The sequence below is a fragment of the Panthera tigris genome, chromosome B1 (genome assembly GCF_018350195.1).
Source record: "Panthera tigris isolate Pti1 chromosome B1, P.tigris_Pti1_mat1.1, whole genome shotgun sequence".
Classification (NCBI taxonomy): Eukaryota; Metazoa; Chordata; class Mammalia; order Carnivora; family Felidae; genus Panthera; species Panthera tigris.
In genome coordinates, this window is record NC_056663.1 from 62,923,205 (window position 1) to 63,067,383 (window position 144,179).

A 144,179-nucleotide genomic window follows, 5' to 3' on the forward strand; every position below is an offset into this window, starting at 1 on the left:
GACACACAGAATCCAAAGCAGGCTTCAGGCTCCAAGCTGTCAGCACAGAGGGTGGGGGCTCCAACTCACAAACTGTGAGATCATGACCTGAGCTGAAGTCAGACGCTCAACCGACTGAACCACCCAGACACCTCTAAATTTCCTGAGATTTTAAAGATCAGGTAGAGTCTTATATCATGTTTTCCTTGGCTGATGTTTGAATAATTTTATTTCACCAATGGCATAAACAGGATTACATTATATGCAGTGTAAAAATACACATTAAAAAGTATGGGTGGTACCTGGTTGGCTCGGTTGAGCATCTGACCCTTGATTTTGGCTCAGGTCGTTATCCCAGGGTCATGAGCATGGGGACAGCTTAAGATTCTCTCCCTGAATCCCTCTCCCCTGCTTGCACTTGTTCTCTTTCTAAAAATAAAATTTAAAGTTCTATTAAAAGTATGAAAGTGTGTATATCCTCCCTAGTAGGGTTAAATTAGGGAGCTGATATTAGCAGAAATTTTTACTTTCTTTACATTTTTACAACGATCATGTATTTTTAGAAAATTTCATTAAAGTTTTGTTTTTTATTCCACTAAAAAAAAAAAGCCCTGAAAATTCTAAATGCTTCATTTCCTATAAGCGAAATCCGTAAATATGTCATGTAAATTAGAATCTTTATTCTGTTCCTGTCATTCTGCTAGTGGAGTTTCCAGGTATAAATGGGAGCGATAGGATTCTATAGCTGTTTCTACTTATGCATAGAGCTGTGTCTGCAAACAAAATCTAAGGAAGACGATGAAAAATTAATATTTTTAAAAGAAGCAAGTGGCAGCCGAAAATAGTTAAATTCTTGGATTTGGAACACAACCTTCAATGCCCAAGTCTCCGGCCCACAGCCGACCTCAGCAGAGATCGCTGGAACTGGAAGGTAGGACCAGCCAAAGCGACCCACAGAGCTGGTTTCAGAGCGGGACACGCCCCTCCGCCTTGGCCAATCGGGAGAGAGAAGGCGGGGCTCGGGAGAGAGAAGGCGGGGCTCGGGACCCGCCGGAGGCGGAGCGGGAGCCGAAGGGGTGTGTCTGAAGTGGAGGCCGCTAAGTCCTAGAAGGTGGCAATTTTCCTGGGCCGGCGGCGCGCGGCGCAGGTGAAGAGGCCGGCTGGCCCGGACTTCGGCCTCGGGCTTCGGGAAATGGCGGCTGGGGGCAGAATGGAGGACGTGAGTGCACGGAAGTGGCGGGAGGCTGGCCCCGGAACCCCTTTCTTCCCTTGCTGGGCGCGCTGGGCGGAGACTGCGGAGGGAAGCCACCCTTACCCGGTGCGACCGCGGCCGGAGGAGGCGCTTCCTGCGCAGGGCTGGCCCGGGACTCGGGGTTCTGGGACAAGACACCCAGGGGGGGCAGTGGGGTCCGCGACGCTCTGGCTCCAGGCTTACTTTTCCGAGTGGAGGCCGGGTGGGCTGCTGGGCAGGGGATGCGCGGATGCTGGGGGTCCCAGGCAGGCGCCCAACCCACGTGCGGCGCGGGTCTTTGATCCCGGAACTGGGAGCCTCACGTGATGCGCGTCTGGCCTGACAGCCGTCTCTGGGGTGCTCCTCTGAGCTGGGCCTCTTGGCTCCGCTCAGACGTATTGGGTCGCGGGGACGAATCTCCCTCCTCGTGGGTTCCCTGCCCTGGCTTTAGAGGGCTGTGAACGTGGAGCGGCTGCGACATGCAGGACGGCTGCCAGTGTCTCAGGGGTCGACCTGTCACTGGCATCGTCCAGCGACCCGCATTGGAGAAAAGCAGTGTCGTGATGTTTTGAATGTAACCGTGATAGGCAGAAAAGGATTTTTAAATCTCCTTGCTTAATGGATCCAAACCAGGTTACTAAAAAACTAGTCGCCTAGTCTACAGTCTGTAGAGTACGAAGTAAAATATTTGCATAAGTATATTGAAACATTTTTAGGGGAAACATGTAATTGTGCCCAGAATAACTGGCTGCCCCATTGTCAGGTAATAAAATTTTTATCCTTGAGAAATGCGAAGTTGAAAGAAATGCAAAGCACTAATTTGGATTAAGACATTAATAGGAATTATTACTGTGATCCTGTCAGTTCATTAGGGGCATCAGGCAAGACTCATAACAGTTCCAGCCCTACATGAGCTTAGATTCTTGTGTAAATAGCAACAACAGTTAAGGTATCTTAACTAAAAACCAAACAATTTCTTTTTATTTTATTTTATTTTATTTTATTTTATTTTATTTTATTTCATTTCATTTTTTATTATTTTTTAAAATTTACATCCAAGTTAGCATATCGTGCAATAATGATTTCAGGGGTAGATTCCTTAATGCCTCGTACCCATTTAGCCCTTCCCACCACATACAACCCCTCCAGTAACCCTCTGTTTGTTCTCCATATTTAAGAGTCTCATGTTTTGTCCCCCTCCCTGTTTTTATATTATTTTTGCTTCCCTTCCCTTGTGTTCATCTGGTCTGTGTCTTAAAGTCCTCATATGAGTTAAGTCATATGATATTTGTCTTTCTCTGACTGACTAATTTCGCTTAGCATAATACCCTCCAGTTCCATCCACGGTAGTTGCAAATGGCAAGATTTCATTCTTTTTGATTGCTGAGTAATACAACATTGTGTATGTATGTGTGTGTGTGTGTGTGTGTGTGTGTGTGTGTATATATATATATATATATATATATATATATATACCGCATCTTCTTTATCCATTCATCCATCGATGGACATTTGGGCTCTTTCCATACTTTGCCTATTGTTGATAGTGCTGCTATAAACATGAGGGTGCATGTGTCCCTTCAAAACAGCACACCTGTATCCCTTGGATAAATACCTAGTAGTGCAATTGCTGGGTCGTAGGGTAGCTCCATTTTTAATTTTTTGAGGAACCTGCATACTGTTTTCCAGAGTGGCTGCACCAGTTTGCATTCCCACCAGCAGTGCAAAAGAGATCCTCTTTCTCCACATCCTCACCAACATCTGTTGTTGCCTGAGTTGTTAATGTGAGCCATTCTAACAGGTGTGAGGTGGTATCTCACTGTGGTTTTGATTTGTATTTCCCTGATGATGAGTGATGTTGAGCATTTTTTCATGTGTCGGTTGGCCATCTGGATGTCTTCTTTGGAGAAGTGTCTATTCATGTCTTTTGCCCATTTCTTCACTGGATTATTTGTTTTTTGGGTGTTGAGTTTGAGAAGTTCTTTATAGATTTTGGATACTAATGCTTTATCTGATATGTCATTTGCAAATATCTTCTCCCATTTCATTGGTTGCCTTTTAGTTTTGCAGATTGTTTCCTTTGCTGTGCAGAAGCTTTTTATTTTGATGAGGTCCCAATAGTTCATTTTTGCTTTTGTTTCCCTTGCCTTTGGAGACGTGTTGAGTAAGAAGTTACGGCCAAGATCAAAGAGGTTTCTGCCTGCTTTCTCCTTGAGGATTTTGATGGCTTCCTGTCTTACATTTAGGTCTTTCATCCTATTGAGTTTATTTTTGTGTATGTTGTAAGAAAGTGGTCCAGGTTCATTCTTCTGCAGGTCACTGCCCAGTTTTCCCAGGACCATTTGCTGAAGAGACTGTCTTTATTCCATTGGATATTCTTTCCTGCTTTGTCAAAGATTAGTTGGCCATACGTTTGTGGGTCCGTTTCTGGGTTCTCTATTCTATTCCATTGATCGGAGTGTCTGTTCTTGTGCCATACTGTCTTGATAATTACAGCTTTGTAATACAGCTTGAAGTCCGGGATTGTGATGCCTCCTGCTTTGAAAACCAAACAGTTTCTAATGATAAGACTAAAACTTTATTTTTTTTTTCAGTTGAAAAAATGGAAAACTAACTGTAAGACATAGAAGTAGTTTTGACATTCATATACATTTAAAGAAAAATCATTGTTTCTGAATTTTTAAGGGTGAGATTCATGACCTGACAATGTATGGGAACAAAATCTGAGGAAAATGAGAGACTGTTAGGCAAATGTGTGCAGTAAATGCTTCTTGGTTGATTTTAACTTGCCCCAGGTTCTTGAATCTGTAGCTTTTCCCTTTGGGATGAGTACAATCCGAGAAATCTGTTTCATCAAACAATTGGAGATTGATGTTTCACCAACAGTTACATACGTAAATCCCTTTAGATCTGAGCAAGTTGCCCGTTTTTGGTATTTTGTGGATATGATTTCTACCATTCAGTAAGAAGCTAAAACTATGGTGTATGCTGTAGGACTAGACATTTAAGTGAGTTAGCAGAGGCAGAGGCTTTTTAGTTAGGGTTCATTGTTTGCAAGCTGTGAAACCAACTCTGGTAAATTTAAAGAAGTTAGGAATTTATTTGAAATGATACAGCGTGGATGAACCCTTAGGCCTCTGAAAGGACTTGAAACAAGGGCAGATCAAAGGATCTAAGTGACGGGGGTCCTTTCAGGGTCAGCCCTGGACTGAATCTGCCCCACCATGGTCCCCCTTTGCTTTGTTGCTCATAGAATTGGATTGCCCAGCCCTCTTAGGTTCCACCTAGGCCAGAGGAGGGTGAAGAGTATTGAAGGATGTGCCCAGTGGGTCCCCAGAGGAAATTGAGTTATGGTCACAAAAGAAGAGGAAGGAGATCCGTATGGGCAAAAACAACAGATCTCTTGTACAGGTCATAAGTTACTAATAGTGTAAGTAAAGAAATTATTTGGATTCAGGAGTTGTCTTCCCTTTACCCTTCACATGCAGATGGGGAGGTGCCATCTGAGGGTGATAAGGTATTGTTTGTGTGGTTATATTACATTTCCTATAGAATCCACTGGACAGTTTATTTGATATAGCCACCAAGTACATTGTATTTACTGAACATCTATTAAGTGACATAGAGAAGAAACCGTATTCTAGTTTCCAACCCCAATGTAGTCTGGAGAAACAAAAGGTATACACATAAAAAAGGAAGTAATACAAGACAGCATAAGAAATAATCCAATTAATGTGAGCAGTACATTTTATAGCAATTATTAAATTTTTTTTAATGTTTTTATTTATTTTCTGAGAGACAGAGCGAGTGGGAGACGGACACAGAGAGAGAGGGAGACACAGAATCTGAAGCAGGCTCCAGGCACTGAGCTGTCAGCACAGAGCCGGATGCGGGTCTCAAACTCACTAACCGTGAGATCATGACCTCAGTCTAAGTTGGACGCTCAACTGACTGAGCCACCCAGGCACCCCAGCAATTTTAAAGTAGAAAGAAAACACTTGTCAGGACAAGTTTTATGGAGACCTTAAGTCTTGGTTGCACCTTGCAAGGTGAGTTGGATTCTGAAAACAATAAGAGAGGATGTTTGTGGGGCACTCCAGAAAGGTCATTTAGGGTAGAGGAGATGGTACGTGGAAGAAAGGGAGGTAAAGGAAAGACTTACCGTTAAGTCTTCAAGGCTAGCTTTGTATAAATTCCCAGGTCCCAAGTGTTCAAGTTGGGCAATCTTTCATTCATTCCACACACATACTGAGCACCTACTCTGCGTTAGGTGCTACGTATAAACAATATATACTACAGAGTCTCTGCCCTAGTCAAGCACACTATTCCCACAGCTTTGATACCTTGTGGTTAGTATTATAAGTTAGCAGTAGGAACCACGATTCCTAGCCAGCATGGAGTAACAGGGCCTAGATTTATCCTTCTGCCTCAAACAACCAAAAAACTGTATACAATATATGAAACAACACTTTTTAAGATATTGAACATCAGGCAGTGAAGGAAAGTGTTTTCCAAGAGACAGGAAACAAAGTGAGTCGGGGGTGCCTGGGTGGCTCAGTCGGTTAAGCGTCTGATTCTTGATTTCAGCTCAGGTCATGATCTCACGGTTCGTGAGTTCGAACCCCGCATCAGGCTCTGTGCTGGCTGTGCAGAGCCTGCTTGAGAGTCTCTCTCCCTCTCTCTCTCAAAATAAATAAGCTTAAAAAAAAATTTTTTTTTAATTTAAAAAAACCAAAGTGAGTCATAGGATTGCCCCAGCCGACCACCTTGAGAGTCTGCAGGCTGTGATAGGAAAGGGTGCCCCAGCAGAGGTCAGCAGGCTCCCTGAATTGAGGAGATAGAGCTGAGAGCCTGGGGAGGCAGAGGCAACAAGGGTTCACACGGCGGTCCCTGGAGAGGAGAGAGCTGCACAGAGGGAGAACTGAAGATGTGCAGAGTCCCCCTTAGGTAGTCAGCAGGGTCTTGCTCAATACATGCCTGTGAGGACATTTCCCACAGCCTGGAAAAGAACCACCTGAAATGATTAGAAGAAACAGTACTTAGTGCTCACACAGGGCCCGGGATAGTGCCTGTTCCACCAGTCAGACTGGAAACCCCATAATTCACAGGGTATTAGGTGCTCAGAAAGGTCTTGCCTTCATAGTGGGGAAAAATTAGCCTTAGACTAAACACAGCTATGGTCCAATCTAATAATAAGTCTTAAAAGCAAGTCCAAAAAGATCAAACTGTTTCCAAGTAACTTAACTGCATTCCAGAACAAAGCTTAAGGATATTTATAGGAATACAAAACTGTCCTGCACCCAAAGAGATAAATTGGGAAGTCTGGCATCTGATCCCAAATTACTAGGCATTGGTAATTATGTGACATAATGAAGGTGTTAACTAATGCTTCCGTGGTAATCATTTTGCAATACATAACTGCATCAAGGGGCGCCTGGCTGGCTCAGTCAGTAGAGCATGTGACTCTTGATCTCAGGGTTATGAGTTCAAGCCCCACATTGGGTGTGGAGCCTACTTAATTAAAAAAAAAAAAAAGTGTATCAAATTAACTCATGGTACACCTTAAACTTACACAATGCTATATGCCTATTATATCTCAATACAGTTGGAAAAACTATCAAGCATGCAAAAAGGCAGGAAAATATGACATATAAGGCAGTTGAAACTGATTCAGAAATGACATGCTAGAAATAGCAAACAGGGACATTAAAAAATTATTATACCCGTTTTCTCTACATTCAAAAGGTTAAAAAGACATATGGAAGATAGAAAATAGACCCAAGCCAAACTTGGGGACATGAAAAGTAGAATGTCAGATGAAAAGGGCAGTAGGAACAGTGTTGAAGCATCAGGGAAGCCAGTGATTTTGCTGAGACAAGCCTTGACACGTGGGCAAAAATAGGTAAAGGCCCAGGGACTGAAAGAGTTTTGTGAGAGATGGGAGCAAGGAGCAGTCGGCATCAGGGGGAAGAGAGAGAATGAGAGGCAAGTCCCAAAAACTAGCTTGGGAATGGGTTGGAAAAGAGAGAGCCAGTCTAAGAATTTGGCCTGTGTTCTGAGGATCATCGGGAGGGACTCAAGGTTTAGGGGAAAGAGACGTGTATGTTATTTTAGAGGATGTCCAGCTGCAGCAAGAGTTTGCTGAGGTCCGGAGACTGGAAGGCAAAGGCCATGAGAAACGCTGGGGCCTGCACTGAATAGTGAGCACAGAGAGAAAAGAACAGACTTAGGAGTTCGGATGGTAAAAGGAATACTATGTGGGGAAAAGCAAGGGAAAAGCAAGTTAGAGACAACAGCGCCTGCTAGTTACTCACTGCTTAGTCTGTGCCTGCCAACGTTCTGGCACTTTTATGTATAGTAACTCATTTCATCTTCCCAAGAAAGCTATGAAACAGGTGCTGTTATTATTCTCTTTTTTGGGATGAGGAAACTGAGGCATAGAAAGCTGAAGTAACTTGCTCACAGCTAGGAAGCAGTAGAACTTGTAGCTGAAGCCAGGCAGTTTGACTTAGGAGCTTGCCTTTGACCACAGTACGTTCTGCCTCTGCATCTGATCAGAGCTGATCCTCCCGCAGCTCCTGGTGACCTCTCCTGGTGAGCCCAGGTCTTTGATGATACCATAATTGAGTTAGGAACACTGCGAAGATAGGTTGGGACCAGTCATTCATTCATCGGGTGTTCTCTGGGTGCTAACCCTAAGTCACTGCTGGGTGCCAGGATTACAGAGACAAGGGATGGGAGTTCGTGGGTCTCATGAAATGTACTGGGGACGGGTAAGGAATAAGACCGTCAAAGAATAGTATGATAGAGGAAGTGAGCACAAACGTGGGAAGACATGAAGGTGTGGCACGATCCAGATGCTTGGATGCCTGAGAAGGCTGCCTGTGAGAATTGCCCCAGCGGGGCCTGGACGGATGCACAGACGTTAGCCCTGTGGAGCTAGGACATCTACTGACTGAGAAAGAGCCAGAGGCAAAGGAATCTCAAAAAGAACAGAACTAATCAGAATCATACCATAAGTTACGGCAGACTGAACAGGAAGCTATCTAGGCACTGAATGAAAAAAAAATTGCAGAACAGCCTTGAACGCCTGAGCTTGGAAATTGAGAAGCCCACCCCAGATCTGAGTTAGGCCCCAGATTATTATTTTTATCTTTGTAATCTAGTGCCCAGAAGGCATCCCTTATACCGTTTGTCTCACTCTATCCCTTCCAAAGAGTCCTTATCCTCTGTTTCCAAATGCTGTTCTCAGGCTTCCCTTTTTCTGTTGAAACCTTTATTTCCATCTTATTTTGTATTTCGTCCAATGAGCTCACTTACATTATCATTTCATCCTGTATGCCTTTATCCCTAACCTCCCCAATGAAAATGTAATCTTTTGGACAGGGACTGTGTTTTATGTTTTTTAATCTTAGAGTGCCTTATGTACGATAGTTTTCGGTTAGGGCCTGAGATTAAAAGATTGCCGTATGCATCGGAGACCTGGTAGTACTGTTCCTGTACCGCCAATACCTTTCAATAAGACCGACTGAAGTTGTAGGTTGTAGCTCAACCCCATCAGCTACTTCAGTGCCATTGCCACTAGTTGTTTTCGTTGAGAATCTGATATCTATAAACTAAAGTCTCCTCAAAGATCTAGCAGGATGACCTGTTTCCTTCTCTAAAATGTTTCAAGCATAACTAAAAGTCCAATAAAGCCTCCACTAGCTTTCCAGATTTTTGTGGAACACCAGGATGTAGTTTAAGAATTGCAGCCACACACAGGGCGCCTGGGTGGTTCAGTTGGTTAAGCATCCGACTTTTGATTTCGGCTCAGGTCATGAGCTCACGGTTCCTGGGTTCGAGCCCCACATCGAGCTCTGCACTGTCAGTGCCTCTGCTTGGGATTCTCTCTTTCCCTTGCTCTCTGCCCCTCCCCTGCTTGTTGTCCCTCTCTCTCAACATAAACTTTAAAAAAAAACCCCAAAAACTAAAAAAAAAAAAAGAACTGCAACCATATGTAATTATTTCATCAATAATGTGAATGATGTTAGATAAATCAATATCTAAGTTTTGAGGGCTTAAAGAAAAAATGTTTGCTTTAATCTCATTCTGTATTATCTCATTTGAAGATAACTGAAGTTAAGATTTCCTGTACCCATTTTAATACTTGCTTCACCAATTTGTGTATAGTAGTTGTCTAGAAGTTTATGGTCTTTTTAAATTGGCTCTAGGTAGGGAGTCTATTTTTCTTGCTTCTAACTTGTATAATGGTTTTTTAAAGCTTTATGGTTTATTTTTTTAATTTTTTTTTAACATTTATTCATTTTTGAGAGATAGAGACAGAGCACAAGTAGGGCTGGGGCAGAGAGAGAGGGATTCACAGAATCTGAAGCAGCCTCCAGGCTCCGAGCTGTCAGCACAGAGCCCAGTGTGGGGCTTGGACTCATGAACCATGAGATCATGACCTGAGCCAAAGTCAGATTCTTAACCAACTGAGCCACCCAGGCGCCCCAAAGCTTTATAGTTTAGTAGATTTGTCTTAGAAACATAATCCAGAAAGTGGTGATTATAGTTTGCTTCTGTTTTTCTGTCCCTCAGGGCTCCTTGGATCTCACCCAAAGTATTGAAGATGACCCCCTTCTGGACACCCAGCATCTCCCACATCATTCATTACATGCTCATTTTAGACCCAGATTCCATCCTCTTCCTACGGTCATCATAGCAAATCTGCTCTTGTTAATACATGTAAGTTGGCTGGGACAAAGTAATCCATACAAAGGTGATGTTCTTAAATATATATAGAAGCTCTTTAGAGGGCAGTTTGGCTACATGTACTGACATTTAAAATGTGCATACTTTTTGACTCATCTCTCTTCTTCAAAGAGTTTACTGTAGATGTATTTGCTCATGTGTCAGGGGATTGTTGATAATAGTACTCCTGTCCATGATATCAACTTACTGCCCCTACCACCACACAGAGGACACTTTGTATGTCCCATCCATATGAAAGAATGCTCTGCAGTCTCTGAAAAAGAAACAGGATGGATGTGCATATATTAGACCAGTGTTCACAATTATATTATTGAGTGTTTGCAAACATAGGTTTACAACAGTGTGCACAGAATGTTCCCATTCACACATTTTAAAAGAGAATTCAGAGGGCTGGTGTGCATGTGTATTCCTGGCTAAAAACAGATTATTTCTAGATGCATTCACATGACTGTTTTAACACTAGTGGCCACTGAGGTGGAGGACTGAGGGCCCCATAGAAGGAATACCTGATATATTTTACTATCTGCCTTTTGTACTATTTGAATTTTTTTCCCCCATATGCATGTATTTTTCAGTTACAAAAGAAAAAAGAGATGTAGATAAATCTATATATGTTGACAGAATCTTATCAATTTATCTACACTTAGGAAATAACGTTAAGCAGAGAAATCAAATTACAGCAGAACAATAAGTACAGTGGTGCACCTTATTTTATATTATGATAAAATTATAAATGTCTGGGGATTTTTAAAAACACACGTGTTGCTACCAGTAGATAAATAAGTCCTGGAGATCTAAGGCATAGCACAGTGACCACAGCCAACCATACTGTGTGTATTGTAAACTTGAGAGTTGCCAAAGGTTACATATCTTAATTGTTCTCACCACAGAAAGGAAATGATAATGATGTGAGGCAATAGAAGCGTTAGCTAACACCAAGGAGGTAATCATACAGCAATATATATTAATGTATTAAATCCACACGTTATAGGTGCACCTGGCTGGCTTAGTCGGAGGAACACGTGACTCTTGATCTCAGGGTTCGAGCCCCACATTTGGTATAGAGATTACCCAAAAATAAAATAAAAACTTAAAAAAAAAACCCAAAACAAAGTGGTACTCCTTAAACTTACACAATCAGCATCACGTACCAAAAGGAACCCCTAAATGGACAAACAAACAAGGGAAAAAATCTCCATGTATGAATGGTCTTGTTGTGGGCTTACTGATGGCTCTGCATCTACTCTGTTAAAAATCTCCATTTCAGTTGTCGAGATCTGAAGTGCGAGGGGACATAGTTATTCCTGGCTACAGTGTGAGAAATCCAGAGGGCAAATTCTTAGCAGCCCAAGTGTTTATGGGGATGAATGTGGTTCATTGACTTGCTCAGCTGCTGCTCCAGTGACACGCACTGTGTAGCCTTGAATTAAGAACTGAATACCCTGACGGGGTGCTTGGGTGGCTCAGTCGGTTAAGCATCCGACTTCGGCTCAGGTCATGATCTCGCGGTCTGTGAGTTCGAGCCCCGCGTCGGGCCCTGTGCTGACAGCTCGGAGCCTGGAGCCTGTTTCGGATTCTGTGTCTCCCTCTCTCTGACTCTCCCCCGTTCATGCTCTCTCTCTCTGTCTCAAAAATAAATACACATTAAAAAAAAAAAATTTAGAAAAAAGACCTGAATACCCTGAGGAGACAGATGTGTCCTTTCTCCTTGTGTAGATCTAGTAAGTGCAGTGTGGTTCTGCCATGGCTTCTGATCCCCAGATTATCAACTGAAGCACTTCTTTCCTGATGCCACCACGTGCAGAGGTGGCCTCCTGGTCCCTGCATCGTGGCCGGTTTTTCTTCTTCTTCTTTTTTTAATAATATACTCCTTAATTCATGTAACGTACTCTTTATGTATACATACCCCCCACATACACACAAACATACACACATACCACTTAAAAAAAACCTTTTTATATTAAGTTGCCTGCCTATGATATTATGGGGTCGATTGCCCTAGTTTTAGGACTAAGAAAATATCATGTTAAAAAACAAACAAACAAATACCAGCATTACCCTGATACCAAAACCAGATAAAGACACCACAAAAAAGAGAACTACAGGCCAATATCTCTGAGGAACATAGATGCAAAACTTCTCAACAAAATACTAGCAAACCGAATCCAACAATACACTAAAAAAATCATTCACCACAATCAAGTGGTATTTATTCCTGGGTTGCCAGGGTGGTTCAGTATTCCCAAATCAATCAATGTAATAGATTACATCAATTTAAAAAAAGAACTATATGATCATTTCAATAATGCAGAAAAAGTATTTTGACAAAGTACAACATCCATTCATGATAAAAAACCCTCAACAAATAGGTTTAGAGGGAATATACCTCAACATAATAAATGCCATATATGAAAAGCCCACAGCAAACATCATCCTAAATGGGAAAACACTGAGCTTTTCCTGTACAGTCAAAGAACAATGTTGCCTGTGATACATTCACAGGGATGTCTATTCTTACCACTTTTATTCAACATAGTACTGGAAGTCCTAGCCACAGTAGTCAGATAACAAAAAGAAATAAAAGGCATCCAAATCAGCCAGGAAGAAGTCAAACTCACTATTTGCAGACAACATGACCCTATATATAGAAAACCCAGAAAACCTGAAAGACTCCACCAAAAAACTGCTAGAAACAATACACGAATTCAGTAGTGTCATGGGATATAAAATCAACATACCGGAATCTGTTGCATTTCTATACACCAATAATGAAGCAGCAGAGACATTAAGGAATCAATCCCATTTACAATTGCACCAAAAATCGTAAGATACCTAAGAGTAAAGCTAACCAAAGAGGTGAAAGGGCTGTACTCTGAAAATGATAAAGCACTGATGAAAGAAATCAAAGGTGACACAAAGAAATGGAAAGACATTCAATGCTCATGGATTGGAAGAACAAATACTGTTAAAATGTCTATACTACCAAAAGCAAGTGGCACATTTAATGGAATCCCTATTGAAATACCAACAGCATTTTTCATAGAGCTAGAACAAACCTAAAATTTGTATGTAGCCACAAATGAGTTACCAAAGCAACCTTGAAAAAAAACAAAGCTGGAGGCATCAAAATTCTGAACTTCAGATTATAGTACAAAGCTGTAGTAATCAAAACCATATGGAACTGGCATAAAAATAGCACATAGATCAATAGATCAGAATAGAAAACCCAGAAATGAACCCACAATTATATGGTCAATTAACTTCAACAAAGCAGGAAAGAATATCCAATGGGAAAAAGACTGTCTCTTCAACAAATGGTATTGAGAAAACTGGACAGCAACATGCAGAGGAATGAAACTGGACCATTCTCTTTCACTGTACACAAAAATAAGCTCAAAATGGGGTGCCTGGGTGTCTCAGTTGTTTAAGCGTTGACTTTGGCTCCAATCATGATCTCATGATCATGAGTTGGAGCCCCTAGTTGAGCTCCACACTGCTGCTGTGGAGCCTGCTTGGGATTCTCTCTTTCTCCCTCTCTCTCGTGCTTTCTCTATTTGTGCTTTCTCTCTCTCTCTCTCTCTCTCTCTCTCTCTCAAAATAAATAAATAAACAAATAAAAGGAAAAAAAAAAACCTCAAAATGGATTAAAGACCTAAATGTGAGACCTGAAACCATAAAACCCCTTAAAGCACAGGCAGTAATTTCTCTGACATTGGCCATAGCAACTTTCTTCTAGATACGTCTCCTGAAGCAAGGGAAACAAAAGCTAAAATAAACTATTGGGACTACATCAGAATAAAAAGCTTCTGCACAGTGAAGGAAACAACAAAACTAAAAGGCAACCTACAGAATGGCAGAAGACATATTTGCAAATGACATATCCGATAAAGGGTTAGTATCCAAAATCTATAAAGAACTTATAAAACTCAATACCCCAAAAATAATTCAATTAAAAAATGGGCAGAAGATATAAATAGACATTTTCCCAAAGAAGATATCCAGATGGCCAACAGACCCATGAAAATATGCCTAATATTACCATCAGAGAAATGAAAATCAAAATGGTAATGAGATATCACCTTGTATTTGTCAGAATGATTAAGATCAACAACACAAGAAACAACAGGTGTTGGTGAGGATGTGGAGTAAGGGAAAGTCTCTTGTCCTGTTAGTGGGAATGTAAACTGGTGCAGCCACTCTGGAAAACAGTATGGAGGTTTCTCAAAAAGTTAAAAATAGAACTACCCTACAATCCAGCAATTGCACTACTGGATATTTAACCCAAATAATACAAAAATACCAATTCAAAGGGATACATGCACCAGTATTATTTACAATAGGCAAATTATGGAAATAGCCCAAGTATCCATCAACCAGTGAATGGATAAAGAAGAGATGGTGTGTGTGTGTGTGTGTGTGTGTGTGTGTGTGTGTGTGTGTATACACACACACATACATATATATACATACATATATATGTGATGGAATATTACTCAGCCATAAAAAAGAATGAAATCAAAAGAAAAAATTTAAAAAATAAAAAGAATGAAATCTTGTCACTTGCAATGACATGGATGCAACTAGAAAGTATTATGTTAAGTGAAATAGAGAAGGACAAATACCCTATGATTTTACTCAAGTGGAATTTGAGAAACGAAACAAATGAGCAAAGGGAAAACAAAGAGAGAGACAGGCAAACCAAGAGACTCTTTTTTTTTTTTTTTAACGTTTATTTTTGAGACAGAGAGAGAGCATGAACGGGGGAGGGTCAGAGAGAGAGGGAGACACAGAATCTGAAACAGGCTCCAGGCTCCGAGCAGTCAGCACAGAGCACGACACAGGGCTCGAACTCACGGACAGTGAGATCGTGACCTGAGCCGAAGTCGGACGCTTAACCGACTGAGCCACCCAGGCGCCCCAAGAGACTCTTAATTACAGAGAACAAGCTGATGGTTATCAGAGGGAAGGTTGGTAGGGGGATGGGTTAAATAGGTGATGGAGATTGAGGAGGGCACTTGTGATGAGCATCAGGTGATGTATAGAATTACTGAATCACTATATTGTACACATGAAACTAATATTACACTGTATGTTAACTAATTGGAATTTAAATTAAAACTTAAAAAAATACTAAGAAAAATGTCTATATGCTACTTTATGTATAATGGATCAATTTGGTCCAATGTACAGTGTTTTTATAGTATAGAGTATATGCTGACCGTTCAACTATTTGCTTTATGTTAATAAGCACCTTGGGTTGCCATAGCAAATATTACTATTCTTGACAAATCTCTTTGACAAATCACATATATTTTACTTTATTGAATTTTTTTTTAAGTTTATTTATTTACTTTGAGAGAGAGAGCATGAGCAGGAGAAGGGCAAAGAGAGAGGGAAAGTCCCAAGCAGGCTCCGCGCTGCCAGCGCCAAGAGTCAAACGCGTAACCAACTGAGCCACCTAGAAATAAAGTTTTTTAAATGATGCTTTTTATTAGTTAACCTTTGAGGCACTGAGTTAATTATTTTCACTCTTTTCAATAAAAGAGAAGTGAGCAGATGGGGCGCCTGGGTGGCTCAGTAGGTTAAGTGTCCGACTTCGGCTCAGGTCATGATCTCGCGGTCTGTGAGTTCGAGCCCCGTGTTGGGCTCTGGGCTGATGGCTCAGAGCCCGGAGCCTGTTTCAGATTCTGTGTCTCCCTCTCTCTCTGACCCTCCCCCGTTCATGCTGTGTCTCTCTCTGTCTCAAAAATAAATAAATGTTAAAAAAAATTAAAAAAAAAAAAAGAGAAGTGAGCAGAAAGCTGTTTACCATTTACTCATCTCTGTTAGATGGATTGGGGGTGATTTGTCTTATTTGTGATTTGTTTCCAAACTTCCTGTAAAGTTTCCTCCAACTTTTCTGCTTAAAATGTCTGTAAAAAGGCAAAAAAAAAAAAAAAAGGTTTTAAATTCATTTATAAAAACAGGATAACAAAATCATAGGTATGAGTATGTGCTGGGATGGTGATTATTATTTCTTAATTCCAAATATTGAATATTAATCCTACTGCTCTCCTTTCCACCAGGTTGTGTTTGTCATTTTGGCATTTTTAACAGGTGTACTTTGTTCTTACCCAAATCCAATTGAGGACAAGTGCCCAGGAAACTATACCAACCCATTGAAAGTTCAGACAGTCATAATCCTTGGGAAAGTTATTTTGTGGATTCTGCACTTCCTTCTTGAGCGCTACATCCAGTATCACCACAACAAAGTAAGAAACCGAGGCTATAACATGATCTACCTGTCGACAAGGCATCTTAAAGGACTTGCCCTGATGATCCACTCCACTGGTAAGTCTGGCTCAGCTGGTCTGTGGCTTGCGTCAGTGGCAGAAATGATAGCAGAAAGAAAACGTGAAATTTGACTTTATAATCCAATATATTCTCTCATTTTTGTGAGATGTGTGTGGTGGCCACTAAAATGGGGATCACCTTAATGTCTTGAAGCTTTTTAAATAATATATTACAGCTTTAACTTTTCTTTGACATCTGTGTTTGCTATTCTAGGGGAGGGAAAAAATTTTTCCCTCTACCCTTTCAGGTAGATTCTTTTCTTTTTTTTTTTTTTTTTCTCTGAGCCAGCCAGATGCCCCTGACATTTTAATTTAACTTTAATTCCCATATAGTTAGAATACAATGTTATAGTAGTTTCAGGTGTACAATATAGTGATTCAACACTTCCTTACATCACCTGGTGCTCATCGTGACAAGTGCCCTGCGTAACTCTCATCACCTATTTCCCCCATCTCCCTAACTCTGTTCCCCTCTGGTAACCATCAGTGTGTTCCCTATGGTTAAGAGTCTGTTTCTTGGTTTGCCTCTCTCAAAAGACCTTCTTTTTCAGTTTGAGTCCAGAATAAATGCTTACACATTTTGAAACCAGATTCGAAATTATTTTTTTTTCCTACAAAAACAGCTGTACAGAATTTAATTTTTATTTTTTTCTATGCTCTATTAGTATATTTTCTATTTATTTATTTATTATTTTATTTAAATCCAAATTAGTTAACACATAGTATAATAATGATTTCAGGAGTAGAACCCAGCGATTCATCACTTCCATATAACACCCAGTGCTCCTCCCAACAAGTGCCCTCCTTAATGCCCATCACCCATTTAGCCCATGCCCCCACCCAACACCCCAGCAGGAATCCTGTTTGTTCTCTGTATTTAAGAGTCTTTTATGGTTTGTCTCCTTCTCTGTTTTTATATTATTTTTGCTCCTCTTCCCTTATGTTCATCTATTTTGTTTCTTAAAATCCACACGTGAGTGAAATCAAATGATATTTGTCTTTCCCTGACTGACTTATTTCACTTAGCATAATACACTCTAGTTCCACATAGTTGCAAATGGCAAGATTTCATTCTTTTTGATTGCTGAGTAATATTTCAGTGTATGTATATACCACATCTTCTTTATCCATTCATCAGCTGATGGACATTTGGGCTTGTTCCATTTTTTGGCTATAGTTGATAGCGTTGCTGTAAACATTGGGGTGCATGTGCCCCTTCGAAACAGCACTCCTGTATCCTTTGGATAAATTCCTAGTAGTGTAATTGCTGAGTCGTAGAGTAGTTCTATTTTTAACTTTTTGAGGAAACTCCATACTGTTTTCCAGAGTGGCTGCACCAGTTTGCATTGCCACCAGCAGTGCAAAAGGGTTCCTCTTTCTCCACACCCTCACCAACATCTGTTATTGTCTGAATTATTAATTTTAGCCATTCTGACAGGTGTGAGGTGGTATCTCATTGTGTGTGTGTGTGTGTGTGTTTTCCATTGTGGTTTTGATTTGTATTTCCCTGATGATGAGTGATGTTGAGCATTTTTTCATGTGTCGGTTGGCCATCTGGGTGTCTTCTTTGGAGAAGTGTCTATTCATGTCTTTTGCCTCTTTCTTCATTGGATTATTTGTTTTTTGGGTGTTGAGTTTGATAAGTTCTTTAAGGATTTTGGATACTAATCCTTTCTCTGATATGTCATTTGCAAATATCTTCTCCCATTCTGTCATTTGCCTGTTAGTTTTGCTGATTGTTTCCTTTGCTGTGCAGAAGCTTTTTATCTTGATGAGGTCCCAATAGTTCATTTTTGCTTTTGTTTCTTTTGCCTCCAGAGACATGTCAAGTAAGAAATTGCTGCAGCCAAGGTCAGAGAGGTTGTTGCCTGTTTTCTCCTCTAGGATTTTGATGGTTTCCTGTCTTACGTTTAGGTCTTTCATCCATTTTGAGTTTATTTTTGTGTATGGTGTAAGAAAGTGGTCCAGGTTCATTCTTCTGCATGTCGCTGTCCAGTTTTCCCAGCACCACTTGCTGAAGAGACTGTCTTTCTTCCATTGGATATTCTTTCCTACTTTGTCAAAGATCAGTTGGCCATACGTTTGTGTGTCCATTTCTGGGTACTCTATTCTGTTCCATTGACCTGAGTGTGTTTTTGTGCCAGTACCGTACTGTCTTGATGATTACAATTTTGTAATACAGCTTGAAGTCTGGAATTGTGATGCCTCCAGCTTTGGTTTTCTTTTTCAGGATTGCTTTGACTATTCAGAGTCTTTTCTGGTTCCATACAAATTTAGGATTGTTTGTTCTAGCTCTGTGAACAATGCTGGTGTTATTTGGTTAGGGATTGCATTGAGTAAGTAGATTGCTTTGGGTAGTATGGACATTTTAGCAATATTTGTTCTTCCATTCCATGAGCATGAAATATTTTTCCATTTTTTTGTGTGTGTCTTCTTCAATTTCTTTCGTAAGCTTTCTATAGTTTTCAGTGTATAGATTTTCCACCTCCCTGGTTAGATTTATTCCTAGGTGTTTGATGGTTTCTGGTGCAATTATAAATGGAATCGATTCCTTGATTTCTTTTTCTGCTGCTTCATTATTGGTGTATAGAAATGCAACTGATTTTTGTACATTGGTTTTATATCCTGCAACTTTGCTGAATTCATGTATCAGTTCTGGCAGTTTTTTGATGGAGTCTTTTAGATTTTCCACATAGAGTATCGTGTCATCTGCGAAGAGTGAAAGTTTGACTTCCTCCTTGCTAGTTTGGATACCTTGGATTTCTTTGTGTTGTCTGATTGGTGAGGCTAGGACTTCTAACGCTATGTTGAATAACAGTGGTGAGAGTGGACATCCTTGTCATGTTCCTGACCTTGGGGGGAAAGCTCTCAGTTTTTCCCCATTGAGGATGACATTAGCAGTGGGTCTTTCATATATGGCTTTTCTGATCTTGAGGTATGATCCTTCTATCCCTACTTTCTTGAGGATTTTATTAAGAAAGGATACTGTATTTTATCAAATCCTTTTTTTAATTTAATTAATTAATTAATTTATTTATTTATGTTTTTTTAGAGAGAGAGACCTAGTGCAAGCTGGGGAAGGGCAGAGAGAGAGGGAGACACAGAATCTGAAGCAGGCTCCAGGCTCTGAGCTGTCAGCAGAGATCCCAACATGGGGCTTGAACCCATGAACCATGAGGTCACGACCTGAGCCAAAGACAGACGCTTAACTGACTAAGCCACCCAGGTGCCCCTGTCAAGTGCTTTTTCTGTGTCTATTGAGAGGATCCTGTCGTTCTTATCCTTTCTTTTATTAATGTGATGTATCACATTAACTGATTTGTCAATATTGAACCAGCCCTGTGTCCCAGGAATAAATCGCACTCGATTGTGGTGAATAATTTTTCTAGTGTATTGCTGGAGCTGGTTGGCTAGTATCTTGTTGAGGATTTTTGCATCCATGTTCATCAGGGAGATTGGTCTGTAGTTCTCCTTTTTAGTGCAGTCTCTGTCTGCTTTTGGAATCAAGGTAATGCTGGCATCATAGAGTTTGGAAGTTTTCGTTACATTTCTATTTTTTGGGAGAGCTTCAAAGGGATAGGTGTTAACTCTAAATGTTTGGTAGATTTCCCCTGGAAAGCCATCTGTCCCTGGACTCTTGTTGGTTGGGAGATTGTTAGTACATTTTCTTAAGGGGCAAGCTGCGAGTTCATCCACTCAGTGATGTTCTCAGTGGAAGCCGCAGGGCCATGCTATAACAGAGAAAGAAGCATATTATAGAGATGGCTGATTTGACTCATCATGAAAGGGGTGACATTTTTACTATTCCCTGGGGTACAGTTTGGCTTATATGTTGAACTGCTGATATGTAGTACTTGTTTTGGGCCAGAAGATGTCACTATGACCTTTCCTGCCACCCACAAAGATAAAAGCAAAACCCATTTTTAACTTATATGAATTATGACAAAAATAATGTTCAAGTGACCGGTCTGGAAATAGTATTTTTGAAGCCCACCAAAGGATTGTCTAATCTTTACCTTTCTTCTCACTTTCAAATTCTTGCTAATATGACCCTTAATCTGTTTCTAAGCAATCGGACCCTTACTTTAATCACAAATGGCAACACTTTTATGTTGCTCATATAAGGAAGGACCCAGAAAATCAAAGAGATTGGGACGGGTATTTACCTTGTTTCTATTTTCTTTAAGTATTTTTTCCTTCTATGAAGAATAAAAAGGTAAATCTATGAGGCTATAGGATTTCCAGCTAATCAGATGAGTGTAACTATTGTTTTTATCGCTGGTGATAATATTGTCAGATGGTGATTAGCTTCATCCTGATACTTTTTCTCTATAAAATTGGAGATATAATATTTATCACACAAACTCTATTGTAGGAGGAAGTGAACAGTGCCTAGTAGGCATTCAAGGAAGGGTAGGTATCCCCAGAATTATCAGAATAATTCTGATTTCATGTAATCCTTCACAGTTGCAAGTACATTGCCATACAACCCTTCCTCCAAGCAGGTCCCCGTGGCAAACTCCCTCATACACTACGCTACGGCAAGACCTGGGCTCTTTGCTCCAGAATTGTATTTTTCTTCTGTGTTATATTTTGATGGTCTTCAAAACCAAGTAATAGGTATGCTGAGCCAGGAGTGGGGAGGGGGAATAGCTCATATTTATCAAATACTTGCCATTATAAGTATTTTTCACATATTGACTCATCTATGCCTCACAACAGGACCGTGAGCAAGGTCCTGTCATCCCCATTTTTCAGACGAGGAAGTTGAGGAGCAGGGGTATCAGGTCACTTGTCCACGGTTAGCAACGTGTCCCGGAGTTCCACCCAGATGGTGCGGATAACCGCAACATCCTTAGCCTCGTGGCAGTCTGTGTTGTTGCAGTTTGTCACCAGCATGGGCGACCAGGGTCCTCGTGCCTCTGGATTCTGAAGAACTGGGATAATGCAAAGTTCTACGACCTGCATCCTTTCTCAAATGCACACAAGACTCAACGCATATGCCATTGCGAATAATTTTATAAAGCAAAAAATCATTTCTTAGCTTTTAAGTATTATGGGGCATCATTAACTCAGACGGGTTGGGGTTTTTTTCCTCAAGAGAGCAGCAATTTGGGGCTTTTGTCCTTTTGCTCCCTTGACTGCTCAGTGTAAGTGGCCCCGTTGTAAGCCTGCCCTGGGGCCGGCTCTGCGCTCTGCTGACTCTGTGTTTCTTTCTCCTCCTCAGGCAACACGGCTCTTCTCCTCGTGCTGTGTGTGCAGCACTCCTTCCCGGAGCCCAGCAGGTTGTATCTTGACCTCATCCTGGCCATCCTGGCCCTGGAACTCATCTGCTCCCTGACATGTCTGCTTACTTACACAGGTGGGAATTACAACTACACAATTGGGACAGACCCCTTTAACTGCTTGTTCCGTCCCTGATAGTGGGAAGTTTGCTGTTACCTTTGCAGCAGGGTGTTTCTAGTAGCTGAGAGCCTCTTTAGCACCTCTACCTCTCGTTGCTGACCACATCCAGACTTCCTCAATTTCAAACCAACAGGAAGATACCAACGAGTCACGCTTCTAAATATGTGTCATCAACGAATCTTGGTCAACTCAAGTAATGCCTGATCATTAAAAAATACAAAAACAAAAGAATTTTAAAAACCCACAACCATTTGCTTCCTCAAAGGCAACTGAAATGTAATTCTGGCATTAAATTTAAAATAATGAAATACAGGGGCACCTGGGTGACTCAGTCAGTTAAGCACCCAGCCCTTGACCTCGGCTCATGGTTCATGGGTTCGAGCCCCATATTGGGCTCTGTGTTGGCAGTGCAGAGCCTGCTTGAGATTCTCTCTCCCACTGTCTTTGCCTCTCTGCCATTTCTGTGTTCTGTCTCTCTCTCTCAAAATAAATAAATAAACTTAAAAAAAAAAAAAGAAAAGAAATACAGGGGTATGTGGGTGGCTCAGTTGGTTAAGCATCCACCTCTTGATCTCAGCTTAAGTCTTGAACTCTAGGTGGTAAGTTCAAGCCCGTGTTTGGCTCCTTGCTGGGTGTGGAGCCTGCTAAAACATAACAATAATAATAATAATAATAATAATAATAATAGGGGCGCCTGGGTGGCTCAGTCAGTTAAGCGTCCGACTTCGGCTCAGGTCACGATCTCGCGGTCCGCGGGTTCGAGCCCCGCGTCGGGCTCTGGGCTGATGGCTCGGAGCCTGGAGCTTGCTTCCGATTCTGTGTCTCCCTCTCTCTCTGCCCCTCCCCCGTTCATGCTGTGTCTCTCTCTGTCTCAAAAATAAATAAACGTTAAAAAAAAAATTTTTTTTTAAATAAAAAAAAAAATTAAAAAAAAATAATAATATAAGAATGATAATAACAACAAAATACAAAGTAAGTAAGTAAATAAATAACGCATACAAAACTGCATTTAGCCTAAACTTCCTTTAGGATAAACTATTTATGAACCCATTTTCTAAATTTAGAGCTGTCTGAGGGTTGGTCTGTTTGTCTGTCTCTCTCTGTCTCTTTGCCTCTCTCAGAACTCTCAGTGGTTAACATGAAAAATAGATACGTTAACATGAAAAATAGATGGAAGGATACTTTTAACAGAAAAAAATTCAAGCCCTGGAAAAATCTAGATTTCATTCCTGCTGCAATATTGGCATGCTGTACAATCTGTCCATAATAGTAGCTAATTTTCACCCACAAACATATGGCCAACTAATCTTTGACAAAGCAGGAAAGAATATCCAATGGAATAAAGACAGTCTCTTCAGCAAGTGGTGCTGGGAAAACTGGACAGCAACATGCAGAAAAATGAACCTGGACCACTTTCTTACACCATACACAAAAAATAAAATAGATGAAAGACCTACATGTGAGACAGGAAGCCATCAAAATCCTCGAGGAGAAAGCAGGCAAAAACCTCTTTGATCTTGGCCACAGCAACTTCTTACTCAACATGTCTCTAGAGGCAAGGGAAACAAAAGCAAAAATGAACTATTGGGACCTCATCAAAATAAAAAGCTTCCGCACAGTGAAGTAAACAATCAACAAAACTAAAAGGCAACCGACAGAATGGGAGAAGATATTTGCAACTGACCTGTCAGATAAAGGGTTAGTATCCAAAATCTATAAAGAACTTCTCAAACTCAACACCCAAAAAACAAATAATCCAGTGAAGAAATGGGCAAAAGACATGAATAGACACTTCTCCAAAGAAGACATCCAGATGGCCAATGGATACATGAAAAAATGCTCAACATCACTCATCATCAGGGAAATAAATCAAAGCCACAATGAGATACTACCTCACACCTGTCAGAATGGCTCATGTTAACATTGGTGCATTGTTACATTGTAACATTGTAATAACGTTGTTTCAATCTCTTTTGCATTGTTGGTGGAAATGCAAGATGGTGCAGCCACTCTGGAAAACAGTATGGAGGTTCCTCAAAAAATTAAAAATAGAACTAGGCTATGACCCAGCAACTGCACTACTAGGTATTTATCCCAGGGATACAGGTATGCTGTTTCGAAGGGACACATGCACCTCCATGTTTATAGCAACACTATCAACAATAAGCAAAGTATGGAAAGCACCCAAATGTCCATCGATGGATGAATGAATAAAGAAGATGTGGTATATATATACAATGGAGTATTACTCGGCAATCAAAAAGAATGAAATCTTGCCATTTGCAACAACGTGGATAGAACTAGAGGGTATTATGCTAAGCAAAATTAGTCAATCAGAGAAAGACGAATATCATATGACTTCATTCACATGAGGACTTTAAGACACAGAACAGATGAACATAAGGGAAGGGAAGCAAAAATAATATAAAAACAGGGAAGGGGACAAAACATGAGACTCTTAAATATGGAGAACAAACAGAGGGTTACTGGAGGGGTTGTGGGAGGGGAGATGGGTAAGTGGATAAAGGGGGCATTAGGGAATCTACTCCTGAAATCATTGCACTATATGCTAACTAATTTGGATGTAAATTAAAAATATGAAATTTAAAGGTAAAAAAAAAAAAGTACCTATTTTTCTGGCACTGCTCAACAGTTATTTTGTGACAATAAAATATCTTGTCCATTTTGAAAGAGATCATTTCTCTAATTATGAAGGACAAAATCACATCAGTCTCAGTTTGTTTCATTTTACTGTTTTGTTGTTTGTTTTTTTTTTTTTTGCATACCCTTAGGCCTATAGAAGAGTACTTAGAATGTGAATGGAGTGACTAGTTTGTAAATGTGAAGGATGTCACATTATTGACTGATCTTTGTAAATTTTTCTGTAGTTATCAGCTAACGATGAGACAAATTATGTAGAGGATTACATTTGTCCCTCACTCTAAAAACATAAATTTGTTGGGGGGTGTGGGAGAGGGGAAAATGGGTGATGGGCACAGAGGAGGACACTTGTTGGGATAAGCACTGGATGTTGTATGGAAACCAATTTGACAATAAGTTATATTTTAAATGAGTAAGTAAGTAAGTAAGTAAGTATCATACCCACTTAACCTCCCAGAAAAGAATGAGACTTTAGTTTTAAAGTAAGGTTTATTTTCCAATATATAAGAAACAGCTTGCTGTGTCAGTAAAGTGATCCATGTGACAAATGAATATTGAATTACTTTATTGATTAAGATCAGGTCCATTCTAAACACATCTGTCAAATGCTGTAAATGAGGTGATAGTTTAGATCTGAATATGGAACTGGCATGTTATGTTCCAGTATCTACAACTTTTCTTTACTGCGAGGGTGCAAGACTTCTTGTATTAAAGTGTTTTCTGTAATACCTGTGGAATGGTCTATGACATACAAGGAGGTAACAATCATATTCCAGATACCATTTGAATGTCATCATGTAAATAAGAGGAAATTAATACTGTTAAAATGTAGTCCAAGATTTATTTCTCTAGGATTTATTGTACCTTTAAAAAAAAATTTTTTTTTTAATATTTATTCATTTTTGAGAGACAGAGAGAGACAGAGCATAAGCGGGGAAGGCGCAGAGAGAGAGGGAGACACAGAATCCGAAGCAGGCTCCAGGCTCTGAGCTGTCAGCGCAGAGCTCGACTCAAACTCACAAACCCGCAAGATCATGACCTGAGCCGAAGTCAGACGCTCAACCGACTGAGCCACCCAGGCGCCCCTATTGTACCATTTTGAAAGAATTTGCTGTAGCATTTTTAATTAATTATAAGTAAAATAGGCAATGTTAAAAACAAAAAGACAAAAACCTGAGAGTGTTTAAGAGGTAAAGCAAACAGATGTTCCAAAAATCCTGACTGGAATTCATTTTCACAGTTGGACACAAATATATCAGTTACATGGAACCTAAACTTAAAATAATTTTATTTTATTCTTTTCCATTTATTTTAATCCATTGTCTTCCTAATTAAAAAGAATTGCTTTATTCTATACTCTAAGACTTAATGGCATATTTCATCTTCATTCACATTAAATTTTAAATTTTTATCTGAATAAAAATGCCATTAAAATTGTTTAAATCTCAAATAATATGGTTCCTAATGTTAGAAAACCTGATAATTGGTATTTCAGACCTGTAAAGTAAATAGATGGTTTACACAGGGAAGTGTTTATAATGATAATAATTATAAACTTCGGGTTTCTGCAAATATTGAATTGCTTTAGAAGATTCAAGTATGACTGTTTTACCTCCACGTCGTCAATAGTAGGTTTAACTTTTTAAATTATAATGTTCCCTTAAATGTACTGTAGGTTCTGATAGGAGAGATTTAGGGAATAGCTTCTAGAGACAAATGTTGCTTTTGTTCGGTGTCATGGAAAATTTAAGATAGGTTCCCTGATATATGGATTTTTCTTGCTTCTCCATACTGAAATGATTTTAAACAATAGTGAGTTTTGGGGTGCCTCGGTGGCTCAGTCGGTTAAGTGACTGACTCTTGATTTCGGCTCTGGTCATGATCTCATGGTTTGGGAGTTCGAGCCCCGTGTCGGGCTCCATGCTGACAACCAGGTTCATGGGTGGCCTCCAAACTGCCACATCCACTGGGTCCTCTTCATGTCTTCATCTTTGTGGCAGTGAATAGTGACTGCGCTTTCCTCATGCTCCTCCTGCCTTTGCAGATTCGTTTTCTTTACTTCTTTAATATTGATAGGTTTTGGTGTTCCCTCGTCTTTTTTCATCCTACATACTCAGAGTTACCATCTGTACACTCATGGGCAGCCCTCAGATGAACAGAGCCACCCAAACCTTTACATCCATCTGCTTAGTGATAATTTCCATCCAAGTGTTCCAGTGTACCAACAAGGCAGAGGTGGAACATCTTTCTCTTCTCCCAAACCTTCCCCATCCCATCCCTCCTCCCCATCTCAGCTAGCAGGATCAGCCTGCACCTTTTAATCAGAAACCTAGACATCCTTTTGGATTCTTCCTTCCACCTTACTCTCCCAGGGATCAATCATCAGTACTGTTCAGTCTGCCTCTCAAACTTGTCTCCTTTCCTCTGTCACTGCCACTGCCTTAAGTAGACACTCATCACATCCTGTGTGGACAATTCCCTTCCTCTGTCCTCTTCATTTGTATTCCTTACTCCTGCTAATATAATTGTATTCATAGGTAAATTCAAATCATTAACAACATCCCTGTTCAGAGTTTCCTTTTTTTTTTTAAGTTCCTTTTTTTTTTTTTTTTTCAGAGAGAGAGAGAATGTATAAGCACCAGCAGGGGAGAAGCAGAGAGAGGGAGAGAGAGCTGACAGTGCAGAGCCTGGTTCAGGGCTTGAACTCACAAGTCGTGAGATCATGACTGGAGTCGAAATCCAGCGTCAGATGTTTAAAGGACCGAGCCACCTGGGCGCACCCTTGTTTAGTGTTTTCTAACGGCCTGAGGAAGAAAATCTGCAATCTTGTTGTGGCATAAAAGGCTCTCCATGAGCTGGCCCTACTCATCCCTGCTCTTCAGGGATGATGACGAGATGCTTTCAATAACTTGCATTTACTCTCAGGGCAAATCTAATGCCTTGGCACGGCAACACCAGTCACTCATATCTTCCCTACCTACGTTTCCACCCCCTCATACACACATACACCTTGTCAAGGTCTTAAGTATTTGTTCAGGCTCTTCCTGCACCTAAAACACCCTTCTTCTCTACTCCTCTAGTCTGTGTGATTAGTTCTTGTGTTTTCTTCAAGGCTGGATGCAAGCCCTACCCTCCTCCCTCTCCATGATCCTCCCTCCCATCCCACTGCTGCTGAGTTAAGGGGCAGCTTTCCAGGGCTGTCACAGCTCCTTGTGTAAGCTTTGATTTTTGTTCTTTTCTTTTCTTTTTTTTTCTTTTCTTTTCTTTCTTTCTCTTTCATTCGTTCGTTCGTATATTTATTTTGTACAAGAGAAAGAAAGCATGTATGAGCAGGGTAGGGGCAGAAAGAGAAAATCCCAAGATTGCTCTGAGCTGTCAGCACAGAGCCCGACTCAGGGCTTGAACTCACAAACCATGAGATTATGACATGAGCTGAAATCAAAACTCAGACATTTAACCTACTGAACTACCCAGGCGCCCCTTGGTTCTTTCATACTGCCTTGGAATGTAGACTTATCATCTGTATTTTTCTCTGGACTAGTAGCTCTTTTTATAGGTAGTATCAACAGTGAAGGCTTCAAAGTTTTGGTTCCTGGATTAGAAACCTGGCTACTTGTCTACAGCCATACCCTGACGTGCCTGTTCTTGTCTGATCTTGGAAGCTAAGTAGAGTCAGGCCCGGTTAGTACTTGGCTGGGAGACCTGGCTACTTAATTTAATTTCCCTGGACTTCACTTTATTGTGAAAAGTAGGCATAATAAGAACATCTACTTCAGGGGATGGTTCTGAGAACTGAATGAGGCATTCCGTGTAAAATAGTTTGCCTGTGTTTTAAATTCACAAAGAAATCATAGCTGTTATTATTATTATCAATAGTAACAATACTGTCTGTATACCCAGTGTTTAGGACAGGCCTGGCACATAGACTTTCAAAGGTTTGAGTACATCAATAAACAAACCTGTTTATTCATTTTATGAAGCATTTTTACCCATATTAACTTACTTGAAAAGCATAGCCAATTAATGTAATTTGAATAAGTGGAAATACATTTTTTTTCATAATTATCTAACCTGACAATGACTTTATTATTTTAGTGAAAATTCGAAACTTTAATAAAGCCAAGCCACAGCCTGATGTACTTGAAGAAGAAAAAATCTATGCTTACCCCAGCAATATAACCTCGGAGACTGGATTCAGGTAGGCTTTGGGTGGGGTGTAAAAGACTAGAGAGAGAATTGTAAAAATTTTTCTCCCCTGGAAATTTAGAAAACATTCTAATGCTTGGAGTTTATTATTATGCATATGTGCCTTTTTTGTTTGTTTTTGGTAGAAGTTTATTTATTTATTTTGAGACGAGGGGGGAGGGGCAGAGAGAGAGGGAGGGAGAGAAAATCCCAAGCAGGCTCTGCACTGTCAGCATGGAGCCCAATAGCAGACTGGAACTCATGAAGCGTGAGATCATGACCTGAGCTGAAACCAAGAGCTGGATGCTTAACCAACTGAGCCACACAGGCACCCCCATGCATATGTGCCTTTAGAATTAAGTTCCATTTGCTTAATTCCATTCAACTGTAATGAAACCAAGTCTAATGAAAGAATCTTATTTTGGGATATTGCCTTGGCTTAAAATATCTTAAGAAAGAGTCACAAATACAATATGCTGTACTGAAAACTATTAGCGACCCATTTGCAAAGAGACCAATGAGTATTGGTGAATTTGTGCAACCCGTTAATATCCTGATTGTTTGCAGGACTATTTCAAGCCTAGAAGACATCGTTGAAAAGCAAGGAGACATAATAGCGTACCTGAAGCGACACAATGCCCTGTTGAGTAAACGGTTGTTGACTTTCACTTCCTCCGAGCTAGACTCTCCACCTAGTAGAATGTGAGAGACTCAAGGCCAAGACAGCAGGTGCAGAGGACTCCAGAGTAACGTAAGACTGACTGACAAGCTGTCCTGGGGAATTGCAGCTTTTGCCAGATAACATTTCACAATTTTTGTTGGAAACCTAATTTCATTTTCACCTGTGTGGCTGTTCAATATGTGGGACTTGCGGGTCACTTGAAAGGTACTTCATCGGTAACTCAAGGAGGTCTGTTTTTGCACATTTTATAGTTGTTTAACTGCCTGGTTTATCATAGGATCAAAAGTATAATTTAAACACCTCCTCGCTCAATGCTTGTACCACATGACATTAGAACCCTGTAATAATTTGGTTATTTATATAGAGGAAGTCTGACTCGATAATCTATTTTAAACAGGGTTTTGATCAAATAAGTTCTTTCCATTCTTAAACTGATGAGAGAAGTCATTGTTTCTGGTGGTTTATGTTTTTTCCCCCTTCAGAGCTTTGTCATGTACTTGACATGCTCATGTGGTTTAGGATTACAGCATGACCTGTGCTGCAGCTTTTATGAAGCATTTCCTCACTGTAGGACCAAGATCTCACTAGGTGATTTCCTATGCAAACTCCTACAGTTTTCCATTCTCCAGAAATAAGATACTGAGTTTACATGGACCAGTGTTAGACTGACCAGTGTTGCTTGTTACATCGGCAGTACTTTTCATTAGCAACGACTGAAATACTTAAGAGAAAACTTGAGAACTTTCCCTTTATTTTTTTTATTTTATTTATTTATTGAGAGAGGTGGGGGACATGCACAGGACAGGCAGAGAGAGAGAGAGAGAGAGAGAGAGAGAGAGAATCCTAAGTAGGCTCCACACCGTCAGCACAGAGCCCAACATGGGGCTCGAACTCACGAACTGAGATTATGACGTGAGCCAAAATTAGAGGAGTCAGACTCTCAACCAACTGAGCCATTCAGGCGCCCCCCATATTTATTTTTACCCTTCTTCAAGAAGTTGCCATAGATTTCAGTATTGACTGTGCCTTGACTAGATCAAGAAAGATATGTTCTGTGACTTTAATTTGGTCTAAAAAGGGAAAAAGGACCTTTTTTAGTCTTAGATTATACTTTTTTTTTTTTAGGTTTTATTTATTTAATTAATCTCTGTACCCAATGTGGGGCTTGAACTCACGACCCCGAGATCAAAAGGCTCACAATCTTCTGACTGAGCCAGCAAGGTGCCCCTTGGATTATGCTTTTAAATTATAGGAATAAAATGTCATATAAACTTATATACATATTAAACATTATCGCATTCTCCAGGGAAAATGAAGCACTTTATGAGTAAAGGGCATTATTTCCCCAGTTTTCCTAGTTTGCCCTTTTAATTTATCCATTTGCTATTAGCACCTTTATATACTGCCCTAGAAAGCTTAATATGAGGAGAGGGGATATTTGTGATTATGTATGTTGGTCACTAGCTGAATAATATTTCATTTGAAAACCCTTAAATATTAAATATTTCATTTGAAAACCCATCCAGGTACTTATGGAGGCCAAACACCAAGCTTCCCTTAGATATAGCGGTTACTGGACCATTCTAAATTTTTTTTTTTTTTTACCAAGGTAAAGGTGATGGTATATCCCCTGTAGGCAATACCCTTGAATCCCCAAATGACAACATCTACAAACTAAAGCCGAAATTATATTTTTAAGATTTAGATTGTATCCAAGTTTCCCAACTTCTCTCTCCCTCCTCCCCCTCCCCCTTCCTCCTCCTCCTCCTCCTTCTTCTTTTTCTTTCCTTCCTTTTTAATAAGTCTATCTCAAAGTCATTGCCTTCTCTGGAAATCTGTCTCTGTGTTCTGGCAGAAGCCATAAACTGCCTCTGTTGGTTTGCAGCCTCCTTGGGAGCTTCCTGGGTATAATCTGAAACTGGCCCCACATAGAGGACAGAGAGCAACCAGAGAGAGGCAGAGCACTCCAGATTGGCAGGTAGGAGGTTTAATGAACAAGGGAACTTGTGTACAAGGCTTGGCTTGAGAGGCGGGCTGTCAGGTAAACAGATCTCTGCATCCACCCACCAGAATCTTAAGTTTATAAAGAGGCCTTAATTGGCCTCATCTACCATCTGGAGGTCTCAACAGCACGTTATTCTCCCAAAGCTGTGTCCTCGGAACAGCTCCCACTGTGAGACGGTGGGCAGAACGTCTATTCCAAGGACAGGGGAGGGGTGAGCAGCCTCCGATTGTCCAAGTCCAGCTAATGGGTCAGTTGGCAGTCATGTCCAACAGCCTTCAGCTATTTTCCTTTTCAAAAGGAAAACACCAGTGGTAGACGATTCTTATTTAAATTCATTTGGATCTATAGTCAGTTTCTAAGGTGTATAGGATGAACTTTGGTTTACAGAAAAAGATACAGTTAAAAAGTTAGGATGCTTAGATTCTGATGTGATGTCTGTATAACTGCAAAGACTTCTCTAAACTCAATCATGAACGTACCAAACAATGAGCAAAAATGAGATGAAGTATCGGAACTAGGAAAACAGGATAATGAACAAAGCACTTTAAATGTTAAGCATTCTATTCACCAGGCAGGTGGTGTGGTGGCACAGCAGACACAAAACTTAAGGAGACCCTGGTTTGTAAGGAGGAAGAGGACTAGGATTTCTAGGCTCTGTGCTAAGTGAAATAATGGCTATAAGTCCGAGGAACTATTGGAACTTCAGGCCAGGGCACCCTGGCAGGGAAGGGGCTGTAGGAATCCCAGGCAAATGAATGAGTAAAGGAGCAAGGCAAACAGCTGCAGAGATCACAAGCGCTGTGCACTTGAGTGTGAAGCACGACATGGGAGGAGAGGCGGACAGCATCAGATCTGGGAGAGTACCTTCTTGTTCTCTGTGCTGAGCGGCCCGCCCTGGAATGGGATCCGATGAAGAGTCTCAAGCAAGGAAGTGACAGAGTCAGTTTTATTTTCAGGAGCATCAGATTATAGTACAAGGTGGAGAAAAAGTAGATGGCAGAAAGATTTGGCCCTGAACTAGGACAAGTATAGTAGCATTCTATTGAAAGTACATATGTATATATATGTGTAACATAGATGTCTGTAATTTGGGGATTTTATTTCAGAGGACAATAGCATCATGACTTATATGTTAAAAGCTCATTTTTTAAAAGAGCACTATCGAAAACTATAAGGAAAAAAAGATCTGAAATCCCACTGCTAAGGAATTGTACCAGTTTATACTGCTTGTTGTCCCATACTTTCACCACCTGTGGGTGTTTTCCGTCTATATTTAATTCTAGCCCTTCCAATGGGTTAAAATATATATATATATGTGTATATATATGTATATATGTATATACACACACATATATATATATGTATATACACATATATACATATATATATATATATGTCATTGTTTCATATTGCATTTCCTCGAATGCTAATGAAGTTGAGTGTTTTCCCCCATATTCTTTGATCTTTTATCAATCTTTCGTGACCTGTATATATCATCAGGTCTTTTGCTTATTATTCTCCTGGAATACTCTTTTTCTTAACAAACATAATCTCACTTTATATATAAGGGTAGTCCTCAGTTTCTATCTGTTGGAAATATTTCATTGTTCTGTGTTCTTCTGCTATGATCTCTTCAAACACTGCAGCCTAGATTTTATCTGCTGCAGCCCTGGTGAAAAAGTTCACACAAATGCATCCCTAAAAGCCACATCAGATGTTTCCTTGTGTGAGAGCCAGCAGTGTCTTGAGTGAATTTTAATATACACAGCTTCTGAAGGTCCTTTTCCTTCTTCCAGGGATTCAGACCCAAGTCTTACATGAATCAAGCTAATTCTTTTTCCTTTAAGGCAGCATTCTCCAACCTTGCCACTATTTTTTTTTTTTAACATTTATTTATTTTTGAGAGACAGAGTGAGACAGGGCATGAGTAGGGGAGGGGCAGAGAGGGTCGGGGGCAGGGGGGGCAGGGGGGACACAGAATCCGAAGCTGGCTCCAGGCTCTGAGCTGTCAGCACGGAGCCCAACGCAGGGCTCGAACTCATGAACTGCGAGATTATGACCTGAGCTGAAGTGGGACGCTTAACTGACTGAGCCACCCAGGCACGCCCAACCTTGTCACTTGAAATTGACATTTCAAGTTGGATTGCCTTTGTTTTGAGAGGCTATGCTATGAACTGTAGGATGTTTATTAGTATTTCTGTCTCAAGGATGCCACTACCTACCCCCAGTTGTTACAGCCCAAAATGTCTCCATAACATGCATTTCATTTCATTTAACATTTAGCATTTAATTCAGAACTGACCATGTGCCCGAGTGTATTCTAGGTGCTGGGAATTCAGGGGTCAGTAAGACAGAGAGGGTTCCTGTTCTCATGGAATCTGCATGCTAATGATGGTGTGGGGGGTGGGAGTAGAGGAAAGATGGACTTAAACACACTAGACAAATAAACCAACCATTGGGTTTAATAAATTCGATTATTCTGTAAATTAGACCTTGTGGAGTACTCTTATGTTACTATGACTTACAGAGAAAATTTAACTTCTGTGTACTATAGCCTTTCAGAAAATCAAATGACAAATGAAATGAACTTTATGTTCTTCTTCCTCCATCCTCTTTACAGAAAAGACTTACTTTAATGATCTCACAACTTGATCAGAGATGCTTTTAGAAGTCTTAAATTCTTAAGGAAACAAACTTTGAAAATATGTCAATCACAAATCACAAAAATCTCAAAACATTACCTAGGTTTCTTAAGGAAAATTGTTTCTTTCTTTTTTTTAATGTTTATTCATTTTTGAGACAGAGAGAGGCAGAGTGCGAGCTGGGGAGAGGCAGAGAGAGAGGGAGACACAGAATCTGAAACAGGCTGCAGGCTCTGAGCTGTCAGCATGGAGCCTGATGCAGGGCTTGAACTCACAGACCATGAGATCGTGACCTAAGCTGAAGCCGGCTGCTTAACCAACTGAGCCACCCAAGCGCCTCCCTGCTCCTTTTTTAAAATTAATTAATTTATTTATTTTTAATTGTTTTATTTCTAAACCAAGGAAGCCTGTCTCTAATTCTTCTCTTCACGTTTTCTCTAATCTAGTCTTACTTTTCGCCCTACTACTCCACTGAAACTGTTCTTGTCAAGGTTACCAAGAAGGCCGTTCTGTATTGCTTGAGCTGGGGATGAATGCATAGGTCTCCTCTTCCTTATTCTGTGAGCGGCAGGAGACTCAGCCGAGCACTCCCTCCATGATTCATCTTCATTTGGCTTTCAAGACACTGCAAACTCCTGGTTGTCTTCCGACCTCACTGGCTTCTTGTTCTCTCTCCTTTGCAGGTTGCTTTTCTTCTCATTGTTAGTGTACTCCAGAGCTCAGCCCCTGGGCCTCTCTCTTCTCCGTCAGGACTCACTTTCGTGGTAAACTTGTGTCTTTAATACAATCCGCAAGCTGGCAACTCCCAAATGTGTACCTCCGGTCTTTTTGAACTCCAGACTCCTATACCTAGCTCCCTCATCTAGCCCTCTACGGTAACATCTAAGACATCGCCAACATAACACATCAAAAGCCAGGCTGTCCTCCACAGCCATCTGTCTCCATAGTGACAGCTCTTCCACCCCTCACACCTATATACAGTCTTATATACAAATCCTGCTGGCTTTTCCTTTAAAATAGATCTAGAATCCATCATCCTCACATGGATTATTTTAATAGTCTCTTAAGTGGTCTTTTGGCTTCCAACTGCCACACACGCCCTGCTCCCAAAACATCAGTGTTTAATATAGTAGCAAAGAGATTCTTCTAAAACATCCATCACGTTACTCTAATGGTTGCCTATCAGTAAAAACCAAAGCATGGCATTGACCTCTAGGACTCTAGAGAATCTGCCCCACCTCCCACCCTTCCCTCCTCTCTTCCTACTCTTCTTTTACTTACTCTGTTTCAGTTACGTTGTGATTGTTGAGTTGTGAGACCCATTTCCACCTCAGACCTTTGCGGTTGCTGTTCCCTCTACTTAGAATTAGCCATTTACATATATCCTTCTTCCTCCCAGTCTTGGTTAAATGTTACTTTCTCAGTGAAGCCTTCTCTGGACCACTATAAACCACAGCTTTCCCCATACTCACCATTTTCTATCTTCCTTACCCTCGTAGGGGTTTACACTGTTACCCCAAAACATGCCACTTTGGCTTATTGATTATTTTGAATTAAAGATACTTGAGAAACAGTGACCCTCTCAGAAACTCTGACCCTCCCCTTTCCCCCCTGAAAGATTATAAATGTCCCGTGTGAAAGCTGTCTGCCTTTTACGAGGAGGGTAGAAGGCATCTTTATGACCAGAGATGGGGTTTAAGGCTAAAGAGACTGTATAAACAAGTCTTGATAATTCTTCACCCCAGTTTACTATCCCTAACCCCAAACCCCTTTGTCTTGTCAGTTTTTCACAAATGTATTGTTTGTTTGTCTAAAAGGTTTAAAGGCTTCCTGCTATGAGTCTCATCTTTTTTATGGGGCTCCTGTGTGTATGAAATTAAATTTGTTTTTTTTCTTGTTAATCTGTCTTATGCCCATTCTGTTACCAGACCAGCCAAAGAATCTAGAAGAGAAGAAGGGAAAATTTTTCTTCCTTTATAACCTGTTTGATTCATCCCCCACTGTACTTATCTCCTACAGTATGATATAATTTACTCATTTGCTTGGTTTCTCTCTCCTGACTAGAATGTAATCATATCAATTCAAATTTAAATGGTAAAAAAAAAAAAAAAAAACAACATTATCCTGCATAAGATTTTCATTTGAAAAGAATGCTACAGAAAAGAAAATCAGTAGAAAATATCAGACATGTTTCCAGTAACATCAGAAATGAGAATGTCTACACTTATTATTCTAGAGGTTTTAACAAAACATGTATATAAGAAAAACAATATGGAGCTATATAATTTGAAAAGGAAGTGATAAAATTAACACTGTTTGCAGATAACATGATTGAAGATGCAGAAAACTCCAAAGAACCTACTGGGAAAACTATTTAAAAAAAAAAAAAAAAAAAAACAGAAATGAGAGAATTCAAATTCAGTAAGGTGACTGGGTGCAAAGTTAATATGTAAAAATCTATTGCTTTATAGAAGCAACTACCAGCTAGAAGATACAATTCAAAAAAGACTCCATTTATAATAACAACAAAAAAGACTAAATACCTAGATCTTTTTGAAGAAAAGTTAAAAACACTACTGAAAAATAAGACATGAAAAGTCATGGCGTGTCCTCAGATAGAGGCTTGACATCGTAAACACGGCCATTCTCCCTTGGTTAATCTATCTATGAGGACTAGTGCTCAGCCATAATATAATATCATATCATAATATAATATCAGCCATACTATAACAGTAATGATTAAAATAGTGAGATACTGCCCACAATCAGATCAATGTAACAAAAAAGGAAAAGGACAAACAGACCAAAGTGTATATGGGAATTTAGGATATAAAAGGTGACAATTCAAATCACCAAAAGGTTAGCTCATTCAGTAAATGGTATTGAGACAACTAGGTCAACCATCAAAGAAAAACACAGGTTTGTGAAAGGATTTCCATCTGACATGGAACTGGAGGATATGAAATGGAGAACCTCACACATGCACCTTCAGAAGCATGGAATTTAAGAACAGAGACTGATTTCCCATAAATGCCTGATGTACAGAAGACTGAGACTTATCTCCTGTCCAGTGAACATCCACCAAGAAGCTCTCCCCATCTTCAAGCCAATGAGCTTCTTGTTTGAACTCTGGCTGGACTAGACGCCCCCACCCCCTCCACCCCTGCCTGCTCTGTACTCCTTGTCCATAAATACAAACCATCCCAAATCCTCAGCAAACTTGCCTGTAGATTGCTAGAGCATGCATTCCCTGAAATGCAATTCTTGTGCTGTTCCCAAATAAACTCAATTTCTGGTAATTTGAGCTTGTTGCAGTTTACCTCCTTATTTAGGTTAACAGATTATATCCCTGCCTTGGAATTCATATCTAATAAATTACTGCTGATTCAAAGATTTCATGGTTTAAAGTAAAACTACGAAAGTACTATAAACAATGGGAGAGGTTTTTAAAATCATTTCAGAGTAGGGGAACTTTTTCTAAGATTGGTATAAAAGCCATCAGTGAAAACCCTGATATATTTAACTACATAAAAATTCAAATTTCCCCTTGGCAAAAAGTGTTATGAGAGGAACGAGCCAAAAGTTAGAAGACAAATACAAAAATGGGTAAAAAAACATTTACAATTCATGTCACAGAGTGTGATTTGTGATTTATAAGAAAAGTTCATTTGGCATAGAGCTCCTAAACCTTGGAATCTCCTAAGAGCACTGGGAGTACCTTTTGTTAAAATAGTTGGTCTTCAGCAGATTCCCAAATAGCTCTAGGACCATAAAAGTGAAAGGAGTGTCTTGTTATTCATAACAAGCCCCTTTCAACCACACCTGGGTTTACATGTTATTGAAGTGACTTTTGGAAACCCCCCTGAGGATAGGGACTAGTTGCCTGTAAGACCAACCACATGATTTAGAGAGTTGGGACTCACAGTTCACCTCTACCAACCTGTGGGGAGAACTGGGTGGCTAGAAGACAGGTGGGAGCCAGACTTCATTGTATATCCCTTCCTATGTTTTTAATTTTAAAATTTGATATTTTTTATTTTTATTTTTTAAATTTATTTATTTTAAGAGAGAGAGAGAGAGAGATGAGCATGAGTGGGGGAGGAGCAGAGAGGGAGACGGAGATTCCCAAGCAGACTCCATGCATGCTTAGCATGGGGGACCAACTAGGGGCTCAATCTCAAAAACCGTGAGATCGTGACCTGAGCCAACATCAAGAGTCAGACACTTAATCAACTGAGCCACCCAAGTGCCCTATTCAAATGTTAAATTTAAGATTTACAAAAGCACAGCAAAGAAAAATAAAGGATAAATACACGCAGCTCATAGATGAAACACGGTGGTGAAAATCCACCTTGTTACCTATCAGGGAAATAGAAGTTAAACAAGGTACATTTGCAAGTCACAGTAGCAAGAGTGAAGAGATTGGTTATATCCAAGTTTGGCAGGAGTGTGCACAATGGATATGTCAATAATGGGCAAATAAGTGGAAAAGCATTCTTAGTGGTAATTTGACCCAGTAATTTTGACTCCCAACAATCTTTCCTACAAAAGTATTCATGTATGAAAATTATATGAGCAAATACACACACACACACACACACACACACACACACACACCCCAACATGAAATCATGCCTCTAATACACTGCTAAGTGAAAAAAAGCATATTGTCCAATATATTTGTATAATGTTTTGATATTCCCCTTAGGTTAAGAATTTGTGTGTGCATGTGTGCGTGTGTGTGAATCAAGACAGAAGTAGGTCCAGAAGGATATAAAACAAACGTAGTAGTTCATACTGTAAAGAGTGAATGGGAGTGGGAGAATGAAAGGTAGAAGAGTTGAAGAAGGAGAAGAATAAAAGTAAAGATTTTTGGCTTTTTATTCTGCTTCTGTATTATTTAAAATTTGTACAGTGACTTATTTTCTAATGAATAAAGAAATGTTCGACATATAGTAAATAAAAAATGTAAGTTACAACTCAGTATATTTAATATAACTGCTTTGTAAGTAATAGTACATAGCATACATACAAAGAAAACCTGGTACTTGAAAGTTAAGATGGCATGGATTGAATATACAAAGTTACTACTGATTCCTCTGCTAAAATGATAGTAAAGAATGTGTTAAGCTGGGCATCTGGATGGCTCAGTCAGTTAAGCATCCGACTCTTGATCTCGGCTCAGGTCATGTTCTCACACTTCATGAGATCAAGCCTATCAGACTCTGAGCTTGGGATTCTCTTTCTGCCTCTCGCCTGCTCATTCTCTCTCTCTCAAAATAAACATTTTTTTTTTAAAGAATTTGTGGGGCACCTGGGTGGCTCAGTCGGTTAAGCGTCTAGCTTCAGCTCAGGTCATGATCTCACAGTTCGTGGGTTCGAGCTCCGTGTCGGGCTCTGTGCTGACAGCTCAGAGCCTGGAGCCTGCTTCAGATTCTGTGTCTTCCTCTCTCTGCCCCTCCCCCGCTCTTGCTCTGACTCTCTCTCTCTCTTTCTCTCAAAAATAAACATTAAAACAAAAACAATTTTTAATAAAAAATGAAGAATTTGTTAAAGCATAAACTCACAATGACAGAAGAATAGGAAAAAGGCTTTATTTATTTTTAATGTAAAAAAATGTTTTTAATGTTTATTTTTGAGAGAGAGCACGCGAGCACACACACACATGAGCGGGGTAGGAGCAGAAGGAGAACATAGAGGATCCAAGTGGTCTCTGCGTGACAGCAGAGAGCCAGATGTGGGGCTCAAACTCGCAAACCGTGAGATCATGACCTGAGCGAAAGTCAGATGCTTCACCGGCTGGGTGCCCTGACAACTTCTTAAAATGTAAAGCAGCAAACCCTTCTAGAGTGTTTGCCAGTTCTGCTCAAAGTGTGGTTGGTCTCTGGTCTGGGGCTGGCAACAGTAACCAATCCATGAGAAGAGAAGGCTCTTGAGCCAGTATGTAAATCAACTGTCATGAAGGATTAAGATTAGATGATTTTTTTTCATAGCAAGATTTCTGAATAACAGAATCAGTGTGTTGGTTTAAATTCTAGTGTATACTCCTTTCTCCTAGAGGACCAGTAACTATTTGTTAATAGCTCACGGACTGGCACTGATCTTTGTTAATTGTCTTTACTTCTCCGATTCTCTCTTGAACCCACATTTTTGTCAGGCTTTTGCCTCTACTGCTCCACAGAAGCTACTGTAGGCAAGGTCACTAGAGACTTCCGTGATGCTCAGTCAGTACTCACCTCTCACCGTCCTGGATCTCAAGAGCATCTGAGTTCATCATACCCTCCTTGATATAGTTGCTTTACTCAGCTTCCAGGTCACCACAGTCTTTGGGTTTCTTGTCACCCTACTGGCAATTTCTGCTGTCTCCTTTGCTCTTTCCCTGTTTTCTACACCCAGTTTTAACATTTGCGTACAGGAAAATTCACTGTTGCTATGAAGTTCTATGACTTTTGAAAAATGTATAGATAACATTGTCTGACCAATACCACCATAGTAATAGTTTGAAACTCTGTGCAGGTCGAGATGAGGTGGATGTGAGGGATTTTTGCTTTTTTGGCTTTTTTGTGTTTTTAAAAAAAATTTTTTTTTAATTTTTTTTTTTTAAACGTTTATTTATTTTTGAGACAGAGAGAGACAGAGCATGAACAGGGGAGGGGCAGAGAGAGAGGGAGACACAGAATCCGAAACGGGCTCCAGGCTCTGAGCTGTCAGCACAGAGCCCGACGCGGGGCTCGAACTCACGGATCGCGAGATCATGACCTGAGCCGAAGTCGGACGCCCAACCCACTGAGCCACCCAGGCGCCCCTTTTTAAAAAAAATTTAAGTAAGCTCTATGCCCAAAGTGAGGCTTGAACTCAGGACCCCAGTCAAGAGTCACTTCCTCTACTGACTGAGCCAGTCAGGCGCCCCTACATGGAGCTGTCTTGCATGTGGGACAGATGTAAATCTTTGGGTGCCAGAGAGTGGGCTGTGGCAGACAAGATAATGGCCCCCCCTCCAAAGATGTTCATGTCTTGATTCCAAGAAACTAGAGGTTAATGTAATGGCAAAAGGGACTTTGCAGGTATAATTAAATTTCATGAATTAAGTATCATGAAAGATGGAGAGATTATCTCAAAGTGCTTGGGTTGGCCCAGTGTAACTTAATCACAAGGGTCCTTATAAGGGAAGAAAGAAAGCTGGAGAGGAAGAGTCACTGAGATGTTGTAAGGGAAGTAGAACTCGGAGCTGCTACACTGCTGGCCCTGAAGATGGAGGAGGGACAGCAGCTGGCCTGTGGCCTCAAGAAGTTGGAAAAGGCAAAAAGGAAATACTCCATTTCTTTCCGAGAGCCTCCAGAAGGAATGCAGCCCTCCCAACACTTTGGCTTTGGGACTATTGGCCTCTGAACTGGAAGATCATAAATTTGTGGTAAGCCACACACGTGTGATTAATCTGTTACAGCAACAACCGGAAACTATTACAAGAGAAATAGTTCTAACAGCCCTTTCCCCCCAAAAATCTACTTCTACATTCCCTTTATAATCAAACCCTCCCCTGACTATTAACCACTGGCAAGGATTGACCTGTTTTCTAGCTCTATAGTTTTGTTTTTTCCAGGTCATATAAATGCAATCATATGGTATGTAACCTGTTAGGTCTGTCTTCTTTCCCTCAGCGTAATACACTTGAGATCCATCCATGTTACAAATATCAATAGTTCACTCCTTTTTAGTGCTGAATTAAGTATCCCATGAACATACCATAGTTTGTCTATTTCTCAGTGCAGACATTTGGGTTGCCCCCGGTTTTGAGCTCCTATGAATAAATCTGTTATAAACATTTGCTTTAAAGCGTTTGTGTGAATTTCATTTAAGTGATGTTTTCATTTCATCTGGGTAAACACCTGAGTAGGATTGCTGAGTAATATGGTTTTATAAACCTTTACCTTTATAAGAAATTGCCAAACGATTTTCCCAAATAACTACCATTTTACATTTCTGCCAGCAACATAGAAAGTTCCAGTTTCTCTGCATACTTACCAGTGCTTGACATTGTCACTTTTTAAAAATTTCAGCTATTCTAGTAAGTGGGCGGTAGTATCTTACAGTGTTATTTTCGTTTCACCGATGGCTAGGATGTTGAGCATCTTTTCATGTGCTTATTTATCATGTTCGTGTTCTTCGGTAAAAAGTCTGTTCTGATCATTTATCCATTTTTTACTGGGGTGCTTGCTTTCTTAGTGTTGATTTTTATTTCTTTATTTTGAGAGAGAGCATGCACGGGGGGGAGGGGCAGAGAGAGAGCATCCTAAGCAGGCTGCTCACTGTCAGCACAGATCTCAGTTGTCTCAGGGCTTGACCCAAACTTTCACAAACTGCACGATCATGACCTGAGAAGTTGGAAACTCAACCAACTGAGCCACCCAGGTGCCCTGCTTAGTGTTGATTTTCAAGAGTCCTTTCTATATTTGTATCTGCCCCTCGTGTGAGCCACTTAGGAATTGTCTGGGACTTGGAAGGGGTTTACATCGTCGTTGCATTTCTCAAAGCATTTGCTTTACTTCGCTGGGTTGTTCCCTCAGGCTCAGCTGTTGGGTGGGCCTGGAAATATTCTGAGACAGAATTCCCTTCTCCAGTTCTCTCCTCCTTCCCTCCCCACGTCCTGACTCTCTTTCCCAATGACCTGTGGCCAAACAGATGGAGTTTTCTTGTAAATTTAGCTTCCTGTGCAATTGTGCCATTCTGAACAAACGGGCCTGGACTGCGGACAAAGGAGCAAGAGAGAAAAAAACAGACGGATCCTCCTCCATCCCTTGCAACTGGGACCCCTTTTCCTGGTTCCCATTGCCTGGGAGTACAGATCCCCAATTGGGGTCAGGTCTGGTCTCTGGGAGAAAAAAAAAAAAAAAAAAGAAAAAGAAATCATATCCCCAGGGGCCTTTTTTCTGGTCCTCTCCTAAGATGGATTGTTCTCTGCGTTTTTGCTGTCTTTGATTCATTATCTCACTCAGCACAAAGCTGGGAGATATAAAAAGGAAACTCTACAGGTTTCTTTTCAAGTTGTGCCTTCCCTCCCCAGTCTGTCTGTCATTATTTACCTTTTGGAGTCCTCAGATAATTGCTTTTCTATTTTGTTGAGGATTTTAGTTGAAATCAGGGGGAGAGATACGCTACAGCAGGCATTCTGGTTGGCGTCCAATTTCTTTCCCTGGATATTCAAGGTTGGAGAGCTCAATCGTTCAGTCCCAGGCCCTCTTCTCATCAGTCTGCACACATTCCCTTTCTGATTTCACCCAATGTCATTGCCTGAATAATTCCCCAAATTTAAATTGCTGGTCTAGCTTTCTCCCGAACTCCAGAACTCCTAGACAGTTGCATGATTGTCACTTGGATATCTAATAAACATTTTAAAATTAATATTTTTGAAGCTGAACTCCTGATCTTCCCTACCCCAAACCTGCTCACCTATCTTCCCCCATTTCAGTAAATGGCAAGACCAGATGGTCTTGCCTTTGTTCAGGGCAAAAAAATTCATGTCATCCTCAATGTTCGAGAGACCTGGAGAATCAGCAGTGTGAATGTGCATAAACAAGTTAGTGATAAATAGTATGTAGAACACTAAACTCAAAGGGAGGAAGACTAACGAGTGAAAAAGGAAAAGTGATCAGAGAAAAAAGTGACTAGAGCATTCACTGTCATAACTTAAATACTGAATGTTAACAAAAATGACAATAAAGTTAAATGGGAGATTTGGAGGAAAAAAATATTGCACATGTGTGGTTGGGCTGGAGCGGTGGAAGGTTGGTAGAACAATGCCTAAACCTGAAAAAACAAGTAGCAAAAGAGGAGTTAAGAAATATGGAGGGGCGCCTGGGTGGCTCAGTTGGTTAAGCGGCCGACTTCGGCTCAGGTCATGATCTCTCGGCTCAGGTCATGATCTCGCGGTCCGTGAGTTCGAGCCCCGCGTCGGGCTCTGTGCTGACAGCTCAGAGTCTGGAGCCTGTTTCAGATTCTGTGTCTCCCTCTCTCTGACCCTCTCCCGTTCATGCTGTCTCTCTCTGTCTCAAAAATAAATAAACTTTAAAAAAATTTTTTTAAGAAATATGGAGGTAAACACTGAAAGATATTCTGAAGAGCTGAAAGTAGTTCTCTGAGAAGAGAGGAGTTGGGGAGGTTAGAGAATGTAGTTTCTTATAATTGTGTAGAACTTTTTGACGTTAAAGTATATGCATGTAGAACTTTTATAAAATAAAACTGGTGGTCGATGCACACCAAACTGTTAGATGATAACAGTGGTTGCTTTTGTGGACTTAGTCTTTAATTTTCTAAATTATATATTCCTATAAAACTTGAATTTTCTTAAGAATCACATATTCATTATATTGTTCTATTTTTAAAAGCATAAAGTATAGGGGTGCCTGGCCAGGTCAGTGGGTAAAGCATGTGACTCCTGATCTCAGGATTGTAAGTTCAAGTCCCATATTGGGTATAGACATTATTAATAAATAATGAACTACTGGGACCTCATCAAAATAAAAAGCTTCTGCACAGTGAAGGAAACAATCAGCAAAACTAAAAGGCAACTGACAGAATGGGAGAAGATATTTGCAAACGACATATCAGATAAAGGGTTAGTATCCAAAATCTATGAAGAACCCATCAAACTCAACACCCAAAATACAAACAATCCAGTGAAGAAATGGGCAAAAGACACGAATAGACACTTCTCCAAAGAAATCCAGATGGCCAACTGACACATGAAAAAATGCTCAACATCACTCATCATCAGGGAAATACAAATGAAAGCCACAATGAGATATCACCTCACACCTGTCAGAATGGCTCACATTAACACCTCAGGCAACAACAGATGCTGGCGAGGATGTGGAGAAAGAGGCTCTCTTTTGCATTATTGGTGGGAATGCAAGCTGGTGAAGCCACTCTGGAAAACAGTATGGAGGTTCCTCAAAAAACTAAAAATAGAACTATCCTACAACCCAGAAATTGCACTACTAGGCATTTATCCAAGGGATACAGGTATGCTGTTTCAAAGGGGCACATGCACCCCAATGTTTATAGCAGCACTATCGACAATAGCCAATGTCCATCGATGGATGAATGGATAAAGATGTGGTATACACACACACACACACACACACACACACACACACACACACACTGGAGTATTACTCAGCAATCAAAAAGAATGAAATCTGGCCATTTTCAACTACATGGATGGAACTAGAGGGTATTATGCTAAGTGAAATTAGTCAGTCACAGAAAGACAAATATATGATTTCACTCATATGAGCACTTTAAGAGACAAAACAGATGAACATAAGGGAAGGGACACAAAAATAATATAAAAACAGGGAGGGGGACAAAACAGAAGAGACTCATAAATATGGAAAACAAACAGGGTTACTGGAGGGGGTGTGGGGGGGGGGATGGGCTAAATTGGTAAGGGGCATTAAGGAATCTACTCCTGAAATCATTGTTGCACTATATGCTAACTAATTTGGATGTAAATTTAAAAAAATAAAATTAAAAATTAAAATAAATAAACAAAAGGTAATAAAGGAGAAAGTTTTAATAAAAGCATAAGGAATATTAGGGATCTTCAGAGGAACAGAAGATATATATACATATAGAAGGTATTATATATAGAGAGAAAATAGATATAGATATATAGAAGCCATATATATTATGAGGAACTAGCTTCTGATCATGGTGGCCAAGAAGTCTAGTGATTTGCCATTTATAAACAGAAACCTAAGAAAGCCAGTGGTGTGATTTAGCCTGAATCCTAGGTAGATGAGATGTGGCAGCTCAAGCACAGAAAAATAGGAGTGAAGTCCTCCTTCCTCCTCCTTTATTCTATTGAAGCCCTCAACAGACTGGGTGATGCCCACCCACAAAGGGAAGGGCAGTCTACTTGTATCCACTGATTCAAATGCTAATCTCATCTGGAAACACCCTCAAAGACACACCTGGAAATGTTTAAACTGGGTACCCCCTGTCCAGTCAAGTTGACATATAAAATTAACCTTAATATAAAGATATAAAAGAACATTGGAGACCATTTTTACAAACTTGATATAGGCATGACTTTCTAAACATGACTTGAAACCAGAACCCACAAAATTTTTAATATTTTTTGTAGTAATTTATACCAAGAAAACAAATTTCATGAATATGTAGATAAAAATGTAAATATATAGATTAAAAAGTAGAGCCTGTCAGATGGGAAATCCCTAAACTTCTATAATGAATTTAGTAGATCCAAAATCTCATCCTATCCATCCTCTTTACCTTTTTTTTAAGTCAAGGAGTTAACCTCTCTAGGTCAAAGACCAAATATTCCTCTTGTGATCTGTATTCCATTCTCTTTCCTTCTAAACTTTGAGGTAGTTGTTCTCACTTTTTAATCTCAGGACCCCTCTACCCTTGTAGGGGAGCGAAAATAATCTTCCTAGATAGTCCCCTTCTCAGCTAGTCCTATGAATTTTGTGACTTTCACCCAGCATTCTTTCTCTAAGTTTTATCTACTTTCAGTGCTTCAGTTTCTAAGCATTTACTGAGGACTCCTAAATTTAGATACCCAAAAATCTGAATGTAAGAGTGACATAGCCAATGAGATAGAAATCTGATCATATTGTTTCCTGCTTCAAACCTCTCCATGGCCTCCCATTGTTCTTAAATCCTTAAGTTACCTGCAAAGCTCCTTTCTTCCATTCTTGCTGTCCCTAATATATTGGCTTTATTACAAATTAGTTCACATAGGGGTGGCCTGGCTGGTTCAGTTGGAAGAGCATGTATTTGACTCTTGATCTCGGGGTTGTGAGTTTGAGCCCCATGTTGACTGTAGACACTCTTTAAATAAATAAATAAACTTTAAAAAAATAAAGTACATAAATATGGAATAATTGATTTAAAAAGTTAGTTCACAGCAGTTCTTTCTGCCCACAGGTCCTGTGTCCTGTCCCTGTGCTTGAATAAAACCACCTTTTTGCACCAGAAGCAAAAAGGGGGGGGTGGGGGGGAGGGGGCAGGGTGCCTTGGTGGCTCAGTCACTTCAGCATCCACCTCCAGATATGGACTCAGGTCATGATCTCAGTTGGTGAGATCCAGCCCCGCATTGAGCTCTGTGCTAATAGTGCAAAACCTGCTTGGGATTCTCTATCCCTCTCTCTGCCCCTCCCCTGCTTGCGCTCTCTCACTCTCAAAATAAACTTTAGAAAATATATTTAAAAAAATTAGTGCACATAAAAAGTCCTTAATATATACTGATTTATGCATGCCAAGAAATCAGTACAGGTATACACAAAATGTTAATGCTGTTAATAGGAAGGGTGTGTGGGTATGTGTGTGTGCCTGTATTGTTAAGGGAATAGGGGAAAGGGTCACACCAATAATCTCTATATGGCTATTTTTCTTTTTTTTATTAGAGCAACCATGTTGTATTAACAGGGAATTTATCAAAAACAGTTGTCAAAAAAAGTCCAATTGAAAACTAAAGGAAAGTGAAATGTAATCCTGAAGTTTGTCATAATTCATATAATGTAACTAGGCAACAGACAATAGAAGAGGCAAAGCATCTTTTGTTATACTATTACAGTAAAAAAAAAAAAAATATGTAAAGCCAATAGAGAGCCCACCTAGTAACTGCTCAAAGGACATCCAATCTGCACTCAATTCTAAGGAAATGGATAGTTAATATTTGTAGTTCAAGAACAGCTAGCTTCTCAAAACTCAAGAAATGTGGAACTAGCCAAAATCAATATAAACCTATTTTAGATAAGATAGGAGAGATAAATGTGTTCATTCAACTGTAAATGCACCCATTCAAACTTCAGGTAGAGATGGCAGAGTGAGTCCATGCAGAAACCTTACTTTGGAGCACAAAGACAAAAGGAAATACCCTTGCTAATTTTTATTTATTTTTAAAATTTTATTTAAATTCAAGTGAACTAATGTACAGTATAGTATTGGTTTTAGGAGTAGAACCCAGTGATTCATCACTTATATACACCCAGGGATTCAACACTCAGTGCTCATCCCAACAAGTGCCCTCCTTAATACCCATCACCCATTTAGCCCATCGCCCTAGCCACCACCCTCCGGCAACCCTGTTTGTTCTCTGTATTTAAGAGTCTCTTATGTCCGGCTCTGTGCTGATAGCTCAGAGCCTGCAGCCTGCTTCAGATTCTGTGTCTCCCTCTCTCTGCCCCTGCCCCACTCATAATCTCTCTGTCAAAAATAAACATTAAAAAAATTTTGTAAAGTCTCTTATGGTTTGCCTCCCTCTTCATTTTTATCTTCTTTCCTTTCCCCTGTTCATCTGTTGTTTCTTAAATTCCACATAGGAGTGAAATCATATTTATCTTTCTCTGCTTGACTTATTTTGCTTAGCACAATACACTTTAGTTCCATCCATGTTGTTGCAAATGGCCATATTTCATTCTTTTTGATCACCGTGTAGTATTCCATGGTCTATATTGATGGACATCTGGGATCTTTCCATAGTCTATTGTTGGTAACACTGATATAAACATTGGGGTGCATGTGTCCCTTCGAATCAGCATTTCTGTATCCTTTGAATAACTTCTTCACTGAATTATTTGTTTTTTGGGTGTTGAGTTTGATAAGTTCTTCATAGATTTTGGATACTAACATATTCAGTATCATTTGCCATTATCTTCTTCCATTCAGTCAGTTGCCTTTTAGTTTTGTTGTTTCTGTGCAGAAGCTTTCTATCTTGATAAGAGTATATAAACCGAATGTCCATATACTATCACTGAGATTCCAGAATTATCAGCATTTTGTCACACTTAGCTTCATTTATTGGTCTGTGTCCTCCCTGCCCCCCCCCCCACCTTTTTTTGGCTGGAGTTCTTTAGTAGAAATCATAAAAACAAAATTCCACCCTTATATATTTCACTAGTAATTTCTAAGAATAAGGACATTTCCTGAATCATAATTGTATCACATCTAACAAAATAAATAGGTCCCTGATGTCACCTAACACCCTACTATATTCACACTTCCATCACTGCGTTAGTATATTTTTCAGTTGTTCAACAAATCAGACTCCAAAAAAATGACCCACACATTGACTGTATCTATTTTCTTCAAAAACATAAAGATTTTTGGTGGAAGAGAAAAACAAAGGGAAATGACATCAATATGAAGATGGAAATAAGAGGCTAAGATATAAAATTCTATTCAAAATAGGGAAAGATATGAAAGTTAACTTTGGAGCATATGCACATAGCTATATAGTTTCACCTTCATGCAAAATAAGTACATTTTGCAAATTAGTTAAAGTACATCATAGAAAACGAACAGAACCTAGATCCTTCTGGTGAAGTCAGTGCAGTGTCCAGGGTTAAACATGTACACTTGTTTTCTTTAACAGCCTAGTGCCTTGCACTTAGTACTTGCTTTGAAAATACTGTAACTCCTGGGACATAGGACTTGCTAAATGTTAGCTATCCTAGTAAGAAAATGCTGAATAAAAATAGATCTGCCATCACGCCCGAATAGTTTTTACTACTTGGTGATTCATCTTATATTCTCTGACATGGTTTCTAAACTGCAATGTCTGTTACTAATAAGACTTTCCAATTTTCTACAATGCTGTGAGTCACCATGCTATAAAATACAATGCATAATAACAAAGAATTTAGGATGAAATGAAACTATGTAGAGGGTTTCTAAAAAGGCAGATGTGGTGAGTGCTGCCAGTAGCTGGCCCCATTGGGGTAAAGGAAAAAACAGTCTGCCACTCCCTCTGATGTCTGCCCCATCCCTTTCAATTGTGCCCTTTAGGAAAACTAAGGTTACAGTTTGCTCTGCCTAGTACACAACTTGTACATGACAAGAATAGCACAATGTTTTAATGACACAACTTTGATAGAGCTGAGGCGAAGCTGACCAGTTCTGTTTTGGTCAATCCCTTGCTTGCACACTCCATCTGCACTTTCTGACCAACTTAATCCACCCTCACACCCACAAGAGCCTGCCCACCTTCCAATTCTTTTTTAATGTGTATTTATTTTCGAGAGACAGAGCACAAGCGGGAGAGGGGCAGAGAGCGAGAGGGAGACACAGTCTAAAACCGGCTCCAGGCTCCGAGCTGTCAGCACAGAGCCCAACACAGGGCTCAAACCCACGAACCATGAGATCATGTCCTGAGCTGAAGTCAGACGCTTAACCAACTGAGCTACCCGAGCGCCCCCACCTTCCATTCTTTAAAACAAACAAAACAACTATTGCAATGGTCCAGGGAGTTTTCATTCACAATCCGTTCCTGTACAGATTCTGAGAGGCTTTGAATCGGGTCCTACATAGAAATAAGGCCTAAGCGGTCTAGTAAAAGTGTCAGTGAAAGTATAGATGTGAGATTTCTCAGTTATGTTATAAAATGAGATCTCACCCAGCTCATAGTCCAAGAAAATGCCAATGCCTCTGGGTTTCACGTCTAACAGTAGCAGTGTTGGAACAGCTCCCACTGCATTATATCGATCCCCCTGCAGCTGAAGCCTCCAGCATCCCTGCCAGGCTGACAGAGATCTCCTGGCCTTTGTGGGAAGCGAGTCTCTGCAAATCCCAACAGCCCATTCAGACTTGTCTCCCACTTCAACCTCCCAGAAATGCCTGCCGGAATAAAAATATGGAAAACCCAGGACGACTGTGTTGGTTGTAAATCTTTTTGGAAAGTAAGGAACGTTTTGTTTTCTCTTTGCAAATCTCACATCTTTTTTATCCTCGGAGACAATCAAGTTAGGGTGTGCCGTCTCAGGGTCTAGGATCACGTCCACTCCAAATGTTTTAATAATTTTCTGCAAAGCAGAGTACTGGGGAGGAAAACTGCAACCTTCTCTTCTTAATTGGATCGAAAAGATTGATGGGCTAATCTCATCCTCAGACTTCTTGTAGAAATGTTTAATCTGTGATAGCAATTCTACCTCAGACAGCACACTGTTCTCTACTACTTTACTCAGCAGACCTTTGAGGGTGGAAATGTAGTTTGAAAATGCAGTTATGTTTGCACTCAGTTTCTGCTGAATGTCCTTCTCTTCATCAGCTAACCGAGAAAGAACTGCGGCTTGATCACGATCTAGAAATTGCTTCAGGCACTCAAATTCAGAGAGTAGTTCCAGCTTTTGGTTTTCCACCTTCTCTTTCAGCTCTAAGGGTTTTTTGCTTTGAATGCTTATTAATTTCTGAATATCAGCCACCTGCTTCTTCAGGGGCTCGATGTAACTGCCGAGCCTTTGCCTATGGTGAGAGGCGGCCTCCTCCACGGGCCTCACCCAGTGGCCCTGGTGGTCAGGGGGTCGCACACACGTGGGACACAACACCTGTAGGTCCTCCTCACAGAAGAGGGTCAGGACCCGGTTGTGCTTCTCACACAGATGCCTCTCGTCCCGCCTCTTCCTCTTGCTCCTGCTGACGTGGAGGAGCTTGGCAATGTCAATCACCCTTCCCAGCTGGGTGTTGCTCCTCAAGTGCGTCTCTCGACATGAGTGACGGCAGACGGGGCAAGGGAACCTGTCGCTGAGATCAGCCCAGGATTGCTGGATGCAGCAGCGACAGAAGTTGTGCCCACATTCGGTGGTGACGGGGTCTCTCAGGTAGTCCAGACAGATGGGGCAGTTGGCTTCGGCCTGGAGTCCTGCCAGGGCTGATGACACTGCCATTGGGCTGTGAATGAGAGACTGGACTGAGGTGGGTTTTCTTCAGGAGCTTGGGCTCCAGTGAGAAGTGGATACACTGTAAAATCTCAGTCCTCACTTTGCTGGCCGCTGCTAAAGTCCTGTGAATCTTCAGGCCTTTAATTCCAGCTGCCAAGGAGAGAGCCCTTCCCACAGCCTGCAACCAGTCACAACTCAACTAGACAAGTCCTCTCCAGCCTTTGGAAACAGAGAAAAGAAAGCCGAGCGAAGCAGCTTTCTTAACCAGGAGAACAATTGTTTCCTCGAATCATGAATTACTTGCAGATGAAGTATAACTTCCTTAAAAAAACAAACAAACAAAAACAACTCTGGGTTTGTTTCAGGTGGTCCTACCCATTACCAAATTCTAGTCAGATTACCCTCTTCTAACCCCAATCTTTTATTTCCATGCCTTTATTATGATGCTCTATCTATTCCTACCTACTTGGTACCACAATCCCTACATCTCATCTACCTCCCATTCACCCCAACGTGGGCTGTGGAAAGGGCATGGGCTCTGGGACAGATAGATGTAGCACAGCCAAATTAAGACACCTATCCATGTAACTTGGAGGAATTCATTTTACATCTTGAAGGGGTTCAGCACATGCAACCCGAAAATAGGCCATTAGTAATGTGAATTAGTTTGAGGAAGGCATTCGAGACCCAGCAGGAAAAGCCCTTTACCTCCATCTTAACTGCCTTAAAAAAGTAATTTCCCCCTTTGTGGAGAGGGCGGGATTTGCAATTATAAAGGAAATTTACATTATAAAGGGGGACTAGTGCAAAAAGAGCTATTACCAGAAAGAACTTTTTCACCTAAGAGACTTACCTGCAGAACATAAGAACCTTTGTTTACCAGACTTTTTTCTACTCACCTTTCTGGGAATTGCCTCCCTCAACCGCAAAGGTTCCAGACTTCTGGCTCTTTCCTGAGCTCTGGATGGCATGGAAGTCCCAATCATCTGGTCTGTCTGGGTCGTCGTTTGAGTCTCATATCTTTGTGAGATTCCTTTGCATAAATAGGTTATTAAAGTTTTTTCTTATTCTTCTATCTCAACTTAATTCTTAAACTAGCTATAGAACCTAAAAGGACAGAAGGGAAAATTTTTCCTCCCCTACAATCCCAAACTCTTAGAATTAAGTAAAGAATAATTATAATATCACTATAAACTTTTGTCTTATGAGAGTACAGAACTTAAGGAAACCTCCTCAATTCTGAAGCTTAAAACACAGTTTTTCTGATGGCTCAGAATTCACGTTTACCATATTTGGTTTGCTTTTCTCATCCTTGCTCCTCTAAGGTACAGGGGAGGAAATATAATTTTCCCTCTATCCTCCTAGGCTCTTGACTGAGCCTCCCCGGTTATAAAAAGATATATTAACAAGAAAAAATATATGTTTTATAATATGTATACCTCCATATACAATGGAGATACCCACGAAAAGTGGAGTAACTCCCCCAAAATGGCCCAAGCCACCATTTTAAATACCATCTCCAGCTAAAGACAAAAAATAGATGCAAGGGAGGAGAGCAGTTTGGGGAGATTATTTGGCAAAGCAGAGTAAACAAGAGTAAGGTTGTTATGCAGATTTGAGTCCCTGCCTTCTTCAAAGATAAGGGTTTCTAGAGATTTAGTCATCCCCCTCTTGCAATACAGAGTGCAAAGAAACCCTTACAAATGGATATTTCTTTTATGAATGTAAATTACCCTCACAAAAGGGCAACTTCTATTTTCAAACATTATCCAGCATTTGCCCTCTTTCAAAAATAATCAGCTTGAAATAATCCTTATGCAGAAGAGCTTATTTTGGGGTGGCAAATTCTGCTCCCCTTCAACAACTCAATGTGCTTCTGGACAGGCTGTTGCGTAGTGAGAGCCAGGAAATAACATCTAGACATACGAATTTATAAAAAGAAGAAAAAAAGGAAAAATATTTTTATTTACTAATTAAATCCTATCTCTGAACAAAGAGTACCTACAAAATAAGTAAAACAAATTTTAAAAACCTGAACTCCCAGTGCAGAAAAAGAAGCATAAAAACACATTATGGAAAACACAGAAACTTATTAATAACTTAAGAATTACAAACTGAAAAAGAGCTTTTCCCCTTTAACTATGCTTATTGTATTGGTAAAATTGAAAAGAATAATACCCTGTTTTGGCTTTGGGAGGTAGAGTTTCCAACACTGTAGACTGGTGAAGTAGAAACCTTTTATTTTTAGAAACCAATGCTGAAATATCCATCAAAGATTTAAAAACTCTGCTTTGTCCTACTAATTCCACTGATATTAATTCCAAAAATCACATGTTAAAAACAAGAAAATGGGTCCAAAATGGGGTAAGCCCCATGTCACCAAGACTTAACTCTCCCAGAAATGGAGTCTTTCCATCAGGAGTCACCTGATCAGGCCTAGTTGATCTGCCTGATAGACCCTTGCTATCCTCTAAAGGAAACTCACCTTGCTTTTTTTTGCCTGTATAATTTCCTTGTTCCTGCTCCCTTCTGCCTATAATTTTTTCATTTTGTACAGCACCTCAGAGTTCTTCTCTGTTAGATCTGAGATCTTTAAAATTTACTCAGTTGAGTGGTTTTTTTTTTAACACACATATAATGTGAACAAATATCCAAATACATACAAAGATGTTCTCTTGAGCACTGATTTGAACTTCAAACAAGTGGAAACATTAGAAATCTCTACTGTCGGTATTGGCTGAATAAACTACATCACGTGCATGTCACATACATTCTTTTGAAGAGACTTACGTGCAGATTTTATTTTATTTTTTGAGGGGGGGCAAGCGATTGAGGGCCGGAGAATCTCAGGAGGTGCAGAGAGAAAGAGAGAGAGAGAGAAGCGAGGCTCACCAGAAGTGCGGCTCAAGCTCACCCGATATGGGACTTGAACTTCGAAACCGTGAGATCATGACCTGAGCCGAAGTCAGACGTTTAACGACTGAGCCACCCAGGCGCCCAGCAAGCAGATTTTAAAGAAAGGTGGTAGTACTAAATGTATTGATGTAGAAAGATGCAAACAATTCATTATAGACCGAAGGAAGCAGGGGACTTCCCACTTTCTCAACTAATCCCTCACTCCAGTCCCGGCATTCTCTTCCCCTGAGACCACTGGACTACTACTATATTTGGAATGTTATATTTTAGAAAAAGAATATAGTACATACATCAAGTATAATGTGAACATCCCCAAAAGAGTCTGGGGAAACATTTCCTAATTAAACACTGTAATATTTATGCAAAATTCATGTGTATTTAAAGCAAGTGAGATAATTAAAGCTATCCTTTATAGGATACAAAAAGCTTTGTGTCAGGTGAAGTTTTTTTTACCAAATACATTTTGCACCAAATTTATCAAAAACTTGTTTTACAGTGGTTTGAGTTTCAGACTTGTGGACTCTCCAGGATGACCCGGGACCAGCGGCTACCAGGCCCCTGCCATTCCTGCCTCTGCTTACACAGGTACAGGATTTAGAAAGTGCCCAGGCTCCCCCAAATCCTTCACTGCGCTCCCAAGACCCCTCATGGTCGGGGCCTTTGTCTGGCACCCAGCCCCCAAGCTGGCTTCAGCCCCAATTCTTCCTTCACTTTCTCCAGGCTGACCTCCCTATGGCCAGAGGACATTGCAACACTGCTGACCTAAAGTCCAGCAGAGCTCTGGTCCATCGCTCAGTGTCCTTTCTTAGTTCCTCCTCTCCCTTCAGATCTCAAACATCCCCCCTGATCTCAATATCCTAGTTCAAGGTTCAGTATTAGACACCTTCCCTCCGTAAACCTTAATTACTGTTGTGTTTTGAGGTCAAGCTCTGTCTTCCACACTAACCACCAAGAGTGTCCTTTGATTTCTTATAATTGATCCTTAAGCACTCAGCTCAGGAACCCATTAAATACTTGTCGAATTAGATTCCTGTTGCTCCCTTACAAGCTCGGTGGCTTTGGGTAAACTACTCAACCTCACTGAAACTTAATCTGCCCTCTGTAAGAAGGCAGAATGGTTAAACTAAGAAGAAGGCCATGCAGGGCCTGGAATCAGGGGTACAGGGGCCCATAGCTCTTATCCCTCCACTCGCCCCACCCCAAACCATTTCTGAGACATCCTATAAGGAAATTCCACTTCAACCTCAGACCAGCCCCTCCCAGGGCTTTGAAACAGGTATTACTTCCCCTTTAGGGCAGGGTGGGATCTGGCTATCGGTGAGTTTAGCAAACATTTCAGGCGATTCTTAACAAGGCTCTTTGAGAGACCGGGAACCATGTTACAAGGGATGTGTTTTGAAATAAGCCAAACCCAGAGTTTACAATTCCTGACGAGGTATGGTCTCTCCAAGCATGGTCTCTCCAAGCATGGTCTCTCACGGGGCACTGAGCACTTAACTCCAGAGGCCACGGATCCTACCGCTGCAGTCTCCCGCACCCACATCCTCCCTCTCCCAGCTTACCTGGAGCCTCTGCTAAGGTCCCTTTATTTGCGCAGGGAGGCACAATCTGCAGGGAAATCCACATTATAAATGGGAGGGACCGGCTGAGATGACTCCACCCAGCAAACCCGGCTCCTCCTCTAAGTGGGAGGGGCGTGAAAGAGAGAAGGTGGGGGGCGTCCTATAATTATAATAAGCCCTTAAGTGTCTTTGGCCTAAGAACTTTAGAGTCTTCTTCATAATAACAATGTAGCGCAGTTTCATTCATTCATTCATTCATTTTTTAAAGTAAACTCTATGCCCAATGTAGGACCTGAAGTCACAACCCCAAGATCAAGAGTCTCCTGCGCCATGCTCCATGGACTGAGCCAGCCAGGCGCCCAGGCAATTTCTTTTATTGTTTGCATTTTTATGACTTTCAAAATGTCAAAAAGAGATTTCAACCCAGAACTGCCCAGCTGGGTTACCTGCTGAAAGATCTTCTTCCTTAAAGAAGGTTAACACTGAAGGTGTCAATATAAAGCAAGCATTGGTTCAATGTACAAACTAATTTTATTAGAAAATTATTGAGAAATAATCTGTCCTCTTTTTTTGAGATATAGACAGAGATATAACATAATTCTGAAGTGATTCTTAAGTTGTAAGACTTTGGGTGATTGTCGCATGGAGGTTCATTTCCCATTCTCTCTACTTTGTATAAGCTTTAAATTTTAAAGCTTGTAACAAGATTTTTAAAAGATTTAACTGAGGATAAAAAGGTTTTACACCTGAAAATATTTTTTGTATTCATGTGAATCCAGTATAATGTATAACAGAGTCCCATAGTAAATAATACTGTACATACATAATATTCTTCAGCTAACCTGATAAGAGATAAATCACTAAAGAAAATCTATTATTATTGGTGAATAGTGGAAGATTGTAGACAAAAAATAAAGTATTAATACCATTCATGTAGCACTGTAAAAGCACATAACCAATACTGTTTTTAAGTGAAGAGCAGGAACTAAAAAGCAAAGTCCAACATAAATTAAACGAATTCCTATACAGTACATGTGGATCAAATGAACATATCGGTAAATTAAGCAGACTTAACTTTTTTAATGTTTTTTATTTATTTTTGAGAGAGAGAGAGAGAGCGCACTCGATCAGGGAAGGGGCAGAGAGAGAGGGAGACACAGAATCCAAAGCAGGCTCCAGGCTCTGAGCAGTCAGCACAGAGCCAGATGTGGGGCTCAAACCCATGAGCCACAAGGTCATGACCTGAGCCGAACTCAGACGTTTAATCAACTGAGCCACCCAGGCGCCCCAAATTAAACAGACTTAGACCCACAAAGCAGTACTTTATAATCTTACAAAAATGCATCCAGTCTTAAAGGAAAATGAAATGCATTAAAGGAGGTACTGAATGGAGGAAGAGAGAACAGGAGTGGAGAACAAGAATGAGGGGAGATATTTAAAAACAATAAGAGTGTGGTCTTGCATAAAATGATGATAAGGTGGTCTGACTGAAGAACAAGATGAAATCCAGTTTCTCAAAAAGAGAGGGGGAAAAAAAAGTATTGGTAGCAATACTATATGCATACAAAATGATATACTTGAACAACTTACTTACAAAATTGAAATATGCTGTTTAAAAAAAAATCAAGTTTATTTCATCCTCCTCCTATGTCTTAGTTGTTTTTAAAGTGTAAAAAGGAAGCCTGTATCTATTAACATTTCCACTGATAGTGTATCATTTCCCTCACAACCCTTGCCAACTGGTTATTAAGGGTCATTTTCACTTTTGTTAATCTAATAGGAGAAATCGATGTTGGTTTAACTCTCTTTTCCCTGATTACTAGTGAGTTTAAGAATTTGTTAATTTGTATTACTTTTAGGAGTTTTCTGTAGCGTCCTCATTTTTTTCTCTTTAATTTTTCTCCTTAGGTGGTATTATCGATCTTTAATTAAGCTACCTTTGTGCTGAGAGCTCAAAATTTTTCTCAGGTTGGCCTCTTTCTGGACCATCAGTCTCCTGTATGCAACCGCCCAATGGAGGCTTTCACTTGGATTTCAAACTGGCATCTCCAGATTCATGGGTACAAACAGAAATCTTTTTGGGGGGAGGGGGAGAGTGCAATTGAGTAAAGGGCAGAGAAAGAAAGAATCCCACAAAGGGCAGAGAGAGAGAGCGAGAGAGAAGCGGGGCTCACCCAAAGCGGGGCTCGTGTTTTTACCTGAAGCAGGGCTCAAGCTCACCCAATGAGGGACTAGAACTCACCCAATACTGGGCTTGAATTTACAAACTGTGAGATCATGACCTGAGCTGAAGTCAGATGCTTAACCCACTGAGCCACCCAGGAGCCCCAAAACAGAAATCTTAATTTCTGTTAATTTCTTAATTTAAAGAAATTCTGTTAAATCTTAATTTTCTTAATTTCTATCTGCCCAGAACCTGACCTTCCCCCAGGCCTCTCCATCTTAATCCAGGGAACCACTGTTCTCCTAATAGCTGAGGCAAAAACCTACTAGGCATCTCTGATTTCTCTTGTTCCTTTACTCACACCCACTCCGTCAGCAGTTCCTGTTGTCCTCCCTTCAGATATATCCCTAAATTCTGTCCATGCTCCTGGGGAACCCCAGAGTACCCCTGCCCTGGGTTGCCTGGTACCTTAAAGCCCCGCACTCTTCCGAATCACAGTGTTGTCAACAGGGTATGTGACTTCGGGAACTTGTGTTTGGCTGTATGTAGGTCCTGTGGAGGCAGAAAAGTGGAGGGCACTGGCCAAGAGCAGAACCTTAGGGAGCAAGGAGTCCTAAAGGGCAGGTAAAGGAAGAGCTGTTTGCCAAAGAGACTGAGAAGCAGTCAGAGGAAGTCAGCACTGTCATGGGCCAGGGCTCAAGACAACATTAAAGGGACTGAAAAAGTATTCATGGACTGGGACACCAGGTCACTGATGGATGAATTAGTGCAAGCAATTTCAGTGGTGGGGGGGGGGGGGGGGGGAGCCAAGGGAGATATGAAAAGGAAAGGTGGATTATAATTCTTAAAGGTAATTAGTCCTGAGCACAGAAACAAAATGTAGAGGTAGATTTGGGGGATTAATTTGCCTCTCTGAGGGTAGGTAATTGCATCTCTATTCTGCCCCTTCCCAACCTGTTGGCTAATTGCATTTAGTTCTATGGCCCAACCTATAGATTCAGAAAAATGATCAGATCTACAGTTTTCGCCCTCAGGAGTTTTTCATACTAGGCAAGGTGAGGTTTCCTGTTTTATGGATGAACTTGAATGTTTTCAATTCTATGCACTCTTAAAATTACAATACAATAAATGTGGGGATTCTAATAAAGTATAACATATTCAATGTTTAATGTTTTCTGGGAGAAAAAATAATAAATGGAGAGAAAGGGCAAGCAGTGACCATCAAAGAATGTAGAGGAGTATATCCTGGTCATCTCTTCAGGCCACACCTACTCCCTGTATGGTTTTACCCTCTCCGCAAACTTACACTGCAATCTGTCTGTTGATGTCCCCAAAATCATGTTTCACTGTATTTCTTTATTTGTTTTTAATTTAATTTTTTATTTTTTTAAATTTACATCCAAATTAGTTAGCATATAGTGCAGCAACGATTTCAGGAGTAGATTCCTTAGTGCCCCTTACCCATTTGGCCCATCCCCCCTCCCACAAGCCCTCCAGTAACCCTCAGTTTGTTCTCCATATTTATGAGTCTCTTCTGTTTTGTCCCCTTCCCTGTTTTTATATTATTTTTTCTTTCTCTTCCCTTATATTCATCTGTTTGTTTCTTAAAGTCCTCATATGCGTGAAGTTATATGGTTTTTGTCTTTCTCTGACTGACTAATTTCACTTAGCATAATACCCGCCAGTTCAACTATTGTTGATAGTGCTGCTATAAACATGGGGGTGCATGTGTCCCTTCGAAACAGCACACCTGTATCCCGTGGATAAATGCCTAGTAGTGCAATTGCTGGGTCATAGGGTAGTCCTATTTTTAGTTTTTTGAGGAACCTCCATACTGTTTTCCAGAGTGGCTGCACCAGCTTGCATTCCCACCAACAATGCAAAAGAGATCCTCTTTGTCTGCATCCTCGCCAACATCTGTTGTTGCCTGAGTTGTTAATCTTAGCCATTCTGACAGGTGTAAGGTGGTATCTCATTGTGGTTTTGATTTGTATTTCCCTGATGATGAGTGATGTTGAGCATTTTTTTTGTGTGTCAGTTGGCCATCTGGATGTCTTCCTTGGAGAAGTGTCTATTCATGTCTTTTGCCCATTTCTTCACTGGATTATTTGGTTTTTGGGTGCTGAGTTTGAGAATTTCTTTGTAGGTTTTGGATACTAACCCTTTATCTGATATGTCGTTTGCAAATATCTTCTCCCATTCTGTCAGTTGCCTTTTAGTTTTGCTGATTGTTTCCTTCACTGTGCAGAAGCTTTTTATTTTGATGAGGTCCCAGTAGTTCATTTTTTTGTTTCCCTTGCCTCTGGAGACGTGTTGAGTAAGAAGTTGCTGTGGCCAAGATTAAAGAGGTTTTGCCTGCTTCCTCCTCGAGGATTTTGATGGCTTCCTGTCTCACATTTAGGTCTTTCATCCATTTTGACTTTATTTTTGTGTATGTTGTAAGAAAGTGGTCCAGGTTCATTCTTCTGAATGTCACTGTCCAGTTTTCCCAGCACCACTTGCTGAAGAGACTGTCTTTATTCCATTGGATATTCTTTCCTGCTTTGTCAAAGATTAGTTGGCCATACGTTTGTGGATCCATTTCCAGGTTCTCTATTCTGTTCCATTGATCTGAGTGTCTGCTCTTGTGCCAGTACCATACTGTCTTGATGATTACAGCTTTGTAGTATAGCTTGAAGTCTGGGATTGTGATGCCTCCTGCTTTGGTTTTCTTTTTCAAGATCGCTTTGGCTATTCAGGGTCTTTTCTGGCTCCATACAAATTTTAGGATTATTTGTTGTAGCTCTGTGAAGAATGCTGGTGTTACTTTGATAGATACACTGAATATGTAGATTGCTTTGGGTAGTATCGACATTTTTAACAATATTTGTTCTTCCTATGCAGGAGCAGGGAATATTTTTCCATTGTGTTGTGTCTTCTTCAATTTCTTTCATAAGCTTTCTATAGTTTTCACTGTATAGATTTTTCACCTCTTTGGTTAGATTTATTCCTAGGTATTTTATCCCCTAGGTATATGGGATTGACTCCTTGATTTCTCTTTCTGTCACTTCATTGTTGGTGTATAGGAATGCAACTGATTTCTGTGCATTGATTTTATATCCTGGGACTTTGCTGAATTCATGGATCAGTTCTAGCAGTTTTTGGTGGAATCTTTTGGGTTTTCCATATAGATTATCATGTCATCTGTGAAGAGTGAAAGTTTGACCGCCTCCTGGCCGATTTGGATGCCTTTTATTTCTTTGTGTTGTCTGATTGCAGAGGCTAAGACTTCCAGTGCTATGTTGAAGAACAGTGGTGAGAGTGGACATCCCTGTCTTGTTCCTGACAGGGGGAAAACTCTCAGTTTTTCCCCATTGAGGGTGGTATTAGCATTGGGTCTTCATATATGGCTTTTATGATCTCGAGGTATGCTCCTTCTATCCCGACTTTCTTGAGGGTTTTTATCAAAAAAGCATGCTATAGTTTGTCAAATGCTTTCTCTGCATCTGTTGAGAGGATCATATGGTTCTTGTCCTTTCTTTTCTTGATGTGATGAATCACATTAATTGTTTTGCGGATATTGAGCCAGCCCTGCATCGCAGGTGTAAATCCCGCTTTGTCGTGGTGAATAAAATTTTTAATGTATTGTTGGATCCGGTTGGCTAATATCTTGTTGAGGATTTTTGCATCCATGTTCATCCAAGAAAATTGGTCTATAGTTCTCCTTCTTAGTGGGGTCTCTGTCTGGTTTTGGAAATCAAGGTAATGCTGGCTTCATAGAAAGAGTTTGGAAGTTTTCTTTCCATTTCTTTTTTTTGGAACAGTTTCAAGAGAATAGGTGTTAACTCTCCATTAAATGGTAGAATTCCCCTCTAAAGCCATCTGGCCCTGGACTCTTGCTTTTTGGTAGATTTTTGATGACTAATTCGATTTCCTTACTGGTTATGGGTCTGTTCAAATTTTCTATTTCTTCCTGTTACAGTTTTGGTGGTGTATATGTTTCTAGGAACTTGTCCATTGCTTCTAGATTACCCATTTTATTGGCATATAATTGCTCATAATATTCTCCATCCAAGAATGTAGAGGAGTATATCCTGGTCATCTCTTCAGGCCACACGTACTCCCGGTGTGGTCTTACTCTCTGCAGAGACTTACACTGCAATCTGTCTGTTGAATGTCCATGTTTCGCTATAGGTAACCAATATTTTTTTCTGATTCTATATGATTCCGATCATGTCCTGCCAAATATTAGCTTATCAACCATGGACAAGTTTCTTATAACTTCCTCGAGTCTTGTTTTTCTCATCTGTATTATGAAAACATGTACACATATTATCTGGAATATTAATACTATTGTTACAATAATATCATAGTTTAAAAATACCTAAACACAGACACACAAAAATTAAATAATTCCATTATCCAGAAATAATCTTATTCTGAACATACAGACATATTTTTCTGTATGGCAAGAACTGGACAAACTATTGGCATGGACACTCCATTCCAATAACTTCACTCAAGACTTGACCAAACTTTGGGGCACCTGGGTGGCTCAGTCGGTTAAGTGTCCGACTTTGTCTCAGGTCATGATCTCACAATTGATGAGTTTGAGCCCCACGTGGGGCTCTGTGCTGACAGCTCAGACCCTGGAGCCTGCTTCACATTCTGGGTCTCCCTGTCTCTCTGCCCATACCCCGCTCATGCTCTGTCTCTCTCTGTCTCAAAAATAAATAAAACATTAAAAAAAAAAAAAAGACTTGACCAGATTTTAACTTGACTTCTAGCAGCTTCTGGCCCTGTACGGGGGGGATGCCCCTCTTTGAGTGACTGTTCAAAAAAGCCGAAGGTTGTAAAATCTTCCCCAATCCAAGGATTGTTTTAGAATATTTTGTTGTATTTTCTTGTACATAGATATAAATGCTGTTAAAAAATACATCTTTCTACATTCTTCCTTTAGCTTCCAGACAAGGCAGAAAGGAGATGAGTTTCACCCCTGTCCCTGAATCCTTGTCAATCAGGAAGGTTAAACCATTTACCACAATCAGCGTACATGGTGGGGGGAGTAAGAAGTAACAATGGACTCCCATTCAAACAGCTTGCTTTTTCTATAATCCCAGTCAGCCTAAGGCAGTGATTGTAGGTGCCCTGGGTGTGGGGAGGAAGGAAAGAGGGAGTGGAGACAAGACGGGAGGGATATGTGGCCAAAGTGTGCAGTAAGGAAAAAACTGCAGCTGATTTGATCAAGAGAGTCAGGCAGGAGCCAGGATAGAACGTCTTCTCGCCCACGGAAATAAATCAGGGTGGGCCAGGCAGCTTGTCAAGGAAAGTTTACACTTCAGTTGCCTGCGGACATCTTCAGATTCCCTCTGCCGGTTAAGTCTCCGTCCTTTCCCTCCAGGGGTCAAAGATCTTCCCTCTAAAAGGTCATTGTTTTCCTAAGTGCCCTGGGTTGTTTCTTGTGGCAACATTTCACGGGTTCCTTTTCCCAACAATTATGGCACCTTAGCATAGGTTGGCTCTGGTCAGACGGAGTTGGATGAAGTCAGTCCCTGCTTCCATGGAGTTTAATCGTCCATGAGGGAGTTTGTAATCTAGTCTCAGGATAGGCACTACCTGAGCCACCGCACTGTGTGTGCTGCGTGCTAGGTGCCACAGAACAGTAGACTGGGCAGCAGGTGACAGGCTCCCGTTACTAGCATGAAGGACCCCTGAATTCCTCCCTGGGGAGGGGACTAAGGCCAAGTGAAGTCCAGTCTCAGCAGCAATTATCCCGGCCAAGGGGACAGGACATCCACTCCAGGCGCGGTGAACAAATGAAGGGAGATCGGGGCAGAAAAGGGCCTGGGGTGGGGGTGGGGGTGGGGGGACGCAAAGGCAAGAAGGCCAGTTTGTGTGGAGCGCTGACCAGAGGGCCCGGCAAGGGGCAGGTGGCGTAGGTGGGGCAGGCGGCCTGCTGAAGGTCAGATGCTGGGAGTCTTGCAGGCCAGAGCAGGCAGTCAGAGGGGCTTCCCAGGCGTCCCCAGGAGAGCGTGCAAGAATGCGAGCACAGAGCGCAGCGGAGGGACGGCTGGATATCTGATAGACCGGCTGTGGGGAGTCAAGCAGAGAAAGCAGAGAAGCCGTGAGGTTTTTGCTGGAGCTGTTTAGAGAAAGGGGTTCCCTGGACCGAGGGAGAAGACTCGGGGAGGAGCAGGTCCCGAGGAGGGCAGATCTGGGAAGGGCGGGGAGACTTATTTTGATTATGCCGAGTAGTGCTTGCGGTGTGCAGTGGGGTGGAGAACCTTCCAAACTTCCTCCTCCTCACCTGCGTCTGGGTGTTTACTGAGGAGTCGGCTGAGGCTCACGGAGGTGATGGAGCCTTCCCAAGGAGGCAGATGATAAAGGGGAGCCAGGATTTATTTACTGGCAAAGATTTATGAAGGCCCGTTATGAATCAGAAACCAAGCCAAGGGCCTGTGAATACAATGATTAAATTTCTTTAATGTTTTATTTATTTTTGAGAGAGAGAGACAGAGACAGAGAGAGCAGGAGCGGGGAGGGGCAAAGAACAAGGGAGAATCTGAAGCAGGGTCCAGGCTCTGAACTCTCAGCACAGACTCAAACAGCCCCACAAACGGTGGGGCTCAAACCCACAAACGGTGGTCATGACCTGAGCCCAAGTTGAAGCTTAACAGGCTGAGCCTCCCAGGCGCCCCCTCCCAACTTCTTTCTTTAAAAAATTTAAGCCACAGGGGTGCCTGGGTGGCTCAATTGGTTAAGCCTCCAACTTTGGCTCAGGTCATGATCTCAGGGTTAGTGGGTTCAAGACCCACGTCCGGCTTTCTGTTGTCAGTGAGGAGCCCACTTTAGATCTTCTGCCCGCCCCCCCCCCCCCCCCCACCATCTCTGCCCCTTCCTAGCTCAGGCGCACGCACTATTTCCTCTCTCCGTTTCTCTCAAAAATAAACATTAAAAAAAAAAAAATTAAACCATAGCCAAACGCTGAAAGAATAGTATAACAAACACCTTTTAACAATTTAAGAATAATTTGTGACATTTGTAAGTATATTTCACCACAATGCTTAAGCATAAACCTCCTAAGAATGAGGATATTCTACTAAATGGGGTACCATTATCATAAACATCAAAATTAATAAAAATTCCACTATTATTATAAGTGTTCGGTTTTAAAGCCTCTCCAGTAGTCTCCCAAATGTCATTGTACCTTCGCCCCCAACCCTCGATCCATTAAGGTTAGTGCATTGCACTGGGTCGGTATGTTTCCGCGGTCTCTTTGAATCTGGAACAATTTTCCTGCCCCTTTTATCTTTTCAAGAGAACTTCACTTTTTGAAAAGTCCAGCCTAATTGCCTTTTAGGGTGTAAAAGAATTTCAATCTAAAATGGAACTGGAAGGGCGCCTGGGTGGCTTAGTCGTCAGTTAACTGTTTAACCGTAATGATCTCACGGTTCTGGAGTTCAAGCCCTGCACTGGTCTCTGTGCTGACATCTCAGAGCCTGGAGCCTGCTTCGGATTCTGTGTCCCTCTCTTGCTCTGCCCCTTCTCTGCTCATTCTCGTTCTCTGTCTCTCTGTCTCTCTGTCTCTCTCTCTCTCTCTCTCTCTCTCTCTCTATAAGGGTTAAATTGTAGTGTTGGGCTAACCTGTAGCCTTAATAACAGCTTTGTTTTAACAGTGTAGATTAAGAGATAACAGCCTTGTCTTCTCAATCAAGGGAACAAAAGTTCAAGGAAAGTCAGCTGGATTAGTGTTTGATTGGATTGGGACAAGGGCACGTCTGAACTGTTTCCACCCCCATCTGGGGACTATTTCTTTGTTTTGTTCCCAGGTGTTGATAAGACGATGTGGTCGGCTGTAAAAACTCTGTACCCCGGCTGTTCGGGACCCCACTCTGGTCAAGAGCGTGGGTCCCGATCCGTTGGCCTTGCCTCTCATTGTAATAAACGTTGTTGTGACTGTCACTGGCGCCCGTAGCATTGTGTTTCAGGAGTCGTGTGGATGCAACACTCTCAAGAATAAACATTTTTAAAAAACTTTTTGAAAATTAAAAAATAAAATAAAATGGAACTGGATGATACAAACTGGAAAATGGAAAACCGTCCTCAGGAAAACAAAACTTCAGGACTGAGAGGCTATTTTCCCATAAATGCCTGATTTACAGAAAACTGATAATATTGGCATTTTCTTACATTATAGCCAGTTGCTCAGGGGTTGCCTCATATCAACCTTGGGAAGTCTTGTTTAGGGTTTTCAGAGACATGAACAAGAAATGACCCAGGTTGGGTTGATCTCACAAAATAAACTGAATTGGGCTTTGTTTTATGACTGGACTGGTTTCCTCTGCTTGGGGAATTTTCAAAGCCCTCCTGTGTCTTTCATTTTCACAGACTCTAACAAAACTCACTCTTCTTCACATTCCCTGCCCGTAAATACAGCCCACCCAAACCCTCAACAGGTTTGCCTTAGCTTGCTATAATTTGTATGTACCAAACTGCAATTCCTTGCTATTCCCAAATAAACTCATCTTTTTGACAATTTTGAATTTGCTCTGGTTTACCTCTTTCTGTAAGTCAGCAAAGTGGACCACATTCTTGATTGACTGATGATTTCCTCATGGCATTCTTCAGTCCCTCTATACCCTGTATTTCCTGTAAATTGAAAATTAGCTCTAGAGGCTTAATTCAGGTTAAGCATATTTGGAAACAATATAGCGCAGGTTACACTGCGATCTTGTTAAAGTTCCGTGTACCTTCTGTATGTGTGTGTGAACTGTACTGCCTTTGCACACTTTTCTATTGGGGTTTTGATCATTTGCTTCTCAGTCTAAGGCCAGTCTATATTCCAATACTAACCTGAGTTAGTTATAGGTGAGTTTACACTCCCCTACTGATCTTCAGGTCATTGTCAATAAATGCAAGGGCAAGAGATAGATTATAAAAAAAACAACTCTCACCAACCATGGAGAGACACATTGTGGCCAACTGTATATCAATGTGTGAATGAATAAACAATTAGAGGTGTATCTGTGCAATGGAATGCTATCAGCAATAAAAAGGAATAAATGATTGACTCGCACAATTCCAAATGGAGAAGCCAGAAAGAAGAGCATATATGATTTCATTTCTTGGTATTCTGTAGATAGGCTGTCTCTGTTTGAATGAGTAACAAATAAAGTTATATGTAATTTATTATATTTATATACATTTTTCTTGCCTTTATTTTAGCCAAATCATTGTTATCAAGATATGCACATTTGTTTTTTATTAACAGTAGTGCCTTTTTATTTTTTATTTTTTATTTTTTAATTTTTTTTTAACGTTTATTTATTTTTGAGACAGAGAGAGACAGAGCATGAACGGGGGAGGGGCAGAGAGAGAAGGAGACACAGAATCAGAAGCAGGCTCCAGGCTCTGAGCCATCAGCCCAGAGCCCGACGCAGGGCTCGAACTCACGGACCGCGAGATCGTGACCTGAGCTGAAGTCGGACGCTTAACCGACTGAGCCACCCAGGCGCCCCAACAGTAGTGCCTTTTAAACAATTTTTCTTAAATGTCTGTTCTCAGAGTTGCATGCTTTAGAAATTCAATTGAGGGGTGCCTGGTGGTTCAGTTGGTTGAGTGTCAGACTTTGGCTCAGGTTGCGATCTCATGGTTTCTGGGACTGAGCCCCACATTGGGCTTTCTGCTGTTATCATGGAGCCTGCTTCAGATGCTTTCTTCTTTTTCTCTCTGCCCCACCCCCACTCATGTGTGTGGACTTCATATTTCCACTTTGGTGGGGGGGGGGGGAGGGGGAAACATGGCGTCTGCTCCTCTGTCTGAGTTAAGGTTTTGAATTAGGTTTTCCATTTCTGCCTTCTACTGGCACCTTACCTCTTCTGCCTTCCCCTCCCCCTGCTGTTTCTGCACCAACTTGGGTGTGGTCTACATTTCTGGTTCCTATACCCTCCTCAGTGCCTCAGGCCCCATTGGCTCCTCCTCCCATCCTCGAGGTTAAGGAGTAAAGTGTACCCCCTTGGACATCTAGGTCTTTTCCAAATAGAATAAATCGCTAAAGCTTTGATTACTGAACATAGGTTTGTGTTTTTAACTTCTTATTGCAGAGAAATTACGGCTATTTGGACCTACTGGAAAAACATGCTTTGTACTTAATTGGTTCATGAATTTACCATCTAAAAAAGTTCTGGTGTAAACACCTCTCGGTTACTAAGTCCTCAATTGGAGACTAAGGTTTTGTAAGAGTTAAAATTCTGCTAAGTGTACTTAAGACAAATGGAAATAAGGAAAGCAACCCTGTATGTAGGAAAGTAATGTAATGCCCCCGACTTCGAATCCGAGAGACCACCAAGGAGCCAATACCGATGCAAATGCACGAGGGTTTATTTACAAGCTCGAGCTTGGGCCCAGGTATACCCGACACAGCGGAGCAGGGACTTGGACCCCTAGGCTAAGAGGTGTAGCAGTTTTATAGGGGCCAGTGACCAATGAGATTGTAACACACACAGAAAGTTGCGTAGTCATGTCAGTCCACACGCAGGTGGCCAATTGAATTACAATTTACCCCAGAGTAACTGTTTGAACTAGCCTGTCACTCTGGTCAGAATTGGTGCGCAAGTTTGGCGGGCACAAGGTGGGGTTTAAGAATTGGCGATTAGGGGTTCCACATTCCTATTTGAGCCGGTTTCCAGTAAGGGTGTGCTCAGAGGCTTGACTAGGGTGGGGGAGTGTCTTAAGCAATAAGTAGGTCATGTGGGGGTTATGCATGAGATAGTGGGTGTAGCACAAAATGGAGTTAGTCTTGCTCTGCTTGTCCGGGGTAGGGGATTTTTGTTAAATTCCTTGGGTCCCACAGTAGGAGGTATGTAAGAAAGATATAAGGAATGGAAATACATTTTTGTTGAGGGTAGAAGAAAGTAATTCTGTCTTCAATGAGACTGGTTATTTGGAGAGAAATGGCTTTGGGACAAAGTTTGAAGGCAAAGGAAAGTTGTAGAAGGTTCATGAAGGGAAATCTTTGGAAAGGAATTTTATGTGTGGTCATGATGGACTAAGGTTGAGATGAATAGGATTTTAAAAGTACGCTGGTGTAAGGTTGAAATTCTGCTTTTTTCTCTGCTCAAATGACAAAGTTTTCTTGGATTGTTGATCTGCTCTTGATAAGACAATGCAAACAAAGGTTTGTCTTCCAGGAAAACCAAAGTTTCAGGTTTCATCTTTATCAGGTCTTTGATTACTTAGTTAAAACTTCTCAATGTTAAAGGAGCTAGGTTTTGGTAACAACTATATAATACTATACATTCACCTTTAGGATCTTTTATTGCCACCTTGGTTGAATAAATAAAGTTTTAAGATTTGTAATGATCTGTAATCCTATTTAGGATGTAATTATAACTTCCTAAGGTTTTAACAATCTTCCCAGGATTTAAATGGTAAAGGAAGTCTTTTTGACCAGTTAGGCCCTTTTATTTGGGATGCTAAGTTACTTGGAAACTCACTGTCTTACAACGGTGAACCTTAGGTTGTATTGCACAGGTCAATGCTGTAACTGCCCAAATATATATGCAATTCCTAAAGTTTTAATGTTTTGGTATAAGGTCATCACTTAATATTCTGATTACTTGAAGTGTTATGTGTCACAGAAATAACCGAATTTCTTTGTCAATTGCATCATAATGAACTCTCATCAGATCTTTAACAATGTCTATTTCTGAGATTTTGTCATTTACAATTGTTCTTATTCTCTCACAAAATGTGTTTCTTATTCAAGGAGATTTATAAAAAGGACTTTGTGGACAAATACAGGTATTCGACATCTTTAAGATTAATACTAAAATGGGTAAGAATTTCCAGGACTAAAAATCTGCATTCAAATTGAACAAGAATTAGGAACATGGGATTAAATGAACTGAGGAAGATTATAGTTTTGTGGTTCTTTTTGAACATATTGCTGGTTCTCTAATGTTTGCTCTTTTAGATTAAGGAAACTTTCTCTTAAGATATCTATGATATACAGAAATGTCATAAAGTATTCATTTGTAAACTGAAGTATTTATCTTTTCTCTCTACATAACTTCCCTGAAATTCAAAAACTCTCAGTGAGTATTCTTTCTTTCATGGCAATTACAATTGTTTGCATAAGTTCTTTAAGAATCTGTTCATCTTGTACCAGGTCACCATTGGATATACTGGTTATTTTACCAAGGCTTTGACAGGAATGTCATATTTGAGAGTGACATTCATAGACTCAGATACGAGCAGACAGCTTTAAGGAACTAAGGTTGGCTTTATGAAACATGGAGCCATAAAGCACCTTGGAAATGCTGGCCTGATACCTTGCTTACAGAGTTCCCAGCAGCCTTACCAGGTGAGTAAAGAAGGTCACTTCCTGGCAGTTGCAGGAACCTCAGGATATATTGGGGACCTCATGAACAGGAATTCGCCCAATTCTACAGGTATTGCAGGCCTGTCTGATGGCAAGTATTTGGCTTGGCTTCTGGCCTCAAGAAGCTACTAAAAGTTCAACCCGGAGATTCCTTATAAAAGGTTCCAGGAAAGGAAACTTTAAAAGATCCTCATGATCGATCGCTATTCTTGCTGAGCTTATGTAAATGATGAGACCAGGTTTGTTAAGACTGGACTTGTTCAACTGAAGGTTGATGGGGGGGTGGGAGGGAGGGGAGGGTGGGTGATGGGCATTGAAGAGGGCACCTTTTGGGATGAGCACTGGGTGTTGTATGGAAACTAATTTGAGAATAAATTTCATATAATAAAAAAAAAAGACTGGACTTGTTCTACAAATGCATTGGCCTCAATTTGGCTACCTCTGGAAAGGGTTTTTTTTCGAGAGAAAAACTATATTTCAACAATGCACCATTATGGATGTTAAATTCTAGTTATGATTGTCTTTAAATGTTTGTTGTTTACCTGAACTAGACAACTTGAGGTAAACTTCAGAAAATTGTCACTGTATTTCATGTGTAAGCAATCTTCTGTGCTTGTTATTCTGTGGGGATAATAATAAGACCCCATGGGCATATGATTATTTAAACAACTGGGAAACAGGATGGATCTCTAAATATGCAAACCGTATCTTCCCTAAACCTGATCTGACAGTTACCAGAAATCCGCCCCTTTCAAAGACTTGGAGGTGGACTTTACAGACAGATAACCAAATAGAGGATTCAGTTTCAGGTATCACTCCAAGGGTCCATCACTCCAGAGTTAAGAAGGCCAACTCAGAGGAGCCCTCAGCCTGACTAAGTGATCCAGATCCAGTCAACCCGCTTAAACTGACCCTCAAAAGGACACTGGCCCTTGGGATCTCCAGCCCTGCTCCAGCCACACCCCGGAAGCTGGCTGGCCTGCGTTCAGCAGAAGCTTGAGGAATCAACGTGTGGACTGAGCCCAGGGGTTCGGATGCAACTCTGCCAGCTCTTGCCCCTTACTGGTATCATAGCCCTGATCTTGCTTCTTGCTGTTGGGCTAATAGAGACTGCACCAACAAACTAGGACATGGAACCGATGGCAGACTCCCTGGTAACCTGGCAAAGCCAACTAAACTCCCCGGCAGCAGTGACCCTCCAAAACAGGCAAGCCCTCAACCTCCTCACTTCAGAGAAAGGAGGGACTTGTATCTTTCTGGGGAAGGAATGTTGCTATTTTGTAAACAAATCAGGAATAGTCAGGACTAAGGTTAAAGAACTCAAGGAAAGAGTTCAACGTAGACAACAGGAAAATATCGGTCAATGGAGAGGATGGGATCTCACACACCAGGCATCCTGGCTCCCTGCCCTGGAAGGGCCCCTCCTTTCCATAATTTTACTTGTGACCATCGGCCCCTGTATACTAAATACCCTGCTACGTTTTATTGAAAACACTGTTGCTCGCCAAATTTAGCCCTCCGAGGGTACTAACCCCTAGAGCTAAAAAGTGATGCTTAATAAAAGATTTTAAAAATGGCATTGGGGCGCCTGGGTGGCTCAGTCGGTTGAGTGTCCGACTTCAGCTCAAGTCATGATCTCACAGTCTGTGAGTTTGAGCCCTGCGTTGGGCTCTGTACTGACAGCTCAGAGCCTGGAGCCTGCTTCGGATTCTGCGTCTCCCTGTCTCTCTGCCCCTCCCCTGCTCATGCTCTGTCTCTCTCTGTCTCAAAAATAAAATAAAATAAAATAAAATAAAATAAATAAAATCAAAATGGCATATAAATAAATAAAATAAAATAAAGTAAAATGGCATCAAAGCAGGGAATGTTGGGAAAATGAATACAGTTTTACACCATAAGATGGCCGATGGGACTAAAACAAACTCTCTCTCTAGCTTAGAGACCCCTCTTCTGGGTTCTTCTTGCCCTGTTTGCCACGCGCAAAACCCCCCACAGATATGGAAGCTTAATATAAATTACTCTCCCTCCTTCATTCCGAGCTCAGATCTTTGGAAAAACGGTCTCCTCCGAGCCCACTGCTGTTAAATAAATCTCTGATCCACCAAGATCTCCGAGTGCCACTTGGTTTTTCCACCAGTGTTCCGACCTGGTTCTGTAACAGAGGGGCAGAGAGAGAGGGAGAGAGAGAATCCCAAGCAGGCTCTGAGATGTCAGGACAAAACCCGAAACGGAGCTCAATCTCACCAATCGTGAGATCATGACCTGAGTCAAAATCAAGAGTTGGATACTTAACCGACTGAGCCACCCAGGTGCCCCTAAATCAAATAAACATTAAAAAAAAATTCTTTTTGATGCAATACAGAAGAAATATAACAGGCAATCTCACATCAAATGTCCCTAGGAATATTTGATTTCCCTTAAGTCCAGTGCCTGATGGCTATCTTTGGCTTGGACATACATCTCTAGTCCAATAATTTTGGATAGATATCATCAACTACATGAAGCATGACACATAACATAGAAGAGCCTGTGGGTGGATCAGACACAGAGAAACTTACGACTATGCTCAGTACATACAGTTATAATGGGACCAGATTAGATTGTGAGCACCTTTAGGATGGGGATTAAAAAATGTTAGGCATCTCTATATCCTGAACAGGGTTTGGCACTAGTAAATGCTCAATAATCATGGAAAAACCAATCACCCACTGAGCTAAGAGTCACTGCACTACCCTTACTCATACCAAATCGGTATTTATCATCAGTGAAAACAGGACCGAAATAGAGATTTGCTTATCGCCCATTACCATTTTCTACCCAAGTTTCCAGTGTGTGTTTCCCTCATCTTCCAACTAATAGTTTCTGCTATCATTTTTTATCTTCATTTGAAATTGTCCTATTGTAAGTGCTTTTTATTTCCAGCTATCTTAAATGCAATCTGGAAGGTGGCAGAGAACAATCATAATTGAGCCAACAAACAAGTGGAGGCAGAGGAGAAAAGGTGGCCCCATTTGGAGGGGAAGGAACACAAGGAGGGGCCAGCAGGTCACTAAAACCCTCTCAAGGTGCTCTTTTGGCTCAGCTCTGGGTTCCTCTTTGCTCTCCAGAATGTCCATGGGGAAAAGAAATACAAGTTGTATTAATAAAAAGAGTAAATGATCAAGAAAGAAAAAATTGAGGGGTGTTATATTCACTGATAGTTGTCCAATATTCCACCCAGTGTCCATAAATTACAGAAAGAGAATGAAGCCCACTCTCAATTCATCCTTCAAGATCCCTTACCGCACAGATGGTAAGAGGTTTAGGGTCCCGCCCCACACAGAAGTAAGGCTTTAGTACTTGAGAAAACGCATCGGTGAACGAATGGATGTGAGACCTGTCGTTCAAACTGTAAAAGGAAATCTCCCCCAACTCACAGTCCAGATAAACGCCCACCCCTCTGGGCTTTTCCTTCAACACAAGAGTGACAGGAACAGCCCCTTGTGCCACATAGGCACCATCCTGCAGCTGAACTGTCCAGCGTCTGTTCTGTCCTGACAGGGGCCGCTGTCCCTTCCAGGAGAGGGGGTCCTCACAGACCCCCACGGCCCACTCGCTCTTGTCACCCAGCTGCACCTCCCAGTAGTGTCGGCCCCCGTCGAAGCCCTCGGAACCCAGGACGACGGGATCCGTCAGAAGTCTCTTTGGATGCTGAGGGACGCTTGGCCTTTCCCTCACGAATGTCACAGACGTCCTATCCTCAGACACAAGCAGATGAGGATGTGCTGTTTCAGGATCCAGGGTAACTTCTCGTCGGAACCTCTGTATGATCTTCTGCAGAGCCAAGTACTGCGGGGGGAGACTGCAGCCTTCTCTCCTTAACTGGAAAGAGTAGAGAGCTGGGGGCTCCTGGTGCTCACACCGGGCACGGACACCCCCGAGGCCCGTCAGCAGCTTCACCTCTGACATCACACTCCTCTCGGCCACCTCCTTCAGGAGACCTCGGAGGGTGGAAACGTGGTCTGAAAACGCCGTTATGTTTGCACAGAGTTTCTGCTGAATGTCCTTCTCCTCTTCGGCCAGCCTGGACAGAACTGCCTCTTGCTGCCGGTCTACAGACCGGTTCAGGTGCTCAAACTCAGAGGCTAACTTCTGTCTGTGGCATTGCACCTGCTCTCCCAGCTCTAAGAGTCTCCTGTCTTGGGTGGCTACCAGCTGCTGCACGACTGCCAGCTGCCTCTTCAGGGGCTCCACGTAACTGCCGAGCTTTTGCCTGTGCTGGGAGGCGGCCTCCTCCGCGGGCCTCACCCGGTGGCCCCGGTGGTCAGGGGGCCGCACGCACGCGGGACACAACACCTGTAGGTCCTCCTCACAGAAGAGGGTCTGGACCCGGTTGTGCTTCTCGCACAGATGCCTCTCGTCCCGCCTCTCCCTCTTGCTCCTGCTGATGTGGAGGAGCTTGGCGACGTCGATCACCCTTCCCAGCTGGGCGTTGCTCCTCAAGTGCCTCTCTCGGCCTGGGTGGCGGCAGACGGGGCAAGGGAAGCTGTCGCTGAGATCAGCCCAGGATTGCCGGATGCAGCAGCGACAGAAGTTGTGCCCACATTCGGTGGTGATGGGGTCTCTCAGGTAGTCCAGACAGATGGGGCAGTTGGCTTGTGCCTGGAGTCCTGCCAGGGCTGACGACGCTGCCATTGGGCCGAGATAAACGTCTTTCTGGACCCACGTGGCTCTTCTGGAGGTGGTGCCCTGCGGGAGTCCTCCAGTGAGAGGCAGACACACCCTCAGATTTTACTGTCCTTTCCTGTCCTGGATGTCCTTTTGTCAAAAGAGGGCAGCCTTGCTGTCCTAGGAGGCCACTGGCCTCAGGTGCAGTCGTAGATGCCCAGAGGAGCTCTGTTCACCACCTGCAGGTGATCACAGATGAGCTGGGCAGCCAGCTGTCCTCGGCAGCCCAGGGGATGTGAAGCCAAGGTCAGCAATTCTCTTGGGCAGAAGGCAGACATAATTTTTAAGTGTGTTTTCCTTCCTGGGGATGATAAAATATTCCTTTATATAAAATAGGCTACTCTTTATCTCATTGCCCTGTTCACTGCCACCTTTAAAGCAACCACTGAGTCTTTTCTCCACCCCCAGGATTCCACCTACACCCACGTCAACCAAAGCGGGGCTAAATGGGACTGTGGAGAACGTGTGGACTAGATCTCTTGGCCCTGGGTGAGATTTCTCTGTAGTCACCTACTATCTGGGGGACCTGGGGAATGTTATATAATATCCTCACCTCTACTCAGGTAAACAAAGTATAAATCTCCACTTCAATCATTTCAATAGTCAAAAATCTATGGAAAGAACTTGGTATTTTTTGGCTTAAACCACAGACATTTCTGACAGCACTGAATTCATAATATATCAAAATTTTCTTTTCACTTGAGTTTCTCAACTGGAAGCGATATCCAACTCTGTACATAGTAGATGGGATTTGGACTAGATTAAATTTACTGTGAGGACCCTGCCAACTTGGAAAACTAATTCTTCACATAATGCACAGAATGAAATTGGAGATCAGGAATTCAGTGTGAGAAAAAGCTGAGAAACACACACATACACACAATACTCTCTGAAGTGAATGGTGAGCTACCAAGTAGTGAGTACTTGTTAGGACAGGATCCTGAGAAGAGGGCATGGAGCTTTTTCTTTCAAGCTGTTACTGATGATTTCTCCAGGAGGCCAAAAGGCTGAGAAGTGACCTCCATGTTGGATCACCTCACTCACCACTGCCACAACACCAGAGTCTGTACCATGATTTTTCTTTCAACTCTGATGTTGCAGATTAATGTGCATTTTGGAGATCTGCATTCCCCACAGATCTATAATCTCCATGTTATCCCCACGATGACTGTATCTGCAAGTATCTCCAAATCCTAGGCTAAAGCTGTTGAATGACTAAGCTTGGCCAAGTTTCTGGGCCTCCCTTAAGAACTTAGTGACTTTGGGCAACCTGCTTATACTCTCTGTGCATCTGTAAGCAGACAGATGGTGAGATTAAGGAAGATCAAGTTTATGCAGGACCTGAGTACTAAGGATCCTGGCCCCATAGCTCTCATCCCTCCACTCCCCACCTATACACAAAGCACCCCTCACTAAGATGCTGGAAAGGATTCCACACTGGGCTTCAGATCAGCACCTCTGGAGGCTTTGTCACACAGATATTGGGAACCTCTAGGACTGGCTGGGATCATGGTGTCTGTATTTTTAGCAGTATTTATATGACCTAGGACAAGGGTCACTGAATAAAGTAAACCATAATACAAGAATGGTTCTTAAAATAACCTGAATCCAGGGGCAGCTGGGTGGCTCAGTCAGTTAAGCATCGAGTCTTGGTTTTGGCCCAGGTCATTATCTCCCAGTTCATGAGTTCAAGCCTGGCCTCGGACTCTGCACTGTCTGTTCAGAGCCTGCTTAGGATTTTCTCTCTCTCCCTCTCTCTGTCTCTGCTCCTCCCCCGCCCCCCACTTGTCTCTCTCTCTCTCTCAAAATAAATAAATAAACTTTAAAAAAGAATAACCTGAATCCAAGTTTGCTTTTCCTTAAGGTTTGATCTTAGGCACTATACAGAAGAGGCATCGGGACGCCACCAGTCTTACCATGCCCCAGCCTCCTGTACCTACGTTATACCATCTCTGGGCTTACCTGGAGCAGGTGACTATGGGAGGTCTGTGAGGCTGGTCTCTAAAAGAGTTCTCAGAAGACAGTTTTGCAGGAGATTGCTGGGTCAGTGATGTGACCATTGCATATATGTATATATCCTACTAGCAAGGTGGAGTCATGGAGACCCCACCCACCAAAGAGTGGTGGGTCCTCCCTCCAAGAGGGAAGGCAAGGTCTGGCCCAGGTGCCACCCTGGATAGAGGTGGGGAGATTATTACCTGTGATTAAATCAAGCCAGCAGGGACAATATTAATTACATAGTCTAATTTGAATGTTTATTTATTTTTGAGAGAGACAGAGACAGAGTGTCAGCGGGGAGGGGCAGAGAGAGAGGGAGATACAGGATCCGAAGCAGGCTCCAGGCTCTGAGCTGTCAGCACAGAATCTGACGTAGGGCTTGAACTCACGAACCATGAGATCATGACCTGAGCTGAAGTTGGCGCTCAACCAACTAAGCCAGCCAGGCGTCCCTAATTCTTCAACAATTAACATTAAGAAATATTAAGAAAGGAAAAAAAAAAAAAAGAAATATTAAGAAAGAACCTGCTATGCTCCAGGAAGAGCATGTAGGCCAATGTAGATAGAGAGGAGAGATTGTTGAACAGGAAAGTCTGGTAAAGTTACTCTCTCCCACCACCAAAGCCTCTAAGGACTCCCATTTATTTCACAGAGTAAAATACCTCAAATGGCCTATGTGACCCTACCAAGGCTGGTTTTTCTCCCTTTTCCCCACAACTCACCTCTCTGACCTCAGACTCTCCTTGCACTCATTCTACTCCACTAACAGGCTTCAGTGCTGGCCCAGGTCCCTTCTGCCAATCCCTTCTCCGTAACATTTGCTCCAGCCGGTCTCTCTGCAATGCTCCACCACTGCTCTTCCCTCATCCAGAGTTCTGCTCTGATTCCATGTTCTCTAAAATGCCTACACAGGGGTGCCTGGGTGGCTCAGTCTGTTAGGCGACCAACTTCAGCTCAGGTCATGATCTTGTGGTTTGTGAGTTCCGAGCGCAGCATCAGGCCACGCTGACAGCTCATAGCCTGAGGGCTGTTTTGGATTCTGTGTCTCCCTCTCTCTCCTCCCCTGCTCCTGCTCTTTCTCTTTCCTTCAAAAATAAACATTAAAGAAAAAATTTTAAATACCTACGCCGACCACCCAACTTCAGGTAGCTAACCTGCCCCCACCCACAGTACTCCCATGCTCTGTACCTACCCATCGAGCTTTATTAGCTTCTACCTTGCTTTATCAATTCTTTATATTTATTATTTGATTATCTGTTTCTTCTACTCTAGGAAGTACACTGCTCAAGGATAGGAATCTTAGTTTTTCTCACCTCATACAATTTCAAATTGAAGATATCCATGATGGTTAATTTTATGTGTCACTTTGCTGGACCTCAGTGCCAAATATGTGGTCAAACATTATTCTGGATGTTTCTCTGAGGGTGTTTTTGGATGAGACTGACATTTAAATTGGTGGACTTTTTAATGTGGGAGAGTCTCATTCAGTCTATTGAAGGGTGAATAGAGCAAAAGTCTGACCTACCGTGAGCCAAGAAAGAATTCTATCATGGGATGACCTCTGTACTTGAACTGCAGCATAGAATCTTCCCTGATCTCCAGGTTGCTGGTTTTAAAATCTGCCATGCCGGTCGTCATAGATTTGCCAGTCTCCATAATCATTTAAGCCAAGTCCTTAAGATAAATCTTTCTCTAAAAATACACATCTGTTTGTTTATTTCCCTGGAGAATCCTGACCAGGTATCTCATCACTCAGCAAAATAAATGGACAAAGCTCAAAACACTAGGAATAGGGGTGCCCAGGTGGCTCAGTCAGTCGAGTATCCAACTCTTGATTTCGGCTCAGGTCATGATCTCACGGTTCGTTGAGTTTGAGTCCCACATCGGGCACTGAGCTGGAGGTGCAAGCCTGCTTGGGATCCTCTCTCTCCTTTGCTCTATGCCCCCCTTAAAATAAATAAATGAACTTAAAAAAAAAAAAAAAACCTAGGAATAAAAAAGGTCTTTAAAAATCATAAAACAATGGTAGCCAAAGTATCAAGAATCAGATGGTATGAGACTTCTCAAAAACAATAGTATGTTTTGAAAATTAGGTTATATGACTTCAAATGTAGCCATGTATATTTGGCTTAACTGTCACTTCAACATAGGTAGAATAAAATCGTTTTGAAATGTGCCAAATCACCCAAATTTTAAAACATAGAGAGGATGACACCCCAAATTTAAAGATAAAACAAGCAGGGAGACATGGGATTAAACCAAGGAATTCTAGAACAGAGGGCAATTCCCAGGATAGTGGGGAGAGAGACAGATATACACATAGGCTACTTTGTTCAGATTGCAACATGAGATGCAGAATCATGTTCACTGGGACATAGATTATCTATGATCTATATAAATATGTGTAGGACAAGGGCTGTTAAAGAGCAAAATTTCAGTATCTATAGTAATCAGTCATTTGGGTCAACTGGTAACAAACACAGTAAAGATGAGAAGGGAGCCTGGGTGTCCTAGTCAGTTAGGCATCTGACTTTTGATATTGGCTCAGGTCATCATCTCATGGTCTTGGGATCAGGGCTTCTGGGATCAGGGCTCTAAGTTGTGTGCTGGGCATGAAGTCTGCTTGGGATTCTCGCTCTCCCTCTCTCTCTCTGCCCCTCCTCTGCTGGCACTTACTCTCTTACACAAAAATAAATAAGTAAATTTTAAAAGAAGAAAGAAAGAAAGAAAGAAAGAAAGAAAGAAAGAAAGAAAAAGAAAGAGAGAGAGGAGAATATGATTATTAAGAATTATGGAAGTAGGGACGCTTGGGTGACTCAGTTGGTTAAGCATCCAACTTAGGCTCAGGTCATGATCTCAGTTTGTGAGCTCAAGACCTACCTGGGGCTCTGTGCTGACAGCTCAGAGCCTGGAGCCTGCTTCGGATTCCGTGTCTCCTTCTCTCTGCCCCTCCCCCCACTTGTGCTCTGTCTCTATCAAAAATCATAAATGTAAAAAAAAAAAAAAAAAGTAACCTATTTAACTGTAAAGGAATGACTATAATTAAAAGACATGTTGGGGCACCTGAGTGGCTCTGTCTGTTAGGCATCTGACTTCTGCTCAGGTCATGATCTCACAGTTCGTGGGTTCAAGCCCCACATCAGGCTCTGTGCTGACAGCTCGGAGTCTGGAGCCTTCTTCAGATTCTGTGTCTCCCTCTCTCTCTGCCCCTCCCCTGCTTGTACTTTGTCTCTCTCTCTCTCTCTCAAAAATAAACAAACATTAAAAAGTAAAAAATAAAGACATCTTATTATAGGTAATTTCAACAGAAATATTTTATTAAATTTGTTAAGTAGCATAATCCTCAAATACTTTATCTTAGAAACTAAAAGCATCTATAACATCTATAAAATTGGTGTTACTCTCATGTTTTATAGTTGCTTAAAATGAAGGAGAAAAATCTCTTCTGGTTTTCAGCAGTAAACCACAAGAATCCAGAATTGCTGAGACTAAATTTACTAGTTATCCCTAGATACTGAAACAGCATTGTTTCTTTCCCAGGTACTTCATCTTTCATCATCTGTTACTGAAGAGATTTTAAGAGGTTCAGAATCTATTCCAACATAGAAATAGGGACAAACAGCTTCTGTAAAAGAATCATTAAAAGTATAGAGAAGAGATCTATCATTCATATTGTAAAAGGAAACCTCACCCAACTCATAGTCCAAAAAAATGCCAATCTTAGTGGGTCTTACTGTGGGCAGAAGCTGGCTTCTCTTAGGACCCAACATAACATAAATGCTTTCAATATATCTCCCAATTGCCCAGAACCCACCCTCAGCTACTGGCTGATTCCTCCAATTCCTAGGAAAACAGTCTTGACACACTCCCAAGGTCCATTTAGGCTTGTTTCCCACTATGACCTCCCAGTAATGCCGGCCAGAACTAAATCTCTTAGAACCCAGGACAGCAGGGCAGAGGTAAAATCTCCTTGGGTTATAACAAAGGTATTTTCTTCTCTTTCCATAATGCACAGTTTTTCTATCCTCAGAGACGATAAGCCGAGGGTGTGCTGTTTCAAGATCTAGAATCACATCTACTTGAAATGGCTTGATAATTTTGCCCAAGCCAGAGTATTGTGGAGGAAGGCTAAGTCCATATTTCTTTAATCGGAATAAAAAGAGCTCAGGACGTTTTAGGTTTTGATACCTGTGGTAGATACCTTTAACATGTGTCAGTAATTCCAGTTCCGATTGCCCAAACTTGCACTCTACCTCCTTCAGCAGATGTTTTAATGTGGAAACATGGTCTGAAAATGTTATACGGTTGGCATTTAGTTTCGTTAAAATGTCCATCTCTTCATCTCTCATCTGCCTAAGAAGAGCCTCTTGCTGATTTTGCAGAAACAGTCGAAGTTGCTCAAATTCAGAAATGATTTCTTCTCTCCTATACTCTACCTTCTTTTTCAGTTCCACAATTTTGCTGGCTTGCAGAGATATCACTTTTTCAACTCGTTCCACATTGTTCTGCAAGGGCTCAATGCTATATTCTAGAATTTTCCGGTGATAAGAGGCAGCTTTCTTAATGGGGCAAATGTAGTGTTTCTGGTGTTGAACAGAGAGACTGCACTGTGTACATAAAACCTCTAGGTCCTTTCCGCAAAAAAGGGTCAGAAACTGATTGTGCTTCTCACACACAGAATACTCTTCCTGCCTTTTTCTCTTGCTCCTTCTGACCTGCAGTAGTTTAGCAATTTCAGTCAAATTACTGAGCTGACGGTTGCTCCGTAAGTTTTTGTTACGAAAGCAAAAACGGCAGACAGGACAGGGGAAGGTATCTTCTAGATCCTTCCACATCATGTTGATGCAGGAGCGACAGAAGTTGTGCCCACAGTTTATAGTCACTGGGTCTTTCAAGTAGTCCAGACAGATGGGGCAGTTAGACTCTTCCTGAAGGTGTACCAGGGCTGTTACAAACTCCATTGAGCAGAGAATGAAGGTGGTGGGTAAGAATGTTCCCCTTGGCAAGGCTTGCCGTAAGCTCAAGACCCAGAGAGTAGATCTTCCCCAGACCTCGAAGCTTTAGGTTCCACTGGCCCAGCTTCTGATGGCAGCCACTGAAGTCTTGTGTAGTGTCCTGTCCTGTAGCTTGAGGTCAAGAAAGATTCACTGTTTGCAGCTCTCTCACGGATTAACTCACCTAAATTTAAGATTAATGACTTTCTTCTTCAACAAAGTAGCCACGGGTCCAAGCAAGCAACCATTCATTCCTACGAGTGAGAAAAGTTTTCAATCATAAAATCTCCTAGATGTGCTATCACAATATAATAATTAATTTAGGCAAGAATCATCAATAACTGCAAAAACTATTATGTGAAATTTCCTGGGTAATGATATATTCACAAAAATCTCAAAATATCACTGTTAACAATTATGTGAAAAATAAGTGCCTTTACAATGTAGAATCCTAAAGAATACCTCCTGACCAATGAAGGGATAAACTGATGGCCTGCAATGAGAAAAACATCACTTACGGAGTATTTATGTTCCCCCTGCAAAAAAAGAAAAAGCAATTCCTAAATTTAATCACAAAGATACAATCACTAAAATCCAAACCACAGAATGTTCCACAAGTCCATGGTCTTAAACTATATACAATGGCACTGAAGTTTCTTCTACGTTAAGAAACTAAAGAAACAAGTTAAATTTGTGATCTTAGCTTTCTAGAGTCTAGCTAGACATATATATACATTGCTCTAAAGTGGACAGAGCATGGCAAAAATATGAATATGGACTATTCATTAGACAACAGTAGCAAAAATCAAACTTCCTGAATTCAACAATTGCCTCATAGCTACATAAGAAAATATCCTACTCTTAGCAAATACGTACTTTAGTACTGAAGGAGTTGTGATCTTTGAATGTTACTCTTAAATATAACTTAAAAAACAAAAAAAGTGGTGGGCCTGGGTGGCTCAATCAGTTGAACATCCAACTCTTCATTTTGGGTCAGGTTATGATCCCAGGGTTGTGGGATCGAGCCCCGTGTCGGGCTCCACACTGAGTGTGGAGCCTGCTTAAGATTCTCTCTCCTTCTTCCTTTCTCCCCTTGCACTTTCTAAAAAAGAAAAAAAAAATGTGGGTGTCACGGTTTTGGTATCATGTGGGTGATGGGTGTGTCTATAATAAGGCAGCATGAAAGACACTCATTAGTGATGGAATGGGTTCTATAACTTGATTTTGGTGGCCACTATGTGAATCTACATGTGATAAGTGGCATAAAACTAGACAGTCATTTGACCAAGATCAAATTCCTGGTTTTGATATAGTATTTGGAAACATGGGAATGTGGATGATAGATACACGAAACCTCTCTGTACTGTTTCTCAAAATTCCTGTGAGTCTATTATTATTCTAAAGTGTTAAAGTTTTAGAAAAATCACCTTCAGGCTCATCCGGATGTTTAAATCAAAGGGAAGTTGTGTAGTTCATTTTGTAAAGCACTGGGACATATAATAAATCACTTATATCCCTTGCTTTTTATACCCATTGATTTTCCTGTATATTATTTGTGCATCATCTGCCACCTTTTAAGATATATGGACCTAGTACAGAAGCTTAACCTAGCCCAAGCTGTGTTCAGCTCAAGAGGATTATGGTACTACCCTTCTACCTGGTCAGCCTGTTTCCATTCTTGCATTCTGCATCCATTCACAATTCAAGTAATAAGAACTTTCTTTGAATATACAACTCCTAACATCTCTTTCTAGTGCTTAAAATCTTCCAGCTTCTGAATGCACTTTAAATCCTCAACATGGTGGGGGCGCCTGGGTAGTTCAGTTGGTTAAGCATCTGGCTTTGGCTCAGGTCATGATTTCGCTGTAGGAGACCAAGAACGTGGCTCTTTTTTTTTTTTTTATGTTTGTTTATTTTTGAGAGACAGAGAAAGATAGAGCATGAGCATGAGCTTGGGAGGGGCAGAGAGAGGAGGAGACAATTTGAAGCAGGCTTCAGGCTCTGAGCTGTCAGCACAGAGCCTGATGTGGGGCTCGAACCCACGAACTGCGAGATCATGACCTGAGCCGAAATCATACGATTAACCGACTGAGCCATCCAGGCGCCCCAAGAACATGTTTGCTATAAAAGTGGATCCCCCAAACTCAAGGTTCTGTGGCTGTGTCACAAACCCACAGTGTACACAGCACCCAGCTGGTGAGACTTGGGAGAGATGGGAAACTGACACCAACCTGATGCTCATGCTATTGGCTGTGCCAGTAGTAACTGAGTCCTGTCTCTGACCCAGGAGTTGTGTCATCTGGCAGCAACCATGAAACATCAACAGGCTAACTTACTAGTTTCAAGTAGGGTAAAATGCTGAGCCTTGACACTTGAGAGTTAAAATCTTCAATTACAGCTGTGAAACTTAAATTTATGAGAATTGAACAGGCTTATCCAAAGTCATAACTACTACTAGCATACTAAGCCATTAACACACTACACTTTTCTGGGTGACATAAATATATATTTGGCCTTTGTCCCAGGTTCCTGACATAGGGCTCTTAACACCCTTGGACTCACCCCATAGTGATAAGGATGCACTCTGTATGCTAATGAGCTGAGTGATGGCTAAGGACCCCTAGATAGCTGCAGAAGGGGGCAGGCCACAAAAAAGATCCAGGGATGATTAGTGGGTCGGAACCATCAGCTCTATCCTGTATCCTCCTGAGGAGAGGCACAGATGAGATCGAGGTAATCACCGAAGGCCAGTGATTTAATCAACCATGTAAATGTAATGAGACCTAGATAAAAACCGGGTTGGAGAACTTCCGGGTTGGTGAATACATCTAAGCGCATGGGGGTGGCAGGCACTGCCTGACCAGAACAGATGCTCAGTAAGTGCTATTGTGCAGAAAAGAGTGATCATAATAGGCCTAAGACTGCTTGCTGTCCTTAGAAGGGCCTGCTTGCAAGGTTGGCCCTTGGCTTCTATCTGAGAACTTGGATTTTGGAAGGGTTCCCATCCTTCTCTGATAACAATGGCTCACCGAGCCTAAAGTATCGGTGTAACTAATGTGGTTTATGCTAGCTACCAGCATTCCTTCTGATAATCCGGAAATTTGATACATCCTAAGCAGAGGCTGACCTCATGACCTGTTCCCAAAGAAAAAATAAGCATCTAAGAGCTTCCCTGATAGACAATTCACACGTTATCATAACTTGTTGCTAAAGGAATTACATGAGTCCTATGTGACTTAACTGGGTAAGAACTGTTGGATGTTTGCCATGGTCTCCTCCAGACTTCAACTCATGCACCTTTTCCTTTCACTGATTTTGCTTTGTATCCATTCACTATAATCAGTCATAGCTGTGAGCACATTTTACTCTGAGCCTGGAGTCCTTGTAGCAATGTCTGAATGTAAGGTAGTCTTGGGAACCCATAGACATAAGTATTATTAGAAAATCTTATAAAATTTCAAAGTGAAGAAAGCTCTTAGAAATCTGACCCAACTGCCTAGATATTTATTATATCATATAATCTATTAAAGTATATACTATAACACTGTCTTATTCTAAAAGCCACTATATATCTTATTGTTATTGTTAATATCTCTTATTATTGTTTCCCCTTTAATGAGTAAAAAAGATGCTAACTGCTCATGGTGGTTTGGCAGAGAAAGTTTGAATAGATTCTAATTGTTTTAAATGTTTATTTATTTATTTTGAGAGAGAGAGCAAGCGCATGTGTGAGTGGGGGAGAGGTAGACAGAGAGGAAGAGAGAGAATCCCAAGCAGGCTCCATGCTGTCAGAAAAGAACCTGATGCAGGGCTTGATCTCATGACCAAGAAATCTTGACTTGAGCTGAAATCAAGAGTGAGATGCTTAACCAGGTGATCCACTCAGGCCCCCCAGATTCTAATTTTGAAGCAGCAAGGTATTATTACATTAAAAAAAAATTTTTTTTATTATATTGCGATTGGAGGATAGCATGATATGCCATTCAAAAATATGCCTCTTTGGGGGCGCCTGGGTGGCGCAGTCGGTTAAGCGTCCGACTTCAGCCAGGTCACGATCTCGCGGTCCGTGAGTTCGAGCCCCGCGTCAGGCTCTGGGCTGATGGCTCGGAGCCTGGAGCCTGTTTCCGATTCTGTGTCTCCCTCTCTCTCTGCCCCTCCCCCATTCATGCTCTGTCTCTCTCTGTCCCAAAAATAAATAAAAAAGACGTTGAAAAAAAAAAAATTAAAAAAAAAAAAAAAAACGAAAAAAAAAAACAAAAATATGCCTCTTTGGCATAAGGATGCCAAATCATAAGGATGATTTTGAGCTGATTATTTGGAGAAATAGCAGACACAGAAGCTCTGAAAACAGACCAGCAGCTACCCTTTTGAAAGGGCAATTTACCATAGAATGGGGACCTGTGCCAAGAAGAGAACTATTACTAGACAACTTTTTCACCTGGGCGGGGCAAACTTCATTTACCAGATACTTTCTCTTTTCAGTGTCCTATGAATTGCCCTCTTCCCCTTTGAAGCCTTAGACCTATATCTCTTTCCTTAGTTCAGGATGAGCTGCCCACTTACACTCATGCTACCTTTTTTGAGTCTCATATCTTTGTGAATCTCCCTTATGTGCAGATGGAGTACATAATTAAATTATTTTCTCCTGTTAATTTGCCTTTTATTACAGATGGGGTTTCAGCCAAGAACCTAGAGGGGTAGAGGGATAATTACTTTTCCTCTCCCACACAATAAAAAGAAACATAAAGTAGTGATAATGTGTCTTCAAATTTTTCTGATATTCCAGTCTAACTTTTCATGAATAACACTGTCACGATGAGAATCCCTAATCTTTGTTTAAAATTCTGTATTTTGGGGCACCTGGCTGACTCAGTCAGTTAAGCGTCAGACTTCGGCCCAAGTTTGGCCCAGGTAATGACCTCATGGTTCGTGAGTTTGAGCCCCACATTGGGTTCTCTACTGTCAGTACAGAGCCTGCTTCGGATCCTCTGCCCCCATCAGCTCTCTGCCCCTTCCTCGCTTTCTCTCTCTCTCCCTCTCAAAAATAATAAATATTAAAAAATAAATAAAATAAATAAGAGTATTTCAGGGGTGCCTGGGTGGCTCAGTTAGTTAAGTGTTCAACTCTTGATTTTGGCTCAGGTCATAATCCCAGGGTCGTGGGATCCCAGAGCCCTGTGTCAGGCTCTGCACTGAGCGTCATTAAGACAGCTTGGGATTCTCTATCTCCCTCTCTCTCTCTGCCCCTACCCCACTTACACTCATGCGTCCTCTCTCTCAAAATAAACAAACATTAAAAATAAATAAGTAAATAAATAAAAAGAATATTTCAGGGGCACCCGGGTGGCTCACTCGGTTGAGAGGCCGACTCTTGATCTTGGCTCAGGTCATGATCTCACAGTACATGGGACTGAGCCGCGAGTAGGGCTTTACACTGATATGCGAGCCTGCTTGGGATTCTCTCTCTCCCTCTTTCTCTGCCCCTTCCCCACTCATGCTTTCACTCTCTCAAAAATAAATAAACATGAAAAAAAGGGTTTTTTTCCCCCTGCGAGCACAAGCGGGGGAGAGGCAGACAGAGGGAGACACAGAATCTGAAGTAGGTTCCAGGCTCCAAACTGTCAGCACAGAGCCTGACTCGGGGCTGGAACCCACGTACCGTGAGGTCATGACCTGAGCCGAAGTCGAACCCCTAACCGACTGAGCCACCCAGGCGCCCCTGAAAAAAAAAAAAAATTAAGAGTATTTCATTTAACGTTTATTTTTGAAGGGGAGAGAGACAGAATGTGAGTGGAGGAGGGGCAGAGAGAGAGGGAAACACAGAATGGGAAGCAGCCTCCAGGCTCTGAGCTGTCAGTCAGCCCAGAGCCCGGCACAGGGCTCAAACTCATGATCCCTGAGATCATGACCTGAGCTTAAGTCGGTAAGTGTATTTCATTTAAAATAAGAAGGAGGTGGGTGGTGTTCCTGCACAGATCTAGATTCCCAGTGGGTCCTCCCCTTTCCACATACTTATGTACTCTAACTCACTTTCCAGACTCAAGCTATGAGATGAAATAAACACCTTTGGGGGCCATTTTCCCAGTGCAAGCTACAAACAGCCTGCTATTGTGACTACTGCCTTCTACTCTATCCCTTCAATCAGTTTCATAACTCTACAGCAAGCCTCTTTCATTACTTGTATGAATAATAAGACTTAGAGGGCACCAACATCTGGGGCATACTCTCATTTCCTGGCTCCACACATCTTTCGGTCATAGCACAGATCATACTTGTGGTTTTACATTCTTTTTTTGTTAATGACATGGCAGCCTATGGTTCATGGTCTGAATTCTTTATTTTTTCTCAAAGCTGTATTACCTTCTCTAATTCTTGTGGCTGCTGAAAAATATTGGCTAGTATGACCTCAATAAAAAAAAAAAAAGTTAGGCTAATAAACTAAATTTGCAGTAGATCCTCAGCTCTCAAGATTCGATCCCTGCGACTTGAAATTATGTTTAACATACCAGAGCCTCACCTTACAGTTAAAAAAAAGGAAAATTCCGTACCTACAAGGCCTACAAATGAGGAGCAAAGGATGACACTGACTACGTCAGGGAGGTGCTGGCACTGTGGGTTGGAGGTTCTTACCTTCACACCCCAACAATCCTTCTTTGGAGATCACGTGGCCACTTTGCAACTTGAAAACTGTCGTCCTGATAAAAATCTCATGTAACGCAGTCATACCACCTCCATTACGACTACATGGATTTAAGCTGAGGCAGGCCCAGGATCCTGTATTTCTTTAACGAAAATTTGGGGGGGGGGGGAAGGGGGCACTTGTAAGGGGATTCCTGTATTTCTCAAAGAGTCTTGCAAGAATCTGAGAGACCCAGTCGTGCACAAGCACCCCCACATATGGAGCCCAGAAGAGGCCCAGGAAACCCTTGCTCAGCTAAGCCTCAGGATGAAAGGCCCTTCCTGCTTACCTGCAGCAAGCGGTTCAGCGGCTCGAAAAGCGGCTCAAGCAAGGCGCTGCGCACTCGCACTCGCACTCGGTTCAAAGACAGGCCGGCCACAGATTAAAGACCCCAACATCCCCCCCGCAGAGCACGGTTTCCTGCGTCAGAGACTCACATTTGTTCCGTGCTGTGATTGGCCTGTTCCCCCGGAAGTGGTGGCAGCTATGGGCCTGCGCATGTGCATGCTCAATGACCCTGCTTGGAGGGGGAGAATGGGAAGAGATCCTGAGGGTAGCTGGGGGTTGTAAGGCTAAGTGATTAAAGGCATTAGTCCCAATTTAACTCGAGTTGCTAATATTTATATTCCTGTGACAAACTTGAGAGCCAAAGTAAGGCCAAACCATACAGCAGGCGGTTTTTAAAATCTTCGACACCCCACCCTCCTCCCAGACTGTGAAGGAGTGAAGAATTCTGCTGTAACCACTTCACCTAGTGTGGGATTACTGAGATTACTTGTCATAGGTGAGGGTGTAGTTAGCGTTGAAAAAACAATCCTCTTTGGATCAATTTGCATCTCAGTGAGTGCTTGGGTGGGTCTGTCCCACCCTGTAAGATTATGCCCCACCAACTCAGGCTCACCCAGGTCTCTCCTTGAAGTGCTTCTTAAGGTGAATTAGTTGGACAACTTGATAAAGTCTTCAAGGCTGAAGGATCAGTAACTAAGTACTTCTGAACTCATAAATTAGCACCCAAGTGGGACCGAAAGAGGTATTTGCAGAAGAAATAATAAAGTTAAGGTATTACTTTCAATTGAAATCAGACGGCTGGATTCTCAGACGAATAGCCTACTGTCATGTGGTCATCATCCAGATGTCCCACATATACTTCTCATATATATTTTTGGTCTTTGTCTATGGTTTCTGTCTCACAGCCCCTAAAACACGTGTAACTTTGCGGGTGATAAGAGTAATGGAAGTATCTTCTGTTGTAATGCTTAGTCTCTTGTCTTCAGTTCCTTCAGTGTGTAAAGGTGAAATGGGTGTTTTGTTATTCATAACAAGCTCAACCATAACTGATTTTATGGCAGCGAGGTGACTTTTAGAAATTCCCTACAGATCTTGAGGTGGGAGGGCTGGTTGCCAGAGGAACTGACCAAGAATGGAGGGTTGGAATATACAGTCCCACCCCTGATTTCTGGCGATGGGGGGAGAGGCCGGAGGGTGAATCAGTCACCAATGACCAATAATCGCTAAGCAGTGAAGCCTCCACAAAAACCCAAAAAAGGAGGGGAATTTGGAAAGCTTGCAGGCTGGTAAGCCAGAGGTTCACCAGCCACCATGCTGGGCCCCAAAGTCTGAAAGGACAGAAGCTCTTTTGGAATCTTGCCCTATTCATCCCTTCATTGGCTATTGATTTGTATCTTTCAGTAGCCTTTAGATATAAACCAGTGAGTAAATAGATATAAACCAGTGAGTATTTTTAGCTAACAAGTTGAAGAAAACATATTGGGGGGATAGCAATGGAGGGGAAAGCACACCTTAAAGCTCTCCAAAGAACATTTATTATATTTTTAATATTTCCCATTTAGACATTTACCCAAGTGTGCAACACATTTTAAAATAGAATGAACTATATGTGAGGACAGGGACTACCTCCTAGATAAAATATTCAAAGAAAAATTTACAGAATACACAGGATGCTCCCATTTCTTAAATACATATACACAAACTCATGCAATATATACTCTCATATGAGTAGGTTATTTGGAAGGTTTGCACAGGAAGCTGTTCCAGGTAATGTCCAGATTCTAGGGAATGGACTAGAACACATGAAGTCACTGTGTAGCCATTTTCACACATGAATTGTTTTCATGACATTCAGTAGACAATTTTAATTTTAAAGAAGTTTCACAGCAATATTTTTGGGTGCAGGTATTTGTGTTCCTGATTAAAGGAAAGTCTTTTCACTCTGTTATGTGCTCTCTTCATGAGGTCAATAATGCTTGTTTTGTTCTTAGTTTTTTCCTCACTTTTTGTGATGTTAGTAGGCATACTGGTCATTGCCTAAACCTTTTAATAAATTTGGGATTGTAAAATAATAATGGTTTCTGCTTTTTAATTTAATTTAATTTAATTTAATTTTATTTTATTTTATTTTATTTTATTTTATTTTTAGGTTGGCTCCATGCCCAACATGGGGCTTGAATTGATCACAACCCTGAGATCAAGAGTCAGATGCTCTACCAACTGAGCCAGCCAGTTGCCCCTGCCTTATTTTATTTTACTAAATGTTTATTTATGTATTTTGAGAGAGAGAGAGAGAGCACATGAGCAGGGGATGGGCAGAGAGAGGGAGACAGAAAATCCCAAGCAGGCTCCATGCTGTCAGCACAGAGCCCAGCGCGGGGCTCAAACTCACACACTCTGAGATCATGACCTGAGCCAAAATCAAGAGTTGGAGACTTAATCGACTGAGTTACCCAGGTGCCCTGCCCCTACCTTATTTTAAAAACTAGTGGAATATATCTTTGGTAGTAACTTACCTTATTATTTGACCAACATGAAGTGCTGTTCATGTCACGAAGGAAGAATAAATATTTCACTGGACATCCTTTAAAATTTTTTTTTAATGTTTATTTATTTTTGACAGAGAGAGAGAGTGAGAGACAGAGCATGAGTGGGGCGGGGGGGTTGGGCAGAGAGAGTAGGAGACACAGAATCCAAAACAGGCTCCAGGCTCTGAGCTGTCAGCACAGAGCCTGACATGGGGCTCGAACTCACAGACAGTGAGATCCTGATCTGAGCTGAAGTCGGACGCTCAACTGACTGAGCCACCCAGGTGCCCATGAGCGTCCTTTTAAAAAGGGAATATCTTGAAGACATCCAGGTGGCCAACCGACACATGAAAAAATGCTCCACATCACTCATCATCAGGGAAATACAAATCAAAACCACAATGAGATACCACCTTACACCTCTCAGAATGGCTCACATTAACAACTCAGACAACAACAGATGTGGATGTGGACAACAGCAGGGATGTGGAGAAAGAGGCTCTCTTACACTCCTGGTGGGAATGCAAGCTGGTATAGCCACTCTGGAAAACAGTATGCAGGTTCCTCAAAAAACTAAAAACAGAACTACCTTAGGACCCAGCAATTGCACTATTAGGTATTTATCCAAGGGATACAGGTATCCTCTTTTGAAGGGGCACATGCTAGGTATTTATCCAAGGGATACAGGCATGCTGTTTCGAAGGGGCACATGCACCCAATGTTTATAGTAGCACTATCCACAATAGCCAAAGTATGGAAAGGGCCCAAATGTCCATCAATGGATGAATGGATAAAGAGGTAGTATATACATACCATGGAGTATTACTCGGCAATCAAAAAGAATGAAATCTTGCCATTTGCAACTATGTGGATGGAACTAGAGGGTATTATGCTAAGCAAAATTAGAGAAAGACAAATATATGACTTCACTCATATGAGGACTTTAAGACACAGAATAGATAAACACAAGGAAAGGGAAGCAAAAGTAATGTAAAAACAGGGAGGGGGACAAAAACATAAGAGATTCTTACATATGGAGAACAAACAGAGGGTTACTAGAGGGACTGTGGGAAGGGGGATGGGCTAAATGGGTAAGGGACATTAAGGAATCTACCCTTGAAATCATTGTTGCACTATATGCTAACTAACTTGGATGTAAATTTAAAAAATAAAATAAAAATAAATAAATAAAAATAAAAAGGGAATATCTTGTCCCTAGGAACAATATAGTACTTGCAATTTGGGTTCTTTTCTGACCAACAGGACTCCATAGTGACCTTCAATTCATGTGGGCCAGTGAATACAGGAAGATTAGTTATCTGGAGATCTGTGGCTCTTCTTGGAAAGATTCCTCTGGAAATAAAGGAAAAGAGCAGAACCAAACTTCAGGGACTGTAGCTTACTATGTACTGATTTCAAAAGGAGAAGTTGAGGATTCACTAGCTTCTCGTTTTTCCTTAGCTCCTGGAGAACCAGCCCCACCCCACCAGTCCCTGACGTTTTTGAAAATGTTTTCCAGTTTTATTGCAAAATAATTGACCTACATCACTGTGTAAGTTTAAGGTATACAGCATGAGGTTTGATTCACATATATTGTGAAATCAGTCCTTTTTTAAGATGGAAACCTCAGAAAGAAACCCACTCTGCACAATGACCTATAAAGCCAACCTGCGCAGCTCCAGGCAGAGGCCAGCTGCCCCATCTGCCTGGATTATCTGAGAGACCCAATGACCCTTGACCACAGGCACGACTTCTGTGGCTCCTGCATCCACCAGTGCTGGGAAGACCTATAAGATATATCCCCTGTTTCATCTGTCTCCGCCACTGCCCTGACAGAGACTTAAAGAGGAACACCCACTTTTGTCCCATGTATGATATTGTTAAGCAGCTTCCCACCACAAGGAACAAAAGGGAAGAGAGACTAAGCGGAAAGAGTTCGGGGTCCCTGGAAAAAGAAAGAGGAGACTTGGCTTTGAGACCTAAGAAAGCACATTTTAGGACTCCGGTCATTGTATGATCTTTGCCTGACTTGCTCGAGCTCACTTCTTTCGGAACTTCCTAGGAGGTGTCGGAATTACAAAGAAATGCAAAAACCTCAGTAGTTAAGGATTTTAAGGGAACAAAGAAGATGCAAAAACAGTCTCTACCTAGCCGGGAAATAACCTAACCGTAACTGAGATGATAAATTAATGGTAAAAACTCCCAGTGCAGTTTCAAAAGCAAAGACTTATCTAACACATGTTCTTGGGTCGTTTTTTGCAGGATTTAACCCCCTTTGAACACTCAAATACCAGACTAACTGGAGCAGAGAATTGATGACGCTGACCCTTGCTGGCCCTTGTAACTTCAATCAGCTAGGACCTGGACTCTGTCAATTTAGGATGTCTTTTGCCCCAATCCTTTCTTTTTTTTTTTTTTTTAAGTTTATTTTTATTTATTTTGAGAGAGAGATAGCAACAGGGGGAAGACTTTTGCCCAACTTCTATACTGAACTCTCCTTTGCCCAGCCCCTTCATGAATATGCATGCACCCCTAACTTAAAACTTCCCTAATTTTGTTGTTTGGGGAAACACGGCTTTGGGAAACATCCCTGGTGTTCTCTTGTTGCAAGTAAAACCCTTTCTTTTCCTTATCCTTTGGCTTGTTTGTGTCTTTTGGCTCAATACCCACCAAGAGGCAAACCCAGTTTCCACTAACAAAACCCTTGTGTGAGAAGTGCAGATTCTGGCTCTGTTCTGTGAGAAGGATCTGACGCTATTGTGTCCCCAGTGCAGGGTCTCCTCTGACCTCCAGGACCACACCCTGACACCCACTGAGCAAGCTGCAGCTGGTTACAAGGAAGCAGTTCAAAGGCTACAGTGAGCCTCTGAAGAAGCAGGTTGAAAATGTTGAATGGCAGTTAGAAATCCAAGTCTCAAAAGTACTTGCCTTAAGGTGGAAGGTGAAAAAGTAGAGGGGGGAATTACACTCTGAATATGAAGAACTACAGCATTTTACTGGAAGAGGAATAGGATGCCCTTTTTTTAAATTTATTTTTGATGGAAAAGGATCTTGAAGAATAACAAATTGAAAACAAAGGCCATTATTCAGATCATAGTTCCAATCCTAAAAGAAAAAACAAAACAAAACAAAACAACAACTGCCAGAGTCCAGCTCCAGCAGGTCCAGGGGTTCCCGAAGGATGAACGGCATTGGCGAAAATAACAAATAACAAAATAACAAAAATAACAAAATAACAGCTTGTTAGACTGGCCGCTTTATTGTGGCAAACGTGGCATTATATTTGTTAGCAATTTCCTTGTAGCGTGCGTCATCTATGTTTCTCCGCTTTACCTAATTCTAAAAATGTTCCTTTGTGCAATCACCCATTAAGGAACATCATGGTTATTTTCTTGTAACGTTCCCTCCTGCGCTTTGCTTATTGATTAATTTCTTCATATTACTTTCATTATGTGTCTACATTTATTTATAGTTTATAAAGCGTTTGCTTTGCTATTTTCATGAAAGGTCATCTAACTCTCAACACCTCAAGTGGAACATTTACAGAGACATGACTTCTTAATTGTTCCTTTGAGCCATTTGTGGTACAAGGACCAAAAGTCTTCCCTTCGGTCTGAGGTGCTGGGAGGGAGCCAAGAGGGCCCTGGGAACCCAGACTTATGCGCTCCCAGAGAGACAATGTATACCTAGGAACTAATGAACCATTCTGTACCCTAACCCACCAGGTCCAGTTACCATCTTGAAAGCCTCCTGGGGGCCAAGTGGGCCTAGGGGTTGGAGTAACTTGTATCCATAGATACATTCCTTTGTTGCTGGAATGGGGATTTTGAACCCATTAGTCCCCCTCCTTGGCTGGGAAATATATGGGGCTATCCTTCCTTTAGGTAGGGGACGGGCAGGCAGGGGTGGCACCAGTTGGATATCAGGTTTCTTTTTTGTCCTGGGGGTCATCCCCAGAAAATATCCCCGAGTTTGCCCCCATGGGTTTATTTTGAATCATCAATACCAATTGGACCATGGGGATGGCCATGATGAGTAAGAGAAGGGATACCAGTAGCTTCCCATTCGGAGGGTCGCTATGCGTTGCCCTTCCGCCAACTACTCAGGCTGTGCCATCAGGAAGTCTGGATGGATCGGCTCCCGGCAAACAACAATGCTATGTGAAATAGCAAACACGTGTGTCCAGGCAGACTTATATTTACTGATAGGTATTGGACATATACATACATAACAGACATAAAAACCTAAAAACTCAGAAGTTTTTTTATATTAATTAAAGAGAGTTATTATCTCTTTCACATTTTTGTCCTGCAAAAAAATTATCAACACATTAAGGTGGATTTAACACTAGATCCTAAAACTGCCCACCCAGACTTATATCAGAAGACAAAACAAGTACGAAATATGGAAAGACACAAACTTTCCATATAATCCCAACGCATCTACTTTCTACCCTACTGTCCTGAATTTTGGAGGGTTTGATGCTGACGGGCAGATAGAAAGAGGCCCTATGGATTTTCCGTAGGTTTGTGCAGACTCTTCTTCGGAAATGCTTTTGCAGAAGTGCCTGGGTGCTTAGTGAGTTAAGCATCTGACTTTGATTCAGCTCATGATCTCACGGTTTGTGAGTTGGAGCCCTGCATCGGTCTCTGTTGTGACAGCTCAGAGCCTGGAACCCACTTCAGATTCTGTGTCTCCCTCTCTCTCTGCCCCTCCCCCACTCATGCTCGCTCTCTCTCTCTCTCTCTCTCTCAAAAATAAATGAACATTAAAAAAAAAATGCTTTTACATCCTTATCACCAAAGAGATACTGCTGGCAAACTCAGGATTCAAGTGGGTGATGGGGTCCAAAACACATGGACTGGCTTTTTCTGGATCATGAGTTGGAGAGGTCTCATTTTTTAATATGAGTAATATAGGTCTTATATTTATACCTTCACCGATACTTTCACACAAAAACTTTGGCCTGACATCTCTATTGGACCTACTTCAAACTCTCTTACCATCTGTCAAATCACAGATGAGTTTTGAACTCGTTGGAACCCTGTATGTTGTTATATTTTCTTTCTGTACTCTGGAATGTCCTTAAGATAATGTATAATCTCTGTTATGTTTTGGATAACATGATTTCAAGAGTTAGTGTTTTATGTTTTCAACATCAAGAGAGTCACTTTTTATTCTTCTATATCAATAACTAATGAGAATATAGAATTTGTGTTGTTTCATGGAAATGACAAGGGAATCAACTAGAAATTGCAATTTTGCAGTTCTAAAAGCAAAGACTTCAAATTGAGCATGTTTTATTTACCATTCACGTTTTATCAATACCAGTAAATGTAGTTTGTGACTTTACCTCATGTTATATATACACGTGTCCTGTAAATTCAACAGTTTAAGTGTCTTAGAAGTCCATGTTGACAATGGTTGGAAGACACAGATTTAGGCAGAAGTCTTCAGCCTTCTGCTTTGTTGGAGAAATGGAAATCAGGAGGAACTTGGAAGTGTTTAGACCATTATTTAAAAACTCACTTCGTATAGAAGAATTCCAGAAAGAGATGAGGAGGGTGTATTTCACGAAATGGAAATTGAATCAGTCGTATGGGATCCTCCAAAAAGGGCTGACAAAATTCTCTTTTCACACAATAAACCAAGATAGAACTGAGTAGCTAAGTTTAATAACTAAGACATTTGCAGAGTTGGGTGACTAATCTTCCTAACTAATTCATGGGTGTCAAATTTACACTCTAGCAAAATTTATAAAATTTGAGTAAAAGAAAAATTATAATGCTGTTTTTCTCCTGAAATTTACTCATTTAAATTGCATACATTTTTATATTATATTATATTATATTATGAGAGTGAGAGCAAGGAAGCAAGGAAGAGGGGCAGAGGGAGAGAGAGAGAGAGAGAGAGAGAGAGAGAGAGAGAGAGAGAGAATCTTAAGCAGTTCCCATACACAGCATGGAGTCCAATGCAGGGTTTGATCCCACAATCCTGGGATCGTGACCTGAGCCAAAATCAAGAGTTGATGCTCAACCTACTGAGCCACCCAGATACCCCAAAATGGCATATATTTTAGTGTTCAGTCTACTTGTCTCATATTTCATACTACATGACCAGTGATTAACTCATAATAATTATATCTTAAATTATGGAATAGATGTGTGTGCTGTTTTACTACTCATAATTCTGTTATTTTAGGAAAGCAAAGGATAAAGGTTTTGAGAACACATTTTATAAAATATAATTAATTTCTCTAGTAGTCAGCATTTTAATCATATTTTCCCCCAGTTTTTAAGATATAATTGATTTATAGTCTATATAAGTTTAAGGTATTCAACATAATTTACATATATTATGAACTGATTACCATGGTAAGTTTAGTTAATATCTATCACATCATAAACACCAAAAAAAAAAAAAAAACCCAACATTTTTTTTTCTTGTGATGAGAGCGCTTAGCATCAACTCTCTCTTAACTCTCAAATATATCGTACAGCCGTGTCAGCTATAGTCATCAGGATGCACATTTCATCTCCAGCACTTATGTATCTTATAAGTTTGTACCTTTGACCTCCTTCCTCCACCTTCCCCCCTCCCCGCCACCCCCTCTCTGGTAACTACAAGTCTGATCTTGTTTTCTATGACTTTGGATTTTTTTTTTTTTTTTTTTGGTTAAGATTTCACTTGTAAATGAGATCCTATAGTATTTGCCTTTCTCCATCTGATTTATTTCAGACACAGCGTAATGCTCTCAAGTTTCATCCATGTTGTCACAAATGTGTCACATGTGATACAAATGTCACTAAATCTTTTTTTAGTGACTGGATAATATTCCGTTGTGTGTGTGTGTGTGTGTGTGTGTATCCAGGAAGGGACTGCCTCTCCTTTGGTTACTTAATCCCTAGAGAGAACAAACAATTTGCCTGAGACTCTGGCTTTGATATGTAAACCAACCACTTCTGAGACCAGTCCAGCATCAAGCCTGCTTTTATTAGGGCTCTTGAAGCTCTGAACACTGCCCCTGAAATCACCCCAGGTACTGAACAAAGAGAAACCACCCCTATCCGAAGGCACCAATCCTAAACCTGTTCAGCTGCCTCACCCATTCATTCCCTTGAAAACTCCAATAAAGGCTCAAGCTAGGCCCTGGTAATTCCTGCATGATTCTGCATGATGTGGTATGCCCTCTCCTCTTGACAAATGTAAATAATAAACTATCTTTTCAATGGTAGCTGTTTCCTGATGGAAACAACAGTTGGCCTCATGTGTTGGCCATACGTGAGTAAAGTCAAAGCTTTCCATTTTTCTCAATGTAACAGCCCTGGCCAGAATCAGATGTACCCAGCATATACTGGGGTAGGGTGGGGGCAGTCATTTCACTGATGAATGAGAATCTCTCTTTAACTCTGACTGGGAATAATATATTCAATAGAAGAGAAGAAGTAATCTCTAAGGGAAAGAAGGGACACATTCTATCAAATTAATTTTTTTTCATAAAAAATATATATATGAAGACTAAACAGGGAAGCTATAAATCAAAGATGATATCAGCAGTGTATATGATTAAAGATTCATTTCTAGAACATTTTTTTTAAATGTTTTATTTATTTTTGAGACAAAGAGAGAGCATGAGCAGGGGAAGGGCAGAGAGAGAGGGAGACACAGAATCCGAAGCAGGCTCCAGGCTCTGAGCTGTCAGCACAGAGCCCGACGCGGGGCTCGAACTCACAAACCGCGAGATCATGACCTGAGCCGAAGTCGAACGCTCAACCGACTGAGCCACCCAGGCGCCCCAATTTCTAGAACATTTCAAAATTTTTTATTGGTCTATAAGAAAAAGAAAACCTATTATAGATTGAACATGTGTTTTTCCCCAAAATTCAAATGTTGAGCCCTTACTTGGAATATGATGGTACTTGGAGGTGGGGCTTTTGGAAGTTAATTAGGTTTAGATAAGGTCATGATGGTGAAGCCCTCACAATGGGATTAGTCCTCCAATAAGAGGAGGGAAACCTGTTGCACCTGGAAAGGCCATTCACACAGAGAGTGAGAAGGTGGCCATCACCAAGCCAGGAAGAGGGCCCTCCCTAAAACCAGAGCATGTTAGCACCCTGATCTCAGATTTCTAGCTGCCAGAACTATGAGAAGTAAATGTGTAAGCCATCTGGCATATGGTATTTTCTTATAGCAGCTGGAGCTAAGACAAAACCTGATATAAAAATGAGTATATTACAGAAGGTATATCAGAGTAGAGAAATCATTAATAGTCCACAAAAAAATAAAAAGACGATGAAGTTTATTAGTAATCAGGAGATTATAATTTAAAACTGCAGTGTGACAGAGGACCTGCGGGGCACCCACTTTGGCCGCCTCTCTGGCTCCCTTGGTGTCTGACCGTGTGTTTAGTCCTGCACCCTGGGGAAGCGGGACGATTGGGTGGCCTGTATGAACCCGATAGCAGTGGCCAGATCAGGGATCCAATCCAGTCTTCAGGGCCAACAATCCAAGATTATCTGAATCGATCAAGGCCTACCTGGGAAGAAGTAAAAGAACAGCTGGAGGGATACCTGGGTGGCTCAGTCAGTTAAGCATCTGACTTCAGCTCGGGTCATGATCTCACAGTTCGTGAGTTCAAGTTCCACATCCAGTTCTGTGCTGACAGCTCAGAGCCTGGAGCCTGCTTCAGACTCTGTGTCTTCCTCTCTCTCTCTGCCTCTCCCCGATTTGTGCGTGTGCACGTGTGCTCTCTCTGTCTCTCTCTTTCTCAAAAATAAATATTAAAAAAATGAAAAGAAAAGAACAGCTAGAGAAGAAAAAGAAAGGCCCTAAGACATTGGCTGAATTTGAAGAAAAAATGAATGAGAACTTGAAGAAAGAACTAGAAAAACACAGGGAAAAATTATTAAGTGGCAGTGAGAGCTCATCCAAAAACAGACAGAAAAAGAAAAAAGAAAAGAAGAAATCTGGTAGGTACTCGTCGTCTTCTTCACCCAGCTCTGATTCTTCCAGCAGTTCTTCAGATGCTGAAGATGAGGATAAAAAACAAGGAGAAAGAAAGAAGAGAAAAAAAAGAACCATTCACATAAATCTTCTGAAAGCTCCACGCCAGAAACGGAATCGGACAGTAAGGATAGTTTAAACAAAGAAAAAGAAGTCAAAGGATCCAACTGAGAAAGAGAAGGACATTAAAGGAGTCAGCAGAAAAAGAAAGATGTATCCTGGAGATAAACCTTTATCATCTGAGTCCTTATCAGAATCAGATCATACTGAAGAAGTACTAACGTGGGAGGGTGGGGGAGAAGGTCAAATGGGGGCTGGACATCGAGGAGGGCACTTGTTGGGATGAACACTGGGTGTTGTATGTAAGTGATGAACCATGAGAATCTACACCAAAAACCAAGAGCACACTGTACACACTATATGTTAGCCAATTTGACAATAAATTATATTTAAAAAATAAATAAAATAAAATGTGCCAGCAATAAATAAATAAATAAATAAATAAAATATCCCGGCAAAATAAATAAATAAATAAATAAATAAGAAGAAGTATGAGCAAGAAAGAAGAAAAGCAGTGAAGAATGAGAAAAAGAAAAAACAAAAAAGAAAAAGAACCATAAGACACACAGTGAGAAGGGGCGTCTGGGTGGCTCAGTCGGTTTAGCGTCCAACTTCAGCTCAGGTCATGATCTCACGGTCCGTGAGTTCGAGCCCCGCGTCGGGCTCCGTGCTGACAGCTCAGAGCCTGGAGCCTTCTTCGGATTCTGTAACTCCTTCTCTCTCTGCCCCTCTGCCTCTCGCTCTCTGTCTCTCTCTCTCAAAAATAAATAAACATTAAAGAAACACAGTGAGAAGAAAAAGAAGGCTCCTAGTTCAAGTCCTGACTCACCATAACATTAAGAAAAATCAGGATTCCCTTACAAAGTGCAATGTCTAAGAAAATTTCAACTGAAAATTATGACATAATTACTAAAATGCATGAATTGTCTTGTCTTTACAATTATTCCCGGACTGTTCAACAGTCACTCAGAGGCCGTTGTGTGAAAGGGCCGTAACTGTTGCCTGCTGCTTGAACATCTGTTTTTTTTTCTCTTCCAGTGCTTAACGACTCTGGGAGATAATACATTGCAGTTGCACTACTGGCTAAGATATTTGGGGATAAAGTTAATATTTTTTGTTTAATTTTTTTTTTAACGTTTTTATTTATTTTTGAGACAGAGGGAGACAGAGCATGAACAGGGGAGGGTCAGAGAGAGGGAGACACAGAATCTGAAACAGGCTCCGGGCTCTGAGCTGTCAGCACAGAGCCCGACGCGGGGCTCGAACTCACGGACCGCGAGATCGTGACCTGAGCCGAAGTCGGCTGCTTAACCGACTGAGCCACCCAGGCGCCCCTAAAGTTAATATTTTTGACTAGAAGTATCTAATGATAAATCAACAGAAATCGAATCTGGATATATCATTAAGATATAATCAGAAATGATCAGATGACTCTAGTTAACATTTTGAAATAGGGATTACATTGATGTTTCAAAATCCTTACTCTGTAGATAAGCATATTTTAGTTTTCTCCTCTTAAATACTTTTTTACCTAGGGAAGGAGCTTTTAGGGTGGGGAGGGGTGGTTCTCAATCTCTCTCTTTAGCTAGCAGAGTAGCGTGCCTTTTCTCTTCATACATCCTATGTTTGTGGACACAGTAGCCATGCTTCATGGGGAGGTCAGAGCTGTGGGTACAGCGGTCTTGCCCTTAGACATCCTTGGACTCTTGTCATTTGCTGCTTTCAATGAATCAGAGTGACAGCCCTTTGCAGCACGACAAAGCCCCAAAAGCTCTGGGATTTATCTCCCCTTCGATGATACTGTATTTTTTTTAGCATTAGAATGTGTTACAGCATTTGAATTAATTTTGACTACGCTCTGGCTTTGGAGAGGAATCATTGCAAATAGACACTGGTACTTTTTGCACTTGACAGCGAAAAGTTCTAAAATGCATGTTTTATGCTGTTAGTTTTAACCAGTCAGGAAAATTTTACGCACCCAGTGTTCGTTATTTTATTTCTGTATGCCTTTTGTTTAGGCTGCCGGGTTTAGCTTTTATTAACTCCTCATTCTTGCTACCTAAAATCCATGCTGTGTTTAATGGCATGCTTCCCGAGATACTTAGCATGTAAAAAAAAGCAGGCTTTTGACTTTTTTTTTTTTTCTTTAGACAGCTTCATATTGAAGCTGAGACTTACCATAAACAAGATGAGTGGCAGGCCTGGGATGCTGTGTCTTGTTACATGAAGCTATTGCCAGAATCTCAGTGAATATAACATTTGAGAAATTTGTCTTTGTATATTCATAGCAAATAATGACAATTTAAATGAGAATTACATTATTGCTCTTCCTGTGCCATATTTTTTTATTTTTAAAAACAAATTTTTAATGTTTATTTATTTTTGAGAGAGAGACAGAAACCAAGCTCAAGCAGGGAGAGTTCAGAGAGGGAGGGAGACACAGAATCCGAAGCAGGCTCCAGGCTCTGAGCTGTCGGCACAGAGCCCAACACGGGGCTGGAACTCACTGACCGTGAGATCATGACCTGAGCTGAAGTCAGACACTTAACCGACTGAGCCACCCAGGCACCCCTCTCCCTGTGTCATCTTTTACAAAGATTTTGTGCTTCATTTCCACTGCTGAATTGTTTACTAGTAACATTAAAAGGAATTGATAAATCATTTTTGCTTTACATTTTTTATATAATCAGGTAACATGAAATATAATTTGATGTACAATTTTACCTGTTACAGAGGACATGCTAATTATAGTGGTATATGTACAAAACATTTTGGCATGACAAGGGGCCGAATAAATAGCTATTTTACTTAAAAAATAATAAATAAAAATAAGATAAAATTACAGTGTGATAGCATTCACACCATTCAGCTAAGCAGTATTCAAAAGAGTGGTGATACCTGTATTAATCATCAAGGCGGTCAAACAAAGTACCACAGACCTTTACTTTCTCCCAGTTTTGGAGGCCAGGAGTCCAAATCAAGGTGTCGTGGGTTCGTTTGCTTCAGAGGCCTCTCTCTTTGGCTTGCCAATGGCCTGCTTATGCCTGTGTCTTCACATGGCTTCTTCTATGTACCCATGCAACCACAATGCCTCTTCCTGTTCTTATAAGAACACAATCATATTGGACTTTGCCTAAGTTACCCATTGTAAGCTCATTTCTCAGTTCTGTATATTGAAGATAATAATAGTCGCTGCTTCAGAAGTTAGCTACAGAGATTCAATTAGATAGTTATTTATTTATTTATTTATTTATTTATTTTTCAATTGGATTTTTATACAAACACTTGAAACAGCGCATATAACGTGGTTAGTAAAATGTAGCTATGTCACCCAAGTCCAAGCTTCCTCTGCTCACACTACATGACAAGCCAATAAGTCGAGAGGCAAGATGCCGGGGGCAAAGCAAGTGACTTTATCTGGAAAGCCAGCAAACCTGTGAGATGGCAGACTGTTGTCCCAAAGAACCATCTCCCCCCTGCATGAAATTTGAGCTTCTTTTATGTTAGGAAAAGTGGGAAGGGGAGGGAGCCAAAAGATGGCTGACCTCTGATTATATCTGAGGAAGGTGTGTAAGTTCTTTGTCTCTAGTCAATTGATCTTACTGTAGAGGAATCTAGTCATATCATTTCTGTGAATCTTAAATATAGCATAGTCATTTCTACATGTACTCCCTTATCTCCTTGGGCGAGATATATTTCAGGTGAAAAGCAGAAGTTTGCAAATCTTAGCTGCAACATGTCTATGTGCAGGGCCAAGTAGAAGTTTCTAAGCTCCAGGGCACAGTAGCAAGGAAACAGAAGCAACGTGGAGCTAGTCATGCTAAGTTATAATTCCCCAACATCAACGTTCCGTTCCATAATCTTGAGGGATCAGGACAAGGGGACATCACCTCTCATCTGACTGCTTCTTGTTGGACAGGGTCAAAGAGAGGCAATTGTGGAATAGAACAATTTGACCAGACTTATGAAATATTCCAGAACGCTCTTTTTGCCATTGGGGTCTTAGAAGCAACCCTAGGCATTTGTCCCCCTAAAATTGAATGAATTCTCTTTTTTAAATTCCATTTATTTATTTTATAAGTTTATTGATTTATTTTGAGAGAGAGAGAGAGAGAGCACAAGGAAGAGGGGCAGAGACAGAGGGAGAGAGAGAATCCCAAGCAGGCTCTGTGCTGATGTGGGGCTTGAACTCCCAAACCATGAGATCATGACCTGAGTCAAAATCAAGAATCAGACGCTTAACCAACTGAGCCACTCAGGCACCCCTAAAATCAAATAAATTCTTTTAGGAATCCAGGGAAAGGGCCTTGAGAACCAGTTTCCTATTCTGATTCACGTTCCAAGGTTTGTTGGAGGCAAGTAGTCTGTTGTCTAATTTTGTCAATATGGGTTCTTCTGAGGAAAAAACGTAAGTGCAGCAGGTGGTGTTTAACTATCGTATAGACTCTGCCTTGTTCAGCAAGCACCTGGGTAATTAATAAGAGGCATTTCTAAGGAAACAATAGAAAAACACAGCGTGGAGCAAATTATAAATCTAGTGTCTGAGTCTAAATGCTGCCAATAAGAGGATTTTTAGGTGCTGCACTCAAAGCATCCTCAGATGGAGTGAGTGCAGGCAGACATAATCTGATGGATTTTTCTGGTTCATAGTGGCAATGACTCTGGTGATCCTTCTGAGTGGCCCACAGAGTGATGGGAGCTATTGCAACAATTTCTCTGATATTTCTCTCACATTGTCCAGCTTCAGTTTGCAGGGATGTAGGAAAGACAGCAGTTTTAGTTCTCAGGGATTTCAAGTCAAGAGAAGGGAGAAAATTGGAAACCTTAGTTTGGAGAGTCATAGCTAGATAAGTAGGAAGAAGAATTCAGGTTCTAACCCAGTTTCATAGGCAAACAATCAACACTCAAAGACAACCAGAACTAGAATCTAACATCCTCTAACATCCACAAAGGTGTGTTTTTGAAACATAATTTTTCTCTCTGAAATCACCCTCCTTTTTATCAGATAGCCAGATTAAGACTAATTTATTTGTAAAATAAATTTAATTTTAACACACCTGGCCTAATTATTTACATAAGTGTGGCAAGAATACCACATAGGTCTTTTCATTCTGCTTTGCTGGAATGTTTTTTGGTTTTTGTTTTACCTTGTTTTTTGTTTTTGAGAGAAAAAGTGGGCACACATGTGCCACTGGGGGAAGGGCAGAGGAAGAGGGAGAGAGAATTCTGAGCAGGCTCCACATTCATTGTGGAGCCAGACACAGGGCTCCTATCCCACGACTGTGAGATCAAGACCAGAGCTGAAATCAAGAGTCTGATGCTTAATCAACTGAGCCACCCAGACACCCCTGCCGGAACATTTGAATAAGGAATTTCAGATTGAACTTTTTCATAGCCTCCCAAGGCCAGAAGCCAAGCCAAATACTTGCCATACCTATAGCTTTGGGTAAATTCCTCCCTTCTAGAGGTCTCCAAAATATCCTGAGATTCCTACATTTGCCAAGAAGTTACCTTCTTTACTCACTTGGTAAGGCTGCTGGGAGTTCTGTAAGCAATGTATCAAGCCAAAATTTCCGAGGGGTTCTATTGGCTCCCAAACTCAACTTTATTTCTTTAAAGGTGTCTGGTCATATCTGAGTCTCTGCATGCCTCTCAAATATGACATTCCAGTCAAAGCCTTGGTAATCTAACCAATGTTTTCAATGGTGTTCTTTTACCAGGAGATTTTCATTGAACTTAAGCAAAAAACTGTAATTGCCATGAAAGAATACTCACTGAGAGTTTCTGAATTCTGGATGGTTCAGGTAGGGAGAAATCATCAACATGTCAATGTGTTTACTTTCCAGTTTCCTTAAACTGGAAAAGCAAACATTAGAGAGCTGTCAATGTTTCAGACAAGAGTAATAAAAACCATAATCATCTTTCTCAATTCTTGTTCTTGTTACTAATTCTTGTTACTAATTCTTGTTCTAATGTTACTAATTCGTGTTCTTTTAAAAAAAAATTTTTTTTATGTTTATTTTTGAAAGAGAGAGAGAGTGTGAACAGGCGAGAGACAGACACAGAATCCAAAGCAGGCTCCAGGCTCCGAGCTGTCAGCACAGAGCCCGACGCGGGGCTTGAACCCACAAACTGTGAGATCATGACCTGAGCCGAAGTTGGATGCTCAACTGACTGAGCCACCCAGGTGCCCCTCTTGTTCTGTTTGAATGCAGTTTTTCCATTAGTTCTGGAAATTCTTAGTTTAGTTTTATGATCTTAAAGATATGAGAATCTTGTGTTTGTCAAAAGTCCTTTTTCATGAATCTCCTTAAAACTGAAACACATTTGTAAGTGTATCAGCGTGAAATAATAATTGTAAATGACAAAAGCTTCAAAATGGCCATGGTTAAAAATCTGATGGGATTTCATTACATTGTAGTTGATAAGGAAATTTGGTTATTTTTGTGACACATAACATTTTAACAATTAGGAGTACATGTGATTACCTTATATCAGGGCACATTAAAACTTGAGGAATTTTATATAATTTTTGGAATAGTTACAGCATTTACCCACACAATATAAGCTAAGAGGATTTATCATCATTTCTTTGACAATGCTTCCCATGTAACTTAACATACAAAATAAACAAGCCTCATTGGTTAAAAAGACTTTATTTAGAATTTGAATTTTTTCCTAAGTTTGTTAAAAATATCAGAAAGTTTAGGGGCACTTAGGTGGCTCAGTTGGTTAAGTGACTGTCCGACTCTAGATTTTGGCTGAAGTCATGATCTCAAGGTTCACAAGATCGAGCTCTGTGTTGGGCTCTATGCTAACAGCATAGAGCCTGCTTGGGATTCTCTCTCTGTTTCTCTCTCTCTCTCTGTCCCCCTCCCCTGTTTGTGCATGTGTGTGTGCTCTCTCTCTCAAAAAATAAATAAATAAACATTTAATTAAAAAACTATGAGAAAGTGGGGCACCTGGGTCGGTTAAATGTCCTACTTTGGCTCAGGACATGATCTCACAGTTTGTGGGTTCAAGCCCTGCATCAGGCTCTGTGCTGACAGCTCAGAGCCTAGAGCCTGCTTTGGATTCTGTCTCCTTCTCTCTCTGCCTCTCCCCCATTGCACTTGGTCTCTTTCTCTCTCCCTCAAAAATAAATAAACATTAAAAAAAAAAAAAACTATGAGAAAGTTTTTAAAAAATCAGATTAAAGCACATACCTAAGTAGGATTATAGCTCATTATGAAACTTAATGTTTAATTATCTATTTAGCCCAGGTGGCAATAAGAGATTCTACAGAAGGATATCTAGTTGTTAGCAAAACTTAGGTCCTTTAATATTGGGAAGATTTAGTTTTCTTAAGTAATCAAAGACCTGATGAAGACAAAACATAGATATTTTGTTCTGGGGTAGATTAAAAAACAAAAACAAAGACAAAAACAAAAACAAAAACAAAATCACCCTTTGTTCATAATTTCTTATTAAGAGTAAACCAACAGTCCAAGGAAACGTTGTCATCTTAACAGAGAGACAAACCAAATTCCAATCTCTTACTAGTGTACTGTTAATACTCATTGACTCCAATTTTATTCAGTCCTGACCATGCACACATACCATTCTTTTCCAAAGATTCTCCTTCACAAACTTTCTACAGCTTTCTTTTTCATTAGATTTTGTCATAAGGCTTCCCTCTCTAAACAATCAGTCTCAATTTAGGACAAAATCACTTTTTTCCCCCTTCGATAAAAATGTATTCTTACATTCTTATAGCTTTCTTACAAACCTCCTATTTTCCCTGCATACAAAGTTGCTTTCCTTATCATTTCTCACAGTCTCAATCACATTTAATGGAATTTTAACTTTTAAAACCTTAATCTCCAGTGAAGACTAAATAGTAACCAATTTTGAACCATTACGCCAGAATTCTTTAGAACTCTGGAAAATTTATGGAGATATTTCTTAATTTCTAGAAATGTGTTTTTTCATGGTACAACTTTCAATAAAGCATAAAACATGTTTACCAGCAGACCTAAATTTATCTTTAGTTTCTCTGTAATAAGAAGCCAAAAGCAGATAAACCTATGTTCAGGAATGAATGTTTCAGTATTTTATTTTATTTGGAAAAGACTTATATATCCAATGAATTCAACTGAATTTACCATTTAACCTAGCAAAACTTCAAAGTTTCAGGTCACCAAAGATTTTGGAAGCTATTAAAAAATCTACCTAGAAACCTTTTTATTTATTTAACATATTTGCTCTTAACAATTACCCATGAAGGGGAACCTTGGTGGCTCAGTGGGTTAAGCATCCAACTCTTTTTTTTTTTTTTTTTTTTTTAGTGTTTATTTTTGAGAGAGAGAGAGCACACGCGCACACACACAAGTGGGGGAGGGGCAAAGAACGAGGGAGACACAGATTCCTTAGCAGGCTCCAAGCTGTCTGCAGAGACAGACTCAGGGCTCTAACTCACGAACTGTGGCATCATGACCTGAGCCGCTTAACCAATTGAGCCACCCAGGTGACTCTTGATTTCAGCTCAGGTCATGATCTCATGGTTCCTGAGATGGAGCCTTGAGTCAGGTTGTGCACTGACAGTGCAGAACCTACTTGGGGTTCTCTGTTTCCCTCTGTGTCTCTGCACCTCCCCCCCCCCCCCCCCCCCACCATTTGTGCTCCTGCTTGGGCTCTCTCTCTCAAAATAAATAAATAAACAGTGAAAAAACATAATTACCCATGAAAACTTTGTGAGGCAGAAAAAATTAACCACCATTTGAAGTCATTTTTGCTGACAAATTACAACAAAGATAACATGAGTTTATTTGACATTTAGTCAACTTTGGTAAAATGAAAGTTTTATATTTAATGCTGATAACTCTAAAGACATGTCTATTTTAATTAAATCAACACCTTTGAATTTTAGTTCTCCAAACATCATCCCAGATTATGTGAACTTGAAAAACATTTGGGTTAGTTTCTGTCTTTCTGAGTTTTAAAATGCCCAATTTTTATAAGCACTTGCTTTTAAAACAATTAAATAGAGCTCCTTTCCAAATTAATTTTGAGCAATAGAGAAAATATCTCACATTTAAAACTTTTACAGACACATATACACAAACAAGATATAAACCAAATCTAGCCTTTAGTTCATTAATATTTTTGGAGAGGACATTAAAGACCCAATTTCCAAATATCTCTTTTTTACCAAACAAACCTAATTGCAAGATAGCATTACAATTTATGAATCCATTAATTAGTCATTTCCCATTTTCCAATTAGAACATAGCTGGTTTTAGGGGCACCTGGGTGGCTTAGTTGGTTTGACTTCAGCTCGGGTCATGATCTCTCTCTTCGTGAGTTTGAGCCCCACACCGGGCTCACTGCTGTCAGCCGATCAGCACAGAGCCCCTTCAGATTCTGTTCCCCTCTCTCTTCCTCTCCCCCATTGTTCTCTCCCCATAAATAAATAAATATTAAAAAAAAAAAGAACATGGTTGGTTTTGTCCAAAGTACCACAAGCTGCATCAACAAACAAAATGAAGCCCAGAGTATCTCTGTGAATATTCATTCTTCGCCAAAAGTAGGATTTTCACCAACTGAACTAAATGGCTTTCTAAACCAGTTAAGAGACCCAAACCAAACCCCTCTATTTGGAGAAAACAGAAGGGGAGGAAGAAAGCTAAGAGTCACTAATATTTGTAGAGATCATTAAAGCCCAATTTCCAAATATCTCCCTTTTAGGAAGCAAATCTAACATGGGTAAAACTCCAACGATGATTCCCCTCTCCAGCAGGGTGCCCAGGGCAAATGCAAACAAACATCTTTTGTTCCCCAAGGAAAAGCCAGTACAGAAGGGAAGGGAGTTCCTGGTTGTACATGCAGGAATGACTTACCCTACTTTAGGGTCCATCAACTCACAGTTTGTTGAATTCTTGTCCCAGCAGCCTAGTGCAGGGGCAAGTCAAAGAAGTCAAGTCCAAGAGGAAGCCCCTGGAACAAATTGTCCTGACAGTTGCTAGGGAATCCCTGATGCAGACCAGCTGGCTGTGACCTGGCTGGCTTGCTAAGTCTGTAAAAGGGTCCAAGCTAGTCCTGCTCACCTCGGGACAGGCCCATAAGTCGAGAATCAAGGAAAGCAAAGCAAACCAAGGAGATGCGGACTACTGTTCCAAAGAACCATCTTCCCCAGCCCCCCAGCATGAAATTCAAGCTTCTTTCATGTTAGGAAAATGGGGAAGGAAGGGGTTCTTTTTTTGGGGGGAAGGGGTTCTTCAGAAAACATTCATCATATTTATAATATTTCCCATTGAGGCTTTTCCTTTAAAATGCCAACACATTTTATTTGTATTTTATTTGTATTTATTATTGTTGTTTTGTTTTGTTTTCTGGCTTGTTTTTTTTTTTGGGGGGGGGGGAGAATCTTAAGCAGGCTCCACACTCAGTGCAGAACCTGACTTGGGGTTTGATCCTATGACATTGGGATCATGACCTGATCTGAAATCAAGAGCCAGACGTTCAACTGACTGAGCCACCCAAGTGCCCCCAAAAGTTTATTTTATTTTTATTTAAAAATGCCAACACATTTTAGGGTACCTGGGTGGCTCAGTCCATTAAGTTACTGACTTCAGCTCAGATCATGATCTTGCAGTCTGTGGGTTTGAGCCCCATGTCAGGTTCTGTGCTGAGAGCTCAGAGCCTGGAGCCTGCTTCTGATTCTGTGTCTCCCTCTCTCTCGCTGCCCCTCCCCTGCTTGCTCTCTGTTCCTCTATCTCTCAAAAATAATAAAGATTTAAAAAAATTTTTTTAATGTCAACACATTTTAAAATGAAATATATGTGGGGTGCCTGGATGGCTCAGAAAAGCATGCAACTCTTGATCTTGGGGTCATGAGTTCAAGCCCCATGTTTGGTGTAGAGATTACTTAAATAAATATTTTTTAAAAATGAAATATATGTGCTCATACAGGACAAAAACAGATGAAACATAGCCATTGAATATATAGGTTGCTGTCATTTGGAGATACACAAAGAAGAATGTTCTATACAAAAACACATATAAAGCATATAAATATTTGCTTTTATTATGTATAGACTATTTGGAAAGATTCATCAAACTCCTTAAAAAGCCTCTACCTCCTGAATGAGCACAAAGAAAGAAGCTGCTACTGAAAGCTTGTCTGTTGCTTATGAGCCTGTGGAGGTTGAGAATTACAGAATGAGTTTGTGAATTAGAAAACAGAGAAAGGACAGTTTCTGGAAACACCTCCTTTAAAGGGCTGAAGATATTAGAATAGGCTGACAGAGAAAAAGCCACATCTGCTCAGCAAATCATGCATCTAATTGAGAGAAACGACACGAGGATTTTTCAAAGCATTCAGTGGATCCAGAAACCTGATCACTGATGGAATTAGAGGGGAGTTTAAGTACAGGAGTAGAAAGAGATGGGAACAAAGGATAATCAAATCTAGCTTTTGCCCAGAAGATGCAATCAGAGAGGAAGATGGGGAGTGTCGGGAGCCTGTCATTTCCCTGAGGTTGATTGCACCTGGGGTCTTTCCAAACGGACAAAGGATGGGAAACTCCCTACAAGATTATAAAGCTAAACTGAGTCAGATTCTTAACACAACAGTTAACAGAGAACATGGACTATGTTGCATCCTCCCACGCAGAGCGGGCGAGACTAAGTGCTAGGCCAGGAAGGGAGGAGCCTGCAGTCCCGGGTGGGTGGAGCCTACAGCGGCCCCTGAGGCCTTAAGAACTCAGCACAGCTCCCAACCCAGCACAGAGCAAAGACCTGATCCTGCAGTGGGCACGCAAGCGTGTCTCGGGCCACAGGTGAGCAGGCACTCAGGGAAGGGACCAGAAGGAGAGGCGAAGCAGAGCAGGAGCAAGGGCTGGGCGAGCAAGCTGCAGACCAGGGACTGGGGTGGCCCGCGCGGCCGCCTCACCGAGGTGGATGAGGGCGGGAATTCGGGAACTGACCCAGTTGCAGTGATCTGGGAGGCTTCAGACAGGTCCGGAAGCGCTCGGTTGGGTTCATTTACAAGAGATTTTGTAGCCCGCAGAGTGGATAATTTAGTGGGTTCAGAGAAGGAGTCAGTAGGGGAAGGGGGCAGCTGTGGGTGTGCATGTGACTGGACATTGGCTCCTCACCTGGACCCCACCTGAGGGAGGTGTGGGAAAGTCCCAGGGGCTTCTGCTGAGCACCTGCTGTGTGCCAGACGCCGTGCTCATTGCGGTTCTATTTTCTTCTTTTTTTAAAAAAAATTTTTAATGTTTATTTATTTTTGAGAGGAAGAGACAGACAGAGTGGGAGCAGGAAAGGAGCAGAAAGAGGGAGACACAGAATCTGAAGCAGTCTCCAGGCTCTGAGCTGTCAGCACAGAGCCTGATGCTGGGCTGGAACCCACAGACCATGAAATCATGACCTGAGCTGAAGTCAGACGCCTAACCGTCTGAGCCACCCAGGTGCCCCTGCGGTTCCATTTTCTTAACCGGTGAACTTTGGTGAAGTGTTTATATATGTGTGTGATTACTTAACTGAAGATCAATTAAGTATTTGCTGATACTTTCATATGGACACATATACACCCAATTTCTTTTTATGTTGTGATCAACTATACGGAATCTCTTTGGGTGATAATCACAAGATTTATTAGGTGTGCCAGGGATTTTAACATGATTTTATCCAATATTAATCTAATTTTGAGGACCATGTTAAGAATAATCAGGAAATCTATAATGAAGCAAGCCAATTAAGGGAAGAGCGTTACAAACAGTGGAATTCTGTGTCACGCCAAGTTCCTATTATTTAAAACCAAAACATCTAAAAGGCTGATCTCGGTTTGTATTTGTACTTACACGTAAATAAAAAGGGAAGATGAGGATAGTTACCCTTGTTTCAGGTGTCCCTGAAAGGGTTGGGGATCAAGCAACTAGCCCCAGATGACACAGGTGAAATCAGACCCTCACAACATCCAGGCAGTGAGACCTTTCCTCAGACTCAATCCGGAGATTTCTGTGGGGTTAGAGGAGTGTGGCCAGGGAAGGTGGGGGTGGGGCTGAGGTGGTTGGATGGAAAGAACATGTGGGCGGATTAGGATCACAGAGGAGAGGACTGCAGGGACCAGGGGGCTTTGAGATGGAGAGAAAGCTCAAAGGAGGTAGTAGAAGTTGCCTAGGTTAGAAAGGGAAGATTAGCCTTTAGGAAAAAAAAGCTTTAATTACAGAACAGTTCATTTACCTATAATAGTAGGAAAAATTATAATGAATTCCCATGTACCAGGACACCTCCGTGTACGATTATAAATTAATTTCCAATCTACGTATAGTCCCAGCAATTCTCCTGTGCTATCAGTTCGAGACAAATCCCTAGGCATCTTCAGATTTCATCTGCAGACAGTTCCTTGTATATCACCTAGAAGATCATTTTTAAGTGATGTCTAATACCATTATTGCCACTTAAAATAATTAACAGGTTTTTATGAGATATTCACCTTGCCAAATTGAATTCTATTTTTATCCTGTGTTTTTTAATGTTTACTTATTTTTGAGAGAGAGAGAGAGAGCAAGCGGGGGGGAGGGGAGAGGGGAGGGATAGAAAGAGAGGGAGACACAGAATCTGCAGCAGGCTACAGGCTCTGAGCTTGAATTCAAGAATCGAGAGATCATGACCTGAGTCAAAGTCGGACACTTAACCGACCGAGCCACCCAGGCGCCCTTTATCCTGTGTTTGTTTTTTTTTTTTTAATTTTTTTTTTAACGCTTATTTATTTTTGAGACAGAGAGAGACAGAGCATGAACGGGGGAGGGTCAGAGAGAGGGAGACACAGAATCCGAAGCAGGCTCCCGGCTCTGAGCTGTCAGCACAGAGCCCGACGCAGGGCTCGAACTCAAGGACGGTGAGATCATGACCTGAGCCGAAGTTGGCCGCTTAACCGACTGAGCCACCCAGGCACCCCTAAGTCTGCCTGAATCTCAAGTTTCCCTGGGAGACAGGCTGAAGGGATCTGACACTTTGGGATGGAGAGGAGAGTTATAAGGGTTACAGCTGAAAGAAGGAAGAGAAAGACTGGCTTGGCTAGGAGGGGGCAGTGCACACTGAAAACAATGGTTAGCCTTTTAAAAAATGTTTTTATATAGAACATGCTAAGCTTATAAAATCGAGAAATAGTATAATGAACCCAATGTGTCAGTTTCCTGGGGCTCCATAGCCAAATACCACACGCCAGTTGACGTAAACAACAAAAATGTGTTTTGTCACAATTCAGAGGCTGGAGGTTGAAGATCAAAGTGGCATCAGCTTCGGTTTCTCCTGAGGCCTCACTGGCTTACAGATGGCCTCCTACTCACCTGGCTTTTCCTGTACGCCTGCCCAAACCTGTATCTCTTCCTTGTGTAAGGACACCAGTCATATTGTATTAGGCTTCACCTGACCAGCCTCATGGTTAACTTAATCGTTGCTTTATAGACCTTACCACAAAATAGGGTTACCGGGGTGCCTGCCTGGCTTAGTCAGAAGACCGTGTGATTCATGGGGCGCCTGGGTGGCGCAGTCGGTTAAGCGTCCGACTTCAGCCAGGTCACGATCTCGCGGTCCGTGAGTTCGAGCCCCGCGTCAGGCTCTGGGCTGATGGCTCGGAGCCTGGAGCCTGTTTCCGATTCTGTGTCTCCCTCTCTCTCTGCCCCTCCCCCGTTCATGCTCTGTCTCTCTCTGTCCCCAAAAAAATAAAAATAAAATAAAAAAAAAAAAAGAAGACCGTGTGATTCTTAATCTCAGGGTCATGAGTTCAAGCCCCACGTTGGGTGTAGAGATTACTTATAAATAAATAAGCTTAAAAAAAAGAAGACATTATTTTAAAAAGTAGGGTCACAGTCTGAGGTACTGGGAGTTAGGGCTTAATCATGAATTGGGGAGGGCACAGTTCAGCCAACATCTCATGTATGCACCCAGTAATTATGCCCCCACTCTTCCCTATCCCTCATTATTGTCAAGCAAATCCTAGATATCATAGGGTTTATAAGTAAATATTAAACTATGTCTCTTTCAAGTATATGTAGAGTCTCTTCATTAACAAAACCACATTATTCCCCTTTTTTAAAATCATCAAATATCCACTATTAGTTATGCAAATAACTACAATTATCTTTTTTTAATTTTTATGTGTTCGAGGACAGGAAATAAACCTCATAAAACATCGCCAATGATATATGTGCTCCTTATCTCTTTAATATATATTCTTTTTTTCCTCATTATTCTCTTGAAGGAACCTGGTGAATTGTCCCACAGATTTGCTCGCATCTGGATTTTGCTAATTGTGTCCCCACGTCATTGATTTCCATCGCCACCTGGAGTTGTGGCTCTTTCCTTAGAAGAGGATTACGTAGCAAGCTTCGATTCCCAGCCATTGAGTAAAGGTTACAAAAGTGCCAGAAGCAGAGACTGATTGGGGGCTGTAACTCCTGGCAGCTTCTGCAGAGCTGAAGGGAAAGGAGCGGAAACAGGCTCGAGTGGCTACAGTGTGTTGCACATCCGGGAAACCTGCACCTCCTGGCAGCTTTTGAAGGAACAGAGAGAAGGCCGAAGAGTCATCGGCTGCTGACTTTTCTAGCTCCCAGAGATCCAGGCCTTTCTGAAGGGAGTTCTAGACACACACCCTGACCACCCAATGGCCTTTGCAGCCTCCCTGGCTGAGCTCCACGCAGAGGCCAGCTGTCCCCTCTGCCTGGATTACCTGAGAGACCCAGTGACCATTGCCTGCGGGCACAACTTCTGTCTCCAGTGCATCCAGCAGTGCTGGGAGGATCTCCAGCACATCCTCCCCTGTCCTGTCTGCCTCCACCACTGCCCCGACAGGAACTTCAGGAGGAACACGCAGTTATGTCACGTGACTGGTTTTGTCCGGCAGCTTCCCGGTGCCAGGAGCAAGAGGAAACTGCAGGACGAGAGACCCCTGTGTGAGAAGCACAATCAGGTCCTGGCCCTGTTCTGTGAGAAGGACCTGGAGCTTCTGTGTCCCCAGTGCAAAGCCTCCTCCGACCACCAGGACCACCCCCTGACGCCCATTGAGCAAGCTGCAGCCCGCCACAGGAAGAAGCTCAAAAGCTACATTGAGCCCCTGAAGAAGCAGGTTGAAGATGCCGAAAAGGGGTTAAAAATGCAAGTCTCAAAATTATTTCAGTTGAGATGGAAGGTCGAAAACCGAAGATACAAACTGCACTCTGAATTTGAACAATTTAGGCATTTCTTGGGAAAGGAGCAGGGTGCAATTCATATTAGGTTATTAATTGAAGAGAACCGTGTTCAAGAAAAAGTAATTGAAGGCAAAAACCAGATGTCAGACTACCATTCCACGCTCAGGAGTCTGCTTAGTGCAATAACCGAGAAGTGTTTGCAGACAGACCTAGATTTACTGACCGGCATTGAAAGTATCCACAACATGTATGAACACCTAGAGACCCCAGCAGCCTTTTCATATAAATTAAGGAAGGAGATTTGCAGTCTCCCCCCACAGTATTTTGGGCTGCAGAAAATGATCAGCACATTTCAGGTCGATTTGACCCTCGATCCCGAAACTGCCCATCACAACCTTCTTATCTCGCAAGATAGGAAGACGGCAACGTTTCAAAAGATGAAACCGAGTGGTGCTCGTAATCCCCAAACATTTACTTCTTACCCAGCTGTGCTGAGTTGTGAGGGATTTGATGCTGGCAGGCATTTTTGGCAGGTAGAAATAAGAGGCCTAGGCGAATGGTCCTTGGGTGTGTGTAAGGAGTCTTTCCCCAGAAGGGCTCTTATATCACCAGTGCCAAACAATGGCTGCTGGCAAATCCAGTTCTGGACCAGTACGGATGGCACAGAGGATTCAGTAAACCTCAAGCACATTGGCATTTTTCTGGACTATGAGTTAGGAGAAATTTCGTTTTACAATTTGAGTAATAATTCACATTTATATACGTTCAGTGAATTTTTTTCAGAAAAACTTATGCCTTATTTTTCCATTGGGCCGTCTTCAAAATCGCTTACGATAAGTCTAGTCAAAGATGAATCCTGAACCACCTTGTAAATCATTCTGTCTGTTCCGTGTTCTCCCTATGTTAGTGGAAAATGCTTGCATTAAAGAGTCTGAGTTCATTTTTGATGTTTGAAGCTGATGTCTTTTAACCCTTACCCCTCTGGCTCCACCCCCTGCCCTGCACCTGGATAAGCTGTTAGGACAGACTGGATGTTCCTTCACTGGACTTGGTGAGGTGGTTCTAATTAAGAAAGTCCCTGCTGCAGAGGCTCTTACCCCCAGTGCCTCTCCTCAACCACCAAAAGAACCCCCAGCGGGTCATCTTTGTCCCTTCTCTCAAGCCATCTTGGATTGGTAGCCACAAGGCTCTTCACAAAGAGTCTCACTATGTGAGTAATAAACCATTTGATACTCACTTGGTGTGTTTGTGGTGTAGGAGCCAGGGCAAGCCACCCCAAAATATATCAAATGGCATATTAGTTATTTCACATTAAAGCTACTTAGGGGCGTCTGGGTGGCTCAGTTGGACTGTCAGTTTTGGTTCAGGTCATGATCCCAGGGCCATCATGGGATTGAGCCCTATGTTGGGCTCTGAGCTGATTGTGGAGCCTGCTTAAGAGTCTCTCTCTCTCTCTCTCTCTCTCTCTCTGTCTCTGTCTCTGTCTCTGTCCCTCCTTTTCTCTCTCCCTGCCCCTTTTCCCTCTCCCCACCCCCAACCCTGCTCACATTCTGTCTCTAAAATAAAAAAAAAAAAAAAAAAAGAGGGGCCACCTGGGTGACTCAGTCAGTTAAGCATCTGACTTGGCTCAGGTCATGATCTCACATCTTGTAAACTCAGGCCCTGCTCTGGGTGAGCACAAGTCCCACTCCAGGCTCTGCACCTCAGTCACTTGCTCTCACGCACACACTCTCCTGTTGCATCCATACGACTCCTGAAACAGAATGCTACGGGCACCAGTGACAGTTGCAACAAAGTTTATTACAATGAGAGGCAAGGCCGACAGATCGGGACCAACACTCTTGATAAGAGCGTGGCCTCGAACAGCCGGGGTACAGAGTTTTTAAAGCCGATCACATCGTTTTATGATTATCTGGGAACAGAACAGAGAAACAGTTCCCAGATGAGTTAGAAACAGTTGCCAGATGAGTCAGAAACAGTTATCAAATGAGGTGATTATTTTAGACTTTCTGCTGCTAAGTTGCAACCAGTGGATCTCTTTGACCTTGTCTCTGACGCTGTTTTTTGAGCTTTTGTTTCCTTCATTGGTAAAGCCTGATTCACAAGAGTATGAAGTATGATTTACAAGAGTAAAAGCAAGGTTGTTATCTTTTGACCTTCAGTGTCAGAACAAAGTTGTTGTCTTTCAAGCTAAGCGTTAGCCCTACAGTACAATTTAACCCTTACACTCCCTCCCTCTCTCTCTCTCTCTCTCTCTCTCTCTCTCTCTCTCTCAAAAATAAATAAAGAAATAGCCAATTAAAACACAGCCATGCAAGAAGGACACTCACACCTTCCTGTGCCCCTGAAAGCAGGAAATTAATCTCCCATGTAAAAGATTCCCTCCCATTCCCTGTACCAGGAGATAAAGAGCCATACTTATCACCAGAGATGGGAAATTTAGAGCCAAAAAGGCTGTATAAAGAACCCTTGTTACTTTTCACTAATTTACTACCTTAGCCCAAATTCTGTTTAGAATTTCTTACTAATTGAAACTCTCAAATATAAGTTTTCTTTGTCCTGTCAACTCCTCAAAAAGTTATTTATTTATCTTAAATGTTTATTTATTTTTGAGAGAGAGAGAGAGAGAGCACAAGCAGGGGAGGGGCAGAGAGAGAGGGAGTGGGCTCTGTGCTGACCGCAGAGAGCCTGATTTGGGGCTGGAACTGGCAAACCATGAGATCATGACCTGAGCAGAAGTCAGATGCTCAACCGACTGAGCCACCAAGGTGCCCCTTTATTTTTTTTAATTTTAATTTTAATTTTAAATTAAAGAGAGTGAGCAGGGGAAGGGAAGAGAGAGAGAGGGAGAGAATCCCAAGCTTCACTGTCAGTATAGAGTTGGATAAGGGCTCAAACTCACAAACTATGAGATCATGACCTGAGCCGAAATCAGAAGTTGGATGCTTAACCAACTGAGCCACCCAGGTGCCCCCAACTCCTCACAAATTTACTGCCTCTTTGTCTAAAATGTATAAAAAGTGCCTGCCTTTGCTATTTCTTTAGGTTTCATTTTTAATATTGGGTCTCTGTGTGCACGCTTTTTTTTTCCTCCTGTTAATCTGTCTCATGTTAAGTTTAATTCTTAGTCCAGCTGAAGGACCTTGAGGGTAGAGAAGAAATTCTTGCTTCCCTTTAGTGGCATTAGCAGTCTTGAAGCCAAAGCTAAGTTTTGACAGATGAAGTGGGGTTCTGCCTATGTGCAGTGACTGTAACTGCATTTAGAATATTATATAATCCCGGGTTAGTTCTTGGGATACTCTGATCCCAAGAACCATGGTATATTTGTTTTTGTTTTCCAACTACCATAAGACATTTACCCTTGTTTTCTAAAATTATAATATTGTATTTGTGGTTCCCCATTTCTCCTGGAAAAGTTGCAGAAGGTATTGTAATTGTTTTTGCATTTCTAATATTTATAAATAAAAATATTACATGACTGGTTCTTCGAAAAAAAAAAAAACAAAAAACAAAACACCTCTACCACAAGTACATCTCATTTGTCTTTATATCAAGGAGGCAGTGAATGTTTTAAAATTATAGAAGTATGGGGTGCCTGGGTGGCTCAGTTGGTTGAGAGTCTGACTTCAAGTCAGGTCATGATCTCTCTGTTCATGAGTTCGAGTCCAGTGTCAGGCTCTGTGCTGACAACTCAGAGCCTGGAGCCTGCTTCACATTCTGTGTCTCCCTCTCTCTCTCTGCCCCTCCCCCCCTCACACACACTGTCTCTCAAAAATAAACATTAAAAAAGTTAAATAAATTAATTAAATGATAGAAGAAATAGATCTACATATGCAAATATCAAAAATATTTCTAGATATACTTAAGTGTTAAAGCAAAGGACATAGCATGTTTGTATTGTAACATAAATGAAAAAAACAAAAAATTCCTAGGCTTACATATTTGTATATTAATAGTATGCTCCTGGGAAGATAAAGAAAAAACTTGAGAATCATAATGCTTAGGAGCCTGATGACCTAGGTTGAGGAAGCAATTTGTTTTATCTTATTCCTTGAATGGACAGCCATCCACATTGAGTAAGTCCTTAAATTATATAGCTTATGTTTCTCCATTCTCTGGACTGTCAGTTCTCTGATGATGGGGGCTCCAAATGCGAACTCTGTACTCCAGGCTTCTGGCTTAGGGCCTTACATGTAGTGAAAGCCATAAAAAGTCTCATGCATGAGTTATTAAAAATGAGCCGCCTGGGGCGCCTGTGTGGCTCAGTCGGTTAAACGGCCGACTTCGGCTCAGGTCATGATCTCGTGGTACGTAAGTTCGAGCCCCGCGTCGGGCTCTGTGGTGACAGCTCAGAGCCTGGAGCCTGTTTCAGATTCTGTGTCTCCCTCTCTCTGACCCTCCCCTGTTCATGCTCTGTCTCTCTCTCTGTCTCAAAAATAAATAAACATTAAAAAAAAAAAAAAAGAGACGCCTAGCTGGTGTTTATGAGATCAGGAAAAAGACCAGCCAGGGCTAGCAATACACCTCTGATAGTTTTCAGCTTCTGTGTGAATAAAGTCGCCAAGAGCCCTGGGTAGAACATATCAGAGCTTCCTGTCTATCCTAACCAAGAGGTTTTGCTGTTAAGCATATTGGGAAGTCTGGGTCAGCTTTCACACACTGCTCCCAAGAATATCCATGCAGTGCGACAGGGTGTAACTGTCTGTCGGAGCCTGTTCTGGGATAAGGAGACTTGGGATAAGGAAACAAAAGTGTCAACAGAGAAAAGAGCTGGGGAAAGAAATCTAGGAATCACCCACTTCTCAGAGGGGAAAAGTTAACCTGTCAGACTGAAAGGTGCTTTCTGAGAACAGTCGGCAAGATCAACTTTGCAAAAGATCAAAAAAACCCTAAAGTTTCGTATAGAAACTACTTCACTGTTGAACACCAGATTACTGATAACATTTGGAAATAGTTTTGGAGCAGTGAAAGAGGTAATGACAAATGGCTTCTTGTTAAGAAAGGAAGAGACAGGGCGCCAGGGTGCTTTAGTTGGTTAAGCATTTTACTTTGGCTCAGGTCATGATCTCATGGTACATGAGTTCAAGCCTTGCATCAGGCTCTGTGCTGACAGCTCAGAGCCTGGAACCTGCTTCAGATTCTGTGTCTCCTTCTCTCTCTGCCTCTCCCCCACTCATGCTCTGTCTCTCTCTCTTTCTCAAAAATAAACGTTAAAAATTTTTTTTAAAAAAGAAAGGAAGAGACAAAAAAACATGATTCTTTAAGTCTTTTGGTCCAGAAAATATATTTGATATGGAAATAATATTTTTTAAGACAGTGTCATGAGTAATATGTTCAGCCTTCTGCATATCAAGATATGCATCTAGTTTCTCTACCGTGTCACAGATGAAGGAATTTACCACTCAAAATAGTAATAGCTGAAATGTCATTTGTGCATTCCAAGCGCCAGGCAGTATTTTAAGCACCTGGTTTGTATTAAGTTACTTAGTTTTCACCACGTTAATATTATAGCCATTCTACAGCCAGCCCTGAACCCAATCTTGTAAGTGGTGGATCTAACCCCAACAATCTGGTTAAAGAGCTTAGGTCTTTTTCCACCAACTTATGTAGCTTCTTGATTGTTACTCCCTTAAGAGTGAACCAGAAATAGTGTCTGTGCCTGTGTGAGGGTGTCCACATGTTGGTGTATTTATACTGTTTTGGAAAGCAACAGGAATAGATTCATGTATAATGCATTGGTTTATTTTTCTGGTTGAAGGATAAGCAAAGGAAGACCCTTTGGCAATTGTGTAGCGTCAGAATATTTAAAAGGGCCATGTGCTTTTCTCTGTTCCTTTGTCAAAATCCTATCGGGATTTCATCTAGTCCAATCGCTTTACTTTGTATTGCGACGGCTACTCACTACCTCTAGCTAAGACCTATCCCATAAATGTCAGGATTTCCAACTGCGTACTGAACTTCTCTGCTGGGGTTTCTCAATGAAATCCAGTATAATAGCCCAATGTGACCAATATTTAACTTCAATTTCTCCCCAAACCTACTCTTCTGTAGTGTTTTCCTACCTCCAGATGGCAACTCAAATCACCCAAATGTCCAAATCATGAACCTGGAGCCTCCTTGCACTCCCTCATTCTCCACAGGCAATCAATCGCCAGTGTATATATCTCCACTTTGTAATCCACTGGTGTCAGTCTGGATCAGGTCTACAGCATTCTTCACCTGCAATACAACAGTAGCCTCCATCTGGCCTCCCCACATCCTCATTTCACCAAACCCCTAGGAAAAATGCCAACAGAAATGCTAAGGAGGCCAGTCTCTCGGGTTTGGAATCGGAACCCTTGATTTCGACTCAGGTCATGATCCCAGGGTGGTGGGATGGGGGCCACATCAGGCTCTGCACTGAGCACGGAGCCTGCCTGGGATTCACTGTTTCTCTCTCTCTGCCTCCCTTTCCCCCTCACTCTTTTTCCCTAAAATAAAAAGAAGTACACAAATTGCAAATAAAAAAATAAATAAACAAATAAAATCCAGTCATTGAAACTGGCCCAGGAATTCTGGTGGATATTGTAGTGTTATCACTTAAAAATCAGAAACTGATCTCTGTCTTATATAAAACAATGTTAATAATGCTTAATGTACAAAAATGTTATGATAATTAAGTAGAAATTGGAAAAATTCTTAGACAACAGAATTATTTCTTTCTTACCAACCATTTTTCTCATTTCCAAAGATGAATTTTTATATATTTATCAGTGTCAAATTTAGGTAGGTATATTGGGAATTGGGCACCCAGTTCTCCAAACTGATTGATGAAGGTTAATTTTGCCTGTCCAGATAATATGTTTTATGAGTCAAGTGCATATTGTAATCTCAGTTGTAGTCTCTGCACATCTACAAGGGTTGAGACAGGAATTAAGTAGAGAAAGTGTAATTTTACAGGTGCTTTGAGAATATATGCAATAAAATAATCACCAGAGGGCACACCTCAGTGGAATTTACCTCTTCAGTTTTCTTTGAGACATTTTCATCTACATCATTTTAGTTTTTCCTGAATTGACCTCCTCCCTAAAGTGTACAGTCATTTGTCCCTAGGGTGCTACCTTATGCAGGCTTTAAGTAGGACACAGAGGACTTAATAATTATATAAGTATCACATTTATACTTTAAGGACGAGAATATAAGAAGCAGCTACAAGAGAATACTTGGGCAATTATTAACTATTTTTATGCAGAATGCTCTACTTATCTGTTAACCCATTCAGTAAACCCTTTTCTGTGATGTAGGCTTTCAACGCATTTTACAGATTGGGGCACTTGGGTGGTTCAGTCGGTTAAGCGTCCAACCTCGCCTTAGGTCATGATCTCACGGTTTGTGAGTTTGAGCCTTGAGCCCTGTGTCGGCTCTGTGCTGACAATGCGGAGCCTGAAGCCTGCCTTGGTTTCTGTGTCTCCATCTCTCTGCCCCTCTCCCGGTCATGCTCTGTCTCTCTCCCTCTCAAAAATAAACATTAAAAAAAGGTTTTTTAACAAAAGCATTGAAAACATTTTACAAAGAAGCTGAGGTATACAGGTATATAGAAGGCAGGAAAGCAACTTGGCTGATAAGAAAAAGTCAATGTCTCTGATCTGACAGCACAGCTGTCTTCCTCCCTTCCTTCTTTTTCTTTCTTTCTTTCTTTCTTTCTTTCTCTTTCTTTCTTTCTTTCTTTCTCTGTCTTTTCTTTCTTTCTTTCTTTCTCTGTCTTTTCTTTCTTTCTCTTTCTTTCTCTTTCTTTCTTTCTTTCTTTTTCATTCTTTCTTCCTTATTCTTTCTTCCTTTTTCTGTTCCTTCCTTTCCTCCCTCCTTTCCTCCCTTCCTTCCTTCCTTCCTTCCTTCCTTCCTTCCTTCCTTCCTTTGTTCCTTCCAGTTTAGAATCCAAATATCATGCTAATAGTGTTACGTATGCATATTGAGTTTGATGCATTATCTGTTAACATCCTACTTGGAAAAATGAGGATTTCGGACAGTCCTAAATTAGTTTTTTCTTTAAAAAATTATTTTTCTACCTTTCTACTACTTTTATATTTTGTATTAGTTTGCTAGGGCTGACATAACAAAAACCACCTCACGGTGGCTTAAAAACAAATTTTTTTCTCTCACTTTGCTCAAGGCTAAAATTCCAAGATCAAGGTATATGACAGGTTTGGTTTCTCCTGAGAACTCTCTTCTTAGCTTATAGATGGCTGCCTTCTTACTGTGCCCGCATTTGGCCTCTTCTTGTATGTGTACTATCATCCTTAGTGTCTCCTTCTCTTCTTCCGAGGACACAAGTCATACTTGATTAAGTTTCCATCTTTATGACCCTATTTTACCTGAATTACCTCTTGCCAGGCCCTCTTTCCAAAATACAGTTGCATTCTAAGGTACTAGGGGGTCAAGCCTTCAAAATATGAATTGGGGAGGAGCATATAATTCAGTCCATAACATATTTCAATACCATTCAAATGTGAGCCACGTAAGATGTACTGATTATTTTTCTGTTCTACGCACACAGTATTTTCCCATAATCTCCCATATTTTCCATTGTCTCATTTATTTGTTTTTTCCTCCACTTCCTTGTGCTTATTTTATTTCCAAACTATATTCAAAATTGTCTAAATATGCCTTCCATTCATTCAAATGCACCTGGCTTTCCAGCACGTCGATCTTGCGGAAGCCCCTTGGGGAGCCTCTGACCTGCTCTGATCCAGAGAAGCTGTCACGGGCTGCCTCCCAGACGTCACCCGGAGGATTCCTTTGGCGGCTCCCTGGAGGTGATTTCCCTTTCCCAGCTTCCCAGGTGCTTCTCCTTTGGAGGTTAGTCCATTGTCCTGCAAGATTATATTCTTTTTTTTTTTTAATTTTTTTTTTTAACGTTTATTTATTTTTGAGACAGAGACAGAGCACGAATGGGGGAGGGGCAGAGAGAGGGAGACACAGAATCGGAAACAGGCTCCGGGCTCCGAGCTGTCAGCACAAAGCCCAACGCGGGGCTCGAACTCACGGACCGTGAAATCATGACCTGAGCCGAAGTCGGCCGTTTAACCCACTGAGCCACCAAGGCGCCCCTGCAAGATTATGTTCTTCTGCAGCTTCCTGAGGAAGAAGGCCCGGGAGAGAAATGTTTGGAGTTTTTGCATGGGTGAGAGGCTTTAGTCTATCCCCATGTTTAATGAAAACTTTGTCAAGATTAATTTAGAAGAATAACAGTAATTTTTCAGTGGAGAATCCTCTGGCAGGCACCAGCTCAGCCACAGTGACCTCAGCTTTTATTTCCAGTGATGATGGTGACAGCAGCCTGTGCCTTCTGATATGATGCACCGAGTGTTTAGCATCAGTTCTCTGCTGATTCTGCTCAGAGGCACACGTGAACCAAATTAGGAGGGAACGTTAGACAAACCCATCTGAAGGACAATTCACAAAATGACTACCCTGCACTTGTCAAAGATATCAATATCATGAAATAGACAGACAGGGGTGCCTAGGTGTCTCAGTCGGTTAATCATCTGACTTTGGTTCAGGTCATGATCCTGTGGTTCATGGGTTTGAGCCTTGCGTTGGGCTCTGTGCTGAGAGCTCACAGTCTGGAGCCTTCTTCTGATTCTGTATCTCCCTCTTTTCTGCTCCCCCACCCCCACCCATGCTCTTTCTCTCTCTCAAAAATAAATAAACATTAAAAAAAGATTTTAAACGAAGTAGAAAGACTCAAAACTCTTCTAGATCAAAGGAGACTAAGAAGACATGAAATACATTATTCCCTCTGGCTTCTCTCTAGCATTACAATTCAGGTCTTTTAGGGGCAGCTGGCCCACTCAGTTGGTGGAACATGCAACTCTTGACTTCAGGGTCATGAGTTCAAGCCCCATGTTGGGTGTAGAGCTTATATATATATATATGTATGTATGTATATATATATATATATATTATTATTATTTTTACATTTTTACATTTTTTTAAGAAGTTCCTTCAAAGGGTTAATGTCCAAAATCCATAAAGAACTTATCAAACTCAACACTCAAAAAACAAATAATCCAGTGAAGAAATGGGCAAAAGACATGAATAGACACTTCTCCAAAGAAGACATCCAGATGGTCATGAAAAAAATGCTCAACATCACTCATCATCAGGGAAATACAAATGAAAACCACAATGAGATACCACCTCACACCTGTCAGAATGGCTCACATTAACAACTCAGGCAACAACAGATGTTGGCAAGGATGCGGAGAGAGAAGATCTCTTTTGCACTGCTGGTGGGAATGCAAACTGGTGCAGCCACTCTGGAAAACAGTATGGAGTTTCCTCAAAAAATTAAAAATAGAACTACCCTACGACCCAGCAATTGCACTACTAGATATTTATCCAAGAGAATATAGGTATGCTATTTCGAAGGGGCACATGCATGTTTATAGCAGCATGTTTATAGCAGTACTATTAACAATAGCCAAAGTATGGGAAAAGCCCAAATGTCCATTGATAGATGAATGGGATGAATGGATAAAGAAGAAGTGGTATATATATATATATATATATATATATATATGCACACATACAGTGGAGTATTACTTGGCAATCCCAAAAGAATGAAATCTTGCCATCTGCAACTATGTGGATGGAACCGGAAGGTATTATGCTAAGCAAAATTAGTCAGAGAAAGACAAATATCATATGACTTCACTCATTTGAGGACTTTAAGATACAAAACAGATGAACATAAGGGAAGGGAAGCAAAAATAGTATAAAAACAAGGAGGGGACAAAACATAAAAGATTCTTAAATATAGAGAACAAACAGAGGGTTACTGGACGGGTTGTGGGAGGGGGGATGGGCTAAATGGGTAAAGGACATTAAGGAATCTACTCCTGAAATCATTGTTACACTATATGCTAACTAACTTGGTTGTAAATTAAACAATAAGTAAATAAATTTTAAAAAGCTCCTTCAGTATTCCTCCACCAATGTCTTATGCATACACCAATATACAAACAAAGAAACACTCTTTAGTTTGTATTTACATCAATGGGAGCAAGTTTGTGCAGTTTTCTGCATGTTGCTTTTTTCACTGAAATATATCTGGAGTTTAAAAATGTTTTTTTAATGTTTATTTTTGAGAGAGAGAGAGAGAGAGACAGAGCGTGAGTAGGGGAGGGGCAGAGAGAGAGGGAAACACAGAATCAGAAGAAGACTCCAGGCTCTGAACTGTCAGCACAGAGCCCGATGAGGGACTCCAACCCACAAACCACAAGATCATGACCTGACCTGAAGTCAGATGCTTAACTGACTGAGCCACCCAGGCACCCATATCTGGAATTTTGTGGGCTTTTTTTTTTTTTTGGTGGGGGAGAGTGCAGGCAAGGGAAGGGGCAGACAGAGGAGGACAGAGGATTTGAAGCAGGCTATGCACTGACAGGCTGGCAGCAGTGAGCCCGATGTGGGGCTCAAACTCATGAACTGCAAGATCATGACCTTAGCCAAAGTCTGATGCCCAACCAACTGAGCCATGCAGGTGCCCCAATATCTGAAGTTTTTAAATATCCATCTGTGTAGATCGATCTCATCCATTTTTTAAGCTTTTACTGCCTCTTCCATCAAAAGCCTGAATGAGATTTTTTTGTGGTAGGTGTTTCTTGAAGTCTGATTAATTACTTTAGAACAGCAAAATAATTTATATTGATTTCCACATCTTCCTCATGAACAGGCATGCTAAATGCCATATTACAGGTAATTTTCTGGAAACAGAGTGACAAGACTGTCTTCTGGTAGTTGGACACAAATAACAAAAATTCCTTAGTTTTTAAAAAGAGATTGTACAGTATCCTAAGTATTGATATGACCATCCCTCTCAAAATTTGTTCCAAATGTCAAAACCAATGATGTTACACAGACCAGGAGATTTGAAAAGGTTCATTATTCACAAGACTTTATGGGAGCAAGATGGCTATCCATTGAAGGTTCAAAAATGGTTTTAGAAAACAGGGAAAGAAGACAAGTTTGGGGTCTGTGTGTTGAGAGGGTGGGGCTGCAGTGCCAGTTCTAGAAGGACATATTATGTTTGGTTTGAACATCTCACCTGTGCCGAAGGAGGGAGAACCAGGCGTTACTTAAACAGTTCACCGAGATGTCAGTCAGAAGAGGAAGAGAATGGGGTGAGGCTTAAAATTAGCAGCACTGAAATATCAAAAATGGAGCTGCACTTTTTTTTTTTAAGTTTGCTTAGTGATTTTGAGAGAGAGAGAGAGCATGAGCAGGGGAGGAGCACAGAGAGAGAGAGAGAGAGAGAGAGAGAGAATCCCAAGCAGGCTCCTCACTGCCAGCACAGAGCCTGACATGGGACTTGAACCAATGAACCTCGAGATCATGACCTGAGCCAAAATCAGAGTCAGATGCTCAACCGACTGTCCTCCACAGGCACCCTTGGAGTCGCAATACTTTTTATTAGAAGTATCTTCCAAGAACATAGGACTCATCTCTAACTACGTGGATTGCAAGAGACTTTTCAAGGAGCTTCAATACAGAAATAAGGCATAAGTTTCCTTGTAAACATACCTGTAAGTGTAAACAAATATAATCTATCATTCAAGTTGTAAAATGAAACCCCTCCCTACTCATAATCCAGAAAAAGGCCAATCCAATGGCCTGGTGGTAGATACTATATACCGCCTAAATTAGTTGATGATGCAACTGCCAACATCCATTCCTTGGAAATAGTGCTATAGTAGCATTTCCAGGCAGATTCTTTGCATACACCAACGGTCCACACATCTGTGCCTCTCACATCTATCTACCAAAAATGCCTGCCAGCATCATATCCCTCAGAACCTAGGACTTTACAGAGAATAAAATAAAGGGGGTGCCTGGGTGGCTCAGTCGGTTAAGCATCCAACTTTTTTGGCTCAGGTCATGATCTCCAGGTTTGTGACTTTAAGCCCCACATTGGGCTTTCTGTTGTCAGCACAGAGCCCGCTTCGGTTCTTCTGTCCCTGGCTCTCTCTGCCCCTCCCCCGCTGGTTCTCTCTCTCTCTCTCTCTCTCTCTCTTTCTCTCAAAATAAATAAATAAGCTTAAAAAAAAAGAAAGAATGGGGCGCCTGGGTGGCTCAGTCGGTTAAGCGTCTGACTTCAGCTCAGGTCACGATCTCACAGTCCGTGAGTTCGAGCCCCGCGTCGGGCTCTGGACTGACCGCTCAGAGCCCGGAGCCTGTTTCCGATTCTGTGTCTCCCTCTCTCTCTGCCCCTCCCCCGTTCATGCTCTGTCTCTCTCTGTCTCAAAAATAAAATAAACCTTAAAAAAAAATTTTTTTTTAATTAAAAAAAAAAAGAAAGAAAATTAAATGGACTGAAATTAAGGAGGACAGTTTGGTTTCCTCATATCAAATATGACACTTTTTCTACTTCTGGCATAGTAAGTTTGTGGTGAGCAGTTTTAGGATCTAGTGTCAAAATGCCTGAAATGTGTTAACCTTTTTTTGTTGGCATAAATACTGCAGAGGGAGACTGTAGCTGTCTTTAACTCACATGGAAAAGACTAGTGGGGTTTTCAGATTATCATAAACTCTACTAGAAAATCAACCATGTTTCTTTAACACAAAAGTAAAAGAAAAAAAAAACATAGAGGAATTTAGGAATTAAAGTAGATTTGAGGCAACTGGGTGGTTCATCAGTTAAGCATTAGACTCTTAATTTCTGGTCAGATCGTGACCTTGTGGTTTGGTTCAAGAGGTGGAGCCCTGCATTAGGCTCTGTGCTCACAGCAGGGAGCCTGCTTGAGATTCTTGACCTCTCTGCCCCTCTCCCCTCCCCTCAAAATAAACAAACATGTAAAGTAGATTTGAAAGACATCCTAAACCATTGTTGTGTATTGACCTAATTCGGTACTATTTCAAAATACATCCTAATTCAATTTCAGATGTTGGATGTCTAATGATTAAAAAACATTAATGATAGGGGCTCCTGGGTGACTCAGTGGGTTGAGCGGCTCAAGTCATGATCTTGCCGTCTGTGAGTTCAAGCCCCGCGTCAGGCTTTGTGCAGACAGCTTGGAGCCTAGAGCCTGCTTCTAATTCTGTGTCTCCCTCTCTCTCTGCCCCTCTTCCACTCATGCTCTGTCTCTCTCACTCTCAAAAATGAAAACATGTTAAGAAAAATTTTAAAAAGCATTAATGATAAATTATACTTGAAATAAAACATACATTTGAAAAATAATAAAAATAGACATTATTAAAATTAGTGATAATTATTTTAATTAGAGATAATTAACGATATTAAAGGTATAAAAATGAAGTATTTTTTTAATTTTTAGTTTTTAATTTTTTTTTAATGTTTATTTCTGAGACAGAGAGACAGAGCATGAGTGGGGGAGGGGCAGAGAGAGAGGGAGACACAGAATCCCAAGCAGGCTCCAGGCTCTGAGCTGTCAGCACAGAGCCCTAAGTGGGGTGAGATCATGACCTGAGCCGAAGTCGCTCAATGGACTGAGCCACCCAGGCGCCCCAAGAGTCTTTTTTTAAAAAAATGCATAATGAAATGCTTACAAGGGAAACCATATCATGTCTGAAGACTTCCTTCAAAATAATGGCAAAAGAATGACAGCACCACAGATAAAGACTGGCAAATTTTTTTGGAAGAGACTTTTTTTTCCTTCTAAGCCTTTTATTGTTTTATTTATTTATTTTTAATAAATGTATTATTGTTTAATTTACATCCAAGTTAGTTAGCATATAGTGCAACAATGATTTCAGGAGTAGATTCCTTAGTGCCCCTGACCCATTTAGCCCATCCCCCCTCCCACAACCCGTCCAGTAACCCTCTGTTTGTTCTCTATATGTAAGAGTCTTTTATGTTTTGTCCCCTCCCTGTTTTTATATTCTTTTTGCTTCCCTTCCCTTATGTTCATCTGGTTTGTATCTTAAAGTCCTCATGAGTGAAGTCATATGATATTTGGGAAGAGACTTTTTAAATTCTGTTTCAGCATCTCTGCTGCATGCTAACCAAGCCAGTTTCTTACTCTCTTCCTTAACATTCCTTTCTTTTCTTTTATTTCAAAGCTCTCCCATCCTCTCAGTCCCTTCTCTCTTCCTCACAATTATTCCAAACCTGTCCCCATTCTCCTCCATCTCAAGCCCTTTGTCTTCTTCCCTGGCCCCACTCTCTACTCAACTCCCCCATCTCCCACACTGAGATAAGCTGAAATTGAGGGAAGACCAGGCAGGCATTTGGGTCCCATCTGCTTGTATGCTATGTGGCTTGGATTTCAGCTCTGATCTCAGAAAATCTGAATCATTTGGGACTGGTTCCTTGATCCCCAACACTTTCAGGGACACAGGGAACAAGGACAATTACACTCACCTTCCCTTTTAGTTTGATGTGAGTATAAACACAAATAGAGATACACCTCTTGGAAAATTTGGTTGTAAACAGGAATTTGGTGGTAGGGATTTTAAGATTTTCTAGAGTATTTGCATTTCTCTTCTATGGAATAAGAAACATATTTGGTCTTAGTCTCTTGTTACTGGAACGGAGCTCCTAAATCTTCGGAATGTCCTGAGCAATAGGTGTGTCTGTGGGTAGTTGAAAAAAAAAAACCAGCAACACCCTATTGGGCACACTTGAGTTTATGCCAATGAGGCGACTTAGGGTGGGTCTAGTCACCAAAAAGATCAAGTGATTTTAGAGTGTTGGAACTTTCTCTTGACCTCTAGGAAGGGTGGGGGCTGGCTATAATTATAAAATCTTCAACAAGACTTGATGAGTTTCTGGTTTAGTGAATACATCCACACGCTGGGAGGGTGGCACACCCCAGTTCCACAGGCACTAATGACCCACTCAGGGACCTCCCCCTAGATGCCCTTTCATCCGGACGTTCATCTGTATCCTTTATAATAAGTACATGTTTCTGAGTTCTGTAGGTTGCTCTAGCAACTTAATGGAACCAGAAGAGGGAGTCATAGGAACCTCAGATTTATAGCCAGCGTGCCTAGAAGGACTAGACTTGTGCATGGCATCTGATGTGAGGCCAGTCTTGTGGACTGAGCACTTAACCTGTGGAATTGGATATGATGTCCAGGTGGAGAGGGTCAGAACTGAGTTAGATATGTAGGATACCCAGACAGTGTCCACTGAGAATTGGAAAATTGCTTGGTGGCATTGGAAAATTCTTCATCATCCTTATTTGGACCGTTTAGTGGTAGACTTGCTGATCATTCTTAACACTGTCAAAATGTGGTTCATATTGGACAAATTCACTTTCAATTCTTGGAACACTTCATGATTTTCAGCAAAATAAACTCCATAGTTTGTTCCAGGGTAAAAAGGGAACGTGTGCACATATGAAAATATCAGCAAATATTTATCTTCAATTAAGTAATCACACATACACATATATTAAACCCTAAATAGGGATTATATTAAGAAAGAAAATGGAACAGCCATGAACACAGCGTCCGGCACACAGCAGGTGCTCAGCAGAAGCTCCTGGGCCTTTCCCACACCTCCTTCAGGTGGGGTCCAGGTGAGCAGCAGATGTCGGGTCGCATGCACACCCACAGCTGCCCCCTTCCCCTACTGACTCCTTCTCCGAACCCACTAAATTATCCACTCTCCAGGCTAGACAATATTTGACAAATAACCCCAACCGAGCCCTTCCGGACCTGTCTGAAGCCTCCCAGATCACGGCAACTAGGTCAGTTTCCGCATTCCCGCCCTCATCCACCTCGGTGAGGCTCCGCCGCGGGCCACCCCAGTCCCTGGTCTGCAGCTTGCTCGCCCAGGCCCTTGCTCCTGCTCTGCTTCGCCCCTCCTTCTGGTCCCTTCCCTGAGTGCCCGCTCACCTGTGGCCCGCGAAGCGCTCAGGCCTTGGCTCTGTGCTGGGTCGGGAGCCGCCTCGGGGAGGTGGGGGGTGGGGGGTGGGGGTGCTGTCGGTTCCACCCACCTGGGACTTCAGGCTCCTTCCTCCCTTCTTCGAAGAGCACTTAGTCTTGCCTCACGCACGACCGGGACACAACATGGTCCACATTCTTCGTTCACTGTTACGCTCAGAATCTGACGTGATTTGGTTTTACAATGCAACTTCTCTCTTTCCCTGCTCCTTGTGGAGGTGGGGGTCTCGAAGGGATGTTGGAGAAGGCTGTGACGGGGCAGTGCCAGGACAGGTATAGGAGGCAGCTTCCCCGGAGGGAATGTCCAGAATTTTGCCTTTGAGTCCGGGTGTATGCTTCTCTATTCATTTCAACTGAACTAAGCTCTCCCTGCATGGTAACTTCACACGCTGCAAGGAGGCACATTCCTTCACCACCTGCCCAGAATTCTTAACCTTGTCCTTTCGTTCTTTATCCTGATGTTAATTACAGAGACCAAGGGTGGGATGCCGGCTGAAAAAGTCTATCTTGCAGAACTGATATCAGACATGAGGTTAACATATAAGGAACCAGGACATTACCCCCGTCCCCCGACATGGCACCAGGATACTGAGGACAGCACATAACCTTGAGAAGTTTCAAGACCACGGGAGAAGTTTGAAGACTCCCTCGAGAAGCTTTGAGGTGCATTCTGTTCCTGCCCTAACCTCCACATACTTTGGTTGTCTTATATAAACTGTTCCCGGGGGCAATAAAACAAGGCAGACTTGGGACAGTTACCCAGCCTTCTAGTTGAGCTGCCCTTCCAGTAATAAAGCTTTCTCAGCCTCAAACCCAGTGACCCAGAGATTGGTTTACAGGTCATGGGGCATACAAATCGGACTTTGGGGTTTGTTTATAGCTTTGGGAGGCTTTGAATGCAATTTATTTATTTATTTTTAAAGTTTATGTATTTGGGGCACGTGGGTGACTCAGTCGGTTAAGCCTCTGACTTCTGCTCAGGTCATGAACTGGTGTTGATGAGTTCCAGCCCCAAGTGCAGCTCTGTGCTGACAATTCGGAGCCTGGAGCCTGCTTTGGATTCTGTGTCTCCCTCTCTCTCTGCCTCTCCCCTGCTCGTGCTCTGTCTCTCTCTCCTTCAAAAATAAATAAACATTTTTAAAAAATTAAAGTTTATGTATTTATTTAGAGAGATCAAGTGGTGGCCGGGGGGGGGGGGGTGGGCAGAGAGAGAGGGAAAAAGAGAATCTCAAGCAGCGTGGAGCTACCTGGGACTCTCTCACAATGGTTATGACCAGAGCCCAAATCAAGAGCCCGTGCCTGGGGTGCCCGAGTGGCTCAGTCGGTTAAGCCTCCGACTTTGGCTCAGGTCATGATCTCGTGCCTCATGTGTTCAAGCCCCGTGTCGGGCTCTGCACTCACAGCTCAGACCCTGGAACCTGCTTCAGATTCTGTGTCTCCCTTTCTCTCTGCCCCTCCCTTGCTTCCCCTCTGTCTCTCACTCTCTCTTCACTCTCTTTCAAAAGTAAATAAATAAATCAATAAATAAATGAAAGAGTCCGTGCTTAATGGACTGAACCACCCAGGTGCCCCTTGAAAGCTACTTAAATAAATCTTCCTGGTGCTCCTGACCTCTTAGGAGTACAGTAACCCTGAATCTCCACCTCCAGATGTGATCTTTCGCAGGATCCTTATGTTAATATGTATAACACCTGTATGACATCCCCTTCACTTACAACTCCATCATTCATATATTCATCCATCAAACCTGTAGGGTGCTCACTGTCCGTGGACTCTGACTAGCAGCCTGGAACATAAGGATAATAGCCCTTTTCCCACCTACGGCAGCTGCAATGCAGACTGGAGAAAGATGAGCCACAGAATGAAGGTTTGGGCCCTTACGTGAGGATAGGACCCCTTTAAGGACCCCTAACAAGTATGGATTATAGCCCACATTCAGTCAGATCGTATGCAAGCATGGAGCGAACAAAAAGGGACCAGACAGCACTGATAATCCTCAAGTTTCTAGTGAAGATTTAGATGCAAATGAATAGTTTGGGACCCCACGCATTCTGATTTCTCGAGCAAACCACCTGCTTGCTAGTTCTGTTTTGAGACACGAGACATAGTACAGCCTGGAGACGATACTTTTCATATGGAACCGTGGAACAAACTGAATTAACGATTTCCAGCGTTAATCCTTCCATCTGATACATTTGCCATGATTCTTACGAATAGAAGAATGATCTGAGACAAGGGTCTTCCTTAGCTTTGCCTCTTTTATTTCATGTTCAGTACATGGGATGAGGAAGATTTGAATAGGGAGTTGCGTGATGATGAGAATATAAATCACGAGTGAGCCCCAAAACAGAGAAGTTTTAAGGATGAATTTGGGGAAAAATGATCCAGAAGTATCTGATCTACTTAAAATATATATGTTTATATGAGTGTAGAATTACCTGAAGTATATACAAAGTTAGTTGCAGTAGTATTCTTAGAAGTTCTATGAATAATTTAGATTTCCTTTATATATTTCCTTATTTTCCAAATTTTCTTAAATAAACAAAACAAAAAAGGTTAAAAAAAAAAAAGGGTAGTCATCTACTCTGAGAACATAAAGATTTTCTTGAATCAAAAGCACAAATGCCTGCACTCCAGAACTATCTTCCATAAAAGTTTTTAAAGGTAAAATGATAACATTGTATTTTATAGAAAAGTCTCTACTGTTAGAAATGTTACCCAGTGACTCCTCTCCTCTATTCGCCTTTCTACAGGAATCCTACTTAATGGCTTTTTGATAAACCTTCCCAAATAGCCTATACATATAAAAGCAGATGTGTATATAATTTATATAAAAAATACATATATAATTTATATATGTATAGAACATTCCCCTTTTATATCTGCAAATGAGAGCAATCTATGGGTTCTACCACTGCCTATTTTTCATTTACTTTTGCTCTATATCTGCACATATACCTCAGTGTTTTTAAATGTGTTGCCAACATTAAGGAAAAGACTGTATGGAAATAGTTTAAATATAATAGATATTTTCTGAAGAGCCTATGAACTATCCACTGCTCTAGATTAATGCTTTCCACAATGATTTGTCCCTCTAGCTTACTCCCTTGAACATAGTTAAACAAAAAAAAAAATAAATAAAATCATATTATTATTTTAATAATGTTCTTGTGGGTTTTATTGGGGATTTCACTGAGGCTGTAATCCAAATTGGAAAGAATTGACATCTTTACTATGTTAAGTCTTCCAAATCGTGAATGTTTATACTTTTGCATTTATAACGGTCTTCTTTAATCTCTTTCACCAAATGTTTTATGATTTTATTCACAAAACTTTTGCATTTAATGGCTTAATGATTTTGTTCATGAAATCTTTGCACTTAGTGGGTAGATTCATTCCTAGTTATTTTACATTTTGGTGCAATTATAAAAGGTTTGCTTTTTTTTTTTTAATGTTTATTTATCTTTGACAGAGAGAGAGAAACAGACAGAGCATGAGCGGGGAGGGGCAGAGAGAGAGAGAGAGAGAGAGAATCAGAAACAGACTCCAGGCTCTGAGCTGTCAGCACAGAGCCCGATGCAGGGCTCAAACTCACAGACCACGAGATCATGACCTGAGTCGAAATCAGACGCTCAACCGACTGAGCCACCCAGGCGCCCCATAAAAGGTTTGCTTTAAATATTATATTTTTCAGGGCACTTGGGTGTCTCAGTCTATTAAACATCTGACTTCGGCTTAGGTCATGATCTCACAGTTTGTGAGTTCGAGCCCCGCATTGGGCTCTGTGCTGCTCTGTGCTGTCGGTTCAGAGCCTGGAGCCTGCTTCGGATTCTGTGTTTCCTTCTCTGTCTGCCCCTCCCCCGCTCACACTCTGTCTCTCTCTCAAAAAATGAGTAAACGTTAAAAAAAATTTAAACATTATATTTTTCTGTCTGTTGCTCACATATGGGTTTACTTAAAATACATGTAATGGGTTGATTTTTTTTAATAAAGTAATTTTATTAAAATCCCCTTAAGTCTTCATAATTTCTCTTTAGATTCCAAGTTTCCTAAAAGACAGTCAGTGTTTGCAAATAATGACAATTTCCTTTCTTCTTTTCAGTACTTAAAACTTTTAGCACTTTTTAAAAATGTGTATTTATTTATTTTGAGAGAGAGTGAGAAGGCGTGAGTGAGGGAGGGGCAGACAGAGAGGGAGAGAAAGAATGCCAAGCAGGCTCCTTGTTGTCAGCACAGGACCCAACACGGGTTAGTTTACGGTAAATATCAGGAGTAGAGGAGGAACAGGTTAACGGCTCTAGGAAAAAACAACATATCAATGTGAATCTACAAGACAGTGACCTAATGTCTTCAGCAAGTCAATGGGATTTCAGGGCCAGAAAGAAACAAAAAACTTTGAAAATGAAAAATCTGTACACGGATAAATTTGGCATCTTTCTGTAGATATATTGAACTCCAGGAGACAAGACATGCACCAGTATCAGATTCCTGTTACCCCTCCATATTGTCTGCTTAGATAAAGACAAGGAATGTATATTTTTATGTCATTAGATCATGAGAGAGCCCTACCTCTCACCAGCAGCTGGAAACCACTATAGTCCCCAATAAGGCAAACTGGAGTTCAGATTCCTGGCCTATTTACTTACGTGGCTTAATCACAGCTGCGTGGACGTGGGCCTGGCACACAGTAGGGGCACAGCTGGCAAATGGTGGAGCCAGTTTCAGAATCCACCGTCATGGTAACCACACAATTTAGATCTGAGAGAGTAGGCTACACCATCATCTCATTTCATAGTGGAGGAAACTGAGGCACAGGGCACCTAGCTAACCCATGCTGCCAAGCTTACAGCCAATCTGGCAGGGCCAGGATTCAAACCCAGAGTCTTGTTCCAGAATCCACTCTCATGATGACCACACTCTATGGTCATCTGAGGTAGAGAAAGGGCGAGGGAGGTTTTGCCACATGGTTTGGCGGGAAGGAAAGCTTAGTAGGGCGCTACCTTGTGGCAGGTCAATAGTCATGCAGCTAGTTGATGAGTGACCAGGCATGTGAACTCAGTTTTGTCTTACTGCGCACTGAGGCCCGTCCTTTTTTACCAAGGGGCTTTATCACGATCACCAAAATCTTGTTGCAAATACGGATTCCCTAGCAGATCTATGGAGACAAAAAAGAAGCAGTTGTTTTTTGTTTTTTTTTAAATAAGCTTTTAAAAAAAAAAATTTTTTTTTCTTAACGTTTATTTTTGAGACAGAGAGAGACAGAGCATGAACAGGGGAGGGGCAGAGAGAGAGGGAGACACAGAATCTGAAACAGGCTCCAGGCTCTGAGCTGTCAGCACAGAGCCCGACGCAGGTCTTGAACCCATGAACCGTGAGATGATGACCTGAGCTGAAGTCGGACACTTAACCGACTGAGCCACCCAGGTGCCCCTAAATAAGTGTTTATTGACATAGACCACACATACATAAAAACACAAACATGCTTCATTTTGCGTGGTTTGACGAAAATTACAAAGAGAACCAAGCCTTGTAACCAATACCCAGATCCCAAAATAAAAACATTACTTGCTCCCTTTTGCCCCCTGCTGGCCATTCTCCATCATTACCTCGACTCTCCAAAAATAACCCCTACCCACCACTAAAACCACAGACTGTGCATGGTTTATCTTCATAAAAAGAAAATCATATATTGTCTTTCATTTTCTTTCTAGGCTCTTTAGCTCAATGTTATGTGTGAGAAATAAATCCACTTTTTCCTATTTTTCAGAACCTTTTTACTGGTGGATACTATTTCTTTTTATGAATGTAGTATGGTTGTATTAATCAATTCTATTGTTGAAAAACAGCTATTAGGAATAGTGCTGCTATGAGCATTCTTGTACGTATGTACATGATTCTGAAAAGCAACTAACAGGAATGGAATTGCTGAGTCATAGGTAATGTGCACACTTACCTCAAGCAGAATGAGGCAGGCAGGTTTTGAAGGTAGTTGCACCAATTTCCATTCTTATTCTTCTTTATCTCCGCTACCTTATCTGACACTTTATGGTTGTAATGTCAGATGTTAGAAGCCTTGTTAATGTAATGTCAGATGTTAGAAGCCTTGTTAAAATGTTTTGTTAAAGGGGTACACGGGTGGCTCAGTCGGTTGAACGTCCCACTCTTGGTTTTGGCTCAGGTCATAATCTCACATTTTGTGTGTTTAAGCCCCATATCAGGCTCTGTGTTGACAGTGCAAAGCCTGCTTGAGATTCTCTCTCTCCCCCTCTCTCTGTCCCTCCCACGCTTGCACTGTCATTGTCTCTCTCAAAATAAATAAATAAACTTAAAAATAAATAAATAAATAGATAAATAAATAAATAATAAATAAAAGGTGCCTTAAAAAATGTTAAAATAGGGGCGCCTGGGTGGCTCAGTTAAGTGACTTCAGCTCAGGTCATGATCTCACAGTTCGTGGGTCCGAGCCCCGTGTTGAGGTCTGTGCTGACACCTCAAGTCCTGGAGCCTGCTTCTGATTCTGTATCTCCCTCTCTCTGTGCCCCTCCCCTGCTAGCACTCTGTCTCTCAAAAATAAAAAAACATTAGACAAATGTTTTTAATTAAAAAATGAAAACTAAGTAAAACATTTTGTTAAAATACCTGTAGGCAGGAGTTTTATGTTTATTTTCTCTCTGTCTTGCCTTTCAGGGGAGCAGGGACTTCTTGTCATTCCCTGTAGTTCCCCCAACACTGGGACTAATGACTGACACTTAGTTGCTATACAATTCTCATGTGCTTTATATGGAAATACATATTATTAATTAATGTTTATTATTAATTATTAATTAATGTATTAATCAATTTGGATTAACGGATTATGGATTAACATTAATGCTAATTATTAATAATCAATTATTAATTAATTATTAATAACTAATTGATGTGTTAATTAATATTAATAATAATTAATAATCATTAAAAATTATATTGTGGGTAGATGGTAGATATAGTACAAAAAGTTTTCTATTAAATCATTAACAATGATTATTAGAGGGTATTGGTAGACTTGTCTTTTTGCCCTTTCCATATGTTCTGTTGTTTGTTTTATAACCAATATATATATTACTTTTTCAACAAAAACAGAATTTCCATTTAAAGAAATAATGTTATGGGGCTCCTGGGTGGCTCAGTCCGTTGAGCGTCTGACTCTTCATTTTTGGCCTAGGTCATGATCCTGGGTTTGTGGGATCATGCCCCACATCAGGCTCCCCTGGGATTCTCTCTCTCTCCTTCTGCCCCTCTCCCCCACTTGCATGCTCTCTTTCTCTCTGAAATAAATACAAATTAATGTGGAGGGAACTAGAGTGTATTATACTAAGTGAAATAAGTCAGTCAGAGAAAGATAAATATATGATTTCACTCATATGTAGAATTTAAGAAACAAAATGGATGTACATAGGGAAGGGAAAGAAAAACGAGATAAAAACAGAGAAGGAATTGAACCATAAGAGACTCTTAAATACAGAGAACAAACTGAGGGTTGCTGGAGGGGTGTTGGGTGGGGGATGGGCTAAATGGGTGATGGGCATTAAGGAGGACACTTCTTGGGATGAGCCCTGGGTGTTATACGTAAGTGATGATTCGCTAAATTCTAATCCTGAAATTATTATTACACTCTATGTTAATTAACTTGGATGTAAACAAAATTTAAAATTTTTTTAAATAAAATAAAGTAAATAAAATTTTTAAAAATTAAAAAAAAGAAACAACGTTACGATATTAAAGGACACCATATTATATATTGTTAAGTGGAGGGAATCAGGTTAAGGAAATGTGTGTAGAATATACTACCATTTATGTTAAATAATCCCTCACATACAAAAACATAAATATATAGATATACAAAATTTCTGAAACTGTACTGTTGAGAATATGACTACTGATTATATCTAGGTGGTGAGATTAAGGCTGATTATTTGACTCATCGGTATTTTTATGTTTTTAAATATTTCTTCTCTGGTCATATGACAATTCTAATAATATTAATCAAACACAAATTGAGTACTTCATGCAGCAGTATGCACTTTACATTAATTCTTAATTAATTAATTAATTAATTAATTTTTTGAGAGAGAGAAAGAGCATGAATGGGGAAGAGGGCCAGAGGAAAAGAGAGTGAATCCAAAGCAGGCTCTACACTCAGCATGGAGCCCAACCTGGAGCTCAGTCCCACAAGGGTGAGATCATGAGCAAGGCTGAGATCAAGAGTCAGGTACTTAACCGACTGAGGTACCAAATGCCCCTAAATTCAGTTTTTTAAAAAAAGGTTCTGTGGGGCACCTGCGTGGCTGAGTCAGTTAAGCGTCCGACTCCGGCTCAGGTAATGATCTCGCAGTTCATGGGTTCAAGCCCTGCATTGGGCTCTGTGCTGACGTCTCAGAGCCTGGAGCTTGCTTTGGATTCTGGGTCTCCTTCTCTCTCTACCCCTCCCCTTCTTGTGCTCTTTCTCTGTCTTTCAAAAATAAATAACTTTTCAAAAATAAATAAATAATTAATTTAAAAGGTTCTGGATGTCATTTGCAAATTGTTCTCTAATATTTTTAAGTATGTTCAGTACAATCATGAAAAACACTGGGTTGTTGTGAAGATTAAATAATTTTACTAAAGTTGCCACTGGGGTGCCCACAATAGCTATTTAAAAAAAACAAATTTTGGAGTTGGAGGGAAGATGGCGGCGTAGGAGGATGCTGGGCTCACCGCGTGTCCTGCTGATCACTTAGATCCCACCTACACCTGCCTAAAGAACCCAGAAACCGCCAGAGGATTAGCAGAACGGAGTCTCCAGAGCCAAGTGAAGACGAGAGGCCCACGGAAGAGGGTAGGAAGGGCGGCGAGGCGGTGCACGCTCCACGGACTGGCGGGGGAGCCGGGGCGGAGGGGCGGCTCGCCGGCCAAGCAGAGCCCCCGAGTCTGGCTGGCAAAAGCGGAGGGGCCTGACGGACTGTGTTCCGACAGCAAGCGCGACTTAGCGTCTGGGAGGTCATAAGTTAACAGCTCTGCTCAGAAAGCGGGAAGGCTGGAGGACAAAGGGAGGGAGAGCTGCTGAGCCCCGGGACGGCAGAGCTCAGCTTGGTGGGGAACAAAGGCGCTCGCCACCGCCATCCCCCAGCCAAAATCCCAAAGAGAACCAGTTCCTGCCAGGGAACTTGCTCGCTCCGCGCAAACACCCAACTCTGTGCTCCTGCGGAGCCAAACCTCCGGCAGCGGATCTGACTCCCTCCCGCTGCCACAGGGCCCCTCCTGAAGTGGATCACCTAAGGAGAAGCAAGCTAAGCCTGCCCCTCCTGCCCCCGTGCACCTTGCCTACCCACCCCAGCTAATACGCCAGATCCCCAGCACCACAAGCCTGGCAGCGTGCAAGTAGCCCAGACGGGCCACGCCACCCCACAGTGAATCCCGCCCCTAGGAGAGGGGAAGAGAAGGCACACACCAGTCTGACTGTGGCCCCAGCGGTGGGCTGGGGGCAGACATCAGGTCGGACTGTGGCCCCGCCCACCAACTCCAGTTATACACCACAGCACAGGGGAAGTGCCCTGCGGGTCCTCACCACTCCAGGGACTATCCAAAATGACCAAACGGAAGAATTCCCCTCAGAAGAATCTCCAGGAAATAACAACAGCTAATGAACTGATCAAAAAGGATTTAAATAATATAACAGAAAGTGAATTTAGAATAATAGTCATAAAATTAATCGCTGGGCTTGAAAACAGTATACAGGACAGCAGAGAATCTCTTGCCACAGAGATCAAGGGACTAAGGAACAGTCACGAGGAGCTGAAAAGCACTTTAAATGAAATGCAAAACAAAATGGAAACGACGACAGCTCGGATTGAAGAGGCAGAGGAGAGAATAGGTGAACTAGAAGATAAAGTTATGGAAAAAGAGGAAGCTGAGAGAAAGAGAGATAAAAAAATCCAGGAGTATGAGGGAAAAATTAGAGAACTAAGTGATACACTAAAAAGAAATAATATACGCATAATTGGCATCCCAGAGGAGGAAGAGAGAGGGAAAGGTGCTGAAGGGGTACTTGAAGAAATTATAGCTGAGAACTTCCCTGAACTGGGGAAGGAAAAAGGCATTGAAATCCAAGAGGCACAGAGAACTCCCTTCAGACGTAACTTGAATCGATCTTCTGCACGACATATCATAGTGAAACTGGCAAAATACAAGGATAAAGAGAAAATTCTGAAAGCAGCAAGGGATAAACGTGCCCTCACATATAAAGGGAGACCTATAAGACTCGTGACTGATTTC

At 41.4% G+C, this 144,179-nt stretch overlaps 5 protein-coding genes and 1 pseudogene across 9 annotated transcripts; 3 read left to right on the forward strand and 3 right to left on the reverse strand.

Moving 5' to 3' along the window:
- Positions 1-1,058: 1,058 nt before the first annotated feature.
- On the forward strand, positions 1,059-56,039 carry TMEM192 (transmembrane protein 192). Of its 3 annotated transcripts, none has more exons than XM_042983667.1 (7): positions 1,059-1,198; positions 9,791-9,937; positions 16,030-16,294; positions 21,524-21,658; positions 28,459-28,561; positions 29,116-29,299; positions 54,971-56,039. In XM_042983667.1, the coding sequence occupies exons 1-6, from the start codon at positions 1,172-1,174 to the stop codon at positions 29,252-29,254; spliced, it is 816 nt and encodes a 271-aa protein (XP_042839601.1). In that variant the 5' UTR covers positions 1,059-1,171; the 3' UTR covers positions 29,255-29,299; positions 54,971-56,039. The 3 variants fall into 3 exon arrangements, with proteins under 3 accessions (XP_042839601.1, XP_042839600.1, XP_007084297.1); XM_042983666.1 differs by lacking the exon at positions 54,971-56,039 and adding an exon at positions 31,116-32,513; XM_007084235.3 differs by lacking the exon at positions 54,971-56,039 and having other exon boundaries at positions 29,116-30,038.
- On the reverse strand, positions 50,155-52,482 carry LOC102955707 (putative tripartite motif-containing protein 75). Its single transcript, XM_007084234.2, has one exon. The coding sequence runs from the start codon at positions 51,562-51,564 to the stop codon at positions 50,155-50,157; it is 1,410 nt and encodes a 469-aa protein (XP_007084296.2). The 5' UTR covers positions 51,565-52,482.
- A 17,783-nt stretch (positions 56,040-73,822) lies between the features above and the next one.
- On the reverse strand, positions 73,823-75,235 carry LOC102969169 (putative tripartite motif-containing protein 75). Its single transcript, XM_042984747.1, has one exon. It carries the CDS (start codon positions 75,233-75,235, stop codon positions 73,823-73,825), a length of 1,413 nt encoding a protein of 470 aa, XP_042840681.1.
- A 5,373-nt stretch (positions 75,236-80,608) lies between these two features.
- On the reverse strand, positions 80,609-89,342 carry LOC102955422 (tripartite motif-containing protein 60). Of its 3 annotated transcripts, none has more exons than XM_007084233.2 (3): positions 89,229-89,342; positions 88,891-89,042; positions 80,609-82,514 (listed from the first exon to the last, which is right to left on the reverse strand). In XM_007084233.2, exon 3 carries the CDS (start codon positions 82,225-82,227, stop codon positions 80,812-80,814), a length of 1,416 nt encoding a protein of 471 aa, XP_007084295.1. In that variant the 5' UTR covers positions 82,228-82,514; positions 88,891-89,042; positions 89,229-89,342; the 3' UTR covers positions 80,609-80,811. The 3 variants fall into 3 exon arrangements, with proteins under 3 accessions (XP_007084295.1, XP_042838606.1, XP_042838607.1); XM_042982672.1 differs by lacking the exons at positions 88,891-89,042; positions 89,229-89,342 and adding exons at positions 82,779-82,796; positions 83,137-83,189; XM_042982673.1 differs by lacking the exon at positions 88,891-89,042.
- A 10,837-nt stretch (positions 89,343-100,179) lies between these two features.
- LOC102968861 lies at positions 100,180-112,970 on the forward strand (annotated as a pseudogene).
- Positions 112,971-116,470: 3,500 nt separating this feature from the next.
- On the forward strand, positions 116,471-117,856 carry LOC102968572 (putative tripartite motif-containing protein 75). The gene has a single exon (XM_007084259.2). The coding sequence runs from the start codon at positions 116,471-116,473 to the stop codon at positions 117,854-117,856; it is 1,386 nt and encodes a 461-aa protein (XP_007084321.1).
- The last annotated feature ends 26,323 nt before the right edge of the window (positions 117,857-144,179 follow it).

What these genes read in the sequence shown, in the direction of transcription:
- LOC102955422 (XM_042982673.1), bottom strand. Translation starts at nt 82,227, where the DNA reads ATGGAGTTTGTAACAGCCCTGGTACACCTTCAGGAAGAGTCTAACTGC.
- LOC102968572 (XM_007084259.2), top strand. Translation starts at nt 116,471, where the DNA reads ATGGCCTTTGCAGCCTCCCTGGCTGAGCTCCACGCAGAGGCCAGCTGT.
- TMEM192 (XM_042983667.1), top strand. Translation starts at nt 1,172, where the DNA reads ATGGCGGCTGGGGGCAGAATGGAGGAC. An exon ending in ATGTCTGCTTACTTACACAG is followed by an intron (nt 21,659 to 28,458) that starts GTGGGAATTACA and finishes TTATTATTTTAG; the next exon opens with TGAAAATTCGAAACTTTAAT. An exon ending in ACCTCGGAGACTGGATTCAG is followed by an intron (nt 28,562 to 29,115) that starts GTAGGCTTTGGG and finishes GATTGTTTGCAG; the next exon opens with GACTATTTCAAGCCTAGAAG.
- LOC102969169 (XM_042984747.1), bottom strand. Translation starts at nt 75,235, where the DNA reads ATGGCAGCGTCGTCAGCCCTGGCAGGACTCCAGGCACAAGCCAACTGC.
- LOC102955707 (XM_007084234.2), bottom strand. Translation starts at nt 51,564, where the DNA reads ATGGCAGTGTCATCAGCCCTGGCAGGACTCCAGGCCGAAGCCAACTGC.